Source organism: Scyliorhinus torazame, chromosome 8 (assembly GCF_047496885.1).
Source record: "Scyliorhinus torazame isolate Kashiwa2021f chromosome 8, sScyTor2.1, whole genome shotgun sequence".
NCBI classification, from domain to species: domain Eukaryota; kingdom Metazoa; phylum Chordata; class Chondrichthyes; order Carcharhiniformes; family Scyliorhinidae; genus Scyliorhinus; species Scyliorhinus torazame.
In genome coordinates, this window is record NC_092714.1 from 167986197 (window position 1) to 168126280 (window position 140084).

At 54.8% G+C, this 140084-nt stretch overlaps 1 protein-coding gene across 1 annotated transcript; it reads left to right on the forward strand.

Annotated features, from left to right (window-relative positions):
* The first annotated feature begins 2327 nt into the window (after positions 1-2327).
* On the forward strand, positions 2328-102457 carry LOC140428793 (uncharacterized). The gene is made up of 5 exons (XM_072515481.1): positions 2328-2466; positions 2565-2725; positions 87687-87894; positions 98743-98936; positions 100526-102457. Exons 1-5 carry the CDS (start codon positions 2331-2333, stop codon positions 100682-100684), a joined length of 858 nt encoding a protein of 285 aa, XP_072371582.1. The 5' UTR covers positions 2328-2330; the 3' UTR covers positions 100685-102457.
* Positions 102458-140084: the final 37627 nt, after the last annotated feature.

A 140084-nucleotide genomic window follows, 5' to 3' on the forward strand; every position in this document is an offset into this window, starting at 1 on the left:
TACCCATTGCACACTGAGATACCCAGTGAAATACCCACTCACAGAGTGAGATACCCAGTGAGATTCCACTGCACACAGTGAGATATCCAGTGAGATACCCACTGTACACAGTGAGATACCCAGTGAGATTCCACTGCACACAGTGAGATGCCGAGTGAGATACCCACTGCACACAGTGAGATACACACTGCACACAGTGAGATACACACTGCACACAGTGAGATACACAGTGAGATACACACTGCACACAGTGAGATACCCACTGCACACAGTGAGATACACACTGCACACAGTGAGATACGCACTGCACACAGTGAGATACGCACTGCACACAGTGAGATACGCACTGCACACAGTGAGATACGCACTGCACACAGTGAGATACGCACTGCACACAGTGAGATACGCACTGCACACAGTGAGATACGCACTGCACACGGAGATACGCACTGCACACGGAGATACGCACTGCACACGGAGATACGCACTGCACACGGAGATACGCACTGCACACTGTGAGATACGCACTGCACACTGTGAGATACGCACTGCACACTGTGAGATACGCACTGCACACTGTGAGATACGCACTGCACACTGTGAGATACGCACTGCACACTGTGAGATACGCACTGCACACTGTGAGATACGCACTGCACACTGTGAGATACGCACTGCACACTGTGAGATACGCACTGCACACTGTGAGATACGCACTGCACACTGTGAGATACGCACTGCACACTGTGAGATACGCACTGCACACTGTGAGATACGCACTGCACACTGTGAGATACGCACTGCACACTGTGAGATACGCACTGCACACTGTGAGATACGCACTGCACACTGTGAGATACGCACTGCACACTGTGAGATACGCACTGCACACTGTGAGATACGCACTGCACACTGTGAGATACGCACTGCACACTGTGAGATACGCACTGCACACTGTGAGATACGCACTGCACACTGTGAGATACGCACTGCACACTGAGATACGCACTGCACACTGAGATACGCACTGCACACTGTGAGATACGCACTGCACACTGTGAAATACGCACTGCACACTGAGATACGCACTGCACACTGAGATACGCACTGCACACTGAGATACGCACTGCACACTGTGAGATACGCACTGCACACTGTGAGATACGCACTGCACACTGTGAGATACGCACTGCACACTGTGAGATACGCACTGCACACTGAGATACGCACTGCACACTGTGAGATACGCACTGCACACTGTGAGATACGCACTGCACACTGTGAGATACGCACTGCACACTGTGAGATACGCACTGCACACTGAGATACGCACTGCACACTGAGATACGCACTGCACACTGAGATACGCACTGCACACTGAGATACGCACTGCACACTGAGATACGCACTGCACACTGAGATACGCACTGCACACTGAGATACGCACTGCACACTGAGATACGCACTGCACACTGAGATACGCACTGCACACTGAGATACGCACTGCACACTGAGATACGCACTGCACACTGAGATACGCACTGCACACTGTGAGATACGCACTGCATACTGTGAGATACGCACTGCACACTGTGAGATACGCACTGCACACTGTGAGATACGCACTGCACACTGTGAGATACGCACTGCACACTGTGAGATACGCACTGCACACTGTGAGATACACAGTAAATAGTGACATATGCAGTGGACACAGTGAGAAACACAGTACATACAGTGGTATACTCAGTGCACACCGGGAGGTACACAGTAAATACAGTGAGAGACACAGTGAGATACACAGTACATGGTGAGATATACAGTGCACACAGTGAGATACACAGTACATACAGTGAGATGCACAGTGCACACACAGTGTGATACACTGTACATACAGTGCTATACACAGTGAGATAAGCAGTGCACACATTGAGATATGCAGTGTACACAGGAAGATACCCTGTGCACACAGTGAGATACGCAGTCCACACAGTGAGGTACACACTACATACAGTAAGATACACAGTGCACACACAGTGCAATACACAGTACGTACAGTGCTATACACAGTGAGATAAGCAGTGCACACAGTGAGATATGTAGTGTATACAGGAAGATATCCTGTGCACAGAGTGAGATATGCAGTGTACACAGTAAGATACCGTGTGCACACACTGAGGTCCCCAGTTCCATGTGTATAAGTCTCAGTGTATGAGCGTCTGCTGCAAGTTTCTTAATCACCCTGGCAACCACTAAAATCCCAATGACCCTGTGCATAGAGGCAGGGCAGAACCAATCTGCAAGCTGCTTGTTCTAATTCTTGCACAACCATGAGTCTGGCTCTGTCTCATAATGACTTCCCAGTAATACCCAAATGGAGGAACGACGGAGTCAGATATGCTGTGATGCCTCCCACGATCAAAGGGTCTGCCAGAAATCCCTGCTCAGATTCCCAGCTGAAGAATAGTGAGTGTTGTTGGTTCCTCCTGAATCCCACCCAAAAGCAGACCTCCACTCATGTGGCGCAGCTAACCCCTGACATTATTCTCTTTTGTTATCCTCAGAGCTGCTTCACCAGTGGGCAGTGCTGTTCCTCCTCTCTGTCACGCCTGCCATCTCCTCAGTCAGAATATCAATAAGAGCCCAGTGTAAAGAGAGAGCCACACTGCCCTGCACAGCAACAAGACAGGAGCAACACAATTACAGAGCTGTCAGCTGGTATAAGGTAGGTGCCGGGACTCGAGTGAGAGGGGTTAATAAAGACCATAACGTGAGGGTGATGTTGGGGGAGTGTCGGGGAGTGAGGGTGATGTTGGGGGGAGTGTCTGGGAGTGAGGGTGATGTAGGGGGAGTGTCTGGGAGTCAGGGTGATGTTGGGGGGAGTGTCGGGGAGTGAGGGTGATGTTAGGGGGAGTGTCGGGGAGTGAGGGTGATGTTGGGGGGAGTGTCGGGGAGTGAGGGTGATGTTGGGGGGAGTGTCGGGGAGTGAGGGTGATGTTGGGGGGAGTGTCGGGGAGTGAGGGTGATGTTAGGGGGAGTGTCGGCGAGTGAGGGTGATGTTGGGGGAGTGTCGGGGAGTGAGGGTGATGTTGGGGGGAGTGTCGGGGAGTGAGGGTGATGTTAGGGGGAGTGTCGGGGAGTGAGGGTGATGTTGGGGGGGGGGGCAGTGTCTGGGAGTGAGAGTGATGTTGGGGGGGGAGTGTCTGGGAGTGAGGGTGATGTTGGGGGTAGTGTCTGGGAGTGAGGGTGATGTTGGGGGTAGTGTCTGGGAGTGAGAGTGATGTTGGGGGGGAGTGTCTGGGAGTGAGAGTGATGTTGGGGGGAGTGTCTGGGAATGAGGGTGATGTTGGGGGAGTGTCAGGGAGTGAGGGCGATGTTGGGGGGAGTGTCTGGGAGTGAGGGTGATGTTGGGGGGAGTGTCTGGGAGTGTGGGTGATGTTGGGAGATTGTCTGGGAGTGAGATTGCAGGGAGTGTCTGGGGGTGAGGGTGATGTTGGGGGAGTGTCTGGGAGTGAGGGCGATGTTGGGGGGAGTGTCTGGGAGTGAGGGTGATGTTGGGGGGAGTGTCTGGGAGTGAGGGTGATGTTGGGGGGTGTGTCTGGGAGTGAGGGTGATGTTGGGGGGTGTCGGGGAGTGAGGGTAATGTTGGGGGGTGTCGGGGAGTGAGGGTGATGTTGGTGGAGTGTTGGGGAGTGAAGATGAAGTTTGAGGGGAATGTCGGGGAGTGAGGGGGATGTTGGGGGGGGGGGGGAAGTGTCTGGGAGTGAGAGTGATGTTGTTGGAATGTCTGGGAGTGCGGATGATGTTGGGGGAGTGAGGGTGATGTTGTGGGGAGTGTTTGGGACTGAGGGTGATGTTGGGGGGAGAGCCGGGAGTGAGGCTGATGTTGGAGCAGTGTCTGGGAGTGAGGGTGATGTTGGGGGAGTGTCTGGGCGTGAGCGTGATGTTAGGGGGAGTGTCTGGGAGTGTGGGTGATGTTGGGGGGAGTGTCTGGGAGTGATGGTGATGTTGGGGGTAGTGTCTGGGAGAGAGGGTGATATTGGGGGGAGTGTCTGGGAGTGAGGGTGATGTTGGGGGGAGTGTCTCGGAGTGAGGATGAGGTTTGAGGGGAATGTCGGGGAGTGAGGGGGATGTTGGGGGGAGTGCCTGGGAGTGTGGGTGATGTTGGGGGGAGTGTTTGGGAGTGAGGGTGATGTTTGGGTGAGAGCCGGGAGTGAGGCTGATGTTGGAGCAGTGTCTGGGAGTGAGGGTGATGTTGGGGGAGTGTCTGGGAGTGAGGGTGACGTTGGAGGGAGTGTCTGGGAGTGTGGGTGACGTTGGGGGGAGTGTCGTGGAGTGAGGGTGATGTTGGTGGGACTGTCAGGGAGTTAGGGTGATGTTGGTGGAGTGTCGGGGAGTGTGGGTAATGCTGGGGGAGTGTCTGGGAGTGAGATTGCAGGGAGTGTCTGGGAGTGAGGGTGATGTTGGGGGAGTGTCTGGGAGTGAGGGTGATGTTGGGGGGAGTGTCTGGGAGTGAGGGTGATGTAGGGGGGAGTGTCTGGCAGTGAGGGTGATGTTGGGGGGAGTGTCTCGGAGTGAGGATGAGGTTTGAGGGGAATGTCGAGGAGTGAGGGGGATGTTGGGGGGAGTGTCTGGGAGTGAGGGTGATGTTGGCGGGAGTGTCTGGGAGTGAAGGTGATGTTGGGAGGAGTGTCTGGGAGTGAGGGTGATGTTGGGGGTTGTCGGGGAGTGAGGGTGATGTTGGGGGAGTGTTGGGGAGTGAGGATGAGGTTTGATGGGAATGTCAGGGAGTGAGGGGGATGTTGGGGGGGGGGGAAGTGTCTGGGAGTGAGGGTGATGATGGTGGAGTGTCGGGGAGTGAGTGTGATGTTGGGGGAACGTCGAGGAGTGAGGGTGATGTTGGGGGTAGTGTCTGGGAGTGAGGGTGACTTTGGGGTGATTGTCGGGGAGTGAGGGTGATGTTGGGGGTGTTGGGGAGTAAGGGTGATGTTGGGGGGAGTGTCGCGGAGATAGGGTGATGTTGGGGAGTGAGGGTGATGTTGCTGGGAGTGTCTGGGGGTGAGGATGATGTTGGGGGGAGTGTCTGGGAGGGAGGGTGTTGTTGGGTGGAGAGTCGGGAGTGAGGGTGATGTTGGGGGGAGTGTCTGGGAGTGAGTGTGATGTTGGGGGGAGTGTCTGGGAGTGAGGCTGATGTTGGGGGGAGTCTCGGGGAGTGAGGGTGATGTTGGGGGAGTGTCGGGTAGTGAGGATGATGTTGGGAGGAGTCTCGGGGAGTGAGGGTGATGTTGGGGGAGTGTCTGGGAGTGAGGATGATGTTGGGGGGAGTCTCGGGGAGTGAGGGTGATGTTGAGGGAGTGTCGGGTAGTGAGGATGATGTTGGGGGGAGTCTCGGGGAGTGAGAGTGATGTTGGGGGGAGTGTCTGGGAGTGAGGGTGATGTTGGGGGGAGAGTCGGGAGTGAGGGTGATGTTGGGGGAATGTCTGGGAGTGAGTGTGATGTTGGGGGAGTGTCTGGGACTTAGGGTGATGTTGGGGGGAGTGTCTGGGAGTGAGGGTGATGTTGGGGGGAGAGTCGGGAGTGAGGGTGATGTTGGGGAATGTCTGGGAGTGAGGGTGATGTTGGGGGGAGTGTCTGGGAGTGAGGGTGATGTTGGGGGAGTGTGGGTGATGTTGGGGGAGGGTCGGGGAGTGAGGGTGATGTTGGGGGAGTGTTTGGGAGTGAGGCTGATGTTGAGGGAAGACCCTGGAGTGAGGCTGATGTTGGGGGGCGTCTCGGGGAGTGAGGGTGATGTTGGGGGGCGTGTCGGGGAGTGAGGGTGATGTTGGAGGAGTGTCTGGGAGTGAGTGTGATGTTGGGGGAGTGTCTGGGCGTGAGCGTGATGTTGGGGGGAGTGTCTGGGAGTGTGGGTGATGTTCGGGGAGTGTGGGTGATGTTGGGGGAGTGTCGGGGAGTGAGGGTGATGTTGGGGGGAGTGTCTGGGAGTGAGTGTGATGTTGGGGGGAGTGTTTGGGAGTGAGGATGATGTTGGGGGGAGTGTCTGGGAGTGAGGGTGATGTTGGGGGAGTGTTTGGGAGTGAGGCTGATGTTGGGGGGAGTGTCGGGGAGTGGGTGTGATGTTGGGGGGGGTGGGTAGTGTCTGGGAGTGAGGGTGATGTTGTGGGGGAGTGTCTGGGAGTGGGTGTGATGTTGGGGGGGGCGGGGGGGGAGTGTCTGGGAGTGAGGGTGATGTTGGAGGGAGTGTCGTGGAGTGAGGGTGATGTTGGAGGAGTGTCTGGGAGTGAGTGTGATGTTGGGGGAGTGTCTGGGCGTGAGCGTGATGTTGGGGGGAGTGTCTGGGAGTGTGGGTGATGTTCGGGGAGTGTGGGTGATGTTGGGGGAGTGTCGGGGAGTGAGGGTGATGTTGGGGGGAGTGTCTGGGAGTGAGTGTGATGTTGGGGGGAGTGTTTGGGAGTGAGGATGATGTTGGGGGGAGTGTCTGGGAGTGAGGGTGATGTTGGGGGAGTGTTTGGGAGTGAGGCTGATGTTGGGGGGAGTGTCGGAGTGGGTGTGATGTTGGGGGGGGTGGGTAGTGTCTGGGAGTGAGGGTGATGTTGTGGGGGAGTGTCTGGGAGTGGGTGTGATGTTGGGGGGGGCGGGGGGGGGGAGTGTCTGGGAGTGAGGGTGATGTTGGAGGGAGTGTCGTGGAGTGAGGGTGATGTTGGGGGGAGTGTCGGGGAGTTAGGGTGATGTTGGTGGAGTGTCTGGGAGTGACGGCGATGTTGGGGGGTGTGTCTGGGAGTGAGGGTGATGTTGGCGGGAGTATCTGGGAGTGAGGGTGATGTTGGGGGAGTGTCTAGGAGTGAGATTGGAGGGAGTGTCTGGGAGTGAGGGTGATGTTGGGGGAGTGTCTGGGAGTGAGGGCGATGTAGGGGGGAGTGTCTGGGAGTGAGAGTGATGTTGGGGGAGTGTCTGGGAGTGAGATTGGAGGAAGTGTCTGGGAGTGAGGGCGATGTTGGGGCGTGTGTCTGGGAGTGAGGGTGATGTTGGGGGGAGTATCTGGGAGTGAGGTTGATGTTGGGGGGTGTCGGGGAATGAGGGTCATGTTGGGGGAGTGTTGGAGAGTGAGGATGAGGTTTGAGGGGAATGTCGGGGAGTGAGGGGGATGTTGGGGGGGGGCGGAAGTGTCTGGGAGTGTGGGTGATGTTGGGGGAGTGTCTGGGAGTGAGGGCGATGTTGGGGGAGTGTCTGGGAGTGAGAGTGATGTTGGGGGAGTGTTGGGGAGTGAGTGTGATGTTGGGGGAGTGTCGGGGAGTCAGGGTGATGTTGGGGGGAGTGTCGGGGTGTTAGGGTGATTTTGGGAGGAATGTCTAGGAGTGAATGTGATGTTGGGGGGAGTGTTTGGGGGTGAGTGTGATGTTGGGGGGGTGTTGGGGAGTGAGGGTGATGTTGGGGGTGTGTTGGGGAGTGAGGGTGATGTTGGGGGGAGTGTCTGGGAGTGAGGGTGATGTTTGGGCGAGTGTCTGGGAGTGAGGGTGTTGTTGGGGGGAGTGTCGGGAGTGAGAGTGATGTTGGGGGGCGTGTCGGGGAGTGAGGGTGATGTTGGGGGGAGGGTCTGGGAGTGAATGTGATGTTGGGGGAGTGTCTGGGAGTGTGGGTGATGTTGTGGGAGTGTGGGTGATGTTGGAGGAGTGTCGGGGAATGAGGGCGATGTTGGGGGGAGTCTTTGGGAGTGAGGGTGATGTTGTGGATTGTCTGGGCGTGAGCGTGATTTTGGGGGGAGTGTCTGGGAGTGAGTGTGATGTTGGAGGGAGTGTCTGGGAGTGTGGGTGACGTTGGGGGAGTGTCGTGGAGTGAGGCTGATGTTGGGGGGAGTGTCTGGGAGTCAGGGTGTTGTTGGGGGAGTGTCTGGGAGTGAGGGTGATGTTGGGGGAGAGTCGGGAGTGAGGGTGATGTTGGGAGGAGTGTCTGGGAGTGAGGCTGATGTTGGGGGGAGTCTCGGGGAGTCAGTGTGATGTTGTGGGGAGTGTCTGGGAGTGAGGGTGATGTTGGGGAGAGTGTCTGGGAGTGAGGGTGATGTTGGGGGGAGTGTCTGGGAGTGAGGCTGATGTTGGGGGGAGTCTCGGGGAGTCAGTGTGATGTTGTGGGGAGTGTCTGGGAGTGAGGTTGATGTTGGGGAGAGTGTCTGGGAGTGAGGGTGATGTTGGGGGGAGTGTCTGGGAGTGAGGGTGATGTTGGGGAGAGTGTCTGGGAGTGAGGGTGATGTTGGGGGGAGTGTCTGGGAGTGAGGGTGATGTTGGGGGCAGAGTCGGGAGTTACGGTTATGTTGTGGGGAGTGTCTGGGAGTGAGCGTGATGTTGTGGGTAGTGTCTGGGAGTGAGGGTGATGTTGGGGGGAGTGTCTGGGAGTGAGGGTGATGTTGGAGGAAGTGTCTGGGAGTGAGGGTGATGTTGGGGGGCGTGTCGGGGAGTGAGGGTGATGTTGGGAGGAGTGTCTGGGAGTGAGGCTGATGTTGGGGGGAGTCTCGGGGAGTCAGTGTGATGTTGTGGGGAGTGTCTGGGAGTGAGGGTGATGTTGGGGAGAGTGTCTGGGAGTGAGTGTGATGTTGGGGGAGTGTCTGGGCGTGAGCGTGATGTTGGGGGGAGTGTCTGGGAGTGTGGGTGATGTTCGGGGAGTGTGGGTGATGTTGGGGGAGTGTCGGGGAGTGAGGGTGATGTTGGGGGGAGTGTCTGGGAGTGAGTGTGATGTTGGGGGGAGTGTTTGGGAGTGAGGATGATGTTGGGGGGAGTGTCTGGGAGAGAGGGTGATATTGGGGGGAGTGTCTGGGAGTGAGGGTGATGTTGGGGGGAGTGTCTCGGAGTGAGGATGAGGTTTGAGGGGAATGTCGGGGAGTGAGGGGGATGTTGGGGGGAGTGCCTGGGAGTGTGGGTGATGTTGGGGGGAGTGTTTGGGAGTGAGGGTGATGTTTGGGTGAGAGCCGGGAGTGAGGCTGATGTTGGAGCAGTGTCTGGGAGTGAGGGTGATGTTGGGGGAGTGTCTGGGAGTGAGGGTGACGTTGGAGGGAGTGTCTGGGAGTGTGGGTGACGTTGGAGGGAGTGTCTGGGAGTGTGGGTGACGTTGGGGGGAGTGTCGTGGAGTGAGGGTGATGTTGGTGGGACTGTCAGGGAGTTAGGGTGATGTTGGTGGAGTGTCGGGGAGTGTGGGTAATGCTGGGGGAGTGTCTGGGAGTGAGATTGCAGGGAGTGTCTGGGAGTGAGGGTGATGTTGGGGGAGTGTCTGGGAGTGAGGGTGATGTTGGGGGGAGTGTCTGGGAGTGAGGGTGATGTAGGGGGGAGTGTCTGGCAGTGAGGGTGATGTTGGGGGGAGTGTCTCGGAGTGAGGATGAGGTTTGAGGGGAATGTCGAGGAGTGAGGGGGATGTTGGGGGGAGTGTCTGGGAGTGAGGGTGATGTTGGCGGGAGTGTCTGGGAGTGAAGGTGATGTTGGGAGGAGTGTCTGGGAGTGAGGGTGATGTTGGGGGTTGTCGGGGAGTGAGGGTGATGTTGGGGGAGTGTTGGGGAGTGAGGATGAGGTTTGATGGGAATGTCAGGGAGTGAGGGGGATGTTGGGGGGGGGGGGAAGTGTCTGGGAGTGAGGGTGATGATGGTGGAGTGTCGGGGAGTGAGTGTGATGTTGGGGGAACGTCGAGGAGTGAGGGTGATGTTGGGGGTAGTGTCTGGGAGTGAGGGTGACTTTGGGGTGATTGTCGGGGAGTGAGGGTGATGTTGGGGGTGTTGGGGAGTAAGGGTGATGTTGGGGGGAGTGTCGCGGAGATAGGGTGATGTTGGGGAGTGAGGGTGATGTTGCTGGGAGTGTCTGGGGGTGAGGATGATGTTGGGGGGAGTGTCTGGGAGGGAGGGTGTTGTTGGGTGGAGAGTCGGGAGTGAGGGTGATGTTGGGGGGAGTGTCTGGGAGTGAGTGTGATGTTGGGGGGAGTGTCTGGGAGTGAGGCTGATGTTGGGGGGAGTCTCGGGGAGTGAGGGTGATGTTGGGGGAGTGTCGGGTAGTGAGGATGATGTTGGGAGGAGTCTCGGGGAGTGAGGGTGATGTTGGGGGAGTGTCTGGGAGTGAGGATGATGTTGGGGGGAGTCTCGGGGAGTGAGGGTGATGTTGAGGGAGTGTCGGGTAGTGAGGATGATGTTGGGGGGAGTCTCGGGGAGTGAGAGTGATGTTGGGGGGAGTGTCTGGGAGTGAGGGTGATGTTCGGGGGAGAGTCGGGAGTGAGGGTGATGTTGGGGGAATGTCTGGGAGTGAGTGTGATGTTGGGGGAGTGTCTGGGACTTAGGGTGATGTTGGGGGGAGTGTCTGGGAGTGAGGGTGATGTTGGGGGGAGAGTCGGGAGTGAGGGTGATGTTGGGGAATGTCTGGGAGTGAGGGTGATGTTGGGGGGAGTGTCTGGGAGTGAGGGTGATGTTGGGGGAGTGTGGGTGATGTTGGGGGAGGGTCGGGGAGTGAGGGTGATGTTGGGGGAGTGTTTGGGAGTGAGGCTGATGTTGAGGGAAGACCCTGGAGTGAGGCTGATGTTGGGGGGCGTCTCGGGGAGTGAGGGTGATGTTGGGGGGCGTGTCGGGGAGTGAGGGTGATGTTGGAGGAGTGTCTGGGAGTGAGTGTGATGTTGGGGGAGTGTCTGGGCGTGAGCGTGATGTTGGGGGGAGTGTCTGGGAGTGTGGGTGATGTTCGGGGAGTGTGGGTGATGTTGGGGGAGTGTCGGGGAGTGAGGGTGATGTTGGGGGGAGTGTCTGGGAGTGAGTGTGATGTTGGGGGGAGTGTTTGGGAGTGAGGATGATGTTGGGGGGAGTGTCTGGGAGTGAGGGTGATGTTGGGGGAGTGTTTGGGAGTGAGGCTGATGTTGGGGGGAGTGTCGGGGAGTGGGTGTGATGTTGGGGGGGGTGGGTAGTGTCTGGGAGTGAGGGTGATGTTGTGGGGGAGTGTCTGGGAGTGGGTGTGATGTTGGGGGGGGCGGGGGGGGAGTGTCTGGGAGTGAGGGTGATGTTGGAGGGAGTGTCGTGGAGTGAGGGTGATGTTGGAGGAGTGTCTGGGAGTGAGTGTGATGTTGGGGGAGTGTCTGGGCGTGAGCGTGATGTTGGGGGGAGTGTCTGGGAGTGTGGGTGATGTTCGGGGAGTGTGGGTGATGTTGGGGGAGTGTCGGGGAGTGAGGGTGATGTTGGGGGGAGTGTCTGGGAGTGAGTGTGATGTTGGGGGGAGTGTTTGGGAGTGAGGATGATGTTGGGGGGAGTGTCTGGGAGTGAGGGTGATGTTGGGGGAGTGTTTGGGAGTGAGGCTGATGTTGGGGGGAGTGTCGGAGTGGGTGTGATGTTGGGGGGGGTGGGTAGTGTCTGGGAGTGAGGGTGATGTTGTGGGGGAGTGTCTGGGAGTGGGTGTGATGTTGGGGGGGGCGGGGGGGGGAGTGTCTGGGAGTGAGGGTGATGTTGGAGGGAGTGTCGTGGAGTGAGGGTGATGTTGGGGGGAGTGTCGGGGAGTTAGGGTGATGTTGGTGGAGTGTCTGGGAGTGACGGCGATGTTGGGGGGTGTGTCTGGGAGTGAGGGTGATGTTGGCGGGAGTATCTGGGAGTGAGGGTGATGTTGGGGGAGTGTCTAGGAGTGAGATTGGAGGGAGTGTCTGGGAGTGAGGGTGATGTTGGGGGAGTGTCTGGGAGTGAGGGCGATGTAGGGGGGAGTGTCTGGGAGTGAGAGTGATGTTGGGGGAGTGTCTGGGAGTGAGATTGGAGGAAGTGTCTGGGAGTGAGGGCGATGTTGGGGCGTGTGTCTGGGAGTGAGAGTGATGTTGGGGGGAGTATCTGGGAGTGAGGTTGATGTTGGGGGGTGTCGGGGAATGAGGGTCATGTTGGGGGAGTGTTGGAGAGTGAGGATGAGGTTTGAGGGGAATGTCGGGGAGTGAGGGGGATGTTGGGGGGGGGCGGAAGTGTCTGGGAGTGTGGGTGATGTTGGGGGAGTGTCTGGGAGTGAGGGCGATGTTGGGGGAGTGTCTGGGAGTGAGAGTGATGTTGGGGGAGTGTTGGGGAGTGAGTGTGATGTTGGGGGAGTGTCGGGGAGTCAGGGTGATGTTGGGGGGAGTGTCGGGGTGTTAGGGTGATTTTGGGAGGAATGTCTAGGAGTGAATGTGATGTTGGGGGGAGTGTTTGGGGGTGAGTGTGATGTTGGGGGGGTGTTGGGGAGTGAGGGTGATGTTGGGGGTGTGTTGGGGAGTGAGGGTGATGTTGGGGGGAGTGTCTGGGAGTGAGGGTGATGTTTGGGCGAGTGTCTGGGAGTGAGGGTGTTGTTGGGGGGAGTGTCGGGAGTGAGAGTGATGTTGGGGGGCGTGTCGGGGAGTGAGGGTGATGTTGGGGGGAGGGTCTGGGAGTGAATGTGATGTTGGGGGAGTGTCTGGGAGTGTGGGTGATGTTGTGGGAGTGTGGGTGATGTTGGAGGAGTGTCGGGGAATGAGGGCGATGTTGGGGGGAGTCTTTGGGAGTGAGGGTGATGTTGTGGATTGTCTGGGCGTGAGCGTGATTTTGGGGGGAGTGTCTGGGAGTGAGTGTGATGTTGGAGGGAGTGTCTGGGAGTGTGGGTGACGTTGGGGGAGTGTCGTGGAGTGAGGCTGATGTTGGGGGGAGTGTCTGGGAGTCAGGGTGTTGTTGGGGGAGTGTCTGGGAGTGAGGGTGATGTTGGGGGAGAGTCGGGAGTGAGGGTGATGTTGGGAGGAGTGTCTGGGAGTGAGGCTGATGTTGGGGGGAGTCTCGGGGAGTCAGTGTGATGTTGTGGGGAGTGTCTGGGAGTGAGGGTGATGTTGGGGAGAGTGTCTGGGAGTGAGGGTGATGTTGGGGGGAGTGTCTGGGAGTGAGGCTGATGTTGGGGGGAGTCTCGGGGAGTCAGTGTGATGTTGTGGGGAGTGTCTGGGAGTGAGGTTGATGTTGGGGAGAGTGTCTGGGAGTGAGGGTGATGTTGGGGGGAGTGTCTGGGAGTGAGGGTGATGTTGGGGAGAGTGTCTGGGAGTGAGGGTGATGTTGGGGGGAGTGTCTGGGAGTGAGGGTGATGTTGGGGGCAGAGTCGGGAGTTACGGTTATGTTGTGGGGAGTGTCTGGGAGTGAGCGTGATGTTGTGGGTAGTGTCTGGGAGTGAGGGTGATGTTGGGGGGAGTGTCTGGGAGTGAGGGTGATGTTGGAGGAAGTGTCTGGGAGTGAGGGTGATGTTGGGGGGCGTGTCGGGGAGTGAGGGTGATGTTGGGAGGAGTGTCTGGGAGTGAGGCTGATGTTGGGGGGAGTCTCGGGGAGTCAGTGTGATGTTGTGGGGAGTGTCTGGGAGTGAGGGTGATGTTGGGGAGAGTGTCTGGGAGTGAGGGTGATGTTGGGGGGAGTGTCTGGGAGTGAGGCTGATGTTGGGGGGAGTCTCGGGGAGTCAGTGTGATGTTGAGGGGAGTGTCTGGGAGTGAGGGTGATGTTGGGGAGAGTGTCTGGGAGTGAGGGTGATGTTGGGGGGAGTGTCTGGGAGTGAGGGTGATGTTGGGGGCAGAGTCGAGAGTTACGGTTATGTTGTGGGGAGTGTCTGGGAGTGAGCGTGATGTTGTATGTAGTGTCTGGGAGTGAGGGTGATGTTGGGGGGAGTGTCTGGGAGTGAGGGTGATGTTGGAGGGAGTGTCTGGGAGTGAGGGTGTTGTTGGGGGGCGTGTCGGGGAGTGAGGCTGATGTTGGGGGGAGTGTCTGGGAGTGAGGCTGATATTGGGGGGAGTCTCGGGGAGTGAGGGTGATGTTGTGGGGAGTGCCTGGGAGCGAGGATGATGTTGGGGGGAGTGTCTGGGAGTGAGGGTGATGTTGGGGGGAGTGTCTGGGAGTGAGGGTGATGTTGGGGGGAGTGTCTGGGAGTGAGGGTGTTGTTGGGGGGAGAGGCGGGAGTGAGGGTGATGTTGGGGGGCGCGTCGAGGAGTGTGGGTGATGTTGGGGGGAGTGTCGGGGAGTTAGGGTGATGCTGGGAGTGTCTGGGGGTGAGGGAAGTGTTATGAGGAGTGTCTGGGAGTGGGGATGAAGATGGAGGAGTGTCGGGGAGTGAGGGTGATGTTGGGGGGAGTGTCTGGGAGTGAGGATGATGTTGTGGGGAGAGTCGGGGAGTGAGGGTGTTGTTTGGGGGAGATTCGGGAGAGAGGGTCATGTTGGGGGAGTGTTGGGGAGTGAGGATGAGGTTTGAGGGGAATGTCGGGGAGTGAGGGGGATGTTGGGGGGGGCGGAAGTGTCTGGGAGTGTGGGTGATGTTGGGGGAGTGTCTGGGAGTGAGGGCGATGTTGGGGGAGTGTCTGGGAGTGAGAGTGATATTGGGGGAGTGTTGGGGAGTGAGTGTGATGTTGGGGGAGTGTCGGGGAGTCAGGGTGATGTTGGGGGGAGTGTCGGGGAGTTAGGGTGATGTTGGGAGGAGTGTCTAGGAGTGAATGTGATGTTGGGGGGAGTGTTTGGGGGTGAGTGTGATGTTGGGGGTGTGTTGGGGAGTGAGGGTGATGTTGGGGGGAGTGTCTGGGAGTGAGGGTGATGTTTGGGCGAGTGTCTGGGAGTGAGGGTGTTGTTGGGGGGAGTGTCGGGAGTGAGGGTGATGTTGGGGGGCGTGTCGGGGAGTGAGGGTGATGTTGGGGGAGTGTCTGGGAGTGTGGGTGATGTTGTGGGAGTGTGGGTGATGTTGGAGGAGTGTCGGGGAATGAGGGTGATGTTGGGGGAGTCTTTGGGAGTGAGGGTGATGTTGGGGAGTGTCTGGGCGTGAGCATGATTTTGGGGGAAGTGTCTGGGAGTGAGTGTCATGTTGGAGGGAGTGTCTGGGAGTGTGGGTGACGTTGGGGGAGTGTCGTGGAGTGAGGGTGATGTTGGAGGGAGTGTCTGGGAGTCAGGGTGTTGTTGGGGGAGTGTCTGGGAGTGAGGGAGATGTTGGAGGGAGTGTCTGGGAGTCAGGGTGTTGTTGGGGGGAGAGTCGGGAGTGAGGGTGATGTTGGGGGGAGTGTCTGGGAGTGAGGCTGATGTTGGGGGGAGTCTCGGGGAGTGAGGGTGATGTTGTGGGGAGTGTCTGGGAGTGAGGGTGATGTTGGGGAGAGTGTCTGGGAGTGAGGATGATGTTGGGGGGAGTGTCTGGGAGTGAGGGTGATGTTGGGGGGAGAGTCGGAAGTTACAGTTATGTTGTGGGGAGTGTCTGGGAGTGTAGGTGATGTTGTGGGGAGTGTCTGGGAGTGAGGGTGATGTTGGGGGGAGTGTCTGGGAGTGAGGGTGATGTTGGAGGGAGTGTCTGGGAGTGAGGGTGATGTTGGGGGGAGTGTCTGGGACTAAGGCTGATATTGGGAGGAGTCTCGGGGAGTGAGGGTGATGTTGTGGGGAGTGCCTGGGAGCGAGGATGATGTTGGGGGGAGTGTCTGGGAGTGAGGCTGATGTTGGGGGGAGTGTCTGGGAGTGAGGCTGATATTGGGGGCGTCTCGGGGAGTGAGGGTGATGTTGTGGGGAGTGCCTGGGAGCGAGGATGATGTTGGGGGGAGTGTCTGGGAGTGAGGGTGATGTTGGGGGAGTGTCTGGGAGTGAGGGTGTTGTTGCAGGGAGAGGCGGGAGTGAGGGTGATGGTGGGGGGCGCGTCAGGGAGTGTGGGTGATGTTGGGGGGGGTGTCGGGGAGTTAGGGTGATGCTGGGAGTGCCTGGGGGTGAGGGAAGTGTTATGAGGAGTGTCTGGGAGTGGGGATGAAGATGGAGGAGTGTCGGGGAGTGAGGGTGATGTTGGGGGGAGTGTCTGGGAGTGAGGATGATGTTGTGGGGAGAGTCGGGGAGTGAGGGTGTTGTTAGGGGGAGATTCGGGAGTGAGGGTGATGTTGGGGGGAGAGTCGGGAGTTACAGTTATGTTGTGGGGAGTGTCTGGGAGTGAGGATGATGTTGTGGGGAGTGTCTGGGAGTGAGGGTGATGTTGGGGGGAGTGTCTGGGAGTGAGGGTGATGTTGGAGGGAGTGTCTGGGAGTGAGGGTGATGTTGGAGGGAGTGTCTGGGAGTGTGGGTGACCTTGGGGGTAGTGTCGGGGAGTGAGGGTGATGTTGGGGGGAGTGTCGGGGAGTTAGGGTGATATTGGTGGAGTGTCAGGGAGTGAGATTGCTGGGAGTGTCTGGGAGTGAGGGTGATGTTGGGGGAGTGTCTGGGAGTGAGCGTGATGTTGGGAGAGTGTCTGGGAGTGAGGGTGATGTTGGGGGGAGTGTCTGGGAGTGAAGGTGATGTTGGGGGGGGTGCGGAGTGTCTGGGAGTGAGGGCGATGTTGGGGGGAGTGTATGGGAGTGAGGTTGACGTTGGGAAGTGAGGATGAAGTTGGGGGAGTGTTGGGGAGTGAGGATGAGGTTTGAGGGGAATGTCGGGGAGTGAGGGGGATGTTGGGGCTGTTGGGGAGTGAGGTTGATGTTGGGGGGAGTGTCGGGGAGTTAGGCTGATGTTGGGGGTTTTGGGGAGTGAGGGTGATGTTGGGGGGAGTTTCTGGGAGTGAGGGTGATGTTGCTGGGAGTGTCTGGTGGTGAGGGAAGTGTTGTGAGGAGTGTCTGGGAGTGGGGATGAAGATGGAGGAGTGTCGGGGAGTGAGGGTGATGTTGGGGGGAGTGTCTGGGAGTGAGGATGATGTTGTGGGGAGAGTCGGGGAGTGAGGGTGTTGTTAGGGGGAGATTCGGGAGTGAGGGTCATGTTGGGGGAGTGTTGGGGAGTGAGGATGAGGTTTGAGGGGAATGTCGGGGAGTGAGGGGGATGTTGGGGGGGGCGGAAGTGTCTGGGAGTGTGGGTGATGTTGGGGGAGTGTCTGGGAGTGAGGGCTATGTTGGGGGAGTGTCTGGGAGTGAGAGTGATATTGGGGGAGTGTTGGGGAGTGAGTGTGATGTTGGGGGAGTGTCGGGGAGTCAGGGTGATGTTGGGGGGAGTGTCGGGGAGTTAGAGTGATGTTGGGAGCAGTGTCTAGGAGTGAATGTGATGTTGGGGGGAGTGTTTGGGGGTGAGTGTGATGTTGGGGGTGTGTTGGGGAGTGAGGGTGATGTTGGGGGGAGTGTCTGGGAGTGAGGATGATGTTTGGGCGAGTGTCGGGGAGTGAGGGTGATGTTGGGGGAGTGTCTGGGAGTGTGGGTGATGTTGTGGGAGTGTGGGTGATGTTGGAGGAGTGTCGGGGAATGAGGGTGATGTTGGGGGGAGTGTCTGGGAGTGAGGGTGATGTTTGGGCGAGTGTCTGGGAGTGAGGGTGTTGTTGGGGAGAGTGTCGGGAGTGAGGGTGATGTTGGGGGGCGTGTCGGGGAGTGAGGGTGATGTTGGGGGAGTGTCTGGGAGTGTGGGTGATGTTGTGGGAGTGTGGGTGATGTTGGAGGAGTGTCGGGGAATGAGGGTGATGTTGGGGGGAGTCTTTGGGAGTGGGGGTGATGTTGGGGAGTGTCTGTGCGTGAGCGTGATTTTGGGGGAAGTGTCTGGGAGTGAGTGTGATGTTGGAGGGAGTGTCTGGGAGTGTGGGTGACGTTGGGGGAGTGTCGTGGAGTGAGGGTGATGGAGGGAGTGTCTGGGAGTCAGGATGTTGTTGGGGGAGTGTCTGGGAGTGAGGGTGATGTTGGAGGGAGTGTCTGGGAGTCAGGGTGTTGTTGGGGGGAGAGTCGGGAGTGAGGGTGATGTTGGGGGGAGTGTTTGGGAGTGAGGCTGATGTTGGGGGGAGTCTCGGGGAGTGAGGGTGATGTTGTGGGGAGTGTCTGGGAGTGAGGGTGATGTTGGGGAGAGTGTCTGGGAGTGAGGGTGATGTTGGGGGGGAGAGTCGGGAGTTACAGTTATGTTGTGGGGAGTGTCTGGGAGTGAGGGTGATGTTGGGGGGAGTGTCTGGGAGTGAGGGTGATGTTGGAGGGAGTGTCTGGGAGTGAGGGTGATGTTGGGGGGAGTGTCTGGGAGTGAGGCTGATATTGGGGGGAGTCTCGGGGAGTGAGGGTGATGTTGTGGGGAGTGCCTGGGAGCGAGGATGATGTTGGGGGGAGTGTCTGGGAGTGAGGCTGATGTTGGGGGGAGTGTCTGGGAGTGAGGCTGATATTGGGGGCGTCTCGGGGAGTGAGGGTGATGTTGTGGGGAGTGCCTGGGAGCGAGGATGATGTTGTGGGGAGTGCCTGGGAGCGAGGATGATGTTGGGGGGAGTGTCTGGGAGTGAGGGTGATGTTGGGGGGAGTGTCTGGGAGTGAGGGTGTTGCTGCAGGGAGAGGCGGGAGTGAGGGTGATGGTGGGGGGCGCGTCAGGGAGTGTGGGTGATGTTGGGGGGAGTGTCGGGGAGTTAGGGTGATGCTGGGAGTGTCTGGGGGTGAGGGAAGTGTTATGAGGAGTGTCTGGGAGTGGGGATGAAGATGGAGGAGTGTCGGGGAGTGAGGGTGATGTTGGGGGGAGTGTCTGGGAGTGAGGGTATTGTTAGGGGGAGATTCGGGAGTGAGGGTGATGTTGGGGGGAGAGTCGGGAGTTACGGTTATGTTGTGGGGAGTGTCTGGGAGTGAGGGTGATGTTGTGGGGAGTGTCTGGGAGTGAGGGTGATGTTGGGGGGAGTGTCTGGAAGTGAGGGTGATGTTGGAGGGAGTGTCTGGGAGTGAGGGTGATGTTGGAGGGAGTGTCTGGGAGTGTGGGTGACCTTGGGGGGAGTGTCGGGGAGTGAGGGTGGTGTTGGGGGGAGTGTCGGGGAGTTAGGGTGATATTGGTGGAGTGTCAGGGAGTGAGATTGCTGGGAGTGTCTGGGAGTGAGAGTGATGTTGGGGGAGTGTCTGGGAGTGAGCGTGATGTTGGGAGAGTGTCTGGGAGTGAGGGTGATGTTGGGGGGAGTGTCTGGGAGTGAAGGTGATGTTGGGGGGGGTGCGGAGTGTCTGGGAGTGAGGGCGATGTTGGGGGGAGTGTCTGGGAGTGAGGGTGATGTTGGGGAGAGTGTATGGGAGTGAGGTTGACGTTGGGGAGTGAGGATGAAGTTGGGGGAGTGTTGGGGAGTGAGGATGAGGTTTGAGGGGAATGTCGGGGAGTGAGGGGGATGTTGGGGCTGTTGGGGAGTGAGGTTGATGTTGGGGGGAGTGTCGGGGAGTTAGGCTGATGTTGGGGGTTTTGGGGAGTGAGGGTGATGTTGGGGGGAGTTTCTGGGAGTGAGGGTGATGTTGCTGGGAGTGTCTGGGGGTGAGGGAAGTGTTGTGAGGAGTGTCTGGGAGTGGGGATGAAGATGGAGGAGTGTCGGGGAGTGAGGGTGATGTTGGGGGGAGTGTCTGGGAGTGAGGATGATGTTGTGGGGAGAGTCGGGGAGTGAGGGTGTTGTTAGGGGGAGATTCGGGAGTGAGGGTCATGTTGGGGGAGTGTTGGGGAGTTAGGATGAGGTTTGAGGGGAATGTCGGGGAGTGAGGGGGATGTTGGGGGGGGCGGAAGTGTCTGGGAGTGTGGGTGATGTTGGGGGAGTGTCTGGGAGTGAGGGCGATGTTGGGGGAGTGTCTGGGAGTGAGAGTGATATTGGGGGAGTGTTGGGGAGTGAGTGTGATGTTGGGGGAGTGTCGGGGAGTCAGGGTGATGTTGGGGGGAGTGTCGGGGAGTTAGGGTGATGTTGGGAGGAGTGTCTAGGAGTGAATGTGATGTTGGGGGGAGTGTTTGGGGGTGAGTGTGATGTTGGGGGTGTGTTGGGGAGTGAGGGTGATGTTGGGGGGAGTGTCTGGGAGTGAGGGTGATGTTTGGGCGAGTGTCTGGGAGTGAGGGTGTTGTTGGGGGGAGTGTCGGGAGTGAGGGTGATGTTGGGGGGCGTGTCGGGGAGTGAGGGTGATGTTGGGGGAGTGTCTGGGAGTGTGGGTGATGTTGTGGGAGTGTGGGTGATGTTGGAGGAGTGTCGGGGAATGAGGGTGATGTTGGGGGGAGTCTTTGGGAGTGGGGGTGATGTTGGGGAGTGTCTGGGCGTGAGCGTGATTTTGGGGGAAGTGTCTGGGAGTGAGTGTGATGTTGGAGGGAGTGTCTGGGAGTGTGGTTGACGTTGGGAAGTGAGGATGAAGTTGGGGGAGTGTTGGGGAGTGAGGATGAGGTTTGAGGGGAATGTCGGGGAGTGAGGGGGATGTTGGGGCTGTTGGGGAGTGAGGTTGATGTTGGGGGGAGTGTCGGGGAGTTAGGCTGATGTTGGGGGTTTTGGGGAGTGAGGGTGATGTTGGGGGGAGTTTCTGGGAGTGAGGGTGATGTTGCTGGGAGTGTCTGGGGGTGAGGGAAGTGTTGTGAGGAGTGTCTGGGAGTGGGGATGAAGATGGAGGAGTGTCGGGGAGTGAGGGTGATGTTGGGGGTGTGTCTGGGAGTGAGGATGATGTTGTGGGGAGAGTCGGGGAGTGAGGGTGTTGTTAGGGGGAGATTCGGGAGTGAGGGTCATGTTGGGGGAGTGTTGGGGAGTGAGGATGAGGTTTGAGGGGAATGTCGGGGAGTGAGGGGGATGTTGGGGGGGGCGGAAGTGTCTGGGAGTGTGGGTGATGTTGGGGGAGTGTCTGGGAGTGAGGGCGATGTTGGGGGAGTGTCTGGGAGTGAGAGTGATATTGGGGGAGTGTTGGGGAGTGAGTGTGATGTTGGGGGAGTGTCGGGGAGTCAGGGTGATGTTGGGGGGAGTGTCGGGGAGTTAGGGTGATGTTGGGAGGAGTTTCTAGGAGTGAATGTGATGTTGGGGGGAGTGTTTGGGGGTGAGTGTGATGTTGGGGGTGTGTTGGGGAGTGAGGGTGATGTTGGGGGGAGTGTCTGGGAGTGAGGGTGATGTTTGGGCGAGTGTCTGGGAGTGAGGGTGTTGTTGGGGGGAGTGTCTGGAGTGAGGGTGATGTTGGGGGGCGTGTCGGGGAGTGAGGGTGATGTTGGGGGAGTGTCTGGGAGTGTGGGTGATGTTGTGGGAGTGTGGGTGATGTTGGAGGAGTGTCGGGGAATGAGGGTGATGTTGGGGGGAGTCTTTGGGAGTGGGGGTGATGTTGGGGAGTGTCTGGGCGTGAGCGTGATTTTGGGGGAAGTGTCTGGGAGTGAGTGTGATGTTGGAGGGAGTGTCTGGGAGTGTGGGTGACGTTGGGGGAGTGTCGTGGAGTGAGGGTGATGGAGGGAGTGTCTGGGAGTCAGGGTGTTGTTGGGGGAGTGTCTGGGAGTGAGGGTGATGTTGGAGGGAGTGTCTGGGAGTCAGGGTGTTGTTGGGGGGAGAGTCGGGAGTGAGGGTGATGTTGGGGGAGTGTCGGGGAGTGAGTGTGATGTTGGGGGAGTGTCGGGGAGTGAGGGTGATGTTGGGGGGAGTGTCTGGGAGTGAGGGTGTTGTTGGGGGGAGTGTCGGGAGTGAGGGTGATGTTGTGGGGCGTGTCGGGGAGTGTGGGTGATGTTAAGGGAGTGTGGGTGATGTTGGAGGAGTGTCGGGGAATGAGGGTGATGTTGGGGTGAGTGTCGGGGAGTTAGGGTGATGTTGGTGGAGTGTCTGGGAGTGTGTGTGATGTTGGGGGAGTGTCGGGGAGTGAGGGTGTTGTTGGGGCGAGTGTCTGGGAGTGAATGTGATGTTGGGGGGGGGGGGGGGGGGGGGAGTGTCAGGGAGTGAGGGTGTTGTTGGGGGGTGTGTCGGGAGTGAGGGTGATGTTGGGGTGAGTGTCGGGGAGTTAGGGTGATGTTGGTGGAGTGTCTGGGAGTGTGTGTGATGTTGGGGGAGTGTCGGGGAGTGAGTGTGATGTTGGGGGAGTGTCTGGGAGTGAGGGTGATGTTGCGGGGGAGTGCCGGGAGTGATGCTAATGTTGGGGGGAGTCTCGGGGTGTGAGGGTGATGTTGGGGAGAGTGTCTGGGAGTGAGAGTGATGTTGGGGGGAGTGCCTGGGAGTGAGGGTGTTGTTGGGGGAGAGTCGGGAGTGAGGGTGATGTTGTGGGGCGTGTCGGGGAGTGTGGGTGATGTTGGGGGAGTGTGGGTGATGTTGGAGGAGTGTCGGGGAATGAGGGTGATGTTGGGGTGAGTGTCGGGGAGTTAGGGTGATGTTGGTGGAGTGTCAGGGAGTGAGATTGCTGGGAGTGTCTGGGAGTGAGAGTGATGTTGGGGGAGTGTCTGGGAGTGAGCGTGATGTTGGGAGAGTGTCTGGGAGTGAGGGTGATGTTGGGGGGAGTGTCTGGGAGTGAAGGTGATGTTGGGGGGGGTGCGGAGTGTCTGGGAGTGAGGGCGATGTTGGGGGGAGTGTCTGGGAGTGAGGGTGATGTTGGGGAGAGTGTATGGGAGTGAGGTTGACGTTGGGGAGTGAGGATGAAGTTGGGGGAGTGTTGGGGAGTGAGGATGAGGTTTGAGGGGAATGTCGGGGAGTGAGGGGGATGTTGGGGCTGTTGGGGAGTGAGGTTGATGTTGGGGGGAGTGTCGGGGAGTTAGGCTGATGTTGGGGGTTTTGGGGAGTGAGGGTGATGTTGGGGGGAGTTTCTGGGAGTGAGGGTGATGTTGCTGGGAGTGTCTGGGGGTGAGGGAAGTGTTGTGAGGAGTGTCTGGGAGTGGGGATGAAGATGGAGGAGTGTCGGGGAGTGAGGGTGATGTTGGGGGGAGTGTCTGGGAGTGAGGATGATGTTGTGGGGAGAGTCGGGGAGTGAGGGTGTTGTTAGGGGGAGATTCGGGAGTGAGGGTCATGTTGGGGGAGTGTTGGGGAGTTAGGATGAGGTTTGAGGGGAATGTCGGGGAGTGAGGGGGATGTTGGGGGGGGCGGAAGTGTCTGGGAGTGTGGGTGATGTTGGGGGAGTGTCTGGGAGTGAGGGCGATGTTGGGGGAGTGTCTGGGAGTGAGAGTGATATTGGGGGAGTGTTGGGGAGTGAGTGTGATGTTGGGGGAGTGTCGGGGAGTCAGGGTGATGTTGGGGGGAGTGTCGGGGAGTTAGGGTGATGTTGGGAGGAGTGTCTAGGAGTGAATGTGATGTTGGGGGGAGTGTTTGGGGGTGAGTGTGATGTTGGGGGTGTGTTGGGGAGTGAGGGTGATGTTGGGGGGAGTGTCTGGGAGTGAGGGTGATGTTTGGGCGAGTGTCTGGGAGTGAGGGTGTTGTTGGGGGGAGTGTCGGGAGTGAGGGTGATGTTGGGGGGGCGTGTCGGAGAGTGAGGGTGATGTTGGGGGAGTGTCTGGGAGTGTGGGTGATGTTGTGGGAGTGTGGGTGATGTTGGAGGAGTGTCGGGGAATGAGGGTGATGTTGGGGGGAGTCTTTGGGAGTGGGGGTGATGTTGGGGAGTGTCTGGGCGTGAGCGTGATTTTGGGGGAAGTGTCTGGGAGTGAGTGTGATGTTGGAGGGAGTGTCTGGGAGTGTGGTTGACGTTGGGAAGTGAGGATGAAGTTGGGGGAGTGTTGGGGAGTGAGGATGAGGTTTGAGGGGAATGTCGGGGAGTGAGGGGGATGTTGGGGCTGTTGGGGAGTGAGGTTGATGTTGGGGGGAGTGTCGGGGAGTTAGGCTGATGTTGGGGGTTTTGGGGAGTGAGGGTGATGTTGGGGGGAGTTTCTGGGAGTGAGGGTGATGTTGCTGGGAGTGTCTGGGGGTGAGGGAAGTGTTGTGAGGAGTGTCTGGGAGTGGGGATGAAGATGGAGGAGTGTCGGGGAGTGAGGGTGATGTTGGGGGTGTGTCTGGGAGTGAGGATGATGTTGTGGGGAGAGTCGGGGAGTGAGGGTGTTGTTAGGGGGAGATTCGGGAGTGAGGGTCATGTTGGGGGAGTGTTGGGGAGTGAGGATGAGGTTTGAGGGGAATGTCGGGGAGTGAGGGGGATGTTGGGGGGGGCGGAAGTGTCTGGGAGTGTGGGTGATGTTGGGGGAGTGTCTGGGAGTGAGGGCGATGTTGGGGGAGTGTCTGGGAGTGAGAGTGATATTGGGGGAGTGTTGGGGAGTGAGTGTGATGTTGGGGGAGTGTCGGGGAGTTAGGGTGATGTTGGGAGGAGTTTCTAGGAGTGAATGTGATGTTGGGGGGAGTGTTTGGGGGTGAGTGTGATGTTGGGGGTGTGTTGGGGAGTGAGGGTGATGTTGGGGGGAGTGTCTGGGAGTGAGGGTGATGTTTGGGCGAGTGTCTGGGAGTGAGGGTGTTGTTGGGGGGAGTGTCTGGAGTGAGGGTGATGTTGGGGGGCGTGTCGGGGAGTGAGGGTGATGTTGGGGGAGTGTCTGGGAGTGTGGGTGATGTTGTGGGAGTGTGGGTGATGTTGGAGGAGTGTCGGGGAATGAGGGTGATGTTGGGGGGAGTCTTTGGGAGTGGGGGTGATGTTGGGGAGTGTCTGGGCGTGAGCGTGATTTTGGGGGAAGTGTCTGGGAGTGAGTGTGATGTTGGAGGGAGTGTCTGGGAGTGTGGGTGACGTTGGTGGAGTGTCGTGGAGTGAGGGTGATGGAGGGAGTGTCTGGGAGTCAGGGTGTTGTTGGGGGAGTGTCTGGGAGTGAGGGTGATGTTGGAGGGAGTGTCTGGGAGTCAGGGTGTTGTTGGGGGGAGAGTCGGGAGTGAGGGTGATGTTGGGGGAGTGTCGGGGAGTGAGTGTGATGTTGGGGGAGTGTCGGGGAGTGAGGGTGATGTTGGGGGGAGTGTCTGGGAGTGAGGGTGTTGTTGGGGGGAGTGTCGGGAGTGAGGGTGATGTTGTGGGGCGTGTCGGGGAGTGTGGGTGATGTTAAGGGAGTGTGGGTGATGTTGGAGGAGTGTCGGGGAATGAGGGTGATGTTGGGGTGAGTGTCGGGGAGTTAGGGTGATGTTGGTGGAGTGTCTGGGAGTGTGTGTGATGTTGGGGGAGTGTCGGGGAGTGAGGGTGTTGTTGGGGCGAGTGTCTGGGAGTGAATGTGATGTTGGGGGGGGGGGGGGGGAGTGTCAGGGAGTGAGGGTGTTGTTGGGGGGTGTGTCGGGAGTGAGGGTGATGTTGGGGTGAGTGTCGGGGAGTTAGGGTGATGTTGGTGGAGTGTCTGGGAGTGTGTGTGATGTTGGGGGAGTGTCGGGGAGTGAGTGTGATGTTGGGGGAGTGTCTGGGAGTGAGGGTGATGTTGCGGGGGAGTGCCGGGAGTGATGCTAATGTTGGGGGGAGTCTCGGGGTGTGAGGGTGATGTTGGGGAGAGTGTCTGGGAGTGAGAGTGATGTTGGGGGGAGTGCCTGGGAGTGAGGGTGTTGTTGGGGGAGAGTCGGGAGTGAGGGTGATGTTGTGGGGCGTGTCGGGGAGTGTGGGTGATGTTGGGGGAGTGTGGGTGATGTTGGAGGAGTGTCGGGGAATGAGGGTGATGTTGGGGTGAGTGTCGGGGAGTTAGGGTGATGTTGGTGGAGTGTCTGGGAGTGTGTGTGATGTTGGGGGAATGTCGGGGAGTAAGGGTGTTGTTGGGGCGAGTGTCTGGGAGTGAATGTGATGTTGGGGGGGGTGTGTCTGGGAGTGAGGGTATTGTTGGGGGGAGTGTCGGGAGTGAGGGTGATGTAGGGGCGAGTGTCTGGGAGTGAGGGTGTTGTTGGGGGGAGTGTCGGGAGTGAGGGTGATGTTGGGGGGCGTGTCGGGGAGTGAGGGTGATGTTGGGGGGAGTGTCGGGAGTGAGGGTGATGTTGGGGGGCGTGTCGGGGCGTGTGCGTGATGTTGGGGGGAGTGTCTGGGAGTGAATGTGATGTTGGGGGAGTGTCTGGGAGTGTGGGTGATGTTGGGGGAATGTGGGTGATGTTGGAGGAGTGTCGGGGAATGAGGGTGATGTTGGGGGGAGTGTCTGGGAGTGTGGGTGATGTTGGGGGAAGTATCTGGGGGTGAGGGTGATGTTGGGGGGAAGAGCCGGGAGTGAGGCTGATGTTGGGGGGAGTGTCGGGGAGTGAGGGTGATGTTGGAGGAGTGTCTGGGAGTGAGGGTGATGTTGGGGAGTGTCTGGGCGTGAGCGTGATGTTGGGGGGAGTGTCTGGGAGTGAGGGTGATGTTGGAGGGAGTGTCTGGGAGTGAGGGTGATGTTGGGGAGAGTGTATGGGAGTGAGGTTGACGTTGGGGAGTGAGGATGAAGTTGGGGGAGTGTTGGGGAGTGAGGATGAGGTTTGAGGGGAATGTCGGGGAGTGAGGGGGATGTTGGGGCTGTTGGAGTGAGGTTGATGTTGGGGGGAGTGTCGGGGAGTTAGGCTGATGTTGGGGGTTTTGGGGAGTGAGGGTGATGTTGGGGGGAGTTTCTGGGAGTGAGGGTGATGTTGCTGGGAGTGTCTGGGGGTGAGGGAAGTGTTGTGAGGAGTGTCTGGGAGTGGGGATTGTAGCGCACAATGACTCACGAGAGACAAGACGTGATGAAGTCGATCCAGGCTTTATTAAGCGATGTTTGTCCCCAGCAGCTCAGCAATAGAATGAAGCTGCGGGGAGAAGCTCGGGATCTTTTACTCCATCTTCAGGGCGGAGCCAGGAGTCGGTAGCCTTCCAGGACCCGGGATCTGTCAGCCAATAGCATCTCGGCTTCACAGTCCCACATGACCCCTCATACATACCACCACAGGGATGATAGTGGAGGAGTGTCGGGGAGTGTGGATCATGTTGGAGGGAGTGTCTGGGAGCGAGGGTGATGTTGGGAAGAGTGTCTGGGAGTGAGGGTGATGTTGGGGGGAGTGTCTGGGAGTGAGGGTGTTGTTGGGGGGAGACTCGGGAGTGAGGGTGATGTTGTGGGGCGTGTCTGGGAGTGAGGGCGATGTTGGGGGGAGTGTCTGCGAGTGAGGGTGATGTTGGGGAGAGTGTATGGGAGTGAGGTTGACGTTGGGAAGTGAGGATGAAGTTGGGGGAGTGTTGGCGAGTGAGGATGAGGTTTGAGGGGAATGTCGGGGAGTGAGGGGGATGTTGGGGCTGTTGGGGAGTGAGGTTGATGTTGGGGGGAGTGTCGGGGAGTTAGGCTGATGTTGGGGGTTTTGGGGAGTGAGGGTGATGTTGGGGGGAGTTTCTGGGAGTGAGGGTGATGTTGCTGGGAGTGTCTGGGGGTGAGGGAAGTGTTGTGAGGAGTGTCTGGGAGTGGGGATGAAGATGGAGGAGTGTCGGGGAGTGAGGGTGATGTTGGGGGGAGTGTCTGGGAGTGAGGATGATGTTGTGGGGAGAGTCGGGGAGTGAGGGTGTTGTTAGGGGGAGATTCGGGAGTGAGGGTCATGTTTGGGGAGTGTTGGGGAGTGAGGATGAGGTTTGAGGGGAATGTCGGGGAGTGAGGGGGATGTTGGGGGGGGCGGAAGTGTCTGGGAGTGTGGGTGATGTTGGGGGAGTGTCTGGGAGTGAGGGCGATGTTGGGGGAGTGTCTGGGAGTGAGAGTGATATTGGGGGAGTGTTGGGGAGTGAGTGTGATGTTGGGGGAGTGTCGGGGAGTCAGGGTGATGTTGGGGGGAGTGTCGGGGAGTTAGGGTGATGTTGGGAGGAGTGTCTAGGAGTGAATGTGATGTTGGGGGGAGTGTTTGGGGGTGAGTGTGATGTTGGGGGTGTGTTGGGGAGTGAGGGTGATGTTGGGGGGAGTGTCTGGGAGTGAGGGTGATGTTTGGGCGAGTGTCTGGGAGTGAGGGTGTTGTTGGGGGGAGTGTCGGGAGTGAGGGTGATGTTGGGGGGCGTGTCGGGGAGTGAGGGTGATGTTGGGGGAGTGTCTGGGAGTGTGGGTGATGTTGTGGGAGTGTGGGTGATGTTGGAGGAGTGTCGGGGAATGAGGGTGATGTTGGGGGGAGTCTTTGGGAGTGGGGGTGATGTTGGGGAGTGTCTGGGCGTGAGCGTGATTTTGGGGGAAGTGTCTGGGAGTGAGTGTGATGTTGGAGGGAGTGTCTGGGAGTGTGGGTGACGTTGGGGGAGTGTCGGGGAGTGAGGGTGATGTTGGGGGGAGTGTTTGGGAGTGAGTGTGATGTTGGGGGGAGTCTCGGGGAGTGAGGGTGATGTTGTGGGGAGTGTCTGGGAGTGAGGGTGATGTTGGGGAGAGTGTCTGGGAGTGAGGGTGATGTTGGGGGGAGAGTCGGGAGTTACAGTTATGTTGTGGGGAGTGTCTGGGAGTGAGGGTGATGTTGGGGGGAGTGTCTGGGAGTGAGGGTGATGTTGGAGGGAGTGTCTGGGAGTGAGGGTGATGTTGGGGGGAGTGTCTGGGAGTGAGGCTGATATTGGGGGGAGTCTCGGGGAGTGAGGGTGATGTTGTGGGGAGTGCCTGGGAGCGAGGATGATGTTGGGGGGAGTGTCTGGGAGTGAGGCTGATGTTGGGGGGAGTGTCTGGGAGTGAGGCTGATATTGGGGGCGTCTCGGGGAGTGAGGGTGATGTTGTGGGGAGTGCCTGGGAGCGAGGATGATGTTGTGGGGAGTGCCTGGGAGCGAGGATGATGTTGGGGGGAGTGTCTGGGAGTGAGGGTGATGTTGGGGGGAGTGTCTGGGAGTGAGGGTGTTGTTGCAGGGAGAGGCGGGAGTGAGGGTGATGGTGGGGGGCGCGTCAGGGAGTGTGGGTGATGTTGGGGGGAGTGTCGGGGAGTTAGGGTGATGCTGGGAGTGTCTGGGGGTGAGGGAAGTGTTATGAGGAGTGTCTGGGAGTGGGGATGAAGATGGAGGAGTGTCGGGGAGTGAGGGTGATGTTGGGGGGAGTGTCTGGGAGTGAGGGTATTGTTAGGGGGAGATTCGGGAGTGAGGGTGATGTTGGGGGGAGAGTCGGGAGTTACGGTTATGTTGTGGGGAGTGTCTGGGAGTGAGGGTGATGTTGTGGGGAGTGTCTGGGAGTGAGGGTGATGTTGGGGGGAGTGTCTGGGAGTGAGGGTGATGTTGGAGGGAGTGTCTGGGAGTGAGGGTGATGTTGGAGGGAGTGTCTGGGAGTGTGGGTGACCTTGGGGGGAGTGTCGGGGAGTGAGGGTGATGTTGGGGTGAGTGTCGGGGAGTTAGGGTGATATTGGTGGAGTGTCAGGGAGTGAGATTGCTGGGAATGTCTGGGAGTGAGAGTGATGTTGGGGGAGTGTCTGGGAGTGAGCGTGATGTTGGGAGAGTGTCTGGGAGTGAGGGTGATGTTGGGGTGAGTGTCTGGGAGTGAAGGTGATGTTGGGGGGGGTGCGGAGTGTCTGGGAGTGAGGGCGAAGTTGGGGGGAGTGTCTGGGAGTGAGGGTGATGTTGGGGAGAGTGTATGGGAGTGAGGTTGACGTTGGGGAGTGAGGATGAAGTTGGGGGAGTGTTGGGGAGTGAGGATGAGGTTTGAGGGGAATGTCGGGGAGTGAGGGGGATGTTGGGGCTGTTGGGGAGTGAGGTTGATGTTGGGGGGAGTGTCGGGGAGTTAGGCTGATGTTGGGGGTTTTGGGGAGTGAGGGTGATGTTGGGGGGAGTTTCTGGGAGTGAGGGTGATGTTGCTGGGAGTGTCTGGGGGTGAGGGAAGTGTTGTGAGGAGTGTCTGGGAGTGGGGATTGTAGCGCACAATGACTCACGAGAGACAAGACGTGATGAAGTCGATCCAGGCTTTATTAAGCGATGTTTGTCCCCAGCAGCTCAGCAATAGAATGAAGCTGCGGGGAGAAGCTCGGGATCTTATACTCCATCTTCAGGGCGGAGCCAGGAGTCGGTAGCCATCCAGGACCCGGGATCTGTCAGCCAATAGCATCTCGGCTTCACAGTCCCACATGACCCCTAATACATACCACCACAGGGATGATAGTGGAGGAGTGTCGGGGAGTGTGGATGATGTTGGAGGGAGTGTCTGGGAGCGAGGGTGATGTTGGGAAGAGTGTCTGGGAGTGTGGGTGACGTTGGGGGAGTGTCGGGGAGTGAGGGTGATGTTGGGGGGAGTGTTTGGGAGTGAGTGTGATGTTGGGGGGAGTCTCGGGGAGTGAGGGTGATGTTGTGGGGAGTGTCTGGGAGTGAGGGTGATGTTGGGGAGAGTGTCTGGGAGTGAGGGTGATGTTGGGGGGAGAGTCGGGAGTTACAGTTATGTTGTGGGGAGTGTCTGGGAGTGAGGGTGATGTTGGGGGGAGTGTCTGGGAGTGAGGGTGATGTTGGAGGGAGTGTCTGGGAGTGAGGGTGATGTTGGGGGGAGTGTCTGGGAGTGAGGCTGATATTGGGGGGAGTCTCGGGGAGTGAGGGTGATGTTGTGGGGAGTGCCTGGGAGCGAGGATGATGTTGGGGGGAGTGTCTGGGAGTGAGGCTGATGTTGGGGGGAGTGTCTGGGAGTGAGGCTGATATTGGGGGCGTCTCGGGGAGTGAGGGTGATGTTGTGGGGAGTGCCTGGGAGCGAGGATGATGTTGTGGGGAGTGCCTGGGAGCGAGGATGATGTTGGGGGGAGTGTCTGGGAGTGAGGGTGATGTTGGGGGGAGTGTCTGGGAGTGAGGGTGTTGTTGCAGGGAGAGGCGGGAGTGAGGGTGATGGTGGGGGGCGCGTCAGGGAGTGTGGGTGATGTTGGGGGGAGTGTCGGGGAGTTAGGGTGATGCTGGGAGTGTCTGGGGGTGAGGGAAGTGTTATGAGGAGTGTCTGGGAGTGGGGATGAAGATGGAGGAGTGTCGGGGAGTGAGGGTGATGTTGGGGGGAGTGTCTGGGAGTGAGGGTATTGTTAGGGGGAGATTCGGGAGTGAGGGTGATGTTGGGGGGAGAGTCGGGAGTTACGGTTATGTTGTGGGGAGTGTCTGGGAGTGAGGGTGATGTTGTGGGGAGTGTCTGGGAGTGAGGGTGATGTTGGGGGGAGTGTCTGGGAGTGAGGGTGATGTTGGAGGGAGTGTCTGGGAGTGAGGGTGATGTTGGAGGGAGTGTCTGGGAGTGTGGGTGACCTTGGGGGGAGTGTCGGGGAGTGAGGGTGATGTTGGGGTGAGTGTCGGGGAGTTAGGGTGATATTGGTGGAGTGTCAGGGAGTGAGATTGCTGGGAATGTCTGGGAGTGAGAGTGATGTTGGGGGAGTGTCTGGGAGTGAGCGTGATGTTGGGAGAGTGTCTGGGAGTGAGGGTGATGTTGGGGTGAGTGTCTGGGAGTGAAGGTGATGTTGGGGGGGGTGCGGAGTGTCTGGGAGTGAGGGCGAAGTTGGGGGGAGTGTCTGGGAGTGAGGGTGATGTTGGGGAGAGTGTATGGGAGTGAGGTTGACGTTGGGGAGTGAGGATGAAGTTGGGGGAGTGTTGGGGAGTGAGGATGAGGTTTGAGGGGAATGTCGGGGAGTGAGGGGGATGTTGGGGCTGTTGGGGAGTGAGGTTGATGTTGGGGGGAGTGTCGGGGAGTTAGGCTGATGTTGGGGGTTTTGGGGAGTGAGGGTGATGTTGGGGGGAGTTTCTGGGAGTGAGGGTGATGTTGCTGGGAGTGTCTGGGGGTGAGGGAAGTGTTGTGAGGAGTGTCTGGGAGTGGGGATTGTAGCGCACAATGACTCACGAGAGACAAGACGTGATGAAGTCGATCCAGGCTTTATTAAGCGATGTTTGTCCCCAGCAGCTCAGCAATAGAATGAAGCTGCGGGGAGAAGCTCGGGATCTTATACTCCATCTTCAGGGCGGAGCCAGGAGTCGGTAGCCATCCAGGACCCGGGATCTGTCAGCCAATAGCATCTCGGCTTCACAGTCCCACATGACCCCTAATACATACCACCACAGGGATGATAGTGGAGGAGTGTCGGGGAGTGTGGATGATGTTGGAGGGAGTGTCTGGGAGCGAGGGTGATGTTGGGAAGAGTGTCTGGGAGTGAGGGTGATGTTGGGGGGAGTGTCTGGGAGTGAGGATGTTGTTGGGGGGAGACTCGGGAGTGAGGGTGATGTTGTGGGGCGTGTCGGGGAGTGTGGGTGATGTTGGGGGAGTGTGGGTGATGTTGGAGGAGTGTCGGGGAATGAGGGTGATGTTGGGGTGAGTGTCGGGGAGTTAGGGTGATGTTGGTGGAGTGTCTGGGAGTGTGTGTGATGTTGGGGGAGTGTCGGGGAGTGAGGGTGTTGTTGGGGCGAGTGTCTGGGAGTGAATGTGATGTTGGGGGGGGGGGGGGGGGGAGTGTCAGGGAGTGAGGGTGTTGTTGGGGGGAGTGTCGGGAGTGAGGGTGATGTTGGGGTGAGTGTCGGGGAGTTAGGGTGATGTTGGTGGAGTGTCTGGGAGTGTGTGTGATGTTGGGGGAGTGAGTGTGATGTTGGGGGAGTGTCTGGGAGTGAGGGTGATGTTGGGGGGGGAGTGCCGGGAGTGAGGCTAATGTTGGGGGGAGTCTCGGGGTGTGAGGGTGATGTTGGGGAGAGTGTCTGGGAGTGAGAGTGATGTTGGGGGGAGTGCCTGGGAGTGAGGGTGTTGTTGGGGGAGAGTCGGGAGTGAGGGTGATGTTGTGGGGCGTGTCGGGGAGTGTGGGTGATGTTGGGGGAGTGTGGGTGATGTTGGAGGAGTGTCGGGGAATGAGGGTGATGTTGGGGTGAGTGTCGGGGAGTTAGGGTGATGTTGGTGGAGTGTCTGGGAGTGTGTGTGATGTTGGGGGAATGTCGGGGAGTAAGGGTGTTGTTGGGGCGAGTGTCTGGGAGTGAATGTGATGTTGGGGGGGGGGAGTGTCTGGGAGTGAGGGTATTGTTGGGGGGAGTGTCGGGAGTGAGGGTGATGTTGGGGGGCGTGTCGGGGAGTGAGGGTGATGTAGGGGCGAGTGTCTGGGAGTGAGGGTGTTGTTGGGGGGAGTGTCGGGAGTGAGGGTGATGTTGGGGGGCGTGTCGGGGAGTGAGGGTGATGTTGGGGGGAGTGTCGGGAGTGAGGGTGATGTTGGGGGGCGTGTCGGGGAGTGTGCGTGATGTTGGGGGGAGTGTCTGGGAGTGAATGTGATGTTGGGGGAGTGTCTGGGAGTGTGGGTGATGTTGGGGGAATGTGGGTGATGTTGGAGGAGTGTCGGGGAATGAGGGTGATGTTGGGGGGAGTGTCTGGGAGTGTGGGTGATGTTGGGGGAAGTATCTGGGGGTGAGGGTGATGTTGGGGGGGAAGAGCCGGGAGTGAGGCTGATGTTGGGGGGAGTGTCGGGGAGTGAGGGTGATGTTGGAGGAGTGTCTGGGAGTGAGGGTGATGTTGGGGAGTGTCTGGGCGTGAGCGTGATGTTGGGGGGAGTGTCTGGGAGTGAGGGTGATGTTGGAGGGAGTGTCTGGGAGTGAGGGTGATGTTGGGGAGAGTGTATGGGAGTGAGGTTGATGTTGGGGAGTGAGGATGAAGTTGGGGGAGTGTTGGGGAGTGAGGATGAGGTTTGAGGGGAATGTCGGGGAGTGAGGGGGATGTTGGGGCTGTTGGAGTGAGGTTGATGTTGGGGGGAGTGTCGGGGAGTTAGGCTGATGTTGGGGGTTTTGGGGAGTGAGGGTGATGTTGGGGGGAGTTTCTGGGAGTGAGGGTGATGTTGCTGGGAGTGTCTGGGGGTGAGGGAAGTGTTGTGAGGAGTGTCTGGGAGTGGGGATTGTAGCGCACAATGACTCACGAGAGACGAGACGTGATGAAGTCGATCCAGGCTTTATTAAGCGATGTTTGTCCCCAGCAGCTCAGCAATAGAATGAAGATGCGGGGAGATGCCAATAGCATCTCGGCTTCACAGTCCCACATGACCCCTCATACATACCACCACAGGGATGATAGTGGAGGAGTGTCGGGGAGTGTGGATCATGTTGGAGGGAGTGTCTGGGAGCAAGGGTGATGTTGGGAAGAGTGTCTGGGAGTGAGGGTGATGTTGGGGGGAGTGTCTGGGAGTGAGGGTGTTGTTGGGGGGAGACTCGGGAGTGAGGGTGATGTTGTGGGGCGTGTCGGGGAGTGTGGGTGATGTTGGGGGAGTGTGGGTGATGTTGGAGGAGTGTCGGGGAATGAGGGTGATGTTGGTGGAGTGTCTGGGAGTGTGTGTGATGTTGGGGGAGTGTCGGGGAGTGAGTGTGATGTTGGGGGAGTGTCGGGGAGTGAGGGTGATGTTGGGGGGAGTGTCTGGGAGTGAGGGTGTTGTTGGGGGGGAGTGTCGGGAGTGAGGGTGATGTTGTGGGGCGTGTCGGGGAGTGTGGGTGATGTTAAGGGAGTGTGGGTGATGTTGGAGGAGTGTCGGGGAATGAGGGTGATGTTGGGGTGAGTGTCGGGGAGTTAGGGTGATGTTGGTGGAGTGTCGGGGAGTTAGGGTGATGTTGGTGGAGTGTCTGGGAGTGTGTGTGATGTTGGGGGAGTGTCGGGGAGTGAGGGTGTTTTTGGGGCGAGTGTCTGGGAGTGAATGTGATGTTGGGGGGGGGGGGGGGGGGGGAGTGTCAGGGAGTGAGGGTGTTGTTGGGGGGAGTGTCGGGAGTGAGGGTGATGTTGGGGTGAGTGTCGGGGAGTTAGGGTGATGTTGGTGGAGTGTCTGGGAGTGTGTGTGATGTTGGGGGAGTGTCGGGGAGTGAGTGTGATGTTGGGGGAGTGTTTGGGAGTGAGGGTGATGTTGGGGGGGGAGTGCCGGGAGTGAGGCTAATGTTGGGGGGAGTCTCGGGGAGTGAGGGTGATGTTGGGGAGAGTGTCTGGGAGTGAGAGTGACGTTGGGGGGAGTGCCTGGGAGTGAGGGTGTTGTTGGGGGGAGAGTCGGGAGTGAGGGTGATGTTGTGGGGCGTGTCGGGGAGTGTGGGTGATGTTGGGGGAATGTCGGGGAGTAAGGGTGTTGTTGGGGCGAGTGTCTGGGAGTGAATGTGATGTTGGGGGGCGGGGGGAGGGGGGGAGTGTCTGGGAGTGAGGGTATTGTTGGGGGGAGTGTCGTGAGTGAGGGTGATGTCGGGGCGAGTGTCTGGGAGTGAGGGTGTTGTTGGGGGGAGTGTCGGGAGTGAGGGTGTTGTTGGGGGGAGACTCGGGAGTGAGGGTGATGTTGTGGGGCGTGTCGGGGAGTGTGGGTGATGTTGGGGGAGTGTGGGTGATGTTGGAGGAGTGTCGGGGAATGAGGGTGATGTTGGTGGAGTGTCTGGGAGTGTGTGTGATGTTGGGGGAGTGTCGGGGAGTGAGTGTGATGTTGGGGGAGTGTCGGGGAGTGAGGGTGATGTTGGGGGGAGTGTCTGGGAGTGAGGGTGTTGTTGGGGGGGAGTGTCGGGAGTGAGGGTGATGTTGTGGGGCGTGTCGGGGAGTGTGGGTGATGTTAAGGGAGTGTGGGTGATGTTGGAGGAGTGTCGGGGAATGAGGGTGATGTTGGGGTGAGTGTCGGGGAGTTAGGGTGATGTTGGTGGAGTGTCGGGGAGTTAGGGTGATGTTGGTGGAGTGTCTGGGAGTGTGTGTGATGTTGGGGGAGTGTCGGGGAGTGAGGGTGTTTTTGGGGCGAGTGTCTGGGAGTGAATGTGATGTTGGGGGGGGGGGGGGGGGGGGAGTGTCAGGGAGTGAGGGTGTTGTTGGGGGGAGTGTCGGGAGTGAGGGTGATGTTGGGGTGAGTGTCGGGGAGTTAGGGTGATGTTGGTGGAGTGTCTGGGAGTGTGTGTGATGTTGGGGGAGTGTCGGGGAGTGAGTGTGATGTTGGGGGAGTGTTTGGGAGTGAGGGTGATGTTGGGGGGGGAGTGCCGGGAGTGAGGCTAATGTTGGGGGGAGTCTCAGGAGTGAGGGTGATGTTGGGGGGCGTGTCGGGGAGTGTGCGTGATGTTGGGGGGAGTGTCTGGGACTGAATGTGATGTTGGGGGAGTGTCTGGGAGTGGGGGTGATGTTGGGGGAATGTGGGTGATGTTGGAGGAGTGTCGGGGAATGAGGGTGATGTTGGGGGGAGTGTCTGGGAGTGTGGGTGATGTTGGGGGAAGTATCTGGGGGTGAGGGTGATGTTGGGGGGAAGAGCCGGGAGTGAGACTGATGTTGGGGGGAGTGTCGGGGAGTGAGGGTGATGTTGGAGGAGTGTCTGGGAGTGAGGGTGATGTTGGGGAGTGTCTGGGCGTGAGCGTGATGTTGGGAGGAGTGTCTGGGAGTGAGGGTGATGTTGGAGGGAGTGTCTGGGAGTGTGGGTGACGTTGGGGGCGTGTCTTGAATGATGGTGATGTTGGGGGAGTGTCTGGGAGTCAGGGTGTTGTTGGGGGGGAGAGTCGGGAGTGAGGCTGATGTTGGGGGGAGTCTCGGGGAGTGAGGGTGATGTTGTGGGGAGTGTCTAGGAGTGAGGGTGATGTTGGGGGGAGTGCCTGAGAGCGAGGATGATGTTGGGCGGACTGTCTGGGAGTGAGCGTGTTGTTGGGGGGAGAGGCAGAAGTGAGGGTGATGTTGGGGAGAGTGTCTGGGAGTGAGGGAGATGTTGGGGAGAGTGTCTGGGAGTGAGGGTGATGTTGGGGAGAGTGTCTGGGAGTGAGGGTGATGTTGGGGAGAGTGTCTGGGAGTGAGGGTGATGTTTGGGAAAGTGTCTGGGAGTGAGGGTGATGTTGGGGGGAGTGTCTGGGAGTGAGGGTGTTGTTGGGGGGAGAGGCGGGAGTGAGGGTGATGTTGGGGGGCATGTCGGGGAGTGTGGGTGATGTTGGGGGGGGTGTCTGGGAGTGAGGGTGATGTTGGGGGGAGTGTCTGGGAGTGAGGGTGATGTTGGGGAGAGTGTGTGGGAGTGAGGGTGATGTTGGGGAGTGAGAATGAGGTTGGGGGAGTGTTGGGGAGTGAGGATGAGGTTTTAGGGGATTGTCGGGGAGTGAGGGGAATGTCGGGGAGTGAGGGGGATGTTGGGGGGAGTGTCGGGGAGTTAGGGTGATGTTGGGGGTTTTGGGGAGTGAGGGTGATGTTGGGGGGAGTTTCTGGGAGTGAGGGTAATGTTGCTGGGAGTGTCTGAGGGTGAGGGAGATCTTTTGAGGAGTGTCTGGGAGTGGGGATTGTAGCGCACAATGACTCACGAGAGACGAGACGTGATGAAGTCGATCCAGGCTTTATTAAGCGATGTTTGTCCCCAGCAGCTCAGCAATAGAATGAAGCTGCGGGGAGAAGCTCGGGATCTTATACTCCGCCTTCAGGGCGGAGCCAGGAGTCGGTAGCCATCCAGGACCCGGGATCTGTCAGCCAATAGCATCTCGGCTTCACAGTCCCACATGACCCCTAATACATACCACCACAGGGATGATGGTGGATGAGTGTCGGGGAGTGAGGATGATGTTGGAGGGAATGTCTGGGAGTGAGGGTGATGTTGGGAAGAGTGTCTGGGAGTGAGGGTGATGTTGGGGGGAGTGTCTGGGAGTCAGGGTGTTGTTGGGGGGAGAGTCGGGAGTGAGGGTGATGTTGGGGGGGCGTGTCGGGTAGTGAGGGTGATGTTGGGGGGAGTGTCTGGGAGTGAGTGTGATGTTGGGGGAGTGTCTGGGAGTGAGGGTGATGTTGGGGGGAGAGCCGGGAGTGAGGCTGATGTTGGGGGGAGTCTCGGGGAATGAGGGTGATGTTGGGGGGAGTGTCTGGGAGTTAGGATGATGTTGGGGGGAGTGTCTGGGAGTGAGGGTGATGTTGGGGGGAGTGTCTGGGAGTGAGGGTGATGTTGGGGAGAGTGTCTGGGAGTGAGGGTGATGTTGAGGGGAATGTCTGGGAGTGAGGGAGTTGTTGGGGGGAGAGTCGGGAGTGAGGGTGATGTTGGGGGGCGTGTCGGGGACTGTGGGTGATGTTGGGGGAGTGTCTGGGAGTGTGGGTGATGTTGGGGGAGTGTGGGTGATGTTGGGGGAGTGTGGGTGATGTTGGAGGAGTGTCGGGGAGTGAGGGTGATGTTGGGGCAGTGTTTGGGAGTGAGGGTGATGTTGGGGGGAGAGCCGGGAGTGAGGCTGATGTTGGGGGGAGTGTCGGGGAGTGAGGGTGATGTTGGAGGAGTGTCTGTGAGTGAGGGTGATGTTGGGGAGTGTCTGTGCGTGAGCGTGATGTTGGGGGGAGTGTCTGGGAGTGGGTGAGATGTTGGGGGGAGTGTCTGGGAGTGAGGGTGATGTTGGAGGGAGTGTCTGGGAGTGTGGGTGATGTTGGGGGAGTGTCGGGGAGTTAGGATGATGTTGGAGGGAGTGTCTAGGAGTGAGGGTGATGTTGAGGGAAGTGTCTGGGAGTGAGGATGATGTTGGGGGGAGTGTCTGGGAGTGAGGGTGTTGTTGGGGGGAGAGTCGGGAGTGAGGGTGATGTTCGGGGGCGTGTCGGGGAGTGAGGGTGATGTTGGGGGGAGTGTCTGGGAGTGAGTGTGCTGTTGGGGGAGTGTCTGGGAGTGAGGGTGTTGTTGGGGCGAGTGTCTGGGAGTGAATGTGATGTTGGGGGGGGGGGGAGTGTCAGGGAGTGAGGGTGTTGTTGGGGGGAGTGTCGGGAGTGAGGGTGATGTTGGGGTGAGTGTCGGGGAGTTAAGGTGATGTTGGTGGAGTGTCTGGGAGTGTGTGTGATGTTGGGGGAGTGTCGGGGAGTGAGTGTGATGTTGGGGGAGTGTCTGGGAGTGAGGGTGATGTTGGGGGGGAGTGCCGGGAGTGAGGCTAATGTTGGGGGGAGTTTCGGGATGTGAGGGTGATGTTGGGGAGAGTGTCTGGGAGTGAGAGTGATGTTGGGGGGAGTGCCTGGGAGTGAGGGTGTTGTTGGGGGAGAGTCGGGAGTGAGGGTGATGTTGTGGGGCGTGTCGGGGAGTGTGGGTGATGTTGGGGGAGTGTGGGTGATGTTGGAGGAGTGTCGGGGAATGAGGGTGATGTTGGGGTGAGTGTCGGGGAGTTAGGGTGATGTTGGTGGAGTGTCTGGGAGTGTGTGTGATGTTGGGGGAATGTCGGGGAGTAAGGGTGTTGTTGGGGCGAGTGTCTGGGAGTGAATGTGATGTTGGGGGGGGGAGTGTCTGGGAGTGAGGGTATTGTTGGGGGGAGTGTCGGGAGTGAGGGTGATGTTGGGGCGAGTGTCTGGGAGTGAGGGTGTTGTTGGGGGGAGTGTCGGGAGTGAGGGTGATGTTGGGGGGCGTGTCGGGGAGTGAGGGTGATGTTGGGGGGAGTGTCGGGAGTGAGGGTGATGTTGGGGGGCGTGTTGGGGAGTGTGCGTGATGTTGGGGGGGAGTGTCTGGGAGTGAATGTGATGTTGGGGGAGTGTCTGGGAGTGTGGGTGATGTTGGGGGAATGTGGGTGATGTTGGAGGAGTGTGGGTGATGTTGGAGGAGTGTCGGGGAGTGAGGGTGATGTTGGGGCAGTGTTTGGGAGTGAGGCTGATGTTGGGGGGAGTCTCGGGGAGTGAGGGTGATGTTGGGGGGAGTGTCTGGGAGTTAGGATGATGTTGGGGGGAGTGTCTGGGAGTGAGGCTGATGTTGGGGAGAGTGTCTGGGAGTGAGGGTGATGTTGAGGGGAATGTCTGGGAGTGAGGGAGTTGTTGGGGGGAGAGTCGGGAGTGAGGGTGATGTTGGGGGGCGTGTCGGGGACTGTGGGTGATGTTGGGGGAGTGTCTGGGAGTGTGGGTGATGTTGGGGGAGTGTGGGTGATGTTGGGGGAGTGTGGGTGATGTTGGAGGAGTGTCGGGGAGTGAGGGTGATGTTGGGGCAGTGTTTGGGAGTGAGGGTGATGTTGGGGGGAGAGCCGGGAGTGAGACTGATGTTGGGGGGAGTGTCGGGGAGTGAGGGCGATGTTGGAGGAGTGTCTGTGAGTGAGGGTGATGTTGGGGAGTGTCTGTGCGTGAGCGTGATGTTGGGGGGAGTGTCTGGGAGTGGGTGAGATGTTGGGGGGAGTGTCTGGGAGTGAGGGTGATGTTGGGGGGAGTGTCTGGGAGTGAGGGTGTTGTTGGGGGGAGAGTCGGGAGTGAGGGTGATGTTCGGGGGCGTGTCGGGGAGTGAGGGTGATGTTGGGGGGAGTGTCTGGGAGTGAGTGTGCTGTTGGGGGAGTGTCTGGGAGTGAGGGTGATGTTGGGGGGAGAGCCGGGAGTGAGGGTGATGTTCGGGGGCGTGTCGGGGAGTGAGGGTGATGTTGGGGGGAGTGTCTGGGAGTGAGTGTGCTGTTGGGGGAGTGTCTGGGAGTGAGGGTGATGTTGGGGGGAGAGCCGGGAGTGAGGCTGATGTTGGGGAGAGTCTCGGGGAGTGAGGGTGATGTTGTGGGGAGTGTCTGGGAGTGAGGGTGATGTTGTGGGGAGTGTCTGGGAGTGAGTGTGATGTTGGGGGGAGTGTCTGTGAGTGAGGGTGATGTTGGGGGGACTGTCTGGGAGTGAGGGTGATGTTGGGGAGAGTGTATGGGAGTGAGGTTGACGTTGGGGAGTGAGGATGAAGTTGGGGGAGTGTTGGGGAGTGAGGATGAGGTTTGAGGGGAATGTCGGGGAGTGAGGGGGATGTTGGGGCTGTTGGAGTGAGGTTGATGTTGGGGGGAGTGTCGGGGAGTTAGGCTGATGTTGGGGGTTTTGGGGAGTCAGGGTGATGTTGGGGGGAGTTTCTGGGAGTGAGGGTGATGTTGCTGGGAGTGTCTGGGGGTGAGGGAAGTGTTGTGAGGAGTGTCTGGGAGTGGGGATTGTAGCGCACAATGACTCACGAGAGACGAGACGTGATGAAGTCGATCCAGGCTTTATTAAGCGATGTTTGTCCCCAGCAGCTCAGCAATAGAATGAAGCTGCGGGGAGAAGCTCGGGATCTTATACTCCATCTTCAGGGCGGTGCATGGAGTCGGTAGCTATCCAGGACCCGGGATCTGTCAGCCAATAGCATCTCGGCTTCACAGTCCCACATGACCCCTAATACATACCAACACAGGGATGATGGTGGAGGAGTGTCGGGGAGTGAGGGTGATGTTGGGGTGAGTGTCTGGGAGTCAGGGTGTTTTTGGGGGAGTGTTGGGGGGTGAGGGTGATGTTGGGGGGAGTGTCGGGGAGTTAGGGTGATGTTGGGAGGAGTGTCTAGGAGTGAATGTGATGTTGGGGGGAGTGTTTGGGGGTGAGTGTGATGTTGGGGGAGTGTTGGGGAGTGAGGGTGATGTTGGGCGGGTTGTCTGGGAGTGAGGGTGTTGTTGGGGGGAGTGTCGGGAGTGAGGTTGATGTTGGGTGGCGTGTCGGGGAGTGAGGGTGATGTTGGGGGGAGTGTCTGGGAGTGAATGTGATGTTGGGGGAGTGTCTGGTAGTGTGGGTGATGTTGTGGGAGTGTGGGTGATGTTGGAGGAGTGTCGGGGAATGAGGGTGATGTTGGGGGGAGTGTCTTCGAGTGTGGGTGATGTTGGGGCAGTGTTTGGGAGTGAGGGTGATGTTTGGGGGAGAGCCGGGAGTGAGGCTGATGTTGGGGGGAGTGTCGGGGAGTGAGGGTGATGTTGGAGGAGTGTCTGGGAGTGAGGGTGATGTTGGGGAGTGTCTGGGCGTAAGCGTGATGTTGGGGGAAGTGTCTGGGAGTGGGTGAGTGGGTGTGATGTTGGGGGGAGTGTCGTGAAGTGAGGGTGATGTTGGGGGGTGTCGGGGAGTGAGGGTGATGTTGAGGGAAGTGTCTGGGAGTGAGGATGATGTTGGGGGGAATGTCTGGGAGTCAGGGTGTTGGGGGGAGAGTCGGGAGTGAGGGTGATGTTGGGGGGCGTGTCTGGGAGTAAGGGTGATGTTGGGGGGAGAGCCGGGAGTGAGGCTGATGTTGGGGGGAGTCTCGGGGAGTGAGGGTGATGTTGTGGGGAGTGTCTGGGAGTGAGGGTGATGTTGTGGGGAGTGTCTGGGAGTGAGGGTGATGTTGGGGGGAGTGCCTGGGAGCGAGGATGATGTTGGGGGGAGTGTCTGGGAGTGAGGGTGATGTTGGGGAGAGTGTCTGGGAGTGAGGGTGATGTTGGGGGGAGTGTCTGGGAGTGAGGGTTTTGTTGGGGGGAGAGGCGGGAGTGAGGGTGATATTGGGGGTCGTGTCGGGGAGTGTGGGTGATGTTGGGGAGTGAGGATGAGGTTGGGGGAGTGAGGATGAGGTTTGAGGGGAATGTCGGGGAGTGAGGGGGATGTTGGGGGGAGTGTCGGGGAGTTAGGGTGATGTTGGGAGTGTTTGGGAGTGAGGGTGATGTTGGGGGAAGAGCCGGGAGTGAGGCTGATGTTGGGGGGAGTGTCTGGGAGTGAGGGTGATGTTGCGGAGTGTCTGGGCGTGAGCGTGATGTTGGGGGGCGGGGGGGGAGTGTCTGGGAGTGAGTGAGTGGGTGTGATGTTGGGGGGAGTGTCTGGGAATGAGGGTGATGTTGGAGGGAGTGTCTGGGAGTGTGGGTGACGTTGGGGGAATGTCGTGGAATGAGGGTGACATTGGGGGAGAGTCGGGGAGTGAGGGTGATGTTGTTGGAGTGTCTGGGAGTGTGTGTGATGTTGAGGGAGTGTCTGGGAGTGAGAGTTATGTTGGGGGAGTGTTGGGGAGTTAGTGTGATGTTGGGAGGAGTGTCTAGGAGTGAGTGTGATGTTGGGCAAAGTGTCTGGGGGTGAGGGAAGTGTTATGAGGAGTCTCTGGGAGTGGGGATGAAGGTGGAGGAGTGTCGGGGAGTGAGGGTGATGTTGGGGAGAGTGTCTGGGAGTGAGGGTGATGTTGGGGGAGTGTCTGGGAGTGAGGGTGTTGTTAGGGGGAGAGTCGGGAGTGAGGGTGATGTTGTGGGGAGTGTATGGGAGTGAGGGTGATGTTGGGGGGAGTGTCGGGGAGTGAGGGTGATGTTGGAGGGAGTGTCTGGGAGTGAGTGTGCTGTTGGGTGAGTGTTGTGGAGTGAGGGTGATGTTGGGTGGAGCGTCTGGGAGTGTGGGTGATGTTGGGGGAGTGTGGGTGATGTTGGAGGAGTGTCGGGGAATGAGGGTGATGTTGGGGGGAGTGTCTGGGAGTGAATGTGATGTTGGGGGGAGTGTCGGGAGTGAGGGTGATGTTGGGGAGTGTCTGGGCGTGAGCGTGATGTTGGGGGAGTGTCTGGGAGTGGGTGAGTGGGTGTGATGTTGGGGGAGTGTCTGGGAGTGAGGGTGACGTTGGGGGAGTGTCGTGGAGTGAGAGTGATGTTGGTGGGAGTGTCGGGGAGTTAGGATGATGTTGGAGGAAGTGTCTGGGAGTGAGGGTGATGTTGAGGGAAGTGTCTGGAGTGAGGATGATGTTGGGGGGAGTGTCTGGGAGTCAGGGTGTTGTTGGGGGGAGAGTCAGGAGTGAGGGTGATGTTGGGGGGAGTGTCTGGGAGTGAGTGTGATGTTGGGGGAGTGTCTGGGAGTGAGGGTGATGTTGCGGGGAGAGCCGGGAGTGAGGCTGATGTTGGGGGGAGTCACGGGGAGTGAGGGTGATGTTTTGGGGAGTGTCTGGAAGTGAGGGTGATGTTGTGGGGAGTGTCTGGGAGTGAGGGTGATGTTGGGTGGAGTGCCTGGGAGCGAGGATGACGTTGGGGGGAGTGTCTGGGAGTGAGGGTGATGTTGGGGAGAGTGTCTGGGAGTGAGGGTGATGTTGGGGGGAGTGTCTGGGAGTGAGGGTGTTGTTGGGGGGAGAGGCGGGAGTGAGGATGATGTTGGGGGGAGAGGCGGAAGTGAGGGTGATGTTGGGGGGGCGTGTCGGGGAGTGTGGGTGATGTTGGGGGGAGTGTCTGGGAGTGAGGGTGATGTTGGGGAGAGTGCGTGGGAGTGAGGGTGATGTTGGGGAGTGAGGATGAGGTTGGGGGAGTGTTGGGGAGTGAGGATGAGGTTTGAGGGGAATGTCGGGGAGTGAGGGGAATGTTGGGGGGAGTGTCGGGGAGTTAGGGTGGTTTTGGGGAGTGAGGGTGATGTTAGGGGGAGTTTCTGGGAGTGAGGGTGATGTTGCTGGGAGTGTCTGGGGTTGAGGCAAGTGTTGTGAGGAGTGTCTGGGAGTGGGGATTGTAGCGCATAATGACGAGACGTGATGAAGTCGATCCAGGCTTTATTAAGCGATGTTTGCCCCCAGCAGCTCAGCAATAAATGAAGCTGCGGGGGGAAGCTCGGGATCTTATACTTCGACTTCAGGGCGGAGCCAGGAGTCGGTAGCCATCCAGGACCCGGGATCTGTCAGCCAATAGCATCTCGGCTTCACAGTCCCACATGACCCCTAATACGTACCACCACAGGGATGAAGGTGGAGGAGTGTCGGGGAGTGAGGCTGATGTTGGGGGGAGTGTCTGGGAGTGAGGGTGATGTTGTGGAGTGTCTGGGCGTGAGGGTTATATTGGGGGGAGAGTCGGGAGTGAGGGTGATGTTGGGCGTGTCGGGGAGTGAGGGTGATGTTGGGGGGAGTGTCTGGGAGTGAGTGAAATGTTGGGGGAGTGTCTGGGAGTGAGGGTGATGTAGTGGGAATGTCTGGGAGTGTGGGTGATGTTGGGGGAGTGTCGGTGATGTTGGAGGAGTATCGGGAAGTGAGGGTGATGTTGGGGGGAGCGTTTGGGAGTGTGGGTGATGTTGGGGGAGTGTTTGGGACTGAGGGTGATGTTGGGGGGAGAGCCGGGAGTGAGGCTGATGTTGGGGGGAGTGTCGGGGTGTGAGGGTGATGTTGGGGGAGTGTCTGGGCGTGAGCGTGATGTTGGGGGAGTGTCGTGGAGTGAGGGTGATGTTGGGGGGAGTGTCTGGGAGTGGGTGAGTAGGTGTGATGTTGGGGGGAGTGTCTGGGAGTGAGGGTGATGTTGGAGGGAGTGTCTGGGTGTGTGGGTGACGTTGGGGGAGTGTCGTGGAGTGAGGGTGATGTTGGGGGGAGTGTCGGGGAGTTAGGGTGATGTTGGTGGAGTGTCTGGGAGTGTGTGTGATGTTGGGGGAGTGTCGGGGAGTGAGTGTGATGGTGGGTGAGTGTCGGGGAGTGAGGGTGATGTTGGGGGAATTGTCGGGGAGTGAGTGTGAAGTTGGGGGAGTGTCGGGGAGTGAGGGTGATGTTGGGGGGAGAGTTGAGAGTTACGGTTATGTTGTGGGGAGTGTATGGGAGTGAGGGTGATGTTGGGGGAGTGTCTGGGAGTGGGTGTGATGTTGGGGGCGGTGTCTGGGAGTGAGGGTGATGTTGGAGGGAGTGTCTGGGAGTGTGGGTGAAGTTGGGGGGAGTGTTGTGGAGTGAGGGTGATGTTGGAGGGAGTGTCGGGGAGTTAGGGTGATGTTGGTGGAGTGTCTGGGAGTGAGGGTGATGTTGGGGGGAGTGTCTGGGAGTGAGGGTGATGTTGGGGGGAGTGTCGGGGAGTTAGGGTGATGTTGGTGGAGTGGCTGGGAGTGAGGGTGATGTTGGGGGGAGTGTCTGGGAGTGAGGGTGATGTTGGGGGGAGTGTTTGGGAGTGTGGGTGATGTTGGGGGAGTGTTTGGGACTGTGGGTGATGTTGGGGGAGTGTTTGGGACTGAGGGTGATGTTGGGGGGAGAGCCGGGAGTGAGGCTGATGTTGGGGGTAGTGTCGGGGTGTGAGGGTGATGTTGGAGGAGTGTCTGGGAGTGAGGGTGATGTTAGGGGAGTGTCTGGGAGTGAGGGTTATATTGGGGGGAGTGTCGTGGAGTGAGGGTGATGTTGGGGGGAGTGTCTGGGAGTGGGTGAGTGGGTGTGATGTTGGGGGTAGTGTCTGGGAGTGAGGGTGATGTTGGAGGGAGTGTCTGGGAGTGAGGGTGATGTTGGAGGGAGTGTCTGAGAGTGTGGGTGACGTTGGGGGAGTGTCGTGGAGTGAGGGTGATGTTGGGGGGAGTGTCGGGGAGTTAGGGTCATGTTGGTGGAGTGTCTGGGAGTGAGGGTGATGTTGGGGGGAGTGTCGGGGAGTGAGTGTGAAGTTGGGGGAGTGTCGGGGTGTGAGGGTGATGTTGGGGGGAGAGTTGGGAGTTACGGTTACGTTGTGGGGAATGTCTGGGAGTGAGGGTGTTGTTAGGGGGAGAGTAGGGAGTGAGGGTGATGTTGTGGGGAGTGTATGGGAGTGAGGGTGATGTTGGGGGGAGTGTCGGGGTGTGAGGGTGATGTTGGGGGTGTCTGGGAGTGAGTGTGATGTTGGGGGAGTGTTGTGGAGTGAGGGTGATGTTGGGGAGAGTGTCTGGGAGTGCGGGTGATGTTGGGGGAGTGTCGGGGAGTGAGAGTGATGTTGGGGCGAGTGTCTGGGAGAGAGGGTGATGTTGGGGTGAGTGTCGGGGAGTGAGGGTGATGTTGGGGGGAGTTTCTGGGAGTGAGGGTGATATTGGGGGGAGTGACTGCGAGTGAGGGTGTTGGTGGGGGGAGAGTCGGGAGTGAGGGTGATGTTGGGCGTGTCGTGGAGTGAGGGTGATGTTGGGGGGAGTGTCTGGGAGTGAGGGTGATGTTGGTGGAGTGTCTGGGAGTGTGGGTGATGTTGGGGGAGTGTCTGGGAGTGAGAGTGATGTTGGGGGCGTGTTGGGGAGTGAGTGTGATGTTGGGGGAGTGTCGGGGAGTGAGGGTGATGTTGGGGGGAGTGTCGGGGAGTGAGTGTGATGTTGGAGGAGTGTCGGGGAGTGAGGGTCATGTTGGTGGGAGTGTCTGGGAGTGAGGGTGATGTTGGGGGGAGTGTCTGGGAGAGAGGGTGATGTTGGGGGGAGTACCTGGGAGTGAGGGTTATGTTGGGGGGAGAGTCGGGAATGAGGGTGATGTTGGCCGTGTCCGGGAGTGAGGGTGATGTTGGGGGGAGTGTCTGGGAGTGAGTGAAATGTTGGGGGAGTGTCTGGGAGTGAGGGTGATGTTGTGGGAATGTCTGGGAGTGTGGGTGATGTTGGGGGAGTGTGGGTGATGTTGGAGGAGTATCGGGAAGTGAGGGTGATGTTGGGGGGAGTGTTTGGGAGTGTGGGTGATGTTGGGGGAGTGTTTGGGACTGAGGGTGATGTTGGGGGGAGAGCCGGGAGTGAGGCTGATGTTGGGGGGAGTGTCGGGGTGTGAGGGTGATGTTGGGGGAGTGTCGGGGAGTGAGTGTGATGGTGGGTGAGTGTCGGGGAGTGAGGGTGATGTTGGGGGAATTGTCGGGGAGTGAGTGTGAAGTTGGGGGAGTGTCGGGGAGTGAGGGTGATGTTGGGGGGAGAGTTGAGAGTTACGGTTATGTTGTGGGGAGTGTATGGGAGTGAGGGTGATGTTGGGGGAGTGTCTGGGAGTGGGTGTGATGTTGGGGGCGGTGTCTGGGAGTGAGGGTGATGTTGGAGGGAGTGTCTGGGAGTGTGGGTGATGTTGGGGGGAGTGTCTGGGAGTGAGGGTGATGTTGGGGGGAGTGTCTGGGAGTGAGGGTGATGTTGGGGGGAGTGTCGGGGAGTTAGGGTGATGTTGGTGGAGTGGCTGGGAGTGAGGGTGATGTTGGGGGGAGTGTCTGGGAGTGAGGGTGATGTTGGGGGGAGTGTTTCGGAGTGTGGGTGATGTTGGGGGAGTGTTTGGGACTGAGGGTGATGTTGGGGGGAGAGCCGGGAGTGAGGCTGATGTTGGGGGTAGTGTCGGGGTGTGAGGGTGATGTTGGAGGAGTGTCTGGGAGTGAGGGTGATGTTAGGGGAGTGTCTGGGAGTGAGGGTTATATTGGGGGGAGTGTCTGCGAGTGAGGGTGTTGTTGGTGGGAGAGTCGGGAGTGAGGGTGATGTTTGGCGTGTCGGGGAGTGAGGGTGATGTTGGGGGGAGTGTCTGGGAGTGAGTGAAATGTTGGGGGAGTGTCTGGGAGTGAGGGTGATGTTGTGGGAATGTCTGGGAGTGTGGGTGATGTTGGGGGAGTGTTTGGGAGTGTGGGTGATGTTGGAGGAGTGTTTTGGACTGAGGGTGATGTTGGGGGAGAGCCGGGAGTGAGGCTGATGTTGGGGGGAGTGTCGGGGTGTGAGGGTGATGTTGGAGGAGTGTCTGGGAGTGAGCGTGATGTTGGGGGAGTCTCTGGGCGTGAGCGTGATGTTGGGGGAGTGTCGTGGAGTGAGGGTGATGTTGGGGGGAGTGTCTGGGAGTGGGTGAGTGGGTGTGATGTTGGGGGTAGTGTCTGGGAGTGAGGGTGATGTTGGAGGGAGTGTCTGGGAGTGAGGGTGATGTTGGAGGGAGTGTCTGAGAGTGTGGGTGACGTTGGGGGAGTGTCGTGGAGTGAGGGTGATGTTGGGGGGAGTGTCGGGGAGTTAGGGTCATGTTGGTGGAGTGTCTGGGAGTGTGTGTGATGTTGGGGGAGTGTCGGGGAGTGAGTGTGATGGTGGGTGAGTGTCGGGGAGTGAGGGTGATGTTGGGGGGAGTGTCGGGGAGTGAGCTTGAAGTTGGGGGAGTGTCGGGGTGTGAGGGTGATGTTGGGGGGAGAGTTGGGAGTTACGGTTACGTTGTGGGGAATGTCTGGGAGTGATGGTGTTGTTAGGGGGAGAGTAGGGAGTGAGGGTGATGTTGTGGGGAGTGTATGGGAGTGAGGGTGATGTTGGGGGGAGTGTCGGGGTGTGAGGGCGATGTTGGGGGTGTCTGGGAGTGAGTGTGATGTTGGGGGAGTGTTGTGGAGTGAGGGTGATGTTGGGGGGAGTGTCTGGGAGTGCGGGTGATGTTGGGGGAGTGTCGGGGAGTGAGAGTGATGTTGGGGGGAGTGTCTGGGAGAGAGGGTGATGTTGGGGTGAGTGTTGGGGAGTGAGGGTGATGTTGGGGGGAGTTTCTGGGAGTGAGGGTGATATTGGGGGGAGTGACTGCGAGTGAGGGTGTTGGTGGGGGGAGAGTCGGGAGTGAGGGTGATGTTGGGCGTGTCGTGGAGTGAGGCTGATGTTGGGGGGAGTGTCTGGGAGTGAGGGTGATGTTGGTGGAGTGTCTGGGAGTGTGGGTGATGTTGGGGGAGTGTCTGGGAGTGAGAGTGATGTTGGGGGAGTGTTGGGGAGTGTGTGTGATGTTGGGGGAGTGTCGGGGAGTGAGGGTGATGTTGGGGAGAGTGTCGGGGAGTGAGTGTGATGTTGGAGGAGTGTCGGGGAGTGAGGGTGATGTTGGGGGGAGTGTCTGGGAGTGAGGGTGATGTTGGGGGGAGTGTCTGGGAGAGAGGGTGATGTTGGGGGGAGTATCTGGGAGTGAGGGTTATATTGGGGGGAGAGTCTGGGAGTGAGTGAAATGTTGGGGGAGTGTCTGGGAGTGAGGGTGATGTTGTGGGAATGTCTGGGAGTGTGGGTGATGTTGGGGGAGTGTGGGTGATGTTGGAGGAGTATTGGGAAGTGAGGGTGATGTTGGGGGGAGTGTTTGGGAGTGTGGGTGATGTTGGGGAGTGTTTGGGACTGAGGGTGATGTTGTGGGGAGAGCCGGGAGTTAGGCTGATGTTGGGGGGAGTGTCGGGGTGTGAGGGTGATGTTGGGGGAGTGTCTGGGCGTGAGCATGATGTTGGGGGAGTGTCGTGGAGTGAGGGTGATGTTGGGGGGAGTGTCTGGGAGTGGGTGAGTGGGTGTGATGTTGGGGGGAGTGTCTGGGAGTGAAGGTGATGTTGGAGGGAGTGTCTGGGTGTGTGGGTGACGTTGGGGGAGTGTCGTGGAGTGAGGGTGATGTTGGGGGGAGTGTGGGGGAGTTAGGGTGATGTTGGTGGAGTGTCTGGGAGTGTGTGTGATGTTGGGGGAGTGTCGGGGAGTGAGTGTGTGATGGTGGGTGAGTGTCGGGGAGTGAGGGTGATGTTGGGGGAATTGTCGGGGAGTGAGTGTGAAGTTGGGGGAGTGTCGGGGAGTGAGGGTGATGTTGGGGGGAGAGTTGAGAGTTACGGTTATGTTGTGGGGAGTGTATGGGAGTGAGGGTGATGTTGGGGGAGTGTCTGGGAGTGGGTGTGATGTTGGGGGCGGTGTCTGGGAGTGAGGGTGATGTTGGAGGGAGTGTCTGGGAGTGTGGGTGACGTTGGGGGAGTGTCGTGGAGTGAGGGTGATGTTGGAGGGAGTGTCGGGGAGTTAGGGTGATGTTGGTGGAGTGTCTGGAAGTGAGGGTGATGTTGGGGGGAGTGTCTGGGAGTGAGGGTGATGTTGGGGGGAGTGTCGGGGAGTTAGGGTGATGTTGGTGGAGTGGCTGGGAGTGAGGGTGATGTTGGGGGGAGTGTCTGGGAGTGAGGGTGATGTTGGGGGGAGTGTTTGGGAGTGTGGGTGATGTTGGGGGGAGTGTCTGGGAGTGAGGGTGATGTTGGGGGGAGTGTCGGGGAGTTAGGGTGATGTTGGTGGAGTGGCTGGGAGTGAGGGTGATGTTGGGGGGAGTGTCTGGGAGTGAGGGTGATGTTGGGGGGAGTGTTTGGGAGTGTGGGTGATGTTGGGGGAGTGTTTGGGACTGAGGGTGATGTTGTGGGGAGAGCCGGGAGTGAGGCTGATGTTGGGGGTAGTGTCGGGGTGTGAGGGTGATGTTGGAGGAGTGTCTGGGAGTGAGGGTGATGTTGGGGGAGTGTCTGGGAGTGAGGGAAGTTTTGTGAGGAGAGCCTGGGAGTGGGGATGATGGTGGGGGGAGTGTCTGGGAGTGAAGATGATGTTGGAGTAGTGTCGGGGAGTGAGGGTGATGTTGGGGTGAGTGTTGGAGAGTGAGGGTGATGGTGGGGAGAGTGTCTGGGAGTGAGGGTGATGTTGGGGGGGGGAGTGTCTGGGAGTGTGGGTGACGTTGGGGGAGTGTCGTGGAGTGAGGGTGATGTTGGGGGGAGTGTCTGGGAGTGAGCGTGATGTTGGTGGAGTGTCTGGGAGTGTGGGTGATGTTGGGGGAGTGTCTGGGAGTGAGAGTGATGTTGGGGGAGTGTTGGGGAGTGAGTGTGATGTTGGGGGAGTGTCGGGGAGTGAGGGTGATGTTGGGGGGAGTGTCGGGGAGTGAGTGTGATGTTGGAGGAGTGTCGGGGAGTGAGGGTGATGTTGGGGGGAGTGTCTGGGAGTGAGGGTGATGTTGGGGGGAGTGTCTGGGAGAGAGGGTGATGTTGGGGGGAGTATCTGGGAGTGAGGGTTATATTGGGGGGAGAGTCGGGAATGACGGTGATGTTGGGCGTGTCGGGGAGAGAGGGTGATGTTGGGGGGAGTGTCTGGGAGTGAGTGAAATGTTGGGGGAGTGTCTGGGAGTGAGGGTGATGTTGTGGGAATGTCTGGGAGTGTGGGTGATGTTGGGGGAGTGTGGGTGATGTTGGAGGAGTATTGGGAAGTGAGGGTGATGTTGGGGGGAGTGTTTGGGAGTGTGGGTGATGTTGGGGGAGTGTTTGGGACTGAGGGTGATGTTGGGGGGAGAGCCGGGAGTGAGGCTGATGTTAGGGGGAGTGTCGGGGTGTGAGGGTGATGTTGGGGGAGTGTCTGGGCGTGAGCGTGATGTTGGGGGAGTGTCGTGGAGTGAGGGTGATGTTGGGGGGAGTGTCTGGGAGTGGGTGAGTGGGTGTGATGTTGGGGGGAGTGTCTGGGAGTGAGGGTGATGTTGGAGGGAGTGTCTGGGTGTGTGGGTGACGTTGGGGGAGTGTCGTGGAGTGAGGGTGATGTTGGGGGGAGTGTCGGGGAGTTAGGGTGATGTTGGTGGAGTGTCGGGGAGTGAGTGTGATGGTGGGTGAGTGTCGGGGAGTGAGGGTGATGTTGGGGGAATTGTCGGGGAGTGAGTGTGAAGTTGGGGGAGTGTCGGGGAGTGAGGGTGATGTTGGGGGGAGAGGTGAGAGTTACGGTTATGTTGTGGGGAGTGTATGGGAGTGAGGGTGATTTTGGGGGAGTGTCTGGGAGTGGGTGTGATGTTGGGGGCGGTGTCTGGGAGTGAGGGTGATGTTGGAGGGAGTGTCTGGGAGTGTGGATGATGTTGGGGGAGTGTCGTGGAGTGAGGGTGATGTTGGAGGGAGTGTCGGGGAGTTAGGGTGATGTTGGTGGAGTGTCTGGGAGTGAGGGTGATGTTGGGGGGAGTGTCGGGGAGTTAGGGTGATGTTGGTGGAGTGGCTGGGAGTGAGGGTGATGTTGGGGGGAGTGTCTGGGAGTGAGGGTGATGTTGGGGGGAGTGTTTGGGAGTGTGGGTGATGTTGGGGGGAGTGTCTGGGAGTGAGGGTGATGTTGGGGGTAGTGTCGGGGAGTTAGGGTGATGTTGGTGGAGTGGCTGGGAGTGAGGGTGATGTTGGGGGGAGTGTCTGGGAGTGAGGGTGATGTTGGGGGGAGTGTTTGGGAGTGTGGGTGATGTTGGGGGAGTGTTTGGGACTGAGGGTGATGTTGTGGGGAGAGCCGGGAGTGAGGCTGATGTTGGGGGTAGTGTCGGGGTGTGAGGGTGATGTTGGAGGAGTGTCTGGGAGTGAGGGTGATGTTGGGGGAGTTTCTGGGAGTGAGGGTTATATTGGGGGGAGTGTCTGCGAGTGAGGGTGTTGTTGGTGGGAGAGTCGGAAGTGAGGGTGATGTTGGGCGTGTCGGGGAGTGAGGGTGATGTTGGGGGGAGTGTCTGTGAGTGAGTGAAATGTTGGGGGAGTGTCTGGGAGTGAGGGTGATGTTGTGGGAATGTCTGGGAGTGTGGGTGATGTTGGGGGAGTGTGGGTGATATTGTAGGAGTATCGGGAATTGAGGGTGATGTTGGGGGGAGTGTTTGGGAGTGTGGGTGATGTTGGAGGAGTGTTTGGGACTGAGGGTGATGTTGGGGGGAGAGCCGGGAGTGAGGCTGATGTTGGGGGGAGTGTCGGGGTGTGAGGGTGATGTTGGGGGAGTGTCTGGGCGTGAGCGTGATGTTGGAGGAGTGTCGTGGAGTGAGGGTGATGTTGGGGGGAGTGTCTGGGAGTGGGTGAGTGGGTGTGATGTTGGGGGTAGTGTCTGGGAGTGAGGGTGATGTTGGAGGGAGTGTCTGGGAGTGAGGGTGATGTTGGAGGGAGTGTCTGAGAGTGTGGGTGACGTTGGGGGAGTGTCGTGGAGTGAGGGTGAAGTTGGGGGGAGTGTCGGGGAGTTAGGGTCATGTTGGTGGAGTGTCTGGGAGTGTGTGTGATGTTGGGGGAGTGTCGGGGAGTGAGTGTGATGGTGGGTGAGTGTCGGGGAGTGAGGGTGATGTTGGGGGGAGTGTCGGGGAGTGAGTGTGAAGTTGGGGGAGTGTCGGGGTGTGAGGGTGATGTTGGGGGGAGAGTTGGGAGTTACGGTTACGTTGTGGGGAATGTCTGGGAGTGAGGGTGTTGTTAGGGGGAGAGTAGGGAGTGAGGGTGATGTTGTGGGGAGTGTATGGGAGTGAGGGTGATGTTGGCGGGAGTGTCGGGGTGTGAGGGTGATGTTGGGGGTGTCTGCGAGTGAGTGTGATGTTGGGGGAGTGTTGTGGAGTGAGGGTGATGTTGGGGGGAGTGTCTGGGAGTGCGGGTGATGTTGGGGGAGTGTCGGGGAGTGAGAGTGATGTTGGGGGGAGTGTCGGGGAGTGAGAGTGATGTTGGGGGGAGTGTCTGGGAGAGAGGGTGATGTTGGTGTGAGTGTCGGGGAGTGAGGGTGATGTTGGGGGGAGTTTCTGGGAGTGAGTGTGATGTTGGAGGAGTGTCGGGGAGTGAGGGTGATGTTGGGGGGAGTGTCTGGGAGTGAGGGTTATATTGGGGGGAGAGTCGGGAGTGAGGGTGATGTTGGGCGTGTCGGGGAGTGAGGGTGATGTTGGGGGGAGTGTCTGGGAGTGAGTGAAATATTGGGGGAGTTTCTGGGAGTGAGGGTGATGTTGTCGAATGTCTGGGATTGTGGGTGATGTTGGGGGAGTGTGGGTGATGTTGGAGGAGTATCGGGAAGTGAGGGTGATGTTGGGGGGAGTGTTTGGGTGTGTGGGTGATGTTTGGGGAGTGTTTGGGACTGAGGGTGATGTTGGGGGGAGAGCCGGGAGTGAGGCTGATGTTGGGGGGAGTGTCGGGGAGTGATGGTGATGTTGGAGGAGTGTCTGGGAGTGAGGGTGATGTTGGGTGAGTGTCTGGGCGTGAGCGTGATGTTGGGGGGTGTGTCTGGGAGTGGGTGAGTGGGTGTGATGTTGGGGGGGAGAGTTGTGAGTTACGGTTATGTTGTGGGGAGTGTCTGGGAGTGAGGGTGTTGTTAGGGGGAGAGTAGGGAGTGAGGGTGATGTTGTGGGGAGTGTATGGGAGTGAGTGTAATGTTGGGGGGAGTGTCGGGGTGTGAGGGTGATGTTGGGGGGTGTGTCTGGGAGTGAGTGTGATGTTGGGGGAGTGTTGTGGAGTGAGGGTGATGTTGGGGGGGGGTGTCTGGGAGTGCGGGTGATGTTGGGGGAGTGTCGGGGAGTGAGAGTGATGTTGGTGGGAGTGTCTGGGAGTGAGGGTGATGTTGGGGGGAGTGTCGGGGAGTGAGGGTGATGTTGGGAGCAGTATCGGGGAGTGAGGGTGATGTTGAGGGAAGTGTCTGTGAGTGAAGGTGATGTTGGGGGGAGTGTCGGGGAGTGAGGGTGATGTTGGGGGGTGTCGGGGAGTGAGGGTGTCGGGGAGTGAGGGTGATGTTGGTGAGTGTCTGGGAGTGAGGGTGATGTTGGGGGGTGTGTCTGGGAGTGGGTGAGTGGGTGTGATGTTGGGGGGGAGAGTTGTGAGTTACGGTTATGTTGTGGGGAGTGTCTGGGAGTGAGGGTGTTGTTAGGGGGAGAGTAGGGAGTGAGGGTGATGTTGTGGGGAGTGTATGGGAGTGAGTGTAATGTTGGGGGGAGTGTCGGGGTGTGAGGGTGATGTTGGGGGGTATGTCTGGGAGTGAGTGTGATGTTGGGGGAGTGTTGTGGAGTGAGGGTGATGTTGGGGGGGGGTGTCTGGGAGTGCGGGTGATGTTGGGGGAGTGTCGGGGAGTGAGAGTGATGTTGGTGGGAGTGTCTGGGAGTGAGGGTGATGTTGGGGGGAGTGTCGGGGAGTGAGGGTGATGTTGGGAGCAGTATCGGGGAGTGAGGGTGATGTTGAGGGAAGTGTCTGTGAGTGAAGGTGATGTTGGGGGGAGTGTCGGGGAGTGAGGGTGATGTTGGGGGGTGTCGGGGAGTGAGGGTGTCGGGGAGTGAGGGTGATGTTGGTGAGTGTCTGGGAGTGAGGGTGATGTTGGGGGTAGTGCCTGGGAGTGAGGGTGATGTTGGGGGGTGTCGGGGAGTGAGGGTGCTGTTGGGGGGAGTGTCGGGGAGTGAGGGTGATGTTGGGAGCAGTGTCGGGGAGTGAGGGTGATGTTGAGGGGAGTGTCTGGGAGTGAGGGTGATGTTGGGGGGAGTCTCTGGGAGTGAGGGTGATGTTGGGGGGAGTGTCTGAGAGTGAGGGTGATGTTGGGGGGTGTCGGGGAGTGAGGGTGATGTTGGGGGGTGTCGGGGAGTGAGGGTGATGTTGGGGGAGTGTCTGGGAGTGAGGGTGATGTTGGTGGGAGTTTCTGGGGGTGAGGGAAGTGTTGTGAGGAGAGCCTGGGAGTGGGGATGATGGTGGGGGGAGTGTCTGGGAGTGAAGATGATGTTGGAGGAGTGTCGGGGAGTGAGGGTGATGTTGGGGTGAGTGTTGGAGAGTGAGGGTGATGGTGGGGAGAGTGTCTGGGAGTGAGGGTGATGTTGGGGGGGGAGTGTCTGGGAGTGTGGGTGACGTTGGGGGAGTGTCGTGGAGTGAGGTTGATGTTGGGGGGAGTGTCTGGGAGTGAGCGTGATGTTGGTGGAGTGTCTGGGAGTGTGGGTGATGTTGGGGGAGTGTCTGGGAGTGAGGGTGATGTTGGGGGAGTGTCTGGGCGTGAGCGTGATGTTGGGGGGTGTGTCTGGGAGTGGGTGAGAGGGTGTGATGTTGGGGGGGAGAGTTGTGAGTTACGGTTATGTTGTGGGGAGTGTCTGGGAGTGAGGGTGATGTTGGGGGGGGAGTGTCTGGGAGTGTGGGTGACGTTGGGGGAGTGTCGTGGAGTGAGGGTGATGTTGTGGGGAGTGTATGGGAGTGAGTTTAATGTTGGGGGGAGTGTCGGGGTGTGAGGGTGATGTTGGGGGGTGTGTCTGGGAGTGAGTGTGATGTTGGGGGAGTGTTGTGGAGTGAGGGTGATGTTGGGGGGAGTGTCTGGGAGTGCGGGTGATGTTGGGGGAGTGTCGGGGAGTGAGAGTGATGTTGGTGGGAGTGTCTGGGAGTGAGGGTGATGTTGGGGGGAGTGTCGGGGAGTGAGGGTGATGTTGGGAGCAGTATCGGGGAGTGAGGGTGATGTTGAGGGAAGTGTCTGTGAGTGAAGGTGATGTTGGGGGGAGTGTCGGGGAGTGAGGGTGATGTTGGGGGGTGTCGGGGAGTGAGGGTGTCGGGGAGTGAGGGTGATGTTGGTGAGTGTCTGGGAGTGGGTGAGTGGGTGTGATGTTGGGGGGAGTGTCTGGGAGTGAGGGTGATGTTGGAGGGAGTGTCTGGGTGTGTGGGTGACGTTGGGGGAGTGTCGTGGAGTGAGGGTGATGTTGGGGGGAGTGTCGGGGAGTTAGGGTGATGTTGGTGGAGTGTCGGGGAGTGAGTGTGATGGTGGGTGAGTGTCGGGGAGTGAGGGTGATGTTGGGGGAATTGTCGGGGAGTGAGTGTGAAGTTGGGGGAGTGTCGGGGAGTGAGGGTGATGTTGGGGGGAGAGGTGAGAGTTACGGTTATGTTGTGGGGAGTGTATGGGAGTGAGGGTGATTTTGGGGGAGTGTCTGGGAGTGGGTGTGATGTTGGGGGCGGTGTCTGGGAGTGAGGGTGATGTTGGAGGGAGTGTCTGGGAGTGTGGATGATGTTGGGGGAGTGTCGTGGAGTGAGGGTGATGTTGGAGGGAGTGTCGGGGAGTTAGGGTGATGTTGGTGGAGTGTCTGGGAGTGAGGGTGATGTTGGGGGGAGTGTCGGGGAGTTAGGGTGATGTTGGTGGAGTGGCTGGGAGTGAGGGTGATGTTGGGGGGAGTGTCTGGGAGTGAGGGTGATGTTGGGGGGAGTGTTTGGGAGTGTGGGTGATGTTGGGGGGAGTGTCTGGGAGTGAGGGTGATGTTGGGGGTAGTGTCGGGGAGTTAGGGTGATGTTGGTGGAGTGGCTGGGAGTGAGGGTGATGTTGGGGGGAGTGTCTGGGAGTGAGGGTGATGTTGGGGGGAGTGTTTGGGAGTGTGGGTGATGTTGGGGGAGTGTTTGGGACTGAGGGTGATGTTGTGGGGAGAGCCGGGAGTGAGGCTGATGTTGGGGGTAGTGTCGGGGTGTGAGGGTGATGTTGGAGGAGTGTCTGGGAGTGAGGGTGATGTTGGGGGAGTTTCTGGGAGTGAGGGTTATATTGGGGGGAGTGTCTGCGAGTGAGGGTGTTGTTGGTGGGAGAGTCGGAAGTGAGGGTGATGTTGGGCGTGTCGGGGAGTGAGGGTGATGTTGGGGGGAGTGTCTGTGAGTGAGTGAAATGTTGGGGGAGTGTCTGGGAGTGAGGGTGATGTTGTGGGAATGTCTGGGAGTGTGGGTGATGTTGGGGGAGTGTGGGTGATATTGTAGGAGTATCGGGAATTGAGGGTGATGTTGGGGGGAGTGTTTGGGAGTGTGGGTGATGTTGGAGGAGTGTTTGGGACTGAGGGTGATGTTGGGGGGAGAGCCGGGAGTGAGGCTGATGTTGGGGGGAGTGTCGGGGTGTGAGGGTGATGTTGGAGGTGTGTCTGGGAGTGAGCGTGATGTTGGGGGAGTGTCTGGGCGTGAGCGTGATGTTGGAGGAGTGTCGTGGAGTGAGGGTGATGTTGGGGGGAGTGTCTGGGAGTGGGTGAGTGGGTGTGATGTTGGGGGTAGTGTCTGGGAGTGAGGGTGATGTTGGAGGGAGTGTCTGGGAGTGAGGGTGATGTTGGAGGGAGTGTCTGAGAGTGTGGGTGACGTTGGGGGAGTGTCGTGGAGTGAGGGTGAAGTTGGGGGGAGTGTCGGGGAGTTAGGGTCATGTTGGTGGAGTGTCTGGGAGTGTGTGTGATGTTGGGGGAGTGTCGGGGAGTGAGTGTGATGGTGGGTGAGTGTCGGGGAGTGAGGGTGATGTTGGGGGGAGTGTCGGGGAGTGAGTGTGAAGTTGGGGGAGTGTCGGGGTGTGAGGGTGATGTTGGGGGGAGAGTTGGGAGTTACGGTTACGTTGTGGGGAATGTCTGGGAGTGAGGGTGTTGTTAGGGGGAGAGTAGGGAGTGAGGGTGATGTTGTGGGGAGTGTATGGGAGTGAGGGTGATGTTGGCGGGAGTGTCGGGGTGTGAGGGTGATGTTGGGGGTGTCTGCGAGTGAGTGTGATGTTGGGGGAGTGTTGTGGAGTGAGGGTGATGTTGGGGGGAGTGTCTGGGAGTGCGGGTGATGTTGGGGGAGTGTCGGGGAGTGAGAGTGATGTTGGGGGGAGTGTCGGGGAGTGAGAGTGATGTTGGGGGGAGTGTCTGGGAGAGAGGGTGATGTTGGTGTGAGTGTCGGGGAGTGAGGGTGATGTTGGGGGGAGTTTCTGGGAGTGAGTGTGATGTTGGAGGAGTGTCGGGGAGTGAGGGTGATGTTGGGGGGAGTGTCTGGGAGTGAGGGTTATATTGGGGGGAGAGTCGGGAGTGAGGGTGATGTTGGGCGTGTCGGGGAGTGAGGGTGATGTTGGGGGGAGTGTCTGGGAGTGAGTGAAATATTGGGGGAGTTTCTGGGAGTGAGGGTGATGTTGTCGAATGTCTGGGATTGTGGGTGATGTTGGGGGAGTGTGGGTGATGTTGGAGGAGTATCGGGAAGTGAGGGTGATGTTGGGGGGAGTGTTTGGGTGTGTGGGTGATGTTTGGGGAGTGTTTGGGACTGAGGGTGATGTTGGGGGGAGAGCCGGGAGTGAGGCTGATGTTGGGGGGAGTGTCGGGGAGTGATGGTGATGTTGGAGGAGTGTCTGGGAGTGAGGGTGATGTTGGGTGAGTGTCTGGGCGTGAGCGTGATGTTGGGGGGTGTGTCTGGGAGTGGGTGAGTGGGTGTGATGTTGGGGGGGAGAGTTGTGAGTTACGGTTATGTTGTGGGGAGTGTCTGGGAGTGAGGGTGTTGTTAGGGGGAGAGTAGGGAGTGAGGGTGATGTTGTGGGGAGTGTATGGGAGTGAGTGTAATGTTGGGGGGAGTGTCGGGGTGTGAGGGTGATGTTGGGGGGTGTGTCTGGGAGTGAGTGTGATGTTGGGGGAGTGTTGTGGAGTGAGGGTGATGTTGGGGGGGGGTGTCTGGGAGTGCGGGTGATGTTGGGGGAGTGTCGGGGAGTGAGAGTGATGTTGGTGGGAGTGTCTGGGAGTGAGGGTGATGTTGGGGGGAGTGTCGGGGAGTGAGGGTGATGTTGGGAGCAGTATCGGGGAGTGAGGGTGATGTTGAGGGAAGTGTCTGTGAGTGAAGGTGATGTTGGGGGGAGTGTCGGGGAGTGAGGGTGATGTTGGGGGGTGTCGGGGAGTGAGGGTGTCGGGGAGTGAGGGTGATGTTGGTGAGTGTCTGGGAGTGAGGGTGATGTTGGGGGGTGTGTCTGGGAGTGGGTGAGTGGGTGTGATGTTGGGGGGGAGAGTTGTGAGTTACGGTTATGTTGTGGGGAGTGTCTGGGAGTGAGGGTGTTGTTAGGGGGAGAGTAGGGAGTGAGGGTGATGTTGTGGGGAGTGTATGGGAGTGAGTGTAATGTTGGGGGGAGTGTCGGGGTGTGAGGGTGATGTTGGGGGGTGTGTCTGGGAGTGAGTGTGATGTTGGGGGAGTGTTGTGGAGTGAGGGTGATGTTGGGGGGGGGTGTCTGGGAGTGCGGGTGATGTTGGGGGAGTGTCGGGGAGTGAGAGTGATGTTGGTGGGAGTGTCTGGGAGTGAGGGTGATGTTGGGGGGAGTGTCGGGGAGTGAGGGTGATGTTGGGAGCAGTATCGGGGAGTGAGGGTGATGTTGAGGGAAGTGTCTGTGAGTGAAGGTGATGTTGGGGGGAGTGTCGGGGAGTGAGGGTGATGTTGGGGGGTGTCGGGGAGTGAGGGTGTCGGGGAGTGAGGGTGATGTTGGTGAGTGTCTGGGAGTGAGGGTGATGTTGGGGGTAGTGCCTGGGAGTGAGGGTGATGTTGGGGGGTGTCGGGGAGTGAGGGTGCTGTTGGGGGGAGTGTCGGGGAGTGAGGGTGATGTTGGGAGCAGTGTCGGGGAGTGAGGGTGATGTTGAGGGGAGTGTCTGGGAGTGAGGGTGATGTTGGGGGGAGTCTCTGGGAGTGAGGGTGATGTTGGGGGGAGTGTCTGAGAGTGAGGGTGATGTTGGGGGGTGTCGGGGAGTGAGGGTGATGTTGGGGGGTGTCGGGGAGTGAGGGTGATGTTGGGGGAGTGTCTGGGAGTGAGGGTGATGTTGGTGGGAGTTTCTGGGGGTGAGGGAAGTGTTGTGAGGAGAGCCTGGGAGTGGGGATGATGGTGGGGGGAGTGTCTGGGAGTGAAGATGATGTTGGAGGAGTGTCGGGGAGTGAGGGTGATGTTGGGGTGAGTGTTGGAGAGTGAGGGTGATGGTGGGGAGAGTGTCTGGGAGTGAGGGTGATGTTGGGGGGGGAGTGTCTGGGAGTGTGGGTGACGTTGGGGGAGTGTCGTGGAGTGAGGTTGATGTTGGGGGGAGTGTCTGGGAGTGAGCGTGATGTTGGTGGAGTGTCTGGGAGTGTGGGTGATGTTGGGGGAGTGTCTGGGAGTGAGGGTGATGTTGGGGGAGTGTCTGGGCGTGAGCGTGATGTTGGGGGGTGTGTCTGGGAGTGGGTGAGAGGGTGTGATGTTGGGGGGGAGAGTTGTGAGTTACGGTTATGTTGTGGGGAGTGTCTGGGAGTGAGGGTGATGTTGGGGGGGGAGTGTCTGGGAGTGTGGGTGACGTTGGGGGAGTGTCGTGGAGTGAGGGTGATGTTGTGGGGAGTGTATGGGAGTGAGTTTAATGTTGGGGGGAGTGTCGGGGTGTGAGGGTGATGTTGGGGGGTGTGTCTGGGAGTGAGTGTGATGTTGGGGGAGTGTTGTGGAGTGAGGGTGATGTTGGGGGGAGTGTCTGGGAGTGCGGGTGATGTTGGGGGAGTGTCGGGGAGTGAGAGTGATGTTGGTGGGAGTGTCTGGGAGTGAGGGTGATGTTGGGGGGAGTGTCGGGGAGTGAGGGTGATGTTGGGAGCAGTATCGGGGAGTGAGGGTGATGTTGAGGGAAGTGTCTGTGAGTGAAGGTGATGTTGGGGGGAGTGTCGGGGAGTGAGGGTGATGTTGGGGGGTGTCGGGGAGTGAGGGTGTCGGGGAGTGAGGGTGATGTTGGTGAGTGTCTGGGAGTGAGGGTGATGTTGGGGGTAGTGCCTGGGAGTGAGGGTGATGTTGGGGGGTGTCGGGGAGTGAGGGTGCTGTTGGGGGGAGTGTCGGGGAGTGAGGGTGATGTTGGGAGCAGTGTCGGGGAGTGAGGGTGATGTTGAGGGGAGTGTCTGGGAGTGAGGGTGATGTTGGGGGGAGTCTCTGGGAGTGAGGGTGATGTTGGGGGGAGTGACTGAGAGTGAGGGTGATGTTGGGGGGTGTCGGGGAGTGAGGGTGATGTTGGGGGAGTGTCTGGGAGTGAGGGTGATGTTGGTGGGAGTTTCTGGGGGTGAGGGAAGTTTTGTGAGGAGAGCCTGGGAGTGGGGATGATGGTGGGGGGAGTGTCTGGGAGTGAAGATGATGTTGGAGTAGTGTCGGGGGGTGAGGGTGATGTTGGGGTGAGTGTTGGAGAGTGAGGGTGATGGTGGGGAGAGTGTCTGGGAGTGAGGGTGATGTTGGGGGGGGGAGTGTCTGGGAGTGTGGGTGACGTTGGGGGAGTGTCGTGGAGTGAGGGTGATGTTGGGGGGAGTGTCTGGGAGTGAGCGTGATGTTGGTGGAGTGTCTCGGAGTGTGGGTGATGTTGGGGGAGTGTCTGGGAGTGAGAGTGATGTTGGGGGAGTGTTGGGGAGTGAGTGTGATGTTGGGGGAGTGTCGGGGAGTGAGGGTGATGTTGGGGGGAGTGTCAGGGAGTGAGTGTGATGTTGGACGAGTGTCGGGGAGTGAGGGTGATGTTGGGGGGAGTGTCTGGGAGTGAGGGTGATGTTGGGGGTGTGTCTGGGAGAGAGGGTGATGTTGGGGGGAGTGTCTGGGAGTGAGGGTTATATTGGGGGGAGAGTCGGGAGTGAGGGTGATGTTGGGCGTGTCGGGGAGTGAGGGTGATGTTGGGGGGAGTGTCTGGGAGTGAGTGAAATGTTGGGGGAGTGTCTGGGAATGAGTGTGATGTTGTGGGAATGTCTGGGAGTGTGGGTGATGTTGGGGGAGTGTGGGTGATGTTGGAGGAGTATCGGGAAGTGAGGGTGATGTTGGGGGGAGTGTTTGGGACTGAGGGTGATGTTGGGGAGAGAGCCGGGAGTGAGGCTGATGTTGGGGGGAGTGTCGGGGTGTGAGGGTGATGTTGGAGGAGTGTCTGGGAGTTAGGGTGATGTTGGGGGAGTGTCTGGGCGTGAGCGTGATGTACGGGGTTGTCTCTGGGAGTGGGTGAGTGGGTGTGATGTTGGGGGTAGTGTCTGCGAGTGAGGGTGATGTTGGAGGGAGTGTCTGGGAGTGAGGGTGATGTTGGCGGGAGTGTCTGGGAGTGTGGATAATGTTGGGGGAGTGTGTGTGATGTTGGGTGAGTGTCGGGGAGTGAGGGTGATGTTGGGGGGAGAGTTGGGAGTTACGGTTATGTTGTGGGGAGTGTCTGGGAGTGAGGGCGATGTTGTGGGGAGTGTTTGGGAGTGAGGGTGTTATTGGGGGGAGAGTCGGGAGTGGGGGTGATGTTGGGCGTGTCGGGGAGTGAGGGTGATGTTGGGGGGAGTGTCTCGGAGTGAGTGAAATGTTGAGGGAGTGTCTGGGAGTGAGAGTGATGTTGGGGGAGTGTTGGGGAGTGAGTGTGATGTTGGGGGAGTGTCGGGGAGTGAGGGTGATGTTGGGGGGAGTGTCAGGGAGTGAGTGTGATGTTGGACGAGTGTCGGGGAGTGAGGGTGATGTTGGGGGGAGTGTCTGGGAGTGAGGGTGATGTTGGGGGGGTGTCTGGGAGAGAGGGTGATGTTGGGGGGAGTGTGTGGGAGTGAGGGTTATATTGGGGGGAGAGTCGGGAGTGAGGGTGATGTTGGGCGTGTCGGGGAGTGAGGGTGATGTTGGGGGGAGTGTCTGGGAGTGAGTGAAATGTTGGGGGAGTGTCTGGGAATGAGTGTGATGTTGTGGGAATGTCTGGGAGTGTGGGTGATGTTGGGGGAGTGTGGGTGTTGTTGGAGGAGTATCGGGAAGTGAGGGTGATGTTGGGGGGAGTGTTTGGGACTGAGGGTGATGTTGGGGAGAGAGCCGGGAGTGAGGCTGATGTTGGGGGGAGTGTCGGGGTGTGAGGGTGATGTTGGAGGAGTGTCTGGGAGTTAGGGTGATGTTGGGGGAGTGCCTGGGCGTGAGCGTGATGTACGGGGTTGTCTCTGGGAGTGGGTGAGTGGGTGTGATGTTGGGGGTAGTGTCTGCGAGTGAGGGTGATGTTGGAGGGAGTGTCTGGGAGTGAGGGTGATGTTGGCGGGAGTGTCTGGGAGTGTGGATAATGTTGGGGGAGTGTGTGTGATGTTGGGTGAGTGTCGGGGAGTGAGGGTGATGTTGGGGGGAGAGTTGGGAGTTACGGTTATGTTGTGGGGAGTGTCTGGGAGTGAGGGCGATGTTGTGGGGAGTGTTTGGGAGTGAGGGTGTTATTGGGGGGAGAGTCGGGAGTGGGGGTGATGTTGGGCGTGTCGGGGAGTGAGGGTGATGTTGGGGGGAGTGTCTCGGAGTGAGTGAAATGTTGAGGGAGTGTCTGGGAGTGAGGGTGATGTTGTGGGAATGTCGGGAAGTGTGGGTGATGTTGGAGGAGTATCGGGAATTGAGGGTGATGTTGGGGGGAGTGTTTGGGAGTGTGGGTGATGTTGGGGGAGTGTTTGGGACTGAGGGTGATGTTGGGGGGAGAGCCGGGAGTGAGGCTGATGTTGGGGGGAGTGTCGGGGTGTGAGGGTGATGTTGGGGGAGTGTCTGGGCATGAGCGTGATGTTGGGGGAGTGTCGTGGAGTGAGGGTGATGTTGGGGGGAGTGGGTGAGTGGGTGTGATGTTGGGGGGAGTGTCTGGGAGTGAGGGTGATGTTGGAGGGAGTGTCTGGGAGTGTGGGTGACGTTGGGGGAGTGTCGTGGAGTGAGGGTGATGTTCGGGGGAGTGTCGGGGAGTTAGGGTGATGTTGGTGGAGTGTCTGGGAGTGTGTGTGATGTTGGGGGAGTGTCGGGGAGTGAGTGTGGTGGTGGGTGAGTGTCGGGGAGTGAGGGTGATGTTGGGGGGAGTGTCGGGGAGTGAGTGTGAAGTTGGGGGAGTGTCGGGGAGTGAGGGCGATGTTGGGGGGAGAGGTGGGAGTTACGGTTATGTTGTGGGGAGTGTCTGGGAGTGAGGGTGTTGTTAGGGGGAGAGTAGGGACTGAAGGTGATGTTGTGGGGAGTGTATGGGAGTGAGGGTGATGTTGGGGGAGTGTCTGGGAGTGGGTGTGATGTTGGGGGGGGTGTCTGGGAGTGAGGGTGATGTTGGAGGGAGTGTTTGGGAGTGTGGGTGACGTTGGGGGAGTGTCGTGGAGTGAGGGTGATGTTGGAGGGAGTGTCGGGGAGTTAGGGTGATGTTGGAGGGAGTGTCTGGGAGTGTGGGTGACGTTGGGGGAGTGTCGTGGAGTGAGGGTGATGTTGGAGGGAGTGTCGGGGAGTTAGGGTGATGTTGGTGGAGTGTCTGGGAGTGAGGGTGATGTTGGGGGGAGTGTCTGGGAGTGAGGGTGATGTTGGGGGAGTGTCTGGGAGTGAGGGTGATGTTGGGGGAGTGTCTGGGAGTGAGGGTGATGTTGGGGGAGTGTCTGGGAGTGAGGGTGATGTTGGGGGAGTGGCTGGGAGTGAGGGTGATGTTGGGGGAGTGTCTGGGAGTGAGGGTTATATTGGGGGGAGTGTCTGCGAGTGAGGGTGTTGTTGGGGGGAGAGTCGGGAGTGAGGGTGATGTTGGGCGTGTCGGGTAGTGAGGGTGATGTTGGGGGGAGTGTCTGGGAGTGAGTGAAATGTTGGGGGAGTGTCTGGGAGTGAGGGTGATGTTGTGGGAATGTCTGGGAGTGTGGGTGATGTTGGGGGAGTGTGGGTGATGTTGGAGGAGTATTGGGAGTGTGGGTGATGTTGGGGGAGTGTTTGGGACTGAGGGTGATGTTGGGCGGAGAGCCGGGAGTGAGGCTGATGTTGGGGGTAGTGTCGGGGTGTGAGGGTGATGTTGGAGGAGTGTCTGGGAGTGAGGGTGATGTTGGGGGAGTGTCTGGGCGTGAGCGTGATGTTGGGGGAGTGTCGTGGAGTGAGGGTGATGTTGGGGGGAGTGTCTGGGAGTGGGTGAGTGGGTGTGATGTTGGGGGGAGTGTCTGGGAGTGAGGGTGATGTTGGAGGGAGTGTCTGGGAGTGTGGGTGACGTTGGGGGAGTGTCGTGGAGTGAGGGTAATGTTGGGGGGAGTGTCGGGGAGTTAGGGTCATGTTGGTGGAGTGTCTGGGAGTGTGTGTGATGTTGGGGGAGTGTCGGGGAGTGAGTGTGATGGTGGGTGAGTGTCGGGGAGTGAGGGTGATGTTGGGGGGAGTGTCGGGGAGTGAGTGTGAAGTTGGGGGAGTGTCGGGGTGTGAGGGTGATGTTGGGGGGAGAGTTGGGAGTTACGGTTACGTTGTGGGGAGTGTCTGGGAGTGAGGGTGTTGTTAGGGGGAGAGTAGGGAGTGAGGGTGATGTTGTGGGGAGTGTATGGGAGTGAGGGTGATGTTGGGGGGAGTGTCGGGGTGTGAGGGTGATGTTGGGGGTGTCTGGGAGTGAGTGTGATGTTGGGGGAGTGTTGTGGAGTGAGGGTGATGTTGGGGGGAGTGTCTGGGAGTGTGGGTGATGTTGGGGGAGTGTCTGGGAGTGAGAGTGATGTTGGGGAGTGAGTGTGATGTTGGGGGAGTGTCGGGGAGTGAGGGTGATGTTGGGGGGAGTGTCGGGGAGTGAGTGTGATGTTGGGGGGAGTGTCGGGGAGTGAGTGTGATGTTGGAGGAGTGTCGGGGAGTGAGGGTGATGTTGGGGGGAGTGTCTGGGAGTGAGGGTTATATTGGGGGGAGAGTCGGGAGTGAGGGTGATGTTGGGCGTGTCGGGGAGTGAGGGTGATGTTGGGGGGAGTGTCTGGGAGTGAGTGAAATATTGGGGGAGTGTCTGGGAGTGAGGGTGATGTTGTCGAATGTCTGGGAGTGTGGGTGATGTTGGGGGAGTGTGGGTGATGTTGGAGGAGTATCGGGAAGTGAGGGTGATGTTGGGGGGACTGTTTGGTGTGTGGGTAATGTTTGGGGAGTGTTTGGGGCTGAGGGTGATGTTGGGGGGAGAGCCGGGAGTGAGGCTGATGTTGGGGGGAGTGTCGGGGAGTGATGGTGATGTTGGAGGAGTGTCTGGGAGTGAGGGTGATGTTGGGGGAGTGTCTGGGCGTGAGCGTGATGTTGGGGGATGTGTCTGGGAGTGGGTGAGTGGGTGTGATGTTGGGGCGAGAGTTGTGAGTTACGGTTATGTTGTGGGGAGTGTCTGGGAGTGAGGGTGTTGTTAGGGGGAGAGTAGGGAGTGAGGGTGATGTTGTGGGGAGTGTATGGGAGTGAGTGTGATGTTGGGGGGAGTGTCGGGGTGTGAGGGTGATGTTGGGGGGGGTGTCTGGGAGTGAGTGTGATGTTGGGGGAGTGTTGTGGAGTGAGGGTGATGTTGGGGGGAGTGTCTGGGAGTGCGGGTGATGTTGGGGGAGTGTCGGAGAGTGAGAGTGATGTTGGTGGGAGTGTCTGGGAGTGAGGGTGATGTTGGGGGGAGTGTCGGGGAGTGAGGGTGATGTTGGGAGCAGTATCGGGGAGTGAGGGTGATGTTGAGGGAAGTGTCTGTGAGTGAGGGTGATGTTGGGGGGAGTGTCGGGGAGTGAGGGTGATGTTGGGGGGTGTCGGGGAGTGAGGGTGATGTTGGTGAGTGTCTGGGAGTGAGGGTGATGTTGGGGGTAGTGCCTGGGAGTGAGGGTGATGTTGGGGGGTGTCGGGGAGTGAGGGTGCTGTTGGGGGGAGTGTCGGGGAGTGAGGGTGATGTTGGGAGCAGTGTCGGGGAGTGAGGGTGATGTTGAGGGGAGTGTCTGGGAGTGAGGGTGATGTTGGGGGGAGTCTCTGGGAGTGAGGGTGATGTTGGGGGGAGTGTCTGAGAGTGAGGGTGATGTTGGGGGGTGTCGGGGAGTGAGGGTGATGTTGGGGGGTGTCGGGGAGTGAGGGTGATGTTGGGGGAGTGTCTGGGAGTGAGGGTGATGTTGGTGGGAGTTTCTGGGGGTGAGGAAAGTGTTGTGAGGAGAGCCTGGGAGTGGGGATGATGGTGGGGGGAGTGTCTGGGAGTGAAGATGATGTTGGAGGAGTGTCGGGGAGTGAGGGTGATGTTGGGGTGAGTGTTGGAGAGTGAGGGTGATGGTGGGGAGAGTGTCAGGGAGTGAGGGTGATGTTGGGGGGGGGGGGGAGTGTCTGGGAGTGTGGGTGAAGTTGGGGGAGTGTCGTGGAGTGAGGGTGATGTTGGGGGGAGTGTCTGGGAGTGAGCGTGATGTTGGGGGGAGTGTCTGGGAGTGAGCGTGATGTTGGTGGAGTGTCTGGGAGTGTGGGTGATGTTGGAGGAGTGTCTGGGAGTGAGAGTGATGTTGGGGGAGTGTTGGGGAGTGAGTGTGATGTTGGGGGAGTGTCGGGGAGTGAGGGTGATGTTGGGGGGAGTGTCGGGGAGTGAGTGTGATGTTGGACGAGTGTCGGGGAGTGAGGGTGATGTTGGGGGGAGTGTCTGGGAGTGAGGGTGATGTTGGGGGGGTGTCTGGGAGAGAGGGTGATGTTGGGGGGGAGTGTCTGGGAGTGAGGGTTATATTGGGGGGAGGGTCGGGAGTGAGGGTGATGTTGGGCGTGTCGGGGAGTGAGGGTGATGTTGGGGGGAGTGTCTGGGAGTGAGTGAAATGTTGGGGGAGTGTCTGGGAGTGAGGGTGATGTTGTGGGAATGTCTGGGAGTGTGGGTGATGTTGGGGGAGTGTGGGTGATGTTGGAGGAGTATCGGGAAGTGAGGGTGATGTTGGGGGGAGTGTTTGGGACTGAGGGTGATGTTGGGGAGAGAGCCGGGAGTGAGGCTGATGTTGGGGGGAGTGTCGGGGTGTGAGGGTGATGTTGGAGGAGTGTCTGGGAGTTAGGGTGATGTTGGGGGAGTGTCTGGGCGTGAGCGTGATGTTGGGGGTTGTCTCTGGGAGTGGGTGAGTGGGTGTGATGTTGGGGGGAGTGTCTGCGAGTGAGGGTGATGTTGGAGGGAGTGTCTGGGAGTGAGGGTGATGTTGGAGGGAGTGTCTGGGAGTGTGGATAATGTTGGGGGAGTGTTGGGGAGTGAGTGTGATGTTGGGTGAGTGTCGGGGTGTGAGGGTGATGTTGGGGGGAGAGTTGGGAGTTACGGTTATGTTATGGGTAGTGTCTGGGAGTGAGGGTGATGTTGTGGGGAGTGTTTGGGAGTGAGGGTGTTGTTGGGGGGAGAGTCGGGAGTGAGGGTGATGTTGGGCGTGTCGGGGAGTGAGGGTGATGTTGGGGGGAGTGTCTCGGAGTGAGTGAAATGTTGAGGGAGTGTCTGGGAGTGAGAGTGATGTTGTGGGAATGTCGGGGAGTGTGGGTGATGTTGGAGGAGTATCGGGAAGTGAGGGTGATGTTGGGGGGAGTGTTTGGGAGTGTGGGTGATGTTGGGGGAGTGTTTGGGACTGAGGGTGATGTTGGGGGGAGAGCCGGGAGTGAGGCTGATGTTGGGGGGAGTGTCGGGGTGTGAGGGTGATGTTGGGGGAGTGTCTGGGCGTGAGCGTGATGTTGGGGGAGTGTCGTGGAGTGAGGGTGATGTTGGGGGGAGTGTCTGGGAGTGGGTGAGTGGGTGTGATGTTGGGGGGAGTGTCTGGGAGTGAGGGTGATGTTGGAGGGAGTGTCTGGGAGTGTGGGTGACGTTGGGGGAGTGTCGTGGAGTGAGGGTGATGTTGGGGGGAGTGTCGAGGAGTTAGGGTGATGTTGGTGGAGTGTCTGGGAGTGTGTGTGATGTTGGGGGAGTGTCGGGGAGTGAGTGTGATGGTGGGTGAGTGTCGGGGAGTGAGGGTGATGTTGGGGGAGTGTCGGGGAGTGAGTGTGAAGTTGGGGGAGTGTCGGGGAGTGAGGGTGATGTTGGGGGGAGAGGTGGGAGTTACGGTTATGTTGTGGGGAGTGTCTGGGAGTGAGGGTGTTGTTAGGGGGAGAGTAGGGACTGAGGGTTATGTTGTGGGGAGTGTATGGGAGTGAGGGTGATGTTGGGGTAGTGTCTGGGAGTGGGTGTGATGTTGGGGGGGTGTCTGGGAGTGAGGGTGATGTTGGAGGGAGTGTTTGGGAGTGTGGGTGACGTTGGGGGAGTGTCGTGGAGTGAGGGTGATTTTGGAGGGAGTGTCGGGGAGTTAGGGTGATGTTGGAGGGAGTGTCTGGGAGTGTGGGTGATGTTGGGGGAGTGTCCTGGAGTGAGGGTGATGTTGGAGGGTGTGTCGCGGAGTTAGGGTGATGTTGGTGGAGTGTCTGGGAGTGAGGGTGATGTTGGGGGGTGTGTCTGGGAGTGAGGGTGATGTTGGGGGAGTGTCTGGGAGTGAGGGTTATGTTGGGGGAGTGTCTGGGAGTGAGGGTTATATTGGGGGGAGTGTCTGCGAGTGAGGGTGTTGTTGGGGGGAGAGTCGGGAGTGAGGGTGATGTTGGGCGTGTCGGGGAGTGAGGCTGATGTTGGGGGGAGTGTCTGGGAGTGAGTGAAATGTTGGGGGAGTGTCTGGGAGTGAGGGTGATGTTGTGGGAATGTCTGGGAGTGTGGTTGATGTTGGGGGAGTGTGGGTGATGTTGGAGGAGTATCGGGAAGTAAGGGTGATGTTGGGGGGAGTGTTTGGGAGTGTGGGTGATGTTGGGGGAGTGTTTGGGACTGAGGGTGATGTTGGGTGGAGAGCCGGGAGTGAGGCTGATGTTGGGGGGTAGTGTCGGGGTGTGAGGGTGATGTTGGAGGAGTGTCTGGGAGTGAGGGTGATGTTGGGGGAGTGTCTGGGCGTGAGCGTGATGTTGGGGGAGTGTCGTGGAGTGAGGGTGATGTTGGGGGGAGTGTCTGGGAGTGGGTGAGTGGGTGTGATGTTGGGGGGAGTGTCTGGGAGTGAGGGTGATGTTGGAGGGAGTGTCTGGGAGTGTGGGTGACGTTGGGGGAGTGTCGTGGAGTGAGGGTAATGTTGGGGGGAGTGTCGGGGAGTTAGGGTGATTTTGGAGGGAGTGTCGGGGAGTGTGTGTGATGTTGGGGGAGTGTCGGGGAGTGAGTGTGATGGTGGGTGAGTGTCGGGGAGTGAGGGTGATGTTGGGGGGAGTGTCGGGGAGTGAGTGTGAAGTTGGGGGAGTGTCGGGGTGTGAGGGTGATGTTGGGGGGAGAGTTGGGAGTTACGGTTACGTTGTGGGGAGTGTCTGGGAGTGAGGGTGTTGTTAGGGGGAGAGTAGGGAGTGAGGGTGATGTTGTGGGGAGTGTATGGGAGTGAGGGTGATGTTGGGGGGAGTGTCGGGGTGTGAGGGTGATGTTGGGGGTGTCTGGGAGTGAGTGTGATGTTGGGGGAGTGTTGTGGAGTGAGGGTGATGTTGGGGGGAGTGTCTGGGAGTGCGGGTGATGTTGGGGGAGTGTCGGGGAGTGAGAGTGATGTTGGGGGGAGTGTCTGGGAGAGAGGGTGATGTTGGGGGGAGTGTCGGGGAGTGAGGGTGATGTTGGGGGGAGTTTCTGGGAGTGAGGTTGATATTGGGGGGAGTGTCTGCGAGTGAGGGTGTTGTTGGGGGGAGAGTCGGGAGTGAGGGTGATGTTGGGCGTGTCTGGGAGTGAGGGTGATGTTGTGGGAATGTCTGGGAGTGTGGATGATGTTGGGGGAGTGTGGGTGATGTTGGAGGAGTATCGGGAAGTGAGGGTGATGTTGGGGGGAGTGTTTGGGTGTGTGGATGATGTTGGGGGAGTGTCTGGGAGTGAGGGTGATGTTGGGGGGAGAGCCGGGAGTGAGGCTGATGTTGGGGGGAGTGTCGGGGAGTGATGGTGATGTTGGAGGAGTGTCTGGGAGTGAGGGTGATGTTGGGGGAGTGTCTGGGCGTGAGCGTGATGTTGGGGGGGGTGTCTGGGAGTGGGTGAGTGGGTGTGATGTTGGGGGGAGAGTTGTGAGTTACGGTTATGTTGTGGGGAGTGTCTGGGAGTGAGGGTGTTGTTAGGGGGAGAGTAGGGAGTGAGGGTGATGTTGTGGGGAGTGTATGGGAGTGAGTGTGATGTTGGGGGGAGTGTCGGGGTGTGAGGGTGATGTTGGGGGGTGTGTCTGGGAGTGAGTGTGATGTTGGGGGAATGTTGTGGAGTGAGGGTGATGTTGGGGGGAGTGTCTGGGAGTGCGGGTGATGTTGGGGGAGTGTCGGGGAGTGAGAGTGATGTTGGGGGGAGTGTCTGGGAGTGAGGGTGATGTTGGGGGGAGTGTCTGGGAGTGTGGGTGATGTTGGGGGGAGTGTCTGGGATTGAGGGTGATGTTGGGGGGAGTGTCTGGGAGTGAGGGAGATGTTGGGGGGTGTCGGGGAGTGAGGGTGATGTTGAGGGAAGTGTCTGTGAGTGAGGGTGATGTTGGGGGGAGTGTCTGGGAGTGAGGGTGATGTTGGGGGGTGTCGGGGAGTGAGGGTGTCGGGGAGTGAGGGTGATGTTGGGGGAGTGTCTGGGAGTGAGGGTGATGTTGGGGGTAGTGCCTGGGAGTGAGGGTGATGTTGGGGGGTGTCCGGGAGTGAGGGTGCTGTTGGGGGGAGTGTCGGGGAGTGAGGGTGATGTTGGGGGGAGTGTCTGAGAGTGAGGGTGATGTTGGGGGGTGTCGGGGAGTGAGGGTGATGTTGGGGAGTGTCGGGGAGTTAGGGTGATGTTGGTGGGAGTGTCTAGGGGTGAGGGAAGTGTTGTGAGGAGAGCCTGGGAGTGGGGATGATGGTGGGGGGAGTGTCTGGGAGTGAAGATGATGTTGGAGGAGTGTCGGGGAGTGAGGGTGATGTTGGGGTGAGTGTTGGAGAGTGAGGGTGATGTTGGGGTGAGTGTCTGGGAGTTAGGGTGATGTTGGGGGAGTGTCTGGGAGTGAGGGTGATGTAGGGGTGAGTGTCTGGGAGTGAGGGTGATGTTGGGGTGAGTGTTTGGGAGTGAGGGTGATGTTGGGGGGAGTGTCGGGGAGTGAGGGTGATGAAATGAAAAATGAAAATCGCTTATTGTCACAAGTAGGCTTCAAATGAAGTTACTGTGAAAAGCCCCTAGTCGCCACATTCCGGAGCCTGTTCAGGGAGGCTGGTATGGGAATTGAACCGTGCTGCTGGCTTGCCTTGGTCTGCTTTCAAATCTGGCTCTTTTGCCCTGTGCTGAACAGCCCCTATGTTGAGAGGAGTGTCTCAGAGTGAGTTTGGAGGGTGTGTCTGGGAGTGAGAGTGATGATGGGTAGCGTCTGGGAGTGAGAATGATGTTGGGGGAGTGTCAGGGAGTGAGGGTGATGTTGGGGGGAGTGTCTGGGAGTGAGAGTGATGTTAGGGGGGAGTGTCTGGGAGTGAGGTTGGAGGGAGTGTCTGGGAGGGTGATGTTGGGGGGTGTGTCAGGGAGTGAGGTTGGAGGGAGTGTCTGGGAGGGTGATTTTGGGGGGAGTGTCGGGGAGTGATGTTGGAGGGAGTGTCTAGGAGGGTGATGGGGTGGTCCCGGTGGATTGGAAATTAGCAAACGTGACACCACTGTTTAAAAAAGGAGGTAGGCAGAAAGCGGGTAATGATAGGCCAGTGAGCTTAACTTCGGTAGTAGGGAAGATGCTGGAATCTATCATCAAGGAAGAAATAGCGAGGCATCAGGATGGTAATTGTCCCATTGGGCAGACGCAGCATGGGTTCATAAAGGGCAGGTCGTGCCTAACTAATTTAGTGGAATTTGTTGAAGACATTGCCAGTGCGGTAGATAACGAGGAGCCAATGGATGCGTTATATCTGGATTTCCAGAAAGCCTTTGGCAAGGTGTCACACAAAAGGTTGCTGCATAAGATAAAGATGCATGGCATTAAGGGGAAAGTAGTAGCATGGATAGAGGATGGGTTAATTAATAGAAAGCAAAGAGTGGGGATTAATGGGTGTTTCTCTGGTTGGCAATCAGTAGCTAGAGGTGTCCCTCGGGGATCAGTGTTGGGCCCACAACTGTTCACAATTTACATAGATGATTTGGAGTTGGGGACCAAGGGCAATGTGTCCAAGTTTGCAGATGACACTAAGATGAATGGTAAAACAAAAAGTGCCGAGGATACTGGAAGTCTGCAGAGGGATTTGGATAGGCTAAGTGAATGGGCTAGGGTCTGGCAGATAGAATACAATATTGACAAATGTGAGGTTATCCATTTTGGTAGGAATAACAGCAAAAGGGATTATTATTTAAATAAAATATTAAAACATGCTGCTGTGCAGAGAGACCTGGGTGTGCTAGTGCATGAGTCGCAAAAAGTTGGTTTACAGGTGCAACAGGTGATTAAGAAGGCAAATGGAATTTTGTCCTTCATTGCTAGAGGGGTGGAGTTTAAGACTAGGGAGGTGATGCTGCAATTGTATAAGGTGTTGTGAGGCCACACCTGGAGTATTGTGTTCAGTTTTGGTCTCCTTACCTGATAAAGGACGTACTGGCACTGGAGGGTGTGCAGAGGAGATTCACTAGGTTAATCCCAGAGCTGAAGGGGTTGGATTACGAGGAGAGGTTGTGTAGACTGGGACTGTGCTCGTTGGAATTTAGAAATATGAGGGGGGATCTTATAGAAACATATAAAATTATGAAGGGAATAGATAGGATAGATGCGGGCAGGTTGTTTCCACTGGCGGGTGAAAGCAGAACTAGGGGGCATAGCCTCAAAATAAGGGGTAGTAGATTTAGGACTGAGCTTAGGAGGAACTTCTTCATCCAAAGGGTTGTGAATCTATGGAATTTACAATCAAAGCTGGTATTTACCGGCGGGACCAGGCGGCGTGGGCGGGCTCCGGGGTCCTGGGGGGGGCGCGGGGCGATCTGACCCCGGGGGGGTGCCCCCACGGTGGCCTGGCCCGCGATCGGGGCCCACCGATCCGCGGGCGGGCCTGTGCCGTGGGGGCACTCTTTCCCTTCCGCCTCCGCCATGGCCTCCACCATGGCAGAGGCGGAAGAGACTCTCCCCACTGCGCATGCGCGGGAAACTGTTGGCAGCCGCTGACGCTCCCGCGCATGCGCCGCATTTCCACGCCAGCTGGCAGGGCAACAAGCGCCATTTCCGCCAGCTGGCGGGGCGGAAATCCCTCCGGCGCCGGCCTAGCCCCTCAATGTTGGGGCTCGGCCCCCAAAGATGCGGAGCATTCCGCACCTTTGGGCCGGCGCAATGCCCGTCTGATTGGCGCCGTTTTGGGCGCCAGTCGGCGGACATCGCGCCGTTGGGGGAGAATTTCGCCCCTGGTTCTGGACACATCCATCAGAGGGAACATCCTCCCTGCATCTACCCTGTCTAATCCTGTTAGAATTTTATAAGTCTCTATGAGATCCCCCCCCTCATTTGTCTGAGCTCCAGCGATGGGTGATGGGATTTGGTTGGGATTTGTGCTGCTTGATTGAAACATGGGGTATTGACAGGGTGGATGTGGAGAGGATGTTTCATCTTGTGGGAGAATCTAGAACTAGGGGTCACTATTGCAGATTTGAGGTTAGTATCGGACCAGCCATGAAATGGTGGAGCAGAGTCAAGGGGCCGAATGGCCTCCTCCTGTTCCTTGTTCGTATGTTCATTGACCACAGGGTTCAATAGAATTGGGTTAGTTTCTGATTCGCTGTAAACAGGAAAGGAAATTCAGCCAAGAGACCACAAGCTGGGGAAAGCTTGAACAGGAAGTCAGCACTGACCTTTGAAGAATTGAAACTTAAATCAATTTGTTTCCATTCTGATTGAAGCCGTCACATTGACCAGAAACAGGAGCACTGTCCAGATCAAAGAGACAGTGATTCTAATGTGCAGTGTCTGCATTTCAGCATGAGATAAAGCATGTGAATGTGAAATATCAGCCAGTCAAGTTGGAAGTATCTAACCTAGTTCCAATTTCCAGCTCTGGGGTGAAATTCTCCACCAACGGCGCGATGTCCGCCGACTGGCGGCAAAAACGGCGCCAATCAGACGGGCATCGCGCCGGCCCAAAGGTGCGGAATGCTCCGCACCTTTGGGGGCTGAGCCCCAACATTGAGGGGCCAGGCCGGCACCGGAGGGATTTCCACCCCGCCAGCTGGCGGAAATGGCGTTTGGTGCCCCGCCAGCTGGCGCGGAAATGCGGCGCATGCGCGGGAGCGTCAGCGGCCGCTGACAGTTTCCCGCGCATGCGCAGTGGGGAGAGTCTCTTCCGCCTCCGCAATGGTGGAGGCCGTGGCAGAGGCGGAAGAGAAAGAGTGCCCTCACGGCACAGGCCCGCCCGCGGATCGGTGGGACCCGATCGCGGGCCAGGCCACCGTGGGGGCACCCCCCGGGGTCAGATCGCCCCGCGACCCCCCCAGGATCCCGGAGCCCGCCCACGCCGTCTGGTCCCGCCGGTAAATACCAGCTTTGATTTACGCCGGCGGGACAGGCAATTTCTAGGTGGGACTTCGGCCCATCCGGGCCGGAGAATTGAGCGGGGGGTCCCGCCAGCCGGCGCGGCCCGATTCCCGCCCCCGCCCAATCTCCGGTACCCGGGGGCGGGATTCACGCCGGCCAACGGCCATTCTCCGACCCGGCGGGGGGTCGGAGAATGACGCCCCTGATTCCTAACCCTGCGGTTATACCACTTCAAATGCAATAGTCAAAGGGTGTTCTACCGTTAGAGGGCCAGATAGGCATTTCTGTGGGTACAGGCATGATTCCTCCCTGATGCCAGGGTGCAAGATTTTTCTCTAAGAGGTAAGGGGGAGAGGTTTGAGTTTGGAGGGTAGGGGGTAGGGGGTGGCAAGATATTGGGGGGTGGCAAGGTATTGGTATTGGAGGAACTTCTTCACCCAAAGGGTTGTGAATCTATGGAATTCCTTGCCCAGTGAAGCTGTAGAGGCTCCTTCATTAAAAGTTTTTAAGATAAATATAGATAGTTTTTTGAAGAATAAAGGGATTAAGGGTTCTGGTGTTCGGGCAGGAAAGTGGAGCTGAGTGCACAAAAGATCAGCCATGGTCTCATTGAATGGTGGAGCAGGCTCGAGGGGTTGGGGGTTGTTGAAAGTGGCCCCGCGGCGATTCTCCGGGCCCCGATGGGCCAAGTGGCTGCTGAGTCCACAGCCGCCACGCGAGTATCCCGACCGGCAATAGCAGGTTAGTTCCAAGCCGTCGGGAACTCGACCGGTCAGGGGCTGAGGATTGCTGTCCAGGGCTCTGACAATGGCTCCCGGTGGCGCGGCGTACTCCCTGGTCACGCCAATTTTTGGTGCCCAGAAAATCGCCAAACCGGCACCGGTCCCGATTATTGCGTCAAACTGGATTCTCTGCCTCGCCGCCGGCCGCGATGTCGCTGTCGGGGTGCGAAGAATCCAGCCCAGAGTGCTTCAGCACTGAATGAGACAGATATCACTGGAGTAAGAAATAGTGAAAAGGGCCCAAGATAAATCAGAGCTACTTGGGGGATTTTCCGCACCCCCGGAGGCGTGTTTCTCGGCAACAGGAGGTGGCCCGCTGTTGTCTGGCAGCGGGATCATCTGGTCCTGCCACTGTTAATGGAATTTCCCATTGAATCCACCCTCTGCTGCCGGGAAACACGAGACAGGGCTTGCCGTCGGTGGGACCAGAAGATTCTGCTGGTGAGGAAGGCCAGGAAATCCCCCCCACTGCATTTGTATGTGAACATACAGATTGTGATCAATAAGGTTGGTGAATTACAGGCACAGATTGCCGTGTAAGAACATAAGAACTAGGAGCAGGAGTAGGCCATCTGGCCCCTCGAGCCTGCTCCACCATTCAATGAGATCATGGCTGATCTTTTGTGGACTCAGCTCCACTTTCCGGCCCGAACACCATAACCCTTAATCCCTTTATTCTTCAAAAAACTATCTATCTTTATCTTAAAAACATTTAATGAAGGAGCCTCTACTGCTTCACTGGGCAAGGAATTCCATAGATTCACAACCCTTTGGGTGAAGAAGTTCCTCCTAAACTCAGTCCTAAATCTACTTCCCCTTATTTTGAGGCTGTGCTCCCTAGTTCTGCTTTCACCCGCCAGTGGAAACAACCTGCCCGCATCTATCCTATAGCGCACAAAGACTCCGAGAGATGAATAGAGTGAAGTCGATGAGGCTTTATTAAGCGTGTCTGTTCCCCCGCAGCTCGATAGTAGAATGGCCTGCGGGGGAGGACTCCGGCTTCTTATACTCCGCCTTCAGGGCGGAGCTAGAGGTCAACGGCCAACCAGGACCCGGGATCTGTCAGCCAATGACATTAGGGCTTCCAGTCCCACATGACCCCTAATACATACTACCACATTCACCCCTTGTCAAAAGTGAACCCGGCGGGGTGATGCTTCGCATGGTGGTAAGGGTTTACAGGGCTGGTCCTGGGAGGAAAACATTCATATGGCAATACAGTATGTACAATTTTGTCCTGTTTCAACTATTTACAGAAGGTATCGGGAGAAAAAGCAAAATGTTCTTGTGAAAAGTCCATATATTGATTTAGATCGACGCCACGAGTCGGTCGGGCGGTCTGGTCGTCCGTGTCGATCGCCTCGGCCCCGGTGGGGTGGTGGTGCTTGTTCCGGTGTTGTCGTCTCCGGGATCCTTACGGTTTCAGCTTGGGCTTTATTCTTGGTCGGGCCTGAGGGGAGGGGAACCGATCCTCCTGGGAAGGGGGCGGTCGCGGGGTGCGGCGGTGGCAGGAAGGGGGGGGGTTGGGTGAATGGTGTCGGGGGGGTGTGTGTGTTGCCGGCGGGCGCCAGATCCCGCAGGGAGACCGTGTCCTGTCAGCCGTCGGGGTACTCCACGTAAGCGTACTGCGGGTTCGCGTGGAGGAGGTGAACCCTTTCGACCAACGGGTCCGCCTTGTGTGCCCGCACATGCTTTTGGAGCAAGATGGGTCCTGGCGCCGCCAGCCAGGTCGGCAGCGACGTTCCAGAGGAGGACTTCCTAGGGAAGACAAGGAGACGCTCATGAGGCGTTTGATTAGTGCTCGTACGTAATAGCGACCGGATGGAGTGGAGAGCGTCCGGGAGGACCTCCTGCCACCGTGAAACTGGGAGGTCCCTGGACCGTAGGGCCAGTAGGACGGTCTTCCAGACCGTGCCGTTCTCCCTGCCCGTTCCCCCGGGGGTTGTAGCTGGTCGTCCTGCTTGAGGCTATGCCCTTGCTGAGCAGGAACTGGCGCAGCTCGTCACTCATGAAAGAGGACCCCCTGTCGCTGTGGACGTATGCGGGGCAACCGAACAGTGTGAAGATGGTGTTCAGGGCTTTAATGACTGTGGCCGCGGTCATGTCAGAGCAGGGGATGGCGAATGGGAAGCGGGAGAACTCGTCCACCACATTAAGGAAGTATGTGTTGCGGTCGGTGGAGGGGAAGGGGCCCTTTGAAATCCAGACTAAGGCGCTCAAAGGGGCGGGAAGCCTTAATCAGGTGCGCACCATCCGGCCTGAAAAAATGCGGTTTGCATTCTGCGCAGATGTGGCAGTCCCTTGTGACTGTACGGACCTCCTCTAAAGAGTATGGGAGGTTGCGGGACTTGATAAAGTGGAAAAACCGAGTGACCCCCGGGTGGCAGAGGTCCTCGTGGAGGGTTTGGAGGCGGTTAATTTGTGCGTTGGCACATGTGCCGCGGGATAGGGCATCGGACGGCTCGTTCAGCTTTCCGGGACGATACAAGATCTCGTAGTTGAAGGTGGAGAGCTCGATCATCCACCTTAAGATCTTGTCGTTTTTGATTTTGCCCCGCTGTGCATTATCGAACATGAACCGTTGGTCAGTGAGGAGCGTGAATCTCCTGCCGGCCAGGTAATGCTTCCAATGTCGCACAGCTTCCACTATGGCTTGGGCTTCCTTTTCCACTGAGGAGTGACGGATTTCTGAAGCGTGGAGGGTTCGGGAGAAAAAGGCCACGGGTCTGCCCGCTTGGTTAAGGGTGGCCGCTAGAGCTACGTCGGAGGCGTCGCTCTCGACCTGGAAGGGGAGGGACTCATCGATGGCGCGCATCGTGGCCTTTGCGATATCCGCTTTGATGCGGCTGAAGGCCTGGCAAGCCTCTGTCGACAGAGGGAAGGTCGTGGTCTGTATTAGGGGGCGGGCCTTGTCTGCGTACTGGGGGACCCACTGGGCGTAGTATGAAAAAAAACCCAGGCAACGTTTCAGGGCTTTTGAGCAGTGCGGGAGGGGAAATTCCATGAGGGCGCGCATACGTTCGGGGTCGGGGCCTATTATCCCATTGCGCACTACGTAGCCCAGAATGGCTAGCCGGTTGGTGCTAAAAACGCACTTGTCCTCGTTGTACGTGAGGTTCAAGGCTTTGGCGGTCTGGAGGAATTTTTGGAGGTTGGCGTCGTGGTCCTGCTGGTCGTGGCCGCAGATGGTTACAGTGTCGAGATACGGGAACGTGGCCCGCAACCCATGTTGATCAACCATTCGGCCCATCTCCCGTTGGAAGACCGAGACCCCGTTTGTGACGCCAAATGGGACCCTTAGGAAATGGTATAATCGCCCGTCTGCCTCGAAGGCTGTGTACTTGCGGTCACTTGGGCGGATGGGGAGCTGATGGTAGGCGGACTTGAGGTCCACGGTGGAGAAGACTTTGTATTGGGCAATCCGATTGACCATGTCGGATATGCGGGGGAGAGGGTACGCGTCTAGTTGTGTGTACCTGTTGATGGTCTGGCTATAGTCTATGACCATCCTTTGTTTCTACCCAGTCTTCACTACTACCACCTGTGCTCTCCAGGGACTATTGCTGGCCTGGATTATGCCTTCCTTTAGTAGCCGCTGGACTTCGGACCGAATGAAGGTCCGGTCCTGGGCGCTGTACCGTCTGCTCCTAGTGGCGACGGGTTTGCAATCCGGGGTGAGGTTCGCAAACAAGGACGGGGGTTGCACCTTGAGGGTTGCGAGGCCGCAGATAGTGAGTGGGGGTATTGGGCCGCCGAATTTGAACGTAAGGCTCTGTAGATTGCACTGGAAATCTAATCCCAGTAATGTGGGGGCGCAGAGTTTGGGAAGGACGTGTAGTTTGTAGTTTTTGAACTCCCTCCCCTGCACTGTTAGGGTAACTATGCAGAAACCTTTGATCTGTACGGAGTGGGATCCTGCAGCTAGGGAAATCTTTTGTGCGCTGGGATAGGTGGTCAAGGAACAGCGTCTTACCGTGTCGGGGTGGATAAAGCTCTCCGTGCTCCCGGAGTCGACTAGGCATGGTGTCTCGTGCCCGTTTATTAGCAACGTTGTCGTCGTCGTCTGGAGTGTCCGGGGCCGAGCTTGATCGAGCGTTATTGAAGCGAGACGTGGTTGTAGTAGTGGAGCGTCTTCCTCGAACCCCGTGGAGCCGTCGACACTGGGGTCTGTTGTTGCCGTCCAAGATGGCGTCGGGGATGAACAAAATGGCTGCCCCCATACATCGCACATGGCTGGGGGGTCACAAGATGGCGGCGGGGGTGGACAAAATGGCCACCCCCATGCGTCGTACAGGTCTGGGGTGGTCCAAGATGGCGGCGCCCTTCCTCCCCTCATGGTGGCCGGGACCCAAAATGGCGCCGTCTGCGGGTCGCACATGGGCCGCTGGGGGGGTTGGGGAGCGTTAGGACCGCGCGGGGCTCCCTCATCTCTGGGGACAGCGGTGGTCGGGACCCAAATAGGTAGCGCCGGCGGGTCATACGTGGGGACGGGGGGGGGGGGGTTGGGGAGCGTAAGCGGCGTGCAGGGCTCCCTGTTCTCCCGGGACCGCGGTGGTCGTGACCCAGAGTGGCTGCGCCTGCGGGTCGTACATGGGGCGCTGGGGGGGTTGGGGAGCGTAAGCGGTGTGCAGGGCTCCCTGTTCTCCCGGGACAGCGGCGACCTCGCGGGACCGGCACACAACCGCAAAATGGCCCTTTTTCCCGCAGCTCTTGCAGATTGCTGCGCGGGCCGGGCAGCGTTGCCGTGGGTGTTTCGCCTGGCCGCAGAAATAGCAGCGGGCGCCCCCGGTGCGACTTGGCGTTTGGACCGCGCAAGCCTGTGGGGTGTCCCGGGGGGGTTTGTCGCGACGGGTACGTACAGAGCCCAATGGGCTGCCGCGCGGTCGGGGCCGTAGGCGCGGGTATTCCGCGCGGCCACGTCTAGGGAGGCTGCTAGGGCCCGTGCCTCTGAGAGTCCTAGCGACTCTTTTTCTAGAAGTCTTTGGCGGATTTGGGAGGAATTCATACCTGCCACAAAAGCATCGCGCATTAACATGTCCGTGTGTTCATTTGCGTTCACCGAAGGGCAGCTGCAGGCTCGTCCCAAAATCAGCAGCGCGGCGTAGAATTCGTCAATCGATTCTCCGGGACTTTGCCGTCTCGTCGCGAGCTGGTAGCGAGCGTAGATTTGGTTAACTGGGCGGACATAGAGACTTTTTAGTGCTGCGAACGCCGTCTGGAAATCCTCCGCGTCTTCGATGAGGGAGAAAATCTCCGTGCTTAACCTCGAGTGCAGGACCTGTAGTTTTTGGTCTTCTGTGACCCGGCTGGTGGCCGTTCTGAGGTAGGCCTCAAAACAAGTCTGCCAGTGCTTGAAGGCTGCTGCCACGTTCACTGCGTGGGGGCTGATCCTCAGGCATTCCGGGATGATCCTGAGCTCCATAGTCCTTTTTAGGCACGCTTAATAAATTGTAGCGCACAAAGACTCCGAGAGACGAATAGAGTGAAGTCGATGAGGCTTTATTAAGCGTGTCTGTTCCCCCGCAGCTCGATAGTAGAATGGCCTGCGGGGGAGGACTCCGGCTTCTTATACTCCGCCTTCAGGGCGGAGCTAGAGGTCAACGGCCAACCAGGACCCGGGATCTGTCAGCCAATGACATTAGGGCTTCCAGTCCCACATGACCCCTAATACATATTACCATAACTATCTATCTTTATCTTAAAAACATTTAATGAAGGAGCCTCTACTGCTTCACTGGGCAAGGAATTCCATAGAGTCACAACCCTTTGGGTGAAGAAGTTCCTCCTATACTCAGTCCTAAATCTACTTCCCCTTATTTTGAGGCTGTGCCCCCTAGTTCTGCTTTCACCCGCCAGTGGAAACAACCTGCCCGCATCTATCCTATCTATTCCCTTCATAATCTTATATGTTTCAATAAGATCCCCCCGCATCCTTCTAAATTCCAACGAGTACAGTCCCAGTCTACCCAACCTCTCCTCGTAATCCAACCCCTTCAGCTCTGGGATTAACCTAGTGAATCTCCTCTGCACACCCTCCAGTGCCAGTACGTCCTTTCTCAAGTAAGGAGACCAAAACTGAACACAATACTCCAGGTGTGGCCTCACTAACACCTTATACAATTGCAGCATCACCTCCCTAGTCTTAAACTCCATCCCTCTAGCAATGAAGGACAAAATTCCATTTGCCTTCTTAATCACCTGTTGCACCTGAAAACCAACTTTCTGCGACTCATGCACTAGCACACCCAGGTCTCTCTGCACAGCAGCATGTTTTAATATTTTATCATTTAAATAATAATCCCTTTTGCTGTTATTCCTACCAAAATGGATAACCTCACATTTGTCAACATTGTATTCCATCTGCCAGACCCTAGCCCATTCACTTAGCCTATCCAAATCCCTCTGCAGACTTCCAGTATCTTCTGCACCTTTTGCTTTACCACTTATCTTAGTGTCGTCTGCAAACTTGGACACATTGCCCTTGGTCCCCAACTCCAAATCATCTATGTAAATTGTGAACAGTTGTGGGCCCAACACTGATCCCTGAGGGACACCACTAGCTACTGATTGCCAACCAGAGAAACACCCATTAATCCCCACTCTTTGCTTTCTATTAATTAACCAATCCTCTATCCATGCTACTACTTTCCCCTTAATGTCATGCATCTTTATCTTATGCAACAACCTTTTGTGTGGCACCTTGTCAAAGGCTTTCTGGAAATCCAGATATACCACATCCATTGGCTCCCCGTTATCTGTCCTCAAAAAATTCCACTAAATTAGTTAGGCACGACCTGCCCTTTATGAACCCATGCTGCATCTGCCCAATGGGACAATTTCCATCCAGATGCCTCGCTATTTCTTCCTTATAGAAATATGATGCTGTAATATATACATGTGGCTCAAGAAAGGACAGCATTGGGTATTAAATGTTGCTGGTTATCAGGTGACCAAGAAACATAGGGAAGGAAGGAAAGAAGGATGGCGGATCGATTAAGGTGAATATTGTAGTGCTGAGAGAGGATGTCACAGAGGGATCAAGGTCAGAATCTATCTTGGTAGAGCTAAGCAACAACAGAAATGCTATTACAATTTTGGTTATATTCTGTAGGTAAATGTGCAAGGAAAAGCAAGAGAAATGCGAAATCCATAGAGTCATTAAAATGGAAACTAATTATTCTGTGACGGATGGGACAGTAATAGTGTAAAGAGCAGAGAGTGTGTCCAAGAGAATTTTATTGAACAGTATATTTCTAGCCCAACGAGGAAGGCGGTGTAAAAGCAAAATTCTTCAGATGCTGGAAATGTGAAATAAAAACAGAAAATGCTGGAAAAACACAGCAGGCCTGGCAGCATCTGTGGAGAGAGAAACACGGTGGATTATGACAACTTTACTTTACTTGTTTAAATTCTTTGTTTGAAGTAGACAAAGTTTGAGATTCAAGACACTTACCAACTGAATAAAGCTACAAGATTCCATGGATTTTGAACAAACAAAAATAAACTTTACTGTACAAGTTCAGAAAGATAAAACAATGTACATTATCTATTTTACACTCTAACATTCAGGGTAAGTGTGAGGATCAAGTGAATTAACAGGCGAACTGTAGTTAAACACACCACACTACAGATTAAATGCCAAATGCGACCGAATCGGATTCCATGGGTTTCGCACCAATCACCTAGACATGAGTCATACTGTGAGTCAGCAAATCTCACTGAAACACTGTATCTCACACAAGGGTTTCCAACCTCCACCTTTGAAGATTTTGCCTTGGAATTCGCTCAAACTTGCATGGCTTCAATGATGCCCCACCTCACAAGGCTTCAATCTCGCCTTCCTAGATTTAATCACCCTGGATTCCGGAATACCCTCAAACATCAATATACAGTCATAATTTAAGCATCTTTTACCTGTGTCAAGGAGAATACCACTGCTCCAAGGTGTACCTTTGCTCCAAAGGTCCTTTTTACTTAAAGTCTGCTCCCCATAGCCCTTTTTCTAACTTGGAGCTTGTTCATAGTATCATGGAATCTCTACAGTTCAGAAGGAGGCCATTCAGCCCATCAAGCCAGCACTGACCCTCTGAAAGTGCACCCGACCTAGCCCCCTCCCCTGCCCTATCTCTGTAACCCCACCTAATCTTTGGACACTAAGGGCAATTTAGCATGGCCAATCCACCTAACCTGCACATCTTTGGATTGTAGGAGGAAACCGGAGCACCCTCACGCAGACATGGGGAGAACGTGAAAACTCCACACAAACAGTCATCTCAAGGTTGGGATCAAACCCGGGTCCCTGGTGCTGTGATGCAGCAGTGCTAACCACTGTGCTACCTCTGCTCCTTTCCTTTTACTTAACTGCACTTGTCTTTGTTCCTCACCTAAAAAAACCTGCCAGTTGGCTGACCCTCCAACACCCTTATACTAATCTGGTAACCTATCGCAACACTCCAAGAGGGTCCCACTCTTGTTAGTAGGCAGGAACAAATGTATCAAACAGTGGAACACCCTGCACCTTAAATGTTATGATCGCCAGAGATTATAAATTTATATAAAACATAGAGACACAGGATGAATGGACTTCATACAAGAGTAAAACTAATGAATTGGAAGAAAGCCACTTTGAATTGAATGAGGAGAGATCTGGCCCAGATAATCTGGAATCTAGTATTAGCAGACAAAACTGGAATAGAACAAAGGTCTGCCTTTAAAGAGGAAATGGTTCAGTCCAGTCAAGATAGATTTGTGAGAAGGTAAGACAAAGAAAGTTTGTTCTCCCTGGATGCCAAAAGAGATTGAGATTAAGATGAAGACAGGTGTGAGATGGATGATATAATTAAGAATCAGGCTGAATATCAAAAGGTCAGAGGGAAGTGAAAGAAAAATAAGAGCGGCATTCTCCCATACCCCCACAGGCGGGTTCAACAAAACTCGGTTTTACGCCGGAGTGAATTTCCTGCAGGATCTGTCGCTCATGCCCGCGCCATTACGGATCAGTCAACCCGCTGGAGGACAGCGTTAACCTGATTTGCACCCTGCTATTAGGATACATATAAAAGCCCGACCGGAACCTTCCCCCCACACCTGATTCTCTGCGATGCCAGCGGGAAAACACGTTGGCCCAGAACACATCTGGAACAAGCTGGCAGTTTCCCCCGGCCAAGGTGGCCACAGGAAGTCAATCTGGAAGCCATATGAGAGACTGATGGATAAACCCTGTGGTGATATGCTTCACTGTAAATACACAAGGGGTTAATGTAAATACACTACAACTAAGTAAACACTAGAGGGAGCACCGGAGACATCATTACATGCAGACATACAGCTAATGAACACACAGAATAGGACACGACCGATGGGCAGCCAAGACACCCAGAGGTGACACTACCACAAGGGGACATTACACAACCCATATATAAAAGGACAGGGCACACATGCTCTTTCTCTTTCCACAGGCGACACTTAGAGAGAAGAACAGGGCAGATCAGAAGCATCACACCCACCGCATGGCTTACAGCAGACTGGTTAATTAGACTGAGTTACTATAGCAAGATTAGCAGGAGTGTCGAACTCAAGTAGGAGAATTGTTAACTGTTCAATAAATGTGTTAAACCTATCTCCAAGTCTGAACCTTCCTTTGTCAGAGCATAATACATCAAGGAAGCAGCTTATGCTACATGAAGAAGCATAACACAACAACCCCCAACAAGAATTAGTGCAATGAGGATCAGCTCTGTAGCCTTGCTAGACTATATAAACAAAACTTGATGCATGCAAGGAAGGTGCCTGGGAAGTGCAGAATTTGCTATGTGCATATTCATGAAGGCCTCACTTTCTCAACCTTGTCCCTTGCCTGAGGTGTGGTGATGCTCAGATTAAATCACTACCAGTCTGCTCTCCCCCTCAAAGGTGAAAGCAGCCTATGGTCACCAGGGACTATGATGACTTTACTTTATTTTACTGTGTGTTTGTTGCTGACCTTGGACATTACAGAAATCCTGATTTGGATTGAACTTTGGCCTGTATGAGAACCTGTACTGGTAATCCAACTGTCACTGTTTTAGACTGTGTTGTGTTTCCCTGGGAAATGGATTAGCCTTACAGGTTTAAATAGGGATATACTGTGTGTAAAGTTACCCTCAAAGAAGGAAAGGTTTATTTCCTTTGTTTTCTGTTTTGCTGAATATCTGAAGATGAGCGTTCAGTAAACGGCAGCCTGCTTATCATCAATCCCCAGCCCCATGTGACATTACAATCTATAAACTGATAGAGTACAGGTGTTTATCTGTAAACTGCTGGAGTACAGGCGGGAGGTGTTTACCTGTAAACTGCTGGAGTACAGGCGGGTGCGGTGTTTAGCTGTAAACTGATGGAATACAGGTGGAGGTGTTTAGCTGTAAACTGACGTAGTACAAGCGGGTGTTATTTAGTTGGAAACTGATGGAGTACAGACAGGTGTGGTGTTTAACTGCAAACTGATGGAATACAGGTGGGGGTGTTTAGCTGTAAACCGATGGAATACAGGTTGGGGTGTTTAGCTGTAAACCGATGGAATACAGGTTGGGGTGTTTAGCTGTAAACCGATGGAATACTGGTGGGGGTGTTTAGCTGTAAACTGATGAAGTACAGGCGGGTGAGGTGTTTAGCTGTAAACCGATGGAATACTGGTGGGGGTGTTTAGCTGTAAACTGATGAAGTACAGGCGGGTGAGGTGTTTAGCTGTAAACTGATGGAATACAGGTGGGGGGTGCTTAGCCGTACACTGATGGAGTACAGGTAGGTGTGGTGATTAGCTGTAAATGGTTGAAGTACAGGCGGGTGGTATTTAGTTGTAAACTGATGCAGTACAGGCGGTGGGTGGTATTTAGGTGTAAACCGATGGAGTACAGGCAGGGGGTGTTTAGCTGTAAATTGATGGAGTACAGGTGGGGGATGGTATTTAGTTGCAAACTTAATGGAGTACAGGCAGGGGTGGTAATTAGTTGTAAACTGCTAGAGTACAGGTGGGGTGGTATTTAGTTGTAAACTGATGGAGTACAGGCAGGGGTGGTATTTAGTTGTAATCTGCTGGAATACAGGCGGGGGTGGTATTTAGTTGTAAACTGCTGGAATACAGGCGGAGGTGGTATTTAGTTGTAAACTGCTGGAATACAGGCGGGGGTGGTATTTAGTTGTAAACTGCTGGAGTACAGTCGGGGGTGGTATTTCGTTGTAATCTGCTGGAATACAGGTGGAGGTGGTATTTAGTTGTAATCTGCTGGAATACAGGCGGGGTGGTATTTAGTTGTAATCTGCTGGAATACAGGCGGGGGTGGTATTTAGTTGTAAACTGATGGAGTACAGGCGGGGTGTGGTATTTAGTTGTAATCTGCTGGAATACAGGCGGGGGTGGTATTTAGTTGTAAACTGATGGAGTACAGGCGGGGTGTGGTATTTAGTTGTAATCAGATGGCGTACAGGCGGGGTGTGGTATTTAGTTGTAAACTGATGGAGTACAGGCGGGGTGTGGTATTTAGTTGTAATCAGATGGCGTACAGGCGGGGTGTGGTATTTAGTTGTAAACTGATGGAGTACAGGCGGGGTGTGGTATTTAGTTGTAATCTGCTGGAATACAGGCGGGCCTGGTTTTAGTTGTAAACTGATGGAGTACAGGTGGTGCTTAACTGTAAACCGAAGAAGTATAGGCTGGCGATGGTGTTTAACTGTAAACTGATGGCGTACAGGTGGGGGGCGTGTTTAACTGTAAAAAATATAAGGAGATGATATTTTCCCTCATTCTTGCTGCTGAAGCCTTGCAAAATGGCAGATACTCGGGTACTTAGCAGAGTTGCTGTTTGGACAAAGGTTTTCTTCTGTTTCACTGTTTATGAGCAGAGGAGTGAACCTCGTACATAAGAACAGGAATGAAATGATGTGATTTGTTTCAAACAGAGTAAGGCAGAGATTCTTCTCTGAGCAGAGACTCACGATAAATCTTAACTCTAATCGCAGATGATCAGTGAGACAAATCAGATGGGAATTATCCGGAAATCGAAAGGTGACGTTCGTCTTTACAAAGGTTTTGATGGGAGTGTACTGATCACTGAGGGCGATTCGCTCACTATTGTTGAGGTGACAGAAGCAGATGCTGGAGTATATCGGTGCTCTCTCTCTGCCTCTTTGGGAGGCATCAATCAGGATGGAGACGTGAACCTTTCAGGTAAGGATCACTCAGTATCTGAAATCAAGGACAGGTTCAGTGAGTGGGAAACAAGGCCCCCAGGGCATTCGGAATCAAGATGAAGAAACATGGAGCAAGTAGAAAAGTTAGCTAAACGCTAAGAGCCAGTGGTTTGTGTGATTAGCTGTCAGCAATTTACGCTTGAGTGAGTGTAAAGTGGTTTCAAGAGACAGCTAGAGGTCAGTCTTTGGCGAAAGGGGTTAGCATTGGTACTGAACTCACAACCTCCTAGACGCAGGCCTACAAATGAGGACACTTTGTTTGCTGAGCTTTGTGTGAAGATTGGTGATATTTCGAATGGAGTCAGGTCAGCTGAATGGTTAATGGTTTCCATGGCTGTTAAACTGTTTCAAAAGAACCGAGATAGGCTTGAAAACATAGTTAAAAAGTATTAAACAATTGCAAAATTAATGAAAGAGAAAATGCCCCAAATATACAATCTCCCACGTACGTGAACTGTTCCAGTTTGGGAGACAAAGATTGAAAATAGTAAAGGGAGGGATTTTTTGAGGGGATTTATTTTTGATCTCATTGTTCAATCAGATGGGTTAACTGTTTTATGGGGTGTAAGTTTTCCTATTTCCTCAGGGATGGTCCATCACAGATCATCACTATGGTGTAAAGCCTAGATAGACAACTGACTAATGGCAGAGTGGGACAACTCCCTCAGTATTTCAGTGTGCGTCTACCTCTGTATTAACCACACTGATGGAGTTATCAGAAAAATCAAATCAAACAAATGGCTGCCTCCCTCACTAGCAGCTTATCACAGTTAAGGAGTGGGAACATTGTGGTGATCCACTGTAATAGGAGATGTAAGTTAAAACCTGCACTACAGGTTCGCCAGTAGCTCCTGCCGGCTGGCTCTGCCCAGGGAGAACTGTATAAATATGCATGACCTCCAGTGCCCTGCCATTTCGCCAGCTGCAGAAGGAGGCCTCTACCAATCTGACCCCGAACTCCACTCTACCCAATCTGACCCCTAAACCCCTCTACCCAATCTAACCCCTAACCCTCCTCTACCCAATCTGACCCCTAAACCCCTCTACCCAATCTAACCCCTAACCCTCCTCTACCCAATCTGACCCCTAAACCCCTCTACCCAATCTGGCCCCTAACCCCCCTCTACCCATCCGGCCCCTAACCCCCCTCTACCCAATCTCACCCCTAACCCTCCTCTACCCAATCTGACCCCTAACCTCCCTCTACCCAATCCAGCCCCTAAACCCCTCTACCCAATCTATCCCCTAACCCTCCTCTACCCAATCTGACCCCTAAACCCCTCTACCCAATCTGGCCCCTAACCCCCCTCTACCCATCCGGCCCCTAACCCCCCTCTACCCAATCTCACCCCTAACCCTCCTCTACCCAATCTGACCCCGAACTCCACTCTACCCAATCTGACCCCTAAACCCCTCTACCCAATCTAACCCCTAATCCTCCTCTACCCAATCTGACCCCTAAACCCCTCTACCCAATCTGGCCCCTAACCCCCCTCTACCCAATCCGGCCCCTAACCCCCCTCTACCCAATCTCACCCCTAACCCTCCTCTACCCAATCTGACCCCTAACCTCCCTCTACCCAATCCGGCCCCTAACCCCCCTCTACCCAATCCGGACCCTAACCCCCCTCTACCCAATCTGACCCCTAACTCCCCCTCTACCCAATCTGACACCCCCTCTACCCAATCTGACCCCTAAACCCCTCTATCCAATACGGCCCTAACCCTCCTCTATCCAATCCAGCCCCTAACCCCCCTCTACCCAGTCCGGCCCCTAACCACCCCCTCTACCCAATCTGACCCCTAACCCCCTCTACCCAATCCAGCCCCTAACCTCCCACTACCCAATCTGACCCCTAAACCCCCTCTACCCAGTCCGGTGCCTAACCCCCCTCTACCCAATCCAGACCCTAACAACCCTCTACCCAATATGGCCCCTAACCCCCCCTCTGCCCACTCTGACCCCTAACCCCCCTACCCAATCCGGCCCCGAACCCCCCTCTACCCAATCCGGCCCCTAACCCCCTCTACCCAATCTGGCCTCTAACCCTCCGCTACCCAATCCAGTCACTAACACCCCTCTGCCCAATCTGACCCCTAACCCCCTCGACCCAATCTGGCCCCTAACCCCCCTCTACCCAATCTGACCCCTAACCCCCTTGACCCAATCTGGCCCCTAACCCCCCTCTACCCAATCTGACCCCTAACCCCCTCGACCCAATCTGGCCCCTAACCTCCCTCTACCCAATCTGACCCCTAACCCCCCTCTACCCAATCTGACCCCTAACCCCCCCTCTACCCAATCTGACCCCTAACCCCCTCGACCCAATCTGTCCCCTAACCCCCCTCTACCCAATCTGACCCCTAACCCCCTCAACCCAATCTGGCCCCTAACCCTCCACCCCCACCCCAAATCTAGTGACTGACCTTCCCCGGCACTGGAGAAATCGTTTTGTTGCTTTTTTCCATGACAATCTCTCCTGATTTTGAACATCTCTATTGTCATGATATGCAAACATGCAACTAATGAACACTCAGAATAGGACACAACCAATGGGCAGTCAGGACACTCAGAGGTGGCATCACCACAAGGGGGCATGACATAAACACTATGGGCGCGATTCTCCACTCCCACGCCAGTTGGGAGAATCGGCTGGGCCGCCGAAAATTCCGGGGACTCCTGTCCGACCCCCTCCCGCGATTCTCCCAAGCGGTGGGAACGGCCCGGTCGAGTTTCGCAGGCCGGAGAATCGCCGGAGACACCCAAAATGGCGATTCTCCGGCACCCCCGCTATTCTGAGGCCCGGATGGGCCGAGCGGCCAGGCCAAAACGGCAGGTTCCCCCCTGCGCCGTCCACACCTGGTCGCTACAGTCGTGGGCGGAGCATGAACTTTGGGGGGGCGGCCTGTGGGGGGGCGAGGGGGGATCCTGCACCGGGCTTCACCTTGAATGTGGGGTGGCCCGCGATCGGTGCCCACCGATCGTCGGGCCGTCCTCTCTGAAGGAGGACCTCCTTCCTTCCGCGGCCCCGCAAGATCCGTCCCCCATCTACTTGCGGGGCGGATTTGGACAGGACGGCAACCACGCATGCGCGGATGACGTCCGTTATGCGGCGCCGGCCACGTCATCTATGCGGCGCCGCTTTTACGCGGGCGACAAGGCCTCGCGCGGGTAGATGACGCAGCCCCGATACTGGCCCATTTTCAGGGTCTGAATCGGTCGGGGCCGTTCCATGCCGTCGTGAACCTCGACGGCGTTCACGACGGCGCAGCCACTTCGGCGTGGGGGTGGAGAATCCTGCCCTATAAAAGGGATGAGGCACTCACACCCTGCCTCTTTCCACAGACAGACATCTAGAGAGTTAGACAGGGTTGATCAGCAGCATCACAACCCAGCACGTGGCTTAGAGCAAGCTGGTACAGTTAGACTGAGTTACTACAGTTAGATTAGCAGAGAGTCGAACTCATTTGAGAACAGTGTTAATAGTTCAATCAACAAGTTGAAGTCACTTCAGAGTCTGGAGCATCCTTTAGTTAAGACTGCATCAAGTAGCAGCCTGTGTTATCCGAAGCAGCATAACACATGATATCAGCATGTAGCATAGTGGTTAGCACAATTGCTTCACAGCTCCAGGGTCCCAGGTTCGATTCCGGCTTGGGTCACTGTCTGTGCGGAGTCTGCACGTTCTCCCCGTGTGTGCGTGGGTTTCCTCCGGGTGCTCCGATTTCCTCCCACAGTCCAAAGATGTGCAGGTTAGGTGGATTGGCCATGATAAATTGCCCTTAGTGTCCAAAATTGCCCTTAGTGTTGGGTGGGGTTACTGGGTTATGTGGATAGGGTGGAGTTGTTGACCTTGGGTCGGGTGCTCTTTCCAAGAACCGGTGCAGACTCGATGGGCCGAATGGCCTCCTTCTGCACTGTAAATTCTATGACTGTTCAATCTATTTAGTTCAACTCAGCAAAATCCGTGACAAGCAGCTACTGAATACAGGCACAATGGACAAGATTCAGGCTCCTCATCAGCTCAGGACTACCAGCAACCCTAGTGCCAACTGGCGATCATTCAAGCAGAAATTTCAACTATATGTGGAAACATCCGACCTCAATGGCGCGACCAATGCTCAGAAGATAGCTCTTCTACTCACCACTGCAGGTGACCATGCGATAGAGTTCTCCAACTCCTTTCACTTTTCCGAAGGGCAGGACAAAACGAAGTACCAATCCATCCTGGAGAAATTCGACAGCCACTGCGAGGTGGACACCAACAAAATCTTCGAGCGCTACATCTTCAAGCAGAGGATGCAAGGTAAAGACGAATCCTTCAACTCCTATCTAACTAACCTTAGACTGCTAGCACAATCCTGCAACTTCGGTGATATCACTGACTCCATGATCAGAGACCAAATCGTTTTTGGAGTCCACTCTGATCCTCTGCGAGAGCAATTGTTGAAAATCAAGCACATGACCCTGCCAGTCACGATTGAAACGTGTACTGTGCATGAGCACTCTAAAAATCGCTATTCACAGCACAAAACAGCAGAAAATGAAAAACAAGCCTCCTACGAGGTGGAGAGTGGTCAGGCCATCTCCCGGATGCAGCGCCTCCACATTGACGAAAGCGGCCATTTTGCGCGTTCTTCCTGGGGCCCGACGCATTGGGAACACGAAGCAGCCGAAAACCGCACTGTGCAGGTGCAGACATCCAAGAACCGCACCACACATGCTCAACGACACACTGAACATCATGACACCGACGTCATGACGTGTGCGAGCTGCGGCACCGCCCATTTTTTTAAAAATTGCCCTGCAAGAGGCAAACACTGTTTAAATTGTGGGAAACCAAACCACTATGCAGCCCTGTGCAGATCTGCACCACCAGTCAGGAGCCAGCCATCCCAATTCCGACAGCGGCGCATCAGGAGTGTGCAACACCGAATGAATGACTCTGATCCAAGCAGCGCAACGGATCCAGATGATGAATACCTGGACAACACTTACCGAGTGGGCATTATTACGAAGTGCGAATACGCCTCACCAAACACATCGGGAGTCCAATCAATCCTGGCCGTGGATTCCGAGGACGAATGGCATGCAGTGATGAAGGTCAACCACTGCCCCATCCAGTTCAAACTGGACACAGGTGCCTCCGCCAACCTGATTTTGAAGGTGGACTTAGAACATAGAACATAGAACATTACAGCGCAGTACAGGCCCTTCGGCCCTGGATGTTGCGTCGACCTGTGAAAGCACTCTAAAGTCCATCTACACTATTCCCTTATCATCCATATGTCTATCCAATGACCGTTTGAATGCCCTTAGTGTTGGCGAGTCCACTACTGTTGCAGGCAGGGCATTCCACGCACTTACTACTCTCTGAGTAAAGAACCTACCTCTGACATCTGTCCTATATCTATCTCCCCTCAATTTAATGCTATGTCCCCTCGTGCTAGACATCACCATCCGAGGAAAAAGGCTCTCACTGTCCACCCTATCAAGAGAATCAAGAAGCCCCCCACAATCCTTCCAGCTGCCTGCAAACTCCTGGACTACAATGGAAACGCAATCAAGGCACTGGGGTCCTGCCACCTGCAAGTGTCCAGCCGACACACACAAGCAAGCTTACGCTTCGAGATTGTTAAACCAGACAGGGCGTCCCTGCTAGGTGCGCTCGCCTGCAAGCAACTGAACCTCATTCAAAGGGTCTACACCACAACGCCGTCCCATTCGGATCTTCAGGCCAACATCGACGACATCCTAACCCAGTACCCAGATGTATTTAGCGGGATGGACACACTGCCATACGAGTACAAGATTCTACTGTGGCCTGATGCCAAGCCAGTGGTCTATGCACCACGACGTGTCCCTGCTCCACTGAGAGAGCGCCTGAAGGCAGAGCTCACAAGTCTACATCTCCAAGGCATCATCTCCAAGGTCACTGAACCAACCGACTGGGTCAGCTCGTGGTGTGCGTAAAGAAGCCTTCGGGGGACCTACAATCTGTATTGACCCCAAGGATCTAAACAAAAACATTATGCGGGTACATTACCCCAACCCGAAGAGGGAAGAAATCACAAGTGAGATGGCACACGCGCACTTCTTCACATAATTGGATGCATCCAAAGGATTTTGGCAAATCCTAGTTGAAGAATCCATCAGAAGACTCTGCACCTTCAACACGCCTTTTGGCAGATTCTGCTACAACCGAATGCCATTTGGCATCATCTCGGCATCAGAGATTTTCCATCGCATCATAGAACAGATGATGGAAGGAATAAAAGGGGTTCGGGTTTACGTTGACAATATCATAATCTGGTCCACAACCCCAGAGGAACATGTGTCGCCACTCAAGAAAGTATTCCGACGCATACATAGACATGGCCTCAAGCTAAACAGGTCGAAGTGCTGTTTAGGGACATCTACGCTGAAGTTCCTGGGCGATCAGATTTCGCAACACGGTGTGCGCCCGGACACAGACAAAATTAAAACCATCGAGGCAATGAAAGTCCCCGAGGACAAGAAGGCAGTACTGCGCTTCCTGGGAATGATCAATTTCCTTGGCAAGTTCATCCCAAATTTGGCCACACACACCACGGCTCTATGCAACCTGGTGAAAAAATCAACCGCCTTTGAGTGGAAGGCAGAGCATCGAACAGAGTGGCTGGAGCTGAAAGCCAAGCTCACCACTGCACCCGTCCTTGCATTCTTTGACCCAGACCGAGAGACCAAGATATCCACAGATGCGAGTCAGGATGGCATTGGGGCGGTGTTGCTTCAAAGAGACGACACGTCATCCTGGGTACCAGTACCATACGCGTCACGGGCAATGACACCCACTGAGACCAGATATGCGCAGATTGAGAAGGAGTGTTTAGGTCTTCTCACCGGCATCCTCAAATTTCATGATAATGTCTACGGCTTGCCAACAATTACTGTTGAGACGGATCATAGGCCTCTGGTCCACATCATTCAAAAGGACCTGAACGACATGGTGCCTCGTTTGCAGAGAATTCGGCTCAAACTCCAGAGGTATGATTTCAATTTGGTGTACACAGCAAATGTGTACACCAAATGTGCAAGGAGCTCATCATCGCCGATGCATTGTCCCGCTCCGTCAACTCACCCAGTGAACCACTGGAGATCATGCAGCACATTGAATTGCAGGTACAACTGTGTGCAAACACTCTCCCGGCAACAGGTGAGAAGATGGTTCTCAACCGAGAAGAGGCGGCCAAAGATCCCCTGTTGCAGCGAGTCATCCACAACCTCAGCAATGGCTGGCAGAAAGGGCAATGCCCTCAATTCTACAACGTCAAGGACGACCTGACGCTGATCGACGGCATCCTGCTCAAGCTGGACAGGATAGTCATCCCGCTACGTCTCCAGACCATGGTGCTGCGGCAGATTCACGAGGGATACCTGGGCGTAGAAAAGTGCAGACGCAGGGCCCGGCAAGCTGTCTACTGGCCCAGCATCAACCAGGAGATCACGGACATGGTCCTGAACTGCGAAACCTGTCAGAGGTTCCAACCAGCGCAGAGTAAGGAATGCTACAACCACATGACCTAGAGACCTCTCCGTGGTCCAAGGTTGGCATGGACCTATTCCACGGAAATGGTCGTGACTATATCTTAACCATCAATTACTTTTCGAACTATCCTGAGGTGCTGAAATTCCAGACCTCACCTCACAGACCATCACAAAGCGTGTAAAGACACATTCTCACGTCATGAGCGACAATGGCCCCTGCTTCCACAGTCAAGAATGGTCCACGTTTGCCAAGAGCTACAATTTCAGGCATGTCACCTCCAGTCCGCACTATCCGCAGTCCAATGGCAAAGTTGAAAAAGGGGTGCACATCGTTAAGCAGCTCATCCGCAAGGCCTCGGACTCCGCTTCCGCCATACACCTTGCACTACTTGCGTATTGGGCGACTCCCTTGTCCACCGGCATGTCGCCAGCTCAACTGCTGATGAACAGAGATCTGCGGACGACGCTTCCAGCCATACACCTGCCCAATCTTTTTTTTAAATATATTTTTATTGTGAAGTATTTCCAAAATATTTATAACAATTATAAGCGAAATAATAACATAAACAACAACATGGTAAAATAGATTTTTCCCACCCAATCCCTTCTGTACATCCCTTAAACAGATTGCACCCCCCCCTCTTCAGAGTGCTGCTTCTGCTGACATTTTAATTTTCCCTGAGAAAGTCGACGAACGGCTGCCACCTCCGAGAGAACCCCAGCATTGACCCTCTTCAGGCAAACTTTATTTTCTGCAGCTTGAGAAACCCAGCCATGTCACTGACCCAAGTCTCCACGCTCGGGGGCTTCGAGTCCCTCCACATTAAAAGAATCCGTCTCCGGGCTACCAGGGAGGCAAAGGCCAGAACATCGGCCTCTTTCACTCCTTGAACTCCCGGATCTTCTGATACTCCAAAGATCGCCACCTCTGGACTCGGCACCACCCGCGTACCTAGCACCTTGGACATTGCCTTGGCAAACCCCTGCCAGAATCCTCCAAGCTTCGGGCATGCCCAAAACATATGGACATGGTTTGCTGGGGTTCCCGCACACCTCGCACATCTGTCTTCTACCCCGAAAAACTTGCTCATCCTCGCCGCCGTCATGTGTGCCCGGTGTACCACTTTAAACTGTATTAGACTGAGCCTGGCACATGATGAAGAGGAATTAACCCTGCTTAGGGCGTCCGCCCACAGACCCGCCTCTAACTCCCCACCTAACTCCTCCTCCCACTTGGCCTTCAGTTCCTCCACCGGGGTTTCCTCCACCTCCAACAATCCTGATAGATATCCAACACTTTCCCCTCCCCTACCCAGGTACCGGACACTACTCTGTCCTGTATTCACCGTGGCGGCTAGAGTGGGAAAGCCAACACCTGTTTTCTCAGAAAGTCCCGCACTTGCAAGTATCTGAAATCATTCCCCGGCGGCAGCTTGAACTTGTCCTCCAGCGCGTTCAGACTGGGAAAATTCCCATCTATGAATAGATCCCCCATCCGTCTAATTCCTGCTCTCTGCCAGCTCCGGAACCCTCCATCTATCCTGCCCGGTGTGAACCTATGGTTCTTGCAAATCGGGGTCCAGACCGACGCACCCTCCACCTTCTTATACCTCCTCCATTGCCCCAAATCCTCAATGCCACCACCACCACCGGGCTAGTGGAGTAACGGGCCGGCGAGAACGGCAGAGGTGTCGTTACCAGCGCTCCCAAACTAGTGCCTTTGCATGACGCCGCCTCCATCCGCTCCCATTCCCCCCCCCCCACCACCACCACCACCCACTTCCTAATCATCGCTATATTCGCCGCCCAGTCGTAGTTGCAGAAGTTCGGCAGCGCCAACCCACCCTCCCACCGACTGTGCTCCAACAACATTTTCTTCACTCGCGGGGTTTTATTCGCCCAAACAAATCCCGACATAATCTTATTCACCCGCTTAAAACATGCCTTAGGGATGAAGATGGGGAGGCACTGGAAGACAAACAAAAATCTGGGGAGGACCGTCATTTTCATGGTCTGTACCCACCCCGCCAGCGAAAGCCGGAGCATATCCCATCTTTTAAAATCCCCTTCCATTTGCTCTACCAGCCGGGTAAGGTTGAGCTTGTGTAATGCCTCCCATTTCCGAGCCACCAGGTAGCGAAAGCTCCTCTCTACCATCCTGAGCGGCAGCTCCTTCAGTCTCCTCTCCTGCCCCCTTGCCTGGATCACGAACAATTCACTTTTTCCCCATGTTCAATTTATACCCCGAAAACCTGCCAAGTTTCAAGGAATTGGCAGGGGCTGGTTTGGGGGGGTGGAGCACCGGGTTTCGCTGTACGCGGACGATCTACTCTTGTACACCTGCCCAACCTTGATCACCTCCCGGTGCTGCAGAAGATGCAGCAGCTTCCCGACAGCCAGAAGCAGGGCTATGACGCACATGCCACCGACCTGGACGTGCTATCCCCGGCAGACACGGTCAGGATCAAGATACCGGATGGTGGGTGGTCTGCTCCGGCTGTCGTTGTTCGACAGGCCACGCCCAGATCCTATGTCATACATATGGCTGATGGCTCCATTGTGCGAAGGAATCAAAGGGCACTGCGGAAGGTTGCTTGCCCACAACCACTTTCCCCTCCATTTCCACATGCTGAATTGCCAGCTCCAGACACCTCGAACCATGAGGCCACCAGTTGTGCCTCCCACTTGCCTGTCATGACACCGTCATCCCCTCCACCACCCCTCCGGCGGTCGATGAGGATCAGACGCAAGCCTCAGAGACTGGACTTATGAGCATTTGTTTTGTTTGTTCTGTTCTGTATTCCTCAGTCAGTCACATTAGACAGGCACATTCACATGTATATACATCTACAAAAAAAAGGGGAGATGTCATGATATGCAAACATGCAACCAATGAACACTCAGAATAGGACACAACCAATGGGCAGTCAGGACACTCAGAGGTGTCATCACCACAAGGGGGCATGACAAACACTATAAAAGGGATGAGGCACTCACACCCTGCCTCTTTCCACAGACAGACATCTAGAGAGTTAGACAGGCTTGATCAGCAGCATCACACCCCAGCACGTTGCTTAGAGCAAGCTGGTACAGTTAGACTGAGTTACTACAGTTAGATTAGCAGAGAGTCGAACACATTTGAGAACAGTGTTAATAGTTCAATAAACACGTTGAACTCACTTCAGAGTCTGGAGCATCCTTTAGTTAAGACTGCATCAAGTAGCAGCCTGTGTTATCCGAAGCAGCATAACACAACATCTGTCAGAGTTCTGATTATTTCTTCTTTTGTTTCCACAGTATGTTTGCCCCCTGATTCAGTCACACAGCCAGTAACAACCTCGCTGGGACCTCCTGTCAACGTCTCACAGCTCGTCACTTCATGGCCACTATTCTGCCTCTGTGTCCCACCCACTGTGCCATTCGTTGGTTATTTGAGCTTGGCAGCTGTTTTAAATATCATCAAGGGGCTGGCCTGTTACTGCAGCATCTGGGTAAGGTTATCCTCAATATTCTTGTATTCTAACGCTGGGAGAGTGAGGGATGTCGATACATGGCCAGTGCATGATTTGCACCAATAAATAACTGGGTCTGCAAGATACTGTCCCCAAAACCCAGGAAACATCCCAGAAAAAAACCAAATCCTACAAAATCGAAATGGAGATTGACTTCTTTAAATTGTTTCAATGACTGAGTCTAAATGTAAGGGTGATAGACTGAGCTACCCTTGTGGACAAAGTGCCCACCTGGTCAAACTCCAACCCCCCCTCCCCCCCCCCAACCCCCCATAGCCAGTTAAACATCCTTAGTCAAACTGCTCCCATCCACCAAACAGCCCCCCCCCCCCCCACACTCTCCCAGTTGGATATTTGAAGTTTTAGTTTGAAGTTATTGGATTGACGTTTTCACTGTTTGGTGTTGAAGGTGTGGCATTGTTTCTTCCAGCCTAATGACGCCCCTGTGTTCTAGTTACACTCCCTCTGTTTATTGCTGCATTGCGCATCCAGCCAGAGCCACCATGTTCTCCTCTGTAGGACACTGTGTGGGGAATCCAGGAAGAGGATTGTGGAGGTTGCTGTCCATGCCCTACTTCTATGAATGATGTTGCTCCAAACGTGAATCCCACTTAATTCTGGTTACAACAATACTCGGAATGCCATACAGTGTGTCCAAGCCGCACTCTGATCCTGGACCGCATCTGCCTTATGGCAACCATTGGCCAATGAGGAAACTGGAAGGAACCTGCTGTCATCCAGTCTGGAGCACAGTCCTTCACCTCTGAATCAGAGGGTTGCAAGTTGAAAGCCCACAACCCTAAGATTCCGGCTGACATTCCAGTGAAGCTCTGGGGCCGGGGTGGGGGAGGGGGGGGAGCAGTATTATTGGCCTTCTCAACTGAATATAAAAGAATATAAAAATTTCTCGTGGCACTATGGCGGCATGGTGGTTAGCACTGCTGCCTCACAGCGGCAGGGACTTGGGTTCAATTCCTGCCTTGCATGACTGTCTGTGGAGTTTGTACATTCTTCCTGTGTCTGCGTGGGCTTCCTCCGGGTGCTCCGGTTTCCTCCCACAGTCCAAAGATGTGCAGGTTAGGTGAATTGGCCATGATAAATTGTCCCTTAGTGTCCAGGGATGTGCAGGTTAGGTTATGGGGTTACGAGGATAGGGCGGGATGGACAGGAGGATGGACATGGGTAGGGTGCTCTTTCCAAGAGTCGGTGTAGGCTCAATGGGCTGAATGGCCTCCTTCTGCACTGTGGGGATTCTATGATTTAATTCTATGTGTACAATGAAGGTTCACTATTTGAGGCAGAGAAGGAGACAACTTTCCAATTTCCTGGCCAGTCTTTATCGTTCAGTAAACAATATAACAAAAATCAATTATCTGGTTATTTTCTAATTGTGGGTTCCTGCTGTGCATGAATTAGCTGCTGTGTACCTATAATTACAACAATGACTGCACTTCAAAAAGTAATTCAACCGTCAAGTCCTGGGAATATGAAAGCTGGTAAACAAATGTAAGCCTGTATTGGACTTCAGACGGGCCCATGACATCTCAATGTAAATCCCCTTCTTTCAGGTACTCAGAAAGCTGACGGATCGCGAGCATCATACAAGACAAGGAGATGTGAATGTGAAGCAGCAAATGGTGCAGTCTCTCAGTGAACACATCCAAAGGTTTTCAATGGAGAAACATCGGGGGAATTCTGGATTCCGGACACAAATAGTTGGCTCCTGACATTCTGTGTATAGTAAATGAGATGTGTCTTACAGGCATATGGAGAGAGAGGCCATCGGTCCCACTTTCCTGACTCTGTCTCTATAGTGGGTTCTCTGAGCACCACAGTCTGTCTCCCTGCCTCCTCCATTAACTAAATCACAAAAGCACAGGCCATAGTGACCCACCGGCCCGTTTAGAGGCTTCACTTTGAGGCCAAATCCTGTCTGGCTCAGGTCCCAGGCTCAACAAGCCAATGACCTGACATGTCACTGAGCCTCTGATTGGTGGAATTGTTCATGTCAATTTCTGCAGTGAAATGAAGCAGAAATGAATTTCAGGCCTACACTATACTGAACTTGTTGGTCATTCCACTATGGCAGCTGGTACAGGGCACCTCACTGGGTACAGGGCACCCCACTAGGCACAGGCTACCCCACAGGGTACAGGGCACCCCACTGGCTGCCAATTCACTGTCACGCTAAATGGGTGAATAAATGACCCCCCAAGAGGAAGTTTGCCCCTGATGTTCACCCTATGAAGCTTCTCTTTAAGACTGTCCTGTACTGCAGTTTTGTGCCTCAGGAAGTATCAGGAGAGGGCTGGGAGCCCGGGGATATCAATGCAATGTCATTGACAACGGCAACTGTTTTTCCCAGTCAGTCGGGATCTGGATGGCGGGATGAGATGAATTACTAAAAAAAGGAACCAACTCAATATTTGAAAAAGGTTAATTTTGTAGATCCCTGGGAAGAGAGCAGGGAAAGGAATGAAGTGGATTCCTCTTTTAAAAGATTAGCACAAACATGATGGGTCAAATGGCCTCCAAAATGTGTTATTATTCTAGAATTGTGTGATTCCATCACCTCGTTGTACTGAATAGGAATGAGGAGCTTTCCAAGGAATTACTGACCTGTGAATGGGTTCAATCTGAAATTATAATCTTTGTACAAAGAAACATCAAGTCCAATGGCGGCAAAGTGCCTTTCAAAATTGTACCGGGTTTCATAGAATTAAAATCACTCAAACCTAATTGTTGAGAGGGATGGGGTGATATCTGATTTATTTGATGCAAAGAGTATGATTCCCTATTTTATATTGTACAGCATTATTTAAATAAACCGTTAGTGTAGAATCAGAGTCTCTGTTGATTGGATGGCTTTACGTCTCTGCTGGGATGCCAAATGAAATTGTGTGCTGAAGTCTAACACACTGCAGAGTCAATATTCTCACTGACTCATTCCCATTGACCAAAATACTGAATTGAAGAGGCTGCACTCTACGTCATAGTCACAAGGTCCATATACAGGTTTGGAGTCCAATCAGATCTTCACAGTCCTTTATTTAGTCTGTCATGCGAGAGTGTCTTCAAGAACTGAATGTTTAAGCAATGTACCTTTAAGAAAACAGTGATGTCATAGAGTGGGTGGAGCTTAGCTCAGGCCAGCCATTTTGCAGTTTAGTTTTGCAGGTTTTTAGTTTCAGTTTTGAAAAGAGCTGGATGTGTGTCTGTGTTTTGCAGTGAACTGGATATCTGCCATGAAAGACTATCTCTGGATAATTTGGGTGATTTAAACTTATAATAGTGAAGCCTTTAACCTGATGTGATTTTGTTTAAAGTCTCTTGGAAGTTTGAAGGAACATTTTAAGGAATTATTTACTGTTGCAATATTTTCTGAGTTATCTTTGAATTAAGGGGTGTTAAGAGATCCAATGTTTATTTAAGATGTTAAGTTGAGTTCATGGAATAAACAGAGTTTTGTGTTTAAAAACCCACTTGTCCAAATTGTAGTATCACACCTAGGAAAAAAGCCGTGTGCTCGGAAAAGCAACAAATCCATTAAAGGGAGAGATTGGTTGAACTCCATGATACATTTTGGGTTTCTGAAACACCTCACCCATAACAAGTCCCATTCTGATCCCAGACCAGATTCCAACAGTTGCTAGGATACTACAGAGACCTCAATATTTTATTTAATTTGTAAAACTGTGACAAAAGGATACTTCGCTCTCGGGGTGATTTCACACACAAATAGGAATATGGAATATTAAAACTAACTTTATTATTAACCCAGGATTACTAGCTTTAATATCATAAATTCAATAGCTTACAATTACCAGTTAACCAATGCTTAACAATGACATTGAAACACTAAATCCTAACTGCTATCTTTTATCTCCACTCAAACAACTCCCATCCCAGGTCAAAATCCACTTTTGAATACAGTTAGCAGATCCAGGAATACTTGCTTAATAAAGATGGCTTGGATACCCTGCTTTGAGAAAGGATATCCTTCAGGAACCAGCTTGCAGATTCTTGTCTGTCTGAAACTACAGTTTAACTTGTCAGCCTGTTCACAGGCAAATCTTGAATTCGATGGGCGGGATTCTCTGATCCTGAGGCTAAGTGTTGACGCCATCGGAAACACCATCGCGTTTCTCGATGGCGTCAACACGGCCCCAGGATCAGCAATCCTGGCCCCTACAGGGGGCCAGCAGGGCGCTGGAGCGGTTCACGCCGCACCAGCTGCTGATCCAGCCATGGAATGGGCGCCGGGGGATGCGCGCATGCGCAGTGGGTCCAGCGCGAACCCGCACATGCGCAGTCCCACCAGCGCGATTTCCACGCATGCACGGTGTCTCCCTTGTCCGTGCCGGCCCCGACCCAACATGGCGCAGGAGTACAGGCGCGGCGCGGAAGAAAGGAGGCCGGAGACAGAGAGGCCGGCCTGCCGATCGGTGGGTCCCGAGCGCGGGCCAGGCCAAATTGGAGACCCCCCCCCCCCCCGGGTTCGGCCCCTACCCCCCCACCCCTCCCCCGCAACAGGCCGCCACTGGACCCTTCAACGCCGAGGTCCCGCCGGCTCAGAGCAGGTTAGAATGGCGCCAGCGGGACTCGGGTTTTTTTTATGGCCGCTTGGCATATCAGGGCCGGAGAATCGCGTCCCGGCATCAGGGCGGCGCGATTCGCACGGCCCCCGCCGATTCTCCGACCCAGTGCCGGGTCGGAGAATCCCGCCCACTGTTTGGGAAACTGCTTCTTGTTCACAGGCAGATCAAAACTCACTATATCGCGAACAGCTGCCGGCCTATCCACAGTCAAATCTTTAACTGAACTTCAAAATGGAATACTCAACACCTAACTGCTTCAGTCCCTGGCTCCTCCCATTAACTACATCAGCTTAATAAGCTAAACACAATGGGCTGGTTCTCCACCAGCCAACGCTGGTATCAGGGTCCATGATGCAGCGGAGAATCGCAAAATTGGGATCGATTAATCAAAGGGGTGTGACTGCCTCTTGAAACGCAGCACTATCCCTGATGTGTCTCAGAGCCCAAAGCTCAGACTCCAGCTCATCAATTCTGAGCCGAGGATCCTTCAGCAACCAACACTCAGACTCAAGAGTCAGCTTGTCCTTGCCGCCCAGTTTCTATCGCTAAGCTAGTCCCACTTGCCCACATTTGGCACAAATCCCTCGATAACCTCCCTGCCCGACTGTCTAACTGCTTTTTAAAAGACAAAATCGTACCTTCCTCTACCACTGCCTCTGGCAGCTCGTTCCAGATGCTCACCACCCTTTGTGTGAAAAAAATTCCCCTCTGGTCTCTTTTGTATGCCTCCCTTCTCACCTATGCCCTCCAGTTCGAGACTCCTCTATCTTTGGGAAAAGATGTCGACTACCTACCTTATCTATGCTCCTCAATATTTTATAGACCTCTATAAGACCACCCAAAACCTCCTACGGTCCAGGGAAAACAGTCCAGGGCCGGGATTCCGCCCATCCGGCGGACGGGCCATACAGGCGCCAAAGAGCAGCGCGAACCACTCCGGCGTCGGGCTGCGCAGAAGTTGCGGAATCCTCCGCACTTCCGGGGGCTAGGCCGACGCTGGAGTGGTTGGCGCCGTGCCAACCGGCGCCGAAGGGCCTCCGCCGGCCGCCGCGAGTTGGCGCATGCGCGGGAGCGCCAGCGTGTTCGGGCGCATGCACAGAGCCGCTGGCATGATCCCTGCACATGCGCACGGGGTTTCTTCTCTGCGCTGGCCATGACTTTATAGAGGCTGGCACGGAGGGAAAGAGTGCCCCCACGGCGGGCCTCGATCACGGGCCAGGCCACCGTGGGGCCCCCCCCTGGGGCCGAATCCCCCCGCGCCACCCCCCCAAGGACTCCGCAGGCCGCCCTCAGTGCCAGGTCCGCCGGTAAGGATCTTGTGTATTTCACGCCGGTGGGACAGGCCGAAAACAGGCGGCCGCTCGGCACATCGGAGCCTGGAGAATCGCCGGGGGGGGCCACTGCCAACGGCCCCCGACCGGCTCGACGTGATCCCCGCCCCCGCCAAAAAACTGCCGCCGGAGAATTCAGCAGCCGGCGTCGGGGCGGAATTCACGCCGCCCCCCAGCAATTCTCCGACCCGGCGGGAGGTCGGAGAATCCCGCCCCAAGTTTATCCAGCCTCTCCTTATAACTCAGACCATCAGGTCCTCGTAGCATCCTCGTTAACTTGCTACAGATATGTTCACTAGGAACCACAGAGGTCTACCAGCTCCCACATACAAAGAACAAAGAACAAAGAAATGTACAGCACAGGAACAGGCCCTTCGGCCCTCCAAGCCCGCGCCGACCATACTGCCCGACTAAACTACAATCTTCTACACTTCCTGGGTCCGTATCCTTCTATTCCCATCCTATTCATATATTTGTCAAGATGCCCCTTAAATGTCCCTATCGTCCCTGCCTCCACTACCTCCTCCGGTAGTGAGTTCCAGGCACCCACTACCCTCTGCGTAAAAAACTTGCCTCGTACATCTACTCTAAACTTTGCCCCTCTCACCTTAAACCTATGCCCCCTAGTAATTGACCCCTCTACCCTGGGGAAAAGCCTCTGACTATCCACTCTGTCTATGCCCCTCATAATTTTGTATACCTCTATCAGGTCGCCCCTCAACCTCCTTCGTTCCAGTGAGAACAAACCGAGTTTATTCAATCGCTCCTCATAGCTTATGCCCTCCATACCAGGCAACATTCTGGTAAATCTCTTCTGCACCCTCTCTAAAGCCTCCACATCCTTCTGGTAGTGTGGCGACCAGAATTGAACACTATACTCCAAGTGTGGCCTAACTAAGGTTCTATACAGCTGCAACATGACTTGCCAATTCTTATACTCAATGCCCCGGCCAATGAAGGCAAGCATGCCGTATGCCTTCTTGACTACCTTCTCCACCTGTGTAGCCCCTTTCAGTGATCTGTGGACCTGTACTCCTAGATCTCTTTGACTTTCAATACTCTTGAGGGTTCTACCATTCACCGTATATTCCCTACCTGCATTAGCCCTTCCAAAATGCATTACCGCACATTCACATCATGCAGGTTCAACACTAAACCTGGCCCTGCATCTCTATTTTGATTCATTTTTAATGTCCTTTTTAAAATTTCCAACTGTTTTTTAGATTTTTTAATCTGTGACGTATTTCTCCCTTTTACCTTTAATCTGAGAGCAATTTAAAATAGCTAATACAAATTAGCAATTACACACCAGCCAATGAATGTATCGTTTTCCTGTGACGTCATTGCTGGATTGCTTTTCAAACTCAGCCCATTGACGAATAGAGGTGTCCCTCACAGGTCCGGCTGTCTCCACTCCGGGCCCGAGTAGAGGTGTCCCTCGCAGGTCCGGCTGTCTCCACTCCGGGCCCGAGTAGCGGTGTCCCTCGCAGGTCCGGCTGTCTCCTTTCCCAGTCTGAGTAGAGGTATACCTCACAGGTCCGGCTATCGCTGTTCCCGGCTCTCAACAGTCCCCCAAACGGAGAATCTCGCTCATTATATCAGATGACCAACCTCTTGGTTAAAGAGTTAAGTTTTAAGGGGTACAGAGGTTTAGGACGGGAATTCCAGAACTCAGGACCCAGGCAGCTAAAGGCACCATCGCCATTGGAGGAATGATTATCATTGTGGTTGCTCAAGAGGACGGAATTAGAGGAATGCAGATATCTGGGTGATCAGTGGGACTGGAGAAGATTACAGAGACAGGGAGGGGGCAAGACAATGGAGGGCTTGGAAAACTAGGATGTGAATTTTAAAATCAAGGCATTGTTTGACCAGGTGCACTGTAGGTCAGCGAGCACAGAGAGGCAGGGGAACGGGACTTGCTGCAAGTTAACACATAGGTAGCAGGGAGTCAGGGATGTAATGGTATTGTCACTGGGTTAGTAATCCAGAGACCCAGAGTCATGCTTTGGGACCCTGGGTTTGAATCCCACCATGGCTGATGGTAAAATTTGAATTCAATAGAGTTCTGGAATTAAAAAGTCTATACGTGACCATGAAGCCATTGTTGATTGTCGTAAAAACCCATCTGGTTCACTGATGTCCTTCAGGGAAAGAAACCTGTCGTCCTTACCTGGTCTGGCCTACATGTGACTCCAGATCCATAGCAATGTGGTTGACTCGTAAGTGCCCTCAGAGATGGGCAATAAATGTTGGCCCAGCACATCCCATGAACAAATGTTTAAAAAAAGTTTTGGATGACGGCATATTTCCAGAGGGTAGAATGAGGAAAAGCAGTCCGGAGTGTGCTGGACTCACCAAGGCTGAAGGAAACAAAGCCAATGGATATGGGTTTCTGCAGGAGATGATACAGCAGTAGAGAGCGACAATGTTGCTGAGGTGGAAAAATGCAGTCTGAATAAAATAGATGAAATGTTGGTTGGAAGCTTTGCTTAAAGTCAAGATGGCATGGTGGCACAGTGATTAACACTGCTGCCTCACAGCGCCAGTGACCCAGGTTCAATCCGATCTTGGGTGACTGTCTGTGTGGGTTTCCTCCGGGTGCTCTGGTTTCCTCCCACAGTCTAAAAATGTGCAGCTTAGGTGAGGTTATGGGGACAGGACAGAGGAGTGGGCCTTGGCAAGGTGCTCATTCGGAGGGTTGGTGCAGACTCAATGGGCTGAATGGCCTCTTTCTGCACTGTAGGGTTTCTATGATGACTCCCGGTTTGTCTGGTTGAAGCTCAGAGGGATGACGCCAATGGTGGGGAAGCAGAGTTTGGAGTGGGGACCAAAGCAACAACCTCAGTCTTCCCAATATTTAATTGGAGGAAATTTCTGCTCATCCATTACTAGATGTCGGATAAATGTTCTGATAATTTAGCAACAGAGGAGTGGAGAGATGTAATGGTGAGGTAGAGCTGGAGGCTGTCAGTATACACCTGGAGACTAACACTGTGTTTTAGAATCATGTCACCCAGGGGCAACGTGTAGATGAGAAATAGGAGGAAAACAAGGCTAGATTCCTGTGGGGACTCCATAGGTAACGGGGCAAGAGCAGGAAGAGAAACCCTTGCCAGAGATTCTCTGGCTGAGATAAGCCTGATTAGAATGGGACATGGTCAGAGGAGTCCCACCCAACTGAATAACGGTGAAGAGATGTTAGAAAATGATGCTGTTGTCACCGTGTGGACAGATTGTGAAGCGCAAGGAGGGAATATATATCTTCATATCAGTCACACAAGATCTCATTTGTGAATTTGCTAACAGACATTCCAGTACTGTGGAGGAGGTGAAAATCTGACTGTAGTGATGCAAGCATCCAGGAAAGGTAGGAATTAATTTGGGAAGTGGAACTTTGGGCAGGAAAGGGAGACTGGGAGGAGGACAATGTGCGCAGTTTGCACCTCACTGAAAAAAGATAAGTAAAGTAAATAACAGGCCTGCACTGTAACCAGAGAAAAAGCTAATATCACCATTCGCTGTGTGGAATGCATGTGTCTTAATCTCAGTTTGGATTTCATGAGGAGAATGATGCTGGAGGATTAATTGGTTTGAAGCTAGTGGAATAATCTCCAGTGGTCCCCACAGAGTCTTGTAGAAAGGACTGGAGCCAGCAGATGAGCTTGGAAGTATTGAGAAGGCAGCAAGAACAAGGGATTGAGGCATCAACAGGAAACAGAACAGGTTTTCTCCGGGTGCTCCAGTTTCCTTCCACAGTCCAAAGATGTGCAGGTTAGGTGGATTGGCCATGCTAAATTGCCCCTTAGTGTCCAAAAGATTAGGTGGTGTTACTGGGTTATGGGGATAGGGTGGAGGCATGGGCTTAAGTAGGGTGATCTTTCCAAGGGCAGGTGCAGACTTCATGGGCCGAATGGCCTCCTTCTGCACTGTAAATTCAATGAAATCTATGTAGTTATAAATCATATTGTTCAGTTAACTAGTGATTGTTTTGTTTAAGTATTTTATCCACGATAAAATTTGCTTATGTTTAAAAATATGGGCGGGGTTCTCCGTTGGCGAAACGCGATTGGGCGGAGAATCGGTTGCGATGCCAAAATCATGGCGGGTTCTGATTTGAGGCGCAGAATCTTGTGGGCTGCCAGGCCGGTCACTGGCCAGGCTGGCTGGGGTGGGGTGGGCCCTGCCAGGACCGGAGGGTGGCGGAGTTGATGGGAGAATGGGCCGAGTGGCCGGGGTGACCCCACACAGGACTGGGACGGGGTCCAGGCAAGACCACCATTACTGAGGCCTGCAAGGCAACCATCTTGCTGCACACCCCACTGACCACCCACCTTGGCCCCTGATTCTGCAGAGTGACACCGGCCTTATGGATGCGGGAGCTTGTCAGGTTGGATACTGAGAGAATATTTCCCCTGCTGGAGGAATCTCGAAAGGCCATAGTTTCAAACTAAAGGGTCTTGTATTCAAGATTGAGATGAGGAAGAATTTCTTCTCTCAGACATTCGTTAGTCTCTCCCAGAGAAAAACATAAAAACTAGGATCAAGAGGAGGCCATTAGGCCCTTCGAACCTGCTCCACCATTCAACATGATCATGGTTGATCCTCTATCTCAACGCCATACTCCCACACTCTTCCAAAGTGTGACATCTTTAAAGTCTAGAAATTGATCTATTTCCATGGCCTTCGGTAGAGAAATCCACAGGTACACCAACCATTGAGTGAAGACATTTCTCCTCATCTCAATCTTAAATGGCCCCCCCATATCCAGAGACTGTGACCCCTTGCTCTGGATGCCACAGTCAGAGGAAACAACATCCCAGCGTCCAGTCTGTCCAGCCCTGTCAGAATTTTATACGTTGTAAATAGAGCCCATCTCATTCTTTTCATCGCCAGTGAATACAGATCCAGTCGACCCAATCTCTCCTCATACAACAATCCTGCCATCTCAGGAATCAGTCTGGTGAACCTTCCCCTGTGACTTCCCCTGTGACAAGTGTATTCTTTCTTAGATAAGGAGACCACAACTGCACACAATAGTCCAGGTGTGGTCTCACCATGGCCCTGTAGAGCTACAGTAAGACATCCTTAATTCTGTACTCAAGTCCTCTTGCGATGAACGCCAACATACCATTTGCATTCCTAATTGCTTTCTGTACCTGCATGCTTGCTTTCCGTGACTGGTGTACAAGGTTATCCAGGTCCCTTTGTACATCAACATTTCACAGTCCATCACCATAAGTAATACTCTGCCATTCTGTTTCTCCATCCAAAATGGATACCTTCACATTTACACACATTACATTGCATCTGCCATTTATTTGCCCAATCGCTCAACTTATCCATATCACCTTGAAGCCTCTTGACATCCTCCTCATGACTCACATTTCCACCAAATCTCACATTGTCAGCAAACTTGGAAATATTGGCAGGGATTATCCATCTGTTCACTAGTGGCCGGAATCTCTTGTCCCACTGGCAGCGCACCCCAACCCACGTGTTTCCCGGTGGTGTGTGTTGGCTTCAATGGGAAATCCCATTGACAGCGGTGGGAGGAGAGAATCCTTCCACCAGCGAACAGCACTGCTGAGAAACATGCGGCTGGTCTGCCAGAGATTCCAGACCCATTTCCTTTTGGTTAGGGTTCCTTCATCCAAATCATTAATGTGTATTGTCAATAGCTGGGGCCCAAGCACTGATCCCTGCAGTCTCCCACTAGTCACTGCCTGCCACTTCAGAAAAATCCATTTATTCCTACTCTCTGCTTCTTGCCTACTAACCAATTCTCAATCCTAGCCAATGTATTATCCCCCAATTTTGCCCAAGTCCTCTCCCATGGGACTTTATCAAAAGCTTTCTGAAAATCCAAATACATCTACAGGTTCTGCCTTATCTATTCTGCCAGTTGCATCCTCAAAAAACTCCATTCGGTTTTGAGGTGTTGGGTGCTCTGAGGTACAGACGAACCAACACGGTTGCGATTGGTACAACGCAGTTTTATTCCAACTAACTATTTACACATCTGACTCGGTACTCAGCACGTGGTGACTGTGTGAGTGTCTTGCTAATGAGGTCCTGGCCCTGTGCTGTCTCCAGATGGACCAGGAGGTGTCGTGTTTCTTGTCTTATACTGTGTCTGCTCTTGTCTGTGATTGGCTGTCGTGTTATGTGTGCTAATTGGTCTGTGGGTCTGTCTATCATTATGTATGTGTTATGATGTATGTTTGAATATCATGACAGGTTTGTCAAACTTGATTTCCCTTTCATAAATCCATAGACTTTGTCTAATCCCGTTGATATTTTCTAGGTGTTCTGTTATCACATCCTTTAAAATTGACTCGCATTTTCCCTACTGCTATGTCAGGCTAAGCAGTCTGTAATTCCCTCTTTTCCCTCTCCCTCCTTTCTTAAATAGAGGGGGTTACATTTGCCCCTCCAATCTGCTGGGAATGCTCTGAATCTACTGAATTAGGGACATTGGTATCAGCTGTATATTTTTTCACTTGTTCTTTTTCTTGTTTGAGGAAATTTGTACTTTGCACGTTTGCCGTACCCTTTGGTATCAGGCATCAGTCACTGTGCCTTTTGAGTCTCAGTGGCAGTTATATACTGTTTAACTTTTCTGTATATTTTGTACACCTTGTACAGTTTATGATTGGTTATGCTTGCGTTTACACGGGTTCGTGGGGATAATTGCCTCTCTGGGGACTGCTTTGGTGTTTTTTCTTTTCTAATGTTACAGGAACGAGACACTGGAGAAAGGGCCAGTGGGGCGGGGGGGCGAGGTTAAGGAGGGGAGGCGGCAGTGCAGATGAGAAGGGGGGATGGGTAATTGGCAAGTGGTAGGAGAGGCCCTTTATTTGCACCTCCAGGTGGGAGTGCGAGCAGGTAGTGAGTGATCTCTATTTGTGCATGTACATAAGGGGTTAATGTGTAATCAGTAGCACCAGATGATCACTAGAGGCCCGGTCCAACAGGGGTATAAAAGGCAACCACATTGAGTCTCTCTCTCTCTCTTTTGGGTGCACTGTGACCAGGGCAATAGCAGACTAGTTCAGATGGCTAGTGGAGTTACGTATAGTTACTGTAGTTAGATCTTGTTAACCTTACACTAGTATCAAAGTTAAAGTAAAGAACTCATGCAATTATTGTTGTAGTTACTCAATAAACCTTTTGTTATTACTGGACGAGTTTGAATCTTCTTCATCGAGATTCAGAATACCTCATCATTAGCCAAGGATTGAGTAGCACATGTTACCTACCACACAGGTAACAAAACAGGTAGTGCTAGTGAATGGAAGCAGAGTGGGGGTGGGGGATGCAGTGGTTAGCCAGTACGGGGGTGGGAGGGAGGGGGAGGGGGGGTGCGCAATTACACACAAATCGAGAAAGAAGGTTTGGCAGTTGTCTTCGCCGTGATGAAATTCCATCAATACGTGTATGGTCAACGTTTCACTCTCAACATTAATCACAAGACACCGCTAGGTCTTTTTAAAGAAGGCAAAGCAATCCCGCCCACCGCTTCTGCCAGGATCCAGCATTAGCCCACCTGCTGACTGCCTATGAGTATCCATTTGAGCATCATCTCGGCACCCAGATCGTAAACACGGATGCATTGAACCGACTGCCCTTGCCGACCAAACTTCCTTCTCCTCCCAGGACAGATTGAATCCGTTTGGGTGGAAATCAGATGCTGGAATCTATCATCAAGGGTGAAATAGTGAGGCATCTGGATGGAAATTGTCCCATTGGGCAGACGCAGCATGGGTTCATAAAGGGCAGGTCGTGCCGAACTAATTTGGTGGAATTTTTTGAGGACATTACCAGTGCGGTAGATAACGGGGAGCCAATGGATGTGGTATATCTGGATTTCCAGAAAGCATTTGACAAGGTGCCACACAAAAGGTTGCTGCATTAGATAAAGATGCATGACATTAAGGGTAAAGTAGTAGCATGGATAGAGGATTGGTTAATTAACAGAAAGCAAAGAGTGGGGATTAATGGGTGTTTCTCTGGTTGGCAATCAGTAGCTAGTGGTGTCCCTCAGGGATCAGTGTTGGGCCCAAATTTGTTCACAATTTACATAGATGTTTTGGAGTTGGGGACCGAGTGCAATGTGTCCACGTTTGCAGACGACACTAAGATGAGTGGTAAAGCAAAAAGTGCAGAGGATACCGGAAGTCTGCAGAGGGATTTGGATAGGTTAAGGGAATGGGCTAGTACAGGTGCAACAGGTGATTAAGAAGGCAAATGGAGTTTTGTCCTCCATTGCTGGAGGGATGGAGTTAAAGACTAGGGAGGTTATGCTGCAATTGTATAAGGTGTTAGTGAGGCCACACCTGGAGTATTGTGTTCAGTTTTGGTCTCCTTACCTGAGAAAGGGTGTACTGGCGCTGGAGAGTGTGCAGACGAGATTCACTAGGTTAATCCCAGAGCAGAGGGGTTGGATTACGAGGAGAGGTTGTGTAGACTGGGACTGTGCTCGTTGGAATTTAGAAGGATGTGGGGGGATCTTACAGAAACATATAAAATTATGAAGGGAATAGATAGGATAGATGCGGGCAGGTTGTTTCCACTGGCGGGTGAAAGCAGAACTAGGGGGCATAGCCTCAAAATAAGGGGAAGTAGATGTAGGACTGAGTTTAGGAGGAACTTCTTCACCCAAAGCGTTGTGAATGTATGGAATTCCTTGCCCAGTGAAGCAGTTGAAGCTCCTTCATTAAATGTTTTTAAGATAAGATAGATAGTTTTTTGAAGAATAAAGGGATTAAGGGTTATGGTGTTCGGGCCAGAAAGTGGAGCTGAGTACACAAGAGATCAGCCATAATCTCATTGAATGGTGGAGCAGGCTCGAGGGGCCAGATGGCCGACTCCTGCTCCTAGTTCTTATGTTCTTATTGTGAGATAGTGGCCATTCTCAACTTTATAGATGCGCTGCATGTTACAGCGTCCCAAATCCGTGAATGGACTCAGACTGACCCAGTCCTATTGAAGGTTTGACACATGCTCCTATCTGGGAGTCGGCATAGGCGGTTCCCAGGTGAATTGCGTGCATTCTCGTTGAAGATGTTCGAGCTTAGTGTGGAGGACAACATCCTGTTGTGGGGTACGTGTGTCATTATACCAGAAAAAGGCCTGGACCTGATCTTGAGGGCTGTGTATTACGGGCACACAGGCGTGTCAAAAATGAAACGGGTAGTACATAACCCCGTTTGGTGCCTGGACGCTGACATAGAGATTAGCTCAGCAGTGCGGAGCATGTTAGGAGCATCAGAAGTTTCCACCAGCCAGGGCGATTGGATGGGGGCGGTTACACACTCTTTGCTGGCCCATTTCAAGACTCTGTGTTTTTGATCCTGATGGATGTCCACTCCAGAACAAAGAACAAAGAAATGTACAGCACAGGAACAGGCCCTTCGGCCCTCCAAGCCCATGCCGACCATGCTGCCCGACTAAACTACAATCTTCTACACTTCCTGGGTCCGTATCCCTCTATTCCCATCCTATTCATGTATTTGTCAAGAGCCCCCTTAAATGTCACAATCGCCCCTGCTTCCACCACCTCCTCTGGTAGCGAGTTCCAGGCACCCACTACCCTCTGTGTAAAAAAACTTGCCGCGTACATCTCCTCTGAACCTTGCCCCTCGCACCTTAAACCTATGCCCCCTAGTAATTGACCCCTCTACCCTGAGAATAAGCCTCTGACTATCCACTCTGTCTATGCCCCTCATAATTTTGTCGCCCTTTATCAGGTCACCCCTCAACCTCCGTCGTTCCACTGAGAACAAACCAAGTTTATTCTACCTCTCCTCATAGCAAATTCCCCCCATACCAGGCAACATCCTGGTAAATCTCTTCTGCACCCTCTCTAAAGCCTCCACATCCTTCTGGTATTGTGGTGACCAGAATTGAACATGATACTCTAAGTGTGGCCTACCTAAGGTTCTATATAGCTGCAACATGTCTTGCCAATTTCTATACTCAATGCCCCGGCCAATGAAGGCAAGCATGCCGTATGCCTTCTTGACTACCTTCTCCACCTGTGTTGCCCCTTTCAGTGACCTGTGGACCTGTACTCCTAGATCTCTCTGACTTTCAATACTCTTGAGGGTTCCACCATTCACTGTATATTCCCTACCTGCATTAGACCTTCCAAAATGCATTACCTCACATTTGTCTGGATTAAACTCCCATCTGCCATCTCTCCGCCTGTAGCGCACAATGACTTACGAGAGAGACGAATAGAGATGAAGTCGATGAGGCTTTATTAAGCGTGACTTGTTCCCCGCAGTTCAGCAACAGACTGGAGCGGCGGGGAGAAGCCCGGGTTCTTATACTCCGCCTTCAGGGCGGAGCTAGGGGTCAACAGCCAACCAGGACCCGGGATCTGTCCGCCAATAGCATCACGGCTTCACAGTCCCACATGACCCCTAATACATACTACCACATTCACCCCTTGTTAAAAATGAACCCGGCGTGGTGGTGGTTCGCATGGTGGTAGGGGTTTACAAGGCTGGTCCTGGGAGGAAAATGTTTGGCATGTCATTACAATCTTAGCCCTACACTGGGCTATGTACAAGGTTTGTGAACTATTTACAATATTCGTAAGAGGAAAAGAACATTTTCGTTACAGTCCAACAACATTCTTGTGTTACACCGATGCCACGAGTCGAGCGGGCGGTCTGGTCTTCCTTGTCGATCGCCTCAGCCCCGGTGGTGGTGCAGGTGCTTGTTCCAGCGTTGTCGTCTCCGGGAGCGTTTCGGTGTCTGTTTCTGTTTCACTCCTGGTCGGACACGGGAGGAGGACCGATCCTCCCGGGAAGGGGGCGGTCGCGGGGTGCGCCGGTGGCAGGGAGGGGGTGATCGGTGTCGGGCGCCAGGTCTCGCAGGGAGACCGTGTCTTGTCGGCCGTCGGGGTACGCCACGTAGGCGTACTGCGGGTTCGCGTGGAGGAGGTGAACCCTCTCGACCAACGGGTCCGACTTGTGCGCCCGCACATGTTTCCGGAGCAAGATGGGTCCTGGGGCCGCCAGCCAGGTCGGCAGCGACGTTCCGGAGGAGGACTTCCTGGGGAAGACAAGGAGGCGTTCATGAGGCGTTTGGTTAGTGGTGGTACACAGCAGCGACCGGATGGAGTGGAGAGCGTCCGGGAGGACCTCCTGCCACCGTGAAACTGGGAGATCCCTGGACCGTAGGGCCAGTAGGACGGTCTTCCAGACCGTGCCGTTCTCCCTCTCTACTTGCCCGTTCCCCCGGGGGTTGTAGCTGGTCGTCCTGCTCGAGGTTATACCCTTGCTGAGCAGGAACTGGCGCAGCTCGTCACTCATGAAGGAGGACCCCCTGTCGCTATGGATATATGCGGGGCAACTGAACAGTGTGAATATGGTGCTAAGGGCTTTAATGACTGTAGCCGCTGTCATGTCAGGGAATGGGATGGCGAAAGGGAAACGGGAGTACTCGTCCACCACGTTCAGGAAGTATGTGTTGCGGGCGGTGGCGGGGAGGGGCCCTTTGAAATCCAGACTGAGGCGTTCAAAGGGGCGGGAAGCCTTGATCAGGTGCGCTCTATCCGGCCTGAAAAAGTGCGGTTTGCACTCTGCGCAGATGTGGCAGTTCCTGGTGACTGTACGGACCTCCTCCACAGAGTAGGGGAGGTTGCGGGACTTTATAAAATGGTAGAACCGAGTGACCCCGGGTGGCAGAGGTCCTCGTGGAGGGCTTGGAGACGGTCTATTTGTGCGTTGGCACATGTGCCGCGGGATAGGGCATCGGACGGCTCGTTCAGCTTTCCGGGACGGTACAAGATCTCGTAGTTGAAGGTGGAGAGCTCGATCCTCCACCTTAAGATCTTGTCATTTTTAATTTTGCCCCGCTGTGCATTATCGAACATGAAGGCTACCGACCGTTGGTCAGTGAGGAGAGTGAATCTCCTGCCGGCCAGGTAATGCCTCCAATGTCGCACAGCTTCCACTATGGCTTGGGCTTCCTTTTCCACTGAGGAGTGGCGGATTTCTGAGGCGTGGAGGGTTCGGGAGAAGAAGGCCACGGGTCTGCCCGCTTGGTTAAGGGTGGCCACTAGAGCTACGTCGGAGGCGTCGCTCTCGACCTGGAAGGGGAGGGACTCGTCGATGGCGCGCATCGTGGCCTTTGCGATATCCACTTTGATGCGGCTGAAGGCCTGGCGAGCCTCTGTCGACAGGGGGAAGGTAGTGGTCTGTATTAGCGGGCGGGCCTTGACTGCATACTGGGGGGCCCACTGGGCGTAATATGAAAAGAACCCCAGGCAGCGTTTCAGGGCTTTGGAGCAGTGGGGGAGGGGAAATTCCATGAGGGGGCGCATGCGTTCGGGGTCGGGGCCTATTATCCCATTGCGCACTACGTATCCCAGGATGGCCAGCCGGTTTGTGCTAAAGACCCACTTTTCCTCGTTGTACGTGAGGTTCAAGGCGTTAGCGGTCTGGAGGAATTTTTGGAGGTTGGCGTCGAGGTCCTGCTGATCGTGGCCGCAGATGGTTACGTTGTCAAGATACGGGAACGTGGCCTGCAACCCGTGTTGATCAACCATTCGGTCCATCTCCCGTTGGAAGACCGAGACCCCGTTTGTGACGCCAAATGGGACCCAAGTGGTATAGACGCCCGTCTGCCTCGAAGGCTGTGTACTTGCGGTCACCTGGGCGGATGGGGAGCTGGTGGTAGGCGGACCTGAGGTCCACGGTGGAGAAAACTTTATATTGGGCAATCCGATTTACCATGTCGGATATGCGGGGGAGAGGGTACGCATCTAGCTGTGTGTACCTGTTGATGGTCTGGCTATAGTCTATGACCATCCTTGTGCTCTCCAGGGACTATTGCTGGCCTGGATTATGCCTTCCTTCAGCAACCGCTGGACTTCAGACCGAATGAATATCCGGTCCTGGGCGTTGTACCGTCTGCTCCTAGTGGCGACGGGTTTGCAATCCGGGGTGAGGTTTGCAAACAAGGATGGCGGTTCAACTTTGAGGGTTGCGAGGCCGCAGATAGTGAGTGGGGGTATTAGGCCGCCGAATTGAAACGTTAGGCTCTGCAGGTTGCACTGGAAATCTAATCCCAGTGATGTGGGCGCGCAGAGTTGGGGAAGGACGTAGAGCCTGTAGTTTTTAAACTCCCTCCTTTGCACCATTAGGGTCACTATGCAGAACCCTTTGATCTCTACGGAGTGGGATCCTGCAGCTAGGGAAATTTTTTGCGTACTGGGACGGATGGTCAAAAAACAGCGTCTTACCCTGTCGGGGTGGATGAAGCTTTCGGTACTCCCGGAGTCGATCAGGCATGGTGTCTCGTGTCCGTTGATCAGCACCGTTGTTGTCGTCGTCTGGAGCGTCCGGGGCCGTGCTTGATCCAGCGTCACCAAGGCCAGTCGTGGTCGTAGTGTCTCAGCGTCTTCTTCGGACCCCGTGGAGCCGTCGATGCTGGGGTCCTTTGTTGTCATCCAAGATGGCGGCGTCCATGAATCGCACGCGGCTGGGGGTGGACAAAATGGCCGCCCCCACGGATCGCACGTGGTCGGGGTGGACAAAATGGCCGCCCCCATGCATCGCACATGGCTGGGGGGTCACAAGATGGCGGCGCCCATCCTCCCCTCGTGGTGGCCCGTGGGTCGCACATGGGGCGCTGGGGGGGTTGGGGAGCGTTTGGGATGCGCTGGGCTCTTTCTTCTCCGAGGACAGCGGCGACCCCCCGGGACCGGCACACAGCCGCGAAATGGCCCTTTTTGCCGCAGCTCTTGCAAATCGCTGCGCGGGCCGGGCAGCGCTGCCGGGGGTGTTTCGCCTGCCCACAGAAATAGCAGCGGGCCCCCCCGGGATGATCTGGCATCTTAACCGCGCAAGCCTGTGAGGGAGGGGGGGGGTTTTGTCGCGACGGGGATCCACGGAGCGCAAGGGGCTGCCGCGCGGTCGGGGCCGTAGGCGCGGGCGTTTTGCGATGCCACATCTAGGGAAGCTGCGATGGCCCGTGCCTCTGAGAGTCCTAGCGACTCTTTTTCTAAAAGTCTTTGGCGGATTTGGGGAGAGTTCATACCTGCCACAAACGCATCGCGAATTAACATGTCCGTGTGTTCAGTCGCGTTTACCGGCAGGCAGCTGCAGCCCCGTCAGAAAATTAGCAGCGCGGCGTAGAACTCCTCTAACGATTCTCCGGGACTTTGCCGTCTCGTTGCGAGTTGGTAGCGTGCGTAGACCTGGTTCACGGGGCGAACGTAGATGCTCTTCAGTGCTGCGAGCGCCGTCGGGAAATCCTCTGCGTCTTCTATGAGAGGGTAAATTTCCGGGCTTACCCTTGAGTGCAGGACCTGCAGTTTCTGGTCTTCTGTGATCCGGCCGGGGGCCGTTCGGAGGTAGCCTTCGAAACAAGCTTGCCAGTGTTTAAAAACTGCTGCCGAGTTCACTGCGTGGGGGCTGATCCGCAGGCATTCCGGGGCGATCCTGAGCTCCATAGTCCTTTAAGTTATGCTTAATAAATTGTAGCGCACAATGACTTACGAGAGTGACGAATAGAGATGAAGTCGATGAGGCTTTATTAAGCGTGACTTGTTCCCCGCAGTTCAGCAACAGACTGGAGTGGCGGGGAGAAGCCTGGGTTCTTATACTCCGCCTTCAGAGCGGAGCTAGGGGTCAACAGCCAACCAGGACCCGGGATCTGTCAGCCAATAGCATCACGGCTTCACAGTCCCACATGACCCCTAATACATACTACCACACCGCCCAAGTCTCCAAACGATCCAAATCCTGCTGTATCCTCTGACAGTCCTCATCGCTATCCGCAATTCCACCAACCTTTGTGTCGTCTGTAAACTTACTAATCAGAACAGTTACATTTTCCTCCAAATCATTTATATATACTACAAACAGTAAAGGTCCCAGCACTGATCCCTGCGGCACACCCCTCGACACAGCCCTCCAATCAGAAAAGCACCCTTCCATTGCTGCTCTCTGCCTTCTATGACCTAGCCAGTTCTGTATCCATCTTGCCAGCTCACCCCGATCCCTTTTGTACCAGTCTGCCATGAGGGACCTTGTCAAAGGCCTTACTGAAGTCCATATAGACAACATCCACTGCCCTACCTGCATCAATCATCTTTGTGACCTCCTCGAAAAACTATCAAGTTAATGAGACACGACCTCCACTTCGCAAAACCGTGCTGCCTTTCGCTAATACGTCCATTTGCTTCCAAATGGGAGTAGATTCTGTCTCAAAGAATTCTCTCCAGTAATTTCCCTACCACTGACGTAAGGCTCACCGGCCTGTAGTTCCCTGGATTATCTTTGCTACCCTTCTTAAACAGAGGAACAACATTGGCTATTCTCCAATCCTCCGGGATATCACCTGAAGACAGTGAGTTCCAAAGATTTCTGTCAAGGCCTCAGCAATTTCCTCTCCAGCCTCCTTCAGTATTCTGGGGTAGATCCCATCAGGCCCTAGGGACTTACCTACCTTAATATTTTTCAAGACGCCCAACACCTCGTCTTTTTGGATCTCAATGTGACCCAGGCTATATACACACACTTCTCCAGAGTCAACATACACCAATTCCTTCTCTATGTTGAATACTGATGATAGTATTCTAGTACCTCGCCCATTTCCTCTGGCTCCACACATAGATTCCCCCGCCTGTCCTTCAGTGGGCCCACCTTTTCCCTGGCAACCCTCTTGCTTTTTATGTACGTGTAAAAACCCTTGGGATTTTCTTTAGCCCTATTTGCCAATGACTTTTCGTGACCCCTTTTAGCCCTCCTGACTCCTTGCTGAAGTTCCTTCCAACTTTCCTTCTCTTTCACACAGGCTTCGGCTGTTCTCAGCCTTCTAGCCCTGACAAATGCCTCCTTTTTCTTTTTGACGAGGCCTACAATATCTCTCGTTATCCAAGGTTCCCGAAATTTGCCGTATTTATCCTTCTTCCGCACAGGAACATGCCGGTCCTGAATGCGTTTCAACTGACTTTTGAAAGCCTCCCACATGTCAGATGTTGATTTACCCTCAAACACACACCCCCAATCTTGATTCTTCAGTTCCTGCCTAATATTGTTATAATTAGCCTTCCCCCAATTGAGCACATTCAACCTAGGACCACTCTTATCCTTGTCCACCAGCACTTTAAAACTTACTGAATTGTGGTCACTGTTCCCGAAATGCTCCCTTACTGAAACGTCTACCACCTGGCTGGGCTTATTCCCCAATACCAGTTCCTGTATAGCCCCTTCCCTGGTTGGACTATCTACATATTGTTTTAAGAAGCCCTCCTGGATGCTCCTTTCAAACTCTGCCCCGTCTAAGCCCCTGGCACTAAGTGAGTCCCAGTCAATATTGGGGAAGTTGAAGTCTCCCATCACAACAACCCTGTTGTTTTTACTCCTTTCCAAAATCTGTCTACCTATCTGCTCCTCTGTCTCCCGCTGACTGTTGGGAGGCCTGTAGTAAACCCCCAACATTGTGACTGCACCCTTCTTATTCCTGATCTCTACCCATATAGCCTCACTGCCCTCTGAGGTGTCCTCCCGTAGTACAGCTGTGATATTCTCCCTAACCAGTAGCGCAACTCCTCCACCCCTTTTACACCCCCCTCTATCCCGCCTGAAACATCTAAATCCTGGAACGTTTAGCTGCCAATTCTGTCCTTCCCTCAACCAGGTCTCTGTAATGGCAACAACATCATAGTTTCAAGTACTAATCCAAGCCCTAAGTTCATCTGCCTTACCTGTTTTACTTCTTGCATTAAAACATATACACTTCAGGCCACCAGTTCTGCTGTTTTCAGCAACATCTCCCTGTCTGCTCTTCCTCAGAGCCATACTGGCCCTAGTTTAAACCCTCCCGTATGACACTAGTAAACCTCGTGGCCAGGATATTTATGCCTCTCTAGTTTAGATGCAACCCGTCCTTCTTATACATGTCACACCTGCCCCGGAAGAGCTCCCAGTGGTCCAGATAACGGAAACCCTCCCTCCGACACCAGCTGTTTCGCCACGTGTTTAGCTGCTCTATCTTCCTATTTCTAGCCTCACTGGCACGTGGCACAGGGAATAATCCCGAGATTATAACCCTGGAGGTCCTGTCTTTTAACTTTCTACCTAGCTCCCTGAACTCCTGCTGCCCCTTCCTGCCGATATCGTTAGTACCAATATGTACAATGACCTCTGCCTGTTTGCCCTCCCCCTTCAGGATGCCTACTACCTGTTCGGAAACATAGAACATAGAACGATACAGCGCAGTACAGGCCCTTCGGCCCACGATGTTGCACTGAAACAAAAGCCATCTAACCTACACTATGCCATTATCATCCATATGCTTATCCAATAAACTTTTAAATGCCCTCAATGTTGGCGAGTTCACTATTGTTGCAGGTAGGGCATTCCACAGCCTCACCACTCTTTGCGTAAAGAACCTACCTCTGACCTCTGTCCTATATCTATTACCCCTCAGTTTAAAGCTATGTCCCCTCGTGCCAGCCATTTCCATCCGCGGGAGAAGGCTCTCAATGACCACCCTATCTAACCCCCTGATCATTTTGTATGCCTCTATTAAGTCTCCTCTTAACCTTCTTCTCTCCAACGAAAACAACCTCAAGTCCATCAGCCTTTCCTCATAAGATTTTCCCTCCATACCAGGCAACATCCTGGTAAATCTCCTCTGCACCCGTTCCAAAGCTTCCACGTCCTTCCGATAATGCGGTGACCAGAACTGTACGCAATACTCCAAATGCGGCCGTACCAGAGTTTTGTACAGCTGCAACACGACCTCATGACTCCGGAACTCAATCCCTCTACCAATAAAGGCCAACACTCCATAGGCCTTCTTCACAACCCTATCAACCTGGGTGACAACTTTCAGGGATCTATGTACGTGGACACCTAGATCCCTCTGCTCATCCACACTTCCAAGAACTTTACCATTAGCCAAATATTCCACATTCCTGTTATTCCTTCCAAAGTGAATCACCTCACACTTCTCTACATTAAACTCCATTTGCCACCTCTCAGCCCAGCTCTGCAGCTTATCTATGTCCCTCTGTAACCTGCTACATCCTTCCACACTGTCGACAACACCACCGACTTTAGTGTCGTCTGCAAATTTACTCACCCACCCTTCTGCGCCTTCCTCTAGGTCATTGATAAAAATGACAAACAGCAACGACCCCAGAACAGACCCTTGTGGTACGCCACTTGTAACTGAACTCCATTCTGAACATTTCCCATCAACCACCACCCTCTGTCTTCTTTCAGCTAGCCAATTTCTGATGCACATCTCTAAATCACCCTCAATCCCCAGCCTCCGTATTTTCTGCAATAGCCTACCGTGGGGAACCTTATCAAACGCTTTACTGAAATCCATATACACCACATCAACTGCTCTACCCTCGTCTACCTGTTCAGTCACCTTCTCAAAGAACTCGATAAGGTTTGTGAGGCATGACCTACCCTTCACAAAGCCATGCTGACTATCCCTGATCATATTATTCCTATCTAGTTGATTATAAATCTTGTCTCTTATAATCCCCTCCAAGACTTTACCCACTACAGACGTGAGGCTCACCGGTCTATAGTTGCCGGGGTTGTCTCTGCTCCCCTTTTTGAACAAAGGGACCACATTTGCTATCCTCCAGTCCTCTGGTACTATTCCTGTAGCCAACGATGACATAAAAATCAAAGCCAACGGCCCAGCAATCTCTTCCCTGGCCTCCCAGAGAATCCTAGGATAAATCCCATCAGGCCCCGGGACTTACCTATTTTCAGCCTGTCCAGAATTGCCAACACCTCTTCCCTACGTACCTCAATGCCATCTATTCTAATATCCTGGGTCTCAGCATTCTCCTCCACAACATTATCTTTTTCCTGAGTGAATACTGACGAAAAATATTCATTTAGTATCTCGTCTATCTCTTCAGACTCCACACACAACTTCCCATCCCTGTCCTTGACTGGTCCTACTCTTACCCTAGTCATTCGCTTATTCCTGACATACCTATAGAAAGCTTTTGGGTTTTCCTTGATCCTACCTGCCAAATACTTCTCATGTCCCCTCCTAGCCCGTCTTAGCTCTCTCTTTAGGTCCTTCCTCGCTACCTTGTAACTATCCATCGCCCCAACTGAAACTTCACACCTCATCTTCACACAGGCCTCCTTCTTCCTCTTAACAAGAGATTCCACTTCTTTGGTAAACCACGGTTCCCTTGCTCTACGCCATCCTCCCTGCCTGACCGGTACATACTTATCAAGAACACGCAGTAGCTGTTCCTTGAACAAGCTCCACTTATCCAGCATGCCCAACACTTGCAGCCTACTTCTCCAGCCTATTCCCCCCAAGTCACGTCTAATGGCATCATAATTGCCCTTCCCCCAGCTATAACTCTTGCCCTGCGGTGTATACTTATCCCTTTCCATCACTAACGTAAACGTCACCGAATTGTGGTCACTGTCCCCAAAGTGCTCTCCTACCTCCAAATCCAACACCTGGCCTGGTTCATTACCCAAAACCAAATCCAACGTGGCCTCGCCTCTTGTTGGCCTGTCAACATATTGTGTCAGGAAACCCTCCTGCATACATTGTACAAAAAACGACCCATCTAATGTACTCGAACTAGATCTTTTCCAGTCAATATTTGGAAAGTTAAAGTCTCCCATAATAACTACATTGTTACTTTCGCTCTTATCCAGGATCATCCTCGCCATCCTTTCCTCTACATCCCTAGAACTATTTGGAGGCCTATAGAAAACTCCCAACAGGGTGACCTCTCCTTTCCTGTTTCTAACCTCAGCCCATACTACCTCGGAAGATGAGTCCCCATCTAGCATCCTCTCTGCCACCGTGATACTGCTCTTGACTAGCAGCGCCACACCTCCCCCTCTTTTGCCTCCTTCTCTGAGCTTACTAAAACACCTAAACCCCGGAACCTGCAACATCCATTCCTGACCCTGCTCTATCCATGTCGCCGAAATGGCCACAACATCGAAGTCCCAGGTACCAACCCATGCTGCCAGTTCCCCTACCTTATTTCATATACTCCTGGCATTGAAATAGACACACTTCAAACCACCTACCTGAACACTGGCCCCCTCCTGCGCCGTCAAATCTGTGCTCCCGACCTCTATACTCTCATTCTCCCGTACGCTAAAACTACAATCCAGGTTCCCATGCCCCTGCTGCATTAGTTTAAACCCCCCCAAAGAGCACTAACAAATCTCCACCCCAAGATATTTGTGCCCCTCAGGTTCAGATGCAGACCATCCTGTCTGTAGAGGTCCCACCTTCCCCAGAAAGAGCCCCAGTTATCCAGAAATCTGAATCCCTCCCGCCTGCACCATCCCTGCAGCCACGTGTTCAATCGCTCTCTCTCCCTATTCCTCATCTCATTATCACGTGGCACGGGCAACAACCCAGAGATAACAACTCTGCTTGTTCTAGTTCTGAGCTTCCATCCTAGCTCCCTGAAAGCCTGACTGACATCCTTGTCCCCTTTCCTACCTATGTCGTTAGTGCCAATGTGGACCACGACTTGGGGCTGCTCCCCCTCCCCCTTAAGGACCCGGAAAACACGATCCGAGACATCCTGGACCCTGGCACCAGGGAGGCAACATATCATCCTGGGGTCTCTTTCACGTCCACAGAAGCGCCTATCTGTGCTCCTGACTATAGAGTCCCCTATGACTATTACTCTTCTGCACTTTGACCCTCCCTGCTGAACATCAGAGCCAGCTGTGGTGCCACTGCTCTGGCTGCTGCTGTTTTCCCCTGATCGGCTATTCCCCCCAACTGTATCCAAAGAGGTATACCTGTTCGAGAGGGGGACTACTACAGTGGATTCCTGCACTGACTGCCTGCCCCTTCTGGTGGCCATCCATCTCTCTGCCTGCACCTTGGGTGTGACCACATCTCTATAACTCCTATCTATGACGCTTTCCACCAACAGTATGCTCCTAAGTGTGTCCAACTGCTGCTCCATCCGAACCAAGTCTGTGAGGAGCTGCCATTGGTTACACTTACTGCAGATATAGTCAACCGGAACGCTGGAAGCATCACAGATCTGCCACATCGCACATTTAAGCACTAGTTAATTAATTTAAAATAAACACTTGAATTATTGTTAGATTGAGTTACAATTAACTATATGGTCCTGACGCTAGATGATTTTTACTGTAAAATTAAATGCTAAATACCAATCTCTGCCCTCAGGTTTAGTTATTCCACTATCTAGTTACTCAATTAAATTTTTTTTTGCAATTTTTTTTCCCCCAAATTTAACAGATTCCCAACCTGCCAATCAGGTCACAGCTTTACTGTGAAGTCACTTTCAGTCCCGTCCCCCCCCCACCACCACACACACACACAATTTGAAACGGTAATAAAAATAAAATAAAAACCACTTACCTTCCCAGGATGCTCTCTGGTTCTCTCCCTGCAGATCAGCAGTTACAGGACAGACGAAAGAGAACAAAATGGTACGGAAAAAGTACCTTCTCCCACTCTGCACCAAATTACCTCACTGCACTAACTTCCAATTCCCATTCTGGATGTGTCTCACTCACTCAGAATGTGTCTCCTTCACTTGCGCAAAGCTTACTGAGTGCGCTTTCTGTCTGTCTTTTATACAGAGCTCAGCTAACCAGGGTGACTCACACTACTTAAGCTTCAAACAGAAGAATGCAATGTACACCCTTGTGCCACAAAGCAGGCTTCAGGTGACTGACAGATAACTGCCTCACATCAATTAGGGTGGGGGCAGCTTCAGCCAATCAGACACTAAGCTACACATTGCACTTTTAACTGAAAAACAGCAAAATTAGATTGACCACTTACCTTTCCTGATTACCTCACTGCACCAAATTACCAAGTTGCAAATCCCACTCTGGATGTGTCTCACTCACTCAGGTTGTGTCTCCTTCACCTGCGCAAAGCTTACTGAGTGCGCCTTCTCTCTGGCTTTTATACAGACCTCAGCTAACTAGGGTGACTCTAATTGGTTGGGTGTTCATAGGATGTTAGCGAGCACATCCAGGGTGACCATCGAAATGCTACGTTAGTTCGTCAGTACACACGGCATCCCAGTGGTTACTGATAGTGGAACGTCCTTAACAACTGAGGAGTTCTCAGGGTTCCTGAAGATTAACGGGGTGCGGCACATCCGTACGGCTCTGTGGCACCCGGCCGGTATCTTATCAAGTGCAGGCGCAAGGTCACATCATGCTTGATCAATTCCGTCCAGATGACCAGTTCTTTGTAAAGTTCCTCAGGAGAGGAAAGTTATTGTCAAACCCTATCCGATGTCCAAAGAGGCTAGAGCATTGCCCCAAGGGAGCCCAGATGCCAGAATGTGTGAGGTCGTAGATACAGATTCAGACATGGAAACTCAGGAATCGGAGGTCTCCAACGGGGAGCAAACAGTGCAGCAAAACTTGTATCAAAGTAGGTTACAGCAAATAAACAACCCGGGAAACATTCTTCCCAACAATCAACCATACGTTTGTCCAGATTTTTCTCCTTTTTCACCGCAAACCCCCCCCCCCACCCCCCACCCCCCTGCGACGAACAGCTCCTCAAACACGGTCACAAACATCCCCCACCTTTTCTCAAACGTCCCTGCTGAGCCCCTTAACTCATACTTTATCTTCTCTAACCGAAGGAAGCCGTACAGGTCACCCAATCATGCTGCTACCCCCGGTGGCGATGCCGACCGCCACTCCAGCAAAATTTGTCGCCGTGCAATCAGAGAGGCGAAGGCCATGACATCGGCCTTCCTCCTCTCCATGAGCTCCGGCTTCTCTGAAACCCCAAATATCGCCACCAAAGGATGCGGGTCCATTGCCTCCTCCACTATCCTGGCTAAGACCGCGAACCGCGTGTATCCCGGCAATCTAGGGAACCGCTTCCAGACCTTTCGTGCAAAGTCCCCAACCTGTAGATACCTGAACTCACTACCCACTGGCAGCTCTACCCTCCCCCTTAGCTCCTCCAGACTGGTGAACCCTTCCTCCAAATACAAATCCCTCACCTTGACCAGCCCCACTTCCCTCCACCTCCTGGATACCCCCCCACTCCCCACCCCCCCCCCCCCCACCCCAACCCGGCTCAGACCCACGATTCTTGCACAGCAGTGATAGCACCGGCATCCCTTCCACCCTAAAATGCTTTCTCAGCTGATTCCATATCTTCACCGTGGACTGCACCACTGGGCTCCCTGAATACCTACTCGGAGCCATTGGCAATGTTGCCGTCACCATAGCCCTCAAACTAGACCCCTTACAAGATTCCTCCTCCATCCTAACCCACTCTACCCCTTCTCCTTCCCACCACCGCCGCACCTTGTCCACATTCGCCGCCCAATACTAATGAAGCAAGTTTGGCAACGCCAACCCCCCCTGCTGCCTCTGCCTCTGTAGCAGGGTCCTCCCCACGCTCGGCACCTTCCCCGCCCATACAAAGTCAGCTTCGTTAAGTTCCACTTATGGAGCCCCGTCCAGTCCCTCGCTACCTGAATCCCCAAGTACCTAAACCTATCCCTTTCTACCGTAAATGGCATCCCCCCGAAACTAGCCCGCTGTGCCAGCTCATTCACTGGGAATATCTCGCTTTTCCCTACATTCAGCTTGTATCCCGAGAACCCTCCAAACCTCCCCAACAGGCCCATAATCTTTCCCATACTCTCCAACGGATCCAAAACATACAGCAAGAGGTCATCGGCATAGAGCGACACCCAATGCTCCCTCTGTCCCCTCATTATCCCCTGCCACTCTTCCAACCCCCTGAGAGCCATCGCCAATGGCTCTATGGCCAGCGCAAACAGCAGTGGCGACAGCAGGCACCCCTGCCTCGTACACCTGTGTAAGTCAAAGTTTTGTGAGCTCATATCATTCGTCCTCACCCTCGCTCTTGGCGCCACATACAGCAACCACACCCATGCCACAAATCTCGGCCCAAACCCAAACCTTCCCAAAACTTCGAACAAGTACCGCCACCCCACCCGATCAAATGCTTTCTCCGCGTCCATGGACACCACCACCTCCGGTACCAGAGCTCTCGATGGATTCATCACCACATTCAACAGCCGTCTTATATTACTCGCGAGCTGCCTACCCTTCACAAAGCCTGTTCGATCTTCTGCAACCACCCCCGGGACACAATCCTCCATCCTCCCCACCAACAACTTAGCCAATACTTTCACATCCATGTTCAATAGTGATATGGGTCTGTACGAGCCACATTCCACCGGAGCCTTCCCTTTTTTGGGGATTAGTGTGACTACTGCCTGCTTCATCGTCTCCGGCAACTCCCCCTTCTCCAGTGCTTCATTAAACACCCCCAACAGATGTGGTGCCAGGTCCGCCGCAAATTCCTTATAAAATTCTGCCGGGTACCCATCTGGCCCAGGGGCCTTCCCCGACTTCATACCAGCACCTCCCTCAGCCCCCGGGGCTCCTCCAACGCCTGCCTCTTTACTTCCTCCACCTGGGGAAATTCCAGCTCGTCCAGAAATCATCCCATGTCCCCCTCCTCTCCTCCTGGGTCTGCCTCATAAAGTCCCTGGTAATACTCTGTAAATGCTTCATTTATCTTCCCTGGCTCTGACACCACATCCCCAGCCCCAGTCCGGATCTTCAATATTTCCCTGGACGCAGCCTGCCTCCGCAGCTGGTGCGCCAGCATGCGGCTCGCCTTCTCCCCATACTCGTACTGCACCCCTCTTGCCCTACGCAGTTGCCCTACCGCCCTCCCCGTTGTCAGCCTGTCAAATTATCTCTGCAATTTTTTCCTCCTCGCCAATGCCTCCATGGTGGGCACCCTCGAATATTCCCTGTCCACCTCCACTATCTAGTGTGGTGATATACATCACTGTAAGTACACAAAGGGTTAATGTACATACACTACACCTAGCTAGACACTAGAGGGAACACCAGAGACATGACACACAGCCAGTCAACCAATAGGTCAGTAAGATAGGACACGACCAATGGGCAGTAACGATACACACAGAGGTGACACTACCACAGGAGGGCATTACACCAACCCATATAAAAGGACACATCACACATGCTCAGTCTCTTTCCAGTAGAGACACTCAGTGAGTACAGACACAGGGTTGATTGAACATCACTCCCACCACGTGGATTGTAGCAGACTGGTTAGTCAGTCTGAGTGGCTATAGCAGGATTAACAAGTAGGAGAATTGTTAACAGTAATAAACATGTTAAAGCTATCTCCAAGTCTGAACCTTCTTTTGTCAGAGTGCACATCAAGGAAGCAGCTTATGCTACGACAAGAGCATAACAAAACATCTCGCTCACCAGACGGTCATGTTCCGCCCTCCTTTCCTTCTTCGCACGAACCGTAAATGAGATAATTTCTACCCGGACCACTGCCTTCAGTGCTTCCCAAAAACCTCCCCACTCTGATTGAACTGCCCTAATCGCCAACAGCACCTTATCACAAAAACCTCCATCCGCCAACAACCCCGAGTCAAACCTCCACCCCGGCCTCTGCTCTCGTCCCGTACTGAACCGAATCTCCAGCCAGTGGGGTGCATGGTCCAAGATAACTATCCCCGCATACTCTGCCCCCCCACCCCAACCAAAATCTCCCGACTCACTACAAAGTAATCAATCCTCAAATACACTTTATAGACGTGTGAAAAGAAGGAATACTCCCTTCCCCTTGGGTTCTGAAAGCGCCATGGATCCACCATACCCATCCTCTCCATAAACCCCCCAGCTCCCTTGACATTCGTACCCTCCCCATCAACCTGGAGCTCGATCTATCCACCCTCGGCTCCAGGACACAGTTAAAATCTCCTCCCATGATCAACTGGTACGTGGCCAAATCCGGGATTGCTGCCAGCAACCCCCTCATAAAACCCACATCATCCCAATTTGGGGCATACACATTTACCAACACTACCGGTGCCCCTTCCAATACCCCACTCACAATCACATATCTCCCACCTGGATCCCTCACATCCTTCGCACTCACGAATCCCATTTTTATGCTCATTAAAATCGCCACACCCCTCGATTTCAAATCAAACCCCGAGTGAAAAACCTGCCTGACCCACCCCTTCCTTAACCTAACCTGGTCCTTCACACGGAGGTGTGTCTCCTGTAAAATGACAACCCCCGCTTTCAAGCTCCTGAGGTGCGCGAACACCCGCGACCTTTTAACCGGCCCATTCAGTCCCCGGACGTTCCACGTTACCAACCTTACCGGAGCTTTGCGCCTCCAATCCCCTCTACCGTCCGTCATCTTCCTCACTTAACTCCTGCCCCTTTAATTCCACTCTGTACCTAGCCCATCCCTTTCTTCACCCTTGATCATGTCATCTCTCACCCCCTGCCGCATCGAAGAACCCCCCCCCCCCAGCTTTTCCCCTTCCCCCCCCCCCACTTCCCCTTGCCCCCCTCCCTCGGTCACCCCTCTTGGCCTTCTCCCCCACCACCTCACTTCTGTTCACCAGCATAACCTGCTAGCGCAGCTGCCCCTGCCCAAAGGCACATCCTAATGACCTCCCCCCGCCCCCACTCCTCAGCTCAAAGAAGAAGGCCTCCTGCTGGCCTTACCCTCCCCCACCCAAACAAGGACTTCTCCTGAACTCCAGGTAGCCTTCTCCAAAAGCAAACAAACAGATGTTAAACACAAACAATCCCATAAAACAGGAGGGGGGATGGGAACATCCATCCCCACATAAACTTTTCACCCCTACAACTCCTTACAATCTCAACATTGAACAGAAACCCACCCCCCCACAAAAAAGGCGAAAATCCCCCAATCCCTACACCCACTTCAAACATGCTCCCGACCATTACATCGTGCCAGCACCCCGGTTCCCAAGCATTGTCCTCTCAGTTCTCCCCCAGTTTATGCTCCTTAATGAAGTCTTCGGCCGCTTCTGGGGTCTCAAAATAATACTCCCGGCCTCCGAACGTCGGGTAGAGCACCCCAAACCTGATGTGCCGCCGGCACAGCACCGCCTTGGCCTTGATGAAACCTACCCGCCGTTTTGCCAACTCGGCTTCGATGTCCTGATAAATCCGGATGTTATTTCCCTCCCAGTCGCAGCTACGCTTCTCCCTGGCCCACCGTAGAATTTTCTCTTTCTCCACAGATTTATGGAGTCTCACGATCACCGCCCGCGGCAGCTCCCCAGCTCCAGGCTTTTGCCTCAGAGACCTATGTGCTCGGTCCACTTCAGGTGCCTTATCTAGCACCCCTTCTGCCACCAGTCCCGCCAGCATCCTCGAGACGTACCTCGTGGCACTCACACCTTCCACTCCTTCAGGCAGGCCCACTATTCACAGGTTCTGTCTTCTCGAGGTATTCTCCTGCTCCTCAACCTTTGCCCTCAGCGTTTTACAAAGGTCTCCTAGGAGCCCCACCTCCACCTCCAGAGCCACCACACGATCGCTGTTGTCCGAGATCACTCCTTCAATCTCCCGAATCTGTGACCCCTGCACCTTCAAACACCTCTCCATCCGCTCCAAAGTACTTTTCAGGGGTGCCACAGCTTCTGCAATGGCCTTTGCATGATCCTCATGCATTTCTTTCCTCTGTTTATGGAATTCCTCCTTGATAAAAGTCATCAGTTCCTGTATCCGGGCCTTACAGCTTGCCCCTCCCCCGCCTGCATGCTGGAAGAGACTGTCTGTGCAGCACAAGACTGTTTCAACTTTCCAGCCAAATCTCTCACTGCTTTCTGCCGGGTCCGATGATCAGAAGACATACCATTCCGGGGTAAACTACTCCTCTAACATTCACCTACACCTTTTCATCAAAATTCCACCCGGATCTGGATAAAAAGAGCCCTTTTCTGTGATTTTGAACAGGAACAGCCCTTTATGTGACCAATCACTCCATGGTCACAAGCGGAAGTCCCACTCCCGCTTTCTCTCTGTACCCCTTGATCCCTTTAGCCGCAAGGACCATGTCCAGACCCCTCTTGAATATATCCAACAAACTGGCCCCAGCTTTCTGTGGTAGAGAATTCCAGTTCACAACTCCCTGAGAGAAGAAGTTCTTCCTCAGCTCAGTCCTGAGTGAGGTCAAAACATCAGCCTCTCTCGCCCCTGGACTCTTTTGGGGAGAAGGCAGGAGAATGGGGATGAGAAAATATCAGCCATGATGGAATGGCAGAGCAGACTCGATGGGCCAAGTGGCCTAATTCTGCTCCTGTGTCTTATGGTCTTATTCCCATCTTATTCCCATTCTATTCATGTATTTGTCAAGTCGCCCCTTAAACGCCACTATCGCACCTGCTTCCACCACCTCCTCTGGCAGCGTGTTCCAGGCACCCACTACCCTGTGTGTAAAAAAAAACTTCACTTGCACTTTGCCCCTCGCACCTTAAACCTATGTACCCCACTAATTGACTCTTCCACACTGGGAAAAGGCTTCTGACTATCCACTGTCTCTGCCTCTCAATATTTTGTAGACTTCTATCAGGTCATCTGTCAACCTCCGTCGTTCCAGTGAGAACAAACCAAGTTTCTCCAACCTTTCCTCATAGCTAATGCCCTCCATACCAGGCAACATCTTGGAAAACCTCTTCTGTACGCTCTCCAAATCCTCCACATCCTTCTGGTAGTGTGGCGACCAGGACTGAACACTATAATCCAAGTGTAGCCTAACTAAGGTTCTATATAGCTGCAGCATGACTTGTAATGTTCCTTTCTCCTCACGCCACCTAGTGGTCGGATACTAGAATTGTAATCGTTACATATAGGCACTAATCATAGATTATCATAGATTATCATAGGTTATCATAGAATTTACTGTGCAGAAGGAGGCCATTCGGCCCATCGAGTCTGCACCGGCTCTTGGAAAGAGCACCCTACCCAAGGTCAACACCTCCACCCAACACTAAGGGCAATTTTGGACACTAAGGGCAATTTATCACGGCCAATCCACCTAACCTACACATCTTTGGACTGTGGGAGGAAACCGGAGCACCCGGAGGAAACCCACGCACACACGCGGAGAACGTGCAGACTCCGCACAGACAGTGACCCAAGCCGGGAATCGAACCTGGGACCCTGGAGCTGTGAAGCAATTGTGCTATCCACAATGCTACCGTGCTGCCCAACTAGCGTTGTTTATATATATAAACTAATGTTTATGTACGGTTTGGTTATTGTATTATATGCACAGATGATAGTTCACATATCATCACAGGGTTATGCTGCATATTTACTATATATTTCCCACCTGTATAAGACCTTCCAAAGTGCATTACCTCACATTTGTCTGAATTAAACTCCATCTGCCATCTCTCCGCCCAAGTCTCCAAACAATCTAAATCCTGCTGTATCCTCTGACAGTCCTCATCGCTGTCCGCAATTCCACCAACCTTTGTGTCGTCCGTAAACTTACTCATCAGACCAGTTACATTTTCCTCCAAATCCTTTATATATACTACAAACAGCAGATGTCCCAGCATCGATCCCTAGTCACAGCCCTTCATTCAGAAAAGCTTGTGCCTTTATTCCTGACCCATACTTTCCTGATCCAGACAATTGGAGATGGAAGATCACAACAGAATGATGGGAAGCAGTAATCTTTAACGCAAAGTCACAGAGCGCGATATATATTGGGCGGGATTTAACGCCCACCCTCGCCGCGTGTTTTTCAGTGGGGGAGGCAGTCCGACAGCAGGACCCTCCAGTCCCGCCATTGTCAATGGAATTTCCCGCTGGCGTGAACAGCCGGTAAATCCCACCCATGAATTCACTGTGGTTCAACCAAATGTACTTGGTCTTTGTTTCTGGGGAATGGATTGAATAATAACTCGTCAGTGCCATGCCTTTCATTGGGTCAGGTCCTATACCTACAACACAAGAGTGACAAAAGTTCAAATGTATTTCACTGACTGTGAAACTGTAAGGGGCTATATATGTACAAGTCTTTTTCTCTTTTAATATTGGAGGCTAAATAAGGCTGCATTGATGTTCCATCACCAATGTGCGTTTCCACTTTTTTAAATGAAGTCTCTGTTCCTGTATGGAAATATTGCAACTCCTTGGCTTAATTAAATCTTGAAAACTTTATTCCCATAGCAACCCTACAGTGCAGAAGGAGGCCATTCAGCCCATCCAGTTTGCACCAGCCCTCTGAAAGAGCACCCGACCTTGGTCTACTTCAGTGCTCTATCTCTGTAACTGCCACCTAACCTGCTTTGGACTGTGGGAGGAAACCAGAGTACCCGGAGGAAAGCCACACAGACACGGGGAGATAGTGCAAACTCCTCACAGTCACCCTGTGAGGAAGCAGTGCTAACCACTGTGCCATCGTGCCGCCCATTTATTGTTGGGGAATTGATCAGCATGTTTTGAAGAAATCAAATGAGAAAATAAAATAACTGTAAACAATAAGATTTTTTTCCACAATGAAAGAAGCTCAAGGAGGAAAGAAACAATATAACGCCTTTTTTAAACACATTTACGAGATGTGGGCATCGCCGGTTCTGCCAGCATTTATTGCACATCCCTAGTTGCCCTTCAGAAAGTCATGGTGAGTTGCCTTCTTGAACCGCTGCATGTATGTATACCCACAGTGCTCTTAGGGAGGGAGTTCTAGGATTTTGACCCAGCGACAGTGAAGGAATGGTGATATATTTCCAAGTCAGAGTGGTGAGTGACTTGGAGGGGAAACTCCAGGTGGTGGTGTCCCCAGGTATCTGCTGCTTTTGTCCTTCCAGATGGCAGTGGTCGTGGGTTTGGAAGGTGCTGACTAAGGAACCTTGGTGAGTTCCTGTAATGTATCTTGTCGATGGTGCACACGGCTGCCACTGTTCGTCAGTGGTGGAGGGTTTGAATGTTTATGGAAGGGGTAGCAATCACACGGGCTGCTTTGTACTGGTTGGTGTTGAGCTTCTTGAGTGCTGTTGGAGCTGCACTCATCCAGGCGGAGAATATTCCATTACACTCTTGACTTGTGCCTTGTAGATGGTGGACAAGCAGGGGGGGCGGGGGGGGGGGGTTGGGGGGAGCGCTTGGAGGTGAGTTACTTGCCATACAATTCCTAGTCTTTGACCTTCTCTGGTAGCCACATCATTAATATGGCTAGTCCAGTTCAGTTTCTGATCAATGGTAGCCCCTAGGTTATTGATTGGGGGTGATTCAGCAATGATTAGATCCTCTCTTGTCGGAGATGGTCTTTGCCTGGCACTTGTGTGGCGCGAATATAACTTGCCACTTGTCAGCCCAAGCCAGGTCTTGCTGCATTTGGACACAGACTGCTTCATTATCTGAGGAGTTGCGAATGGTGCTGAGCATTGTGACGTCATCTGCAAAGATCTCCACTTCTGACCTCATGATGAAAGGGAGGTCATTGATGAAGCAACTGAAGATGGTTGGGCCTAGGACACTACCCTGAGGAACTCCTGCAGTGATATCCTGGAGCTGAGATGATTGACCTCCAACCACAACCATCTTCCTTTGTGCCAGGTATGACTCCAACCAGCAGAGAGTTTCCCCCCTGATTCTCATTGACTCCAGTTTAGCTAGGGCTCTTTGATGCCATACTCAGTCAAATACTGCCTTGATGTCAATGGCGGTCACTCTCACCTCACCTTTGGAATTCAGCTCTTTTGCCCATGTTTGAATCAAGGCTGTAATAACGTCAGGAGCTGAGTGAAACCCACGCAGACACAGGGAGAACCCAGGTCCCTGGAGCTGTGAAGCAACAGTGCTAACCACGGTGCTTTTGTGCCACCCATCCATGGTGGCCAATCCATGATTTACAAGGGAAATTAGAGATAGTATTAAATCCAAGGAAGAAATTGGTCAAGATAAACAACTGGTCTGAGAATTGGGAGCAGTTTAGAATTCAGCAAAGAAGGACCAAGGGATTGGTTAAGAAAGGGAAAATAGAGTATGAGAGTAAGCTTGCGAAGAACATAAAAACTGACTGTAAAGGTTTCTATAGGTACGTGAAGAGAAAAAGATTAGTGAAGACAAATGTAGGTCCCTTACAGACAGAAACAGGAGAATGTGTAATCGATGACTAAGAAATGACTGAGCAACTAAATACATACTTTGGTTCTGTCTACACAAATCAGATACCAGAAATGTTGGGGGACGCAGGGTTTAGTGAGAGAGGAACTGAAGGCGATCAATATTAGTAGAGGAATGGTGTTGGGGAAATTGATGGGATGGAAGGCTGATAAATCCCTAGGGCCTGATAATCTACATCCCAGCATACGTAAGTGGCTGTAGAAATAGTGGCTGCATTGGAGGTCATCTTCCAAGATTCTAGAGACTCTGGAACACTTCCTGCAGATTGGAGGATTGCTAATATAACTCCACTATTTAAAAAGGGAGGTAGAGAGAAAACAGGGAATTATAGACCAGTAAGCCTGATGTTGGTAGTGGGGAAACTCTCAAATCCATTCTCAAAGATTTTATAGCAGAGCACTGAGCAAATAGTGGCAGGATCGGACAGAGTCAGCATGGATTTATGAAGGGGAAATCATGCTTGACACATCTACTGGAATCCTTCGAGGACGTAACTAGTAGAGTTAACGAGGCGGAGCCAGTGGATGTGATATATTTGGACTTTGACAAAGTCCCACATAAGAGATTAGTGTGTAAAATTAAAGCAAAGGGATTAGGGGTAGTATATTGAGATGAATAGAAAACTAGTTGGCAGACAGGAAACAAAGAGTAGGAATTAATGGGTCTTGTCCAAATTGCCAGGCAGTGACTACTGGGATACCATAGGGATCGGTGCTAGGACCCCAGCTATTCACAATATATATTAATGATTTAGATGAAGGAACAAAATGTAATATCACCAAACTTGCATTTGACACCAGTTGGGTGGGAGGGTGAGCTGTGAGGAGGATGCAGAGATCCTTCAGTGTGATTTGGACAAGTTGAGTGAGTGGGCAGATGAATGGCAGATGCAGGATAATTTGCAGAAATGCCAGGTTATCCACGTTGGTTGCAAAAACAAAAAGGCAGACTATTATCTGAATGGCCATAAATTAGGAGAGGGGAATGTGCAACGAGGCCTGTGTGTCCTTACACACCAGTCACTGCAGGTACAGCAGGCAGTAAAGAAGGCAAATGGTATGTTGGCATTCATAGCGAGAGGATTTGAGTCCAGGGGCAGGGATGTCTTGCTACAATTATATAGAGCCTTAATGAGGCCACAACTGGAATAGGGTGCAGTTTGGTCTTCTTATGTGAGGAAGGGTGTTCTTGTTCTCGAGAGAGTGCAGCAATGGTTTGCCAGACTGATTCCTGGAATGGCAGGACTGAGGAGAGTTTGCATTGGTTAGAATTGTATTCGCTAGAATTCAGAAAAATGAGGGGGAATCTCATCGAAACCTGTTAAATTCAAACAGAACTAGACAGGGTAGACGCAGGAAGAATGTTCCTGATGGTGGGTTTGTCCAGAACAAGGGGCCACAGTCTGAGGGATGAGGAGAAATGCCATCACTCAGAGAATGGGCAGCCTGTGGGATTCATTATCACAGGAAGTAGTTGAGGCCAAAACAGTGGGGCGGGATTCTCCGACCCCCCGTCGGGTCGGAGAATTGCCGGGGGGCGGCGTGAATCCCGCCCCACTGCTCCGATGCCGGCTGCCGTATTCTCCTTCGCCGGATTTCAGGCGGGGGCGGGGATCACTCCGCGCTGGTCGGGGGCCGTTGGCAGCGGCCCCCTCGGCAATTCTCCAGGCCCCGATGGGCCGAGCGACCGTCGGTTTCCGGCCAGTCCCATCGGCGTGGATTGGACATGGTCCCACACGGCAGGACCTGGCAGGTAAGTTGGCTGGTGTGGTCCTTGGGGGGGGCGCGGGGGGATCCGACCCCGGGGGGGCCCCCACGATGGCCTGGCCCGCGATCGGGGCCCACTGATCTGCCGGCGGGCTTGTGCTGTGGGGGCACTTCTTCCTTCCGCGCCGGCCCCTGTAGGGCTCCACCATGACCGGGGTGGAGAAGACACCCCCCTGCGCATGCATGCACCAGAATACGCTGGCCAGTCTGCGCATACGCTGAACCACACCGGCAGTTCTGCGCATGCGCTAACTCGTGTGTCATAATATACATCTATGTATGCAATGGAGTGCAGACAGGCAGTGATTGACACACTGGATGACCAGTAAGCACACAGAACAGAGTAGCCATTCACCAGACAGGACACGTCCACTATAAAGCCAGAGGGCACCAGTTTTCCCGCTCTCTCGGGACCCAGCCTCTGAGACAGTCAGATCTCGTGAGCTAGCCAGTGCCTACACCATGTGGTAGCTAGGTTAGTCTGGTCAGGCTAGTGTCAGGTCTCAAGTAAAGTGAACATGTATAATAGTTTGGATGTTGAATAAAATCGTGTTGCATTTTATCAAGTGTTGGAGGTCTGTCTCTCGCTCCACAGCGTCAAGTGCAGTTCACCTCGACCCAGCCTACCCAACACAACATGGTACCAGCTGAGCGATGCTGAAAATTTGACGGACCTACCTTGAGTGAATCAGCGCTGACCAGCAAACAGCCATCCGGTGACATGGAAAACGTCCGCCCTCCTCCGCAGCTCCGCGTCGCCGGCAACGTCGGTGCAAATTGGAGGATCTTCAAACAAAAGTTCCAACTCTATCTCGAAGCCACCGACCTCAAGGCTGCATCGGACGCCAGGAAGATCGCACTATTCCACTCCACAGCTGGGGACCACGCCATCCACATCTACAACTCCCTTACATTCGCTGAAGGCGAAGACAAGACAAAATTTAAAACTGTCCAACTGAAGTTTGACAGCCACTGTGACATTGAGGTGAATGAGAGCTTTGAATGGTACGTTTTCCAGCAGAGGCTTCAGGGTAAGGATGAACCTTTTCAATATTTTCTGACCCATCTCTGCATCCTCGCGCAGTCACGTAACTATGACTCGACCACTGATTCCATGACCCGGGATCAGATCGTTTTCGGGGTCCACTCCAATTCCCTTCGCCAGCAGCTCCTTAAAGTCAAGCAGCTCACCCTCACCATCGCCATAGAAACGTGAATTCTCCACGAACATGCTAACAATTGGTACTCCCAAATCAGGGCGGCAGAAATGGCAAAGCTAACCTCCCAGGAGGCGGAACGGGTGCAGGCCATCGCACAATGCAGGGCCTAAGTAGCGGCGAGAGTGGCCATTCTGCGCGCTTTTCCCGGGCCCCTGCGCATACGCGCCACGATCGAGGGGATGGCGAGA

Bases quoted from the DNA above. Each gene is read 5' to 3' on its own strand.
- LOC140428793 (XM_072515481.1), top strand. From the start codon at position 2,331: ATGAGTCTGGCTCTGTCTCATAATGACTTCCCAGTAATACCCAAATGG. The intron at 2,467-2,564 runs GTGAGTGTTGTT...TGTTATCCTCAG, and splicing joins AGATTCCCAGCTGAAGAATA to AGCTGCTTCACCAGTGGGCA. The intron at 2,726-87,686 runs GTAGGTGCCGGG...CTCTAATCGCAG, and splicing joins GAGCTGTCAGCTGGTATAAG to ATGATCAGTGAGACAAATCA.